Here is a 113,589-nt window from a genome sequence, read left to right on the forward strand (position 1 = left end):
TTTAAACCGAACTTCTTGTATCTCAAAGGCTACTGTACAAAGGCATAATCTGAACAGTACCTTTTATTTTCTGTCCCCAGCAGAAGACTGCTGGCAGAGCTTGGGCTAGAGAGGGTCTGACTGCCACCTGGCATGGGGTCTGATGGGAAATTGGCCTTGATATCCTCCGAATTCCAGGCTGGGAGCAGGGAGTGCAGCTTGGCTGGCGCTCCTGCAGCTGTGCGTGAGGCGGGGGCCAGGCTGTCCCTCCTGGTAGGAACTCACAACCACAAGCCGCTTCCCCTTCCTGTTGTGACTGGATGCAGCTTGATGGGTGCTTGGAGGCCCGTTCATCAATGTCTTGGACAGCTTCCCCCGTCTGTCAAACCAGGAGCCCGGGCCCAGGATGATGGCCAAGCGTGCGTCTCACGGTGTGCAGGCTGCTCTCCAGGCTGCTCTTGTACGTGTGTGCAGATTGCTCCAGATCGTCTCCTCTCCCCTGGGCTGACAGGTCAAGAGGCTACAATTGTTGAGAGAGGCCAAGACCTGGCTGCTCTATAAGTCATAGCTTATTGTGTAGCTGGGAATTCCTCAGGAAACAGAGTTCTAAGGAGGTTCTCTCAAAGTTGGCTTTTTCCAAATTGTCTGGGCTTTCCTGACAGGATAGAGTCAGCAGATAAGAATCGAGCAATAAGGAAAGAGTTCCACTGCGTAGAATAGTCTTTGGATTAAAAACAGACAGCTGCATCCATACCTCATCTGTACTGCTTAAAGGTGGCTCCAAGTTTCAGAGCTTCTCTGGTTCCAGGAATGCAAAATGAGACCCCAGTCTGGGTCCAGCTGGGGAAATTGCAATGAAAAATGTATGAGGAAATGAGGCAGGAATCTGAAGTGTTGGAAGATCTCTGCTGGGGACCCCTAGATGACTCCACATGCAAAGTGAAGTCTGTGCAACCAGGCACGAGTGCTGTGTGCTGTTCCATCGATGTTGCCATGCTCTCATACAACCTCGTGGTTGCAAGCCAGGGATGCAGAACGTAGCTCTTGTACAGTCTCAGACTCCAGAAGTCAGTCGTTGCACATCCGCATCTTCCTCTCCTTATTTTGATGTTGTGGCTATAGAGAACAGGATTGGAGCAGTGAAGCAGTGAGCTCTCTGCTGCCAGCTCCCCCCTGGCTGGGAAGCTGATACATGTGGACAGCCCTGACACCCCTGGCATGGGGAGAGGATGAGGATACACTACGTGAAGGATGAAGAATTGCCACAATAACCCAGCAGCCATTTGCTCAGCCTGCTGCATGCAGCAGCGGGCCCTCTTCTGTAACTGGGAGAGACAGTGCCAGAGGTGCTGCCTATCCATGACCTACATTACAAGAGAAATCCAGAAGCCTCTTAATGAGCAATGAGCCACTTCTGTTCCTGTTTTTTGTGGGAGTGTTTTTATTTTTTTTGCTGTTTTTTCTTATTTTACCCATTCACTACCATGGGTCTGTGAGGCAGCTGCTCCCAGCTGTGAGCTGTCGGACAGATGATGTGTAGAACTTCTCCTAAAAAGGAAAAGGTGAAACGGCTGGGTCAGAGGTGCCCTAAATTCGGATGGCGAGCGGGCTGGCACACTCAGGTCAGGCCCAAGAGCTTCAGCTCTGCTCTACGCTCTGGCAGCCAGCCCTCCTGCTTATTTTCCACCTCTGTATCAGGTTGCTCTTTGACCCGCTCCTGGAACTCTGCAAATGAGCTCACTTGTTCCTACGCATATAAAGCACTGCAAATCGCAGAGGCGAGGCGAAAGCAAGGAGCTGGTTGAACTCGTTGTCATTTTGTGAGCTCATAAACAAAGCTGGCCCAGCTGCAGCTCTGAGAGCCAGGCTGCTACACAGGGTCGGGTCCCACAGCACAGCTGCAAGGAGAATAGTGCAGAGCAGCCATCTCCCATCACTTCTGTGCCCTACATGGGCTCCTCATGGACTTGGAGATCCTGTGGTGTGCCCCAGTTGGCTGGAGCTGGTGCTGTGATTTGTGACTAAAACAGCACTGGTAAGGCAGCTGCATGGTCCCCTTACTGTGGGAGGTCCCCTTACTGTGCTGCCCTCAGGGAAAGGACAGGGAAGAGGGGACTCTTGTTTGTGACATTTCTCTTCCCAAGTAACCTCTGCATGTCTTGCATGAGGCCCCAGTTTCCAAGAAGAGGCTGAACATCTGCCTTCTGATGGGAGCAGTGAATGAACTCCTTGTGCTTTGCTTGTGCATGTGGCTTTCCTTCACTCCCAAAGCATCTGTGCTCTGACCTGTGGGTTCCTTGCTGCTGGTGGGTGCTCAGTTACTGACTGGGGTCGGCTCCTCCACCTACCATGGAGCCTGCTGTCAGCCAAGCTGTCCTCATCAGCAAGATGTCATTCAGTGGGTTATTCACATGTTCCAGTGTTGTCAGCCACTGTCATCTCATTGGAAAGTTATAAAAGTTGCCCTTTACAAGTGAAAAGGCCCAGAATTGCTGTCTCTGCTTCCGAAATGTGTATGACTCAAACCAACACATCCCTCCTCAGTCATTGGTGACATGCTTCCTAAGAGGCACTGCAAGGAGTTAGCAGCATGCTGTGTCTGCCTGAAGTACTGCAGAAACAAATTCCAGGTGGAAATGCCCTTAGGAAAGTGGGAAAGGATGGAGTGCATTGAGATCTGTCCCAGCAGAGGCACCCTGAGCTTGGCCATGACTCTGGCCACTGCTCAGCACAGCACTCCTTCCCCTCTCCATTTGACCTAACTTCTCCTCTTTCTCGGGGTAAATGAATGATGGCATCAATTAGTGCCTCCTTTTGTTCTGGCTTTTAGTTCACTGTGATGACCCACAGGTTCAGTGCAGTCACTTTGGTGTCTGGGATCCAGCTGAGGGCTGGTACTTTGTGACAAGCTGACTCCTTCCAAACCATCCAAGCATGCCTTATCTGGGCCTCAAACAGCCCGAGGAGTGCACCGCATGGCATGCAGGAGCCAGAGGGGCTCAGATCCCTGGCATGAACAGAAAATTGCTCAGAGAACATTGTCCCTCTCTGCATTAGCCATGTGATGTGCCTGTGTCTACCTGTGTGCTCGTTCCACAAATTCCTTCATTCCACATAAGAAGCTGAAACAGAAAACTAGGACACTGTGTCCTGGTGTGACACGGTGCTGGAGGGAAATAGCAGCAAGGCCCACACGGCGTTTCCTTCCTTCTGGGTGCTGCATGAAGGTCCACAGCCACTTCTGCAGTGCTTGTGATGGGAGGAGGCCTTTCCAATGGCTCCAATGTGAGCAGCTGCTTTCTCTTAGTGTAAAACCCTTCTGTGACTTTCTCCCATCTCCAAAGTTTTGGTGTGATGTTGCTGCATGTGGTTGAAAATGTGCCGTGCTTCACCCTAGAAGTGACTGCAGTTCTGTGATTCAGGATGCTTGGGAAGAAGCATCAGCCAGATCTTGTCTCGCTGTACAGTTGCTGGAGTCACTGGGTAACTTCTGCGGATAAATACAGCTGGGGAGTGCCGGGAGTGAACTATTTTTGTAGTTTGTCTCCAAAGTCATAACAGAAATAAGAGCTGACTTGAACCTGCAGATGGCACGGCACAGTGTTAACTGAGACCTGCCAGCACAGGGACCGATCCTGCTGCAGTGGCACTGCTGGGGTCGGCAGAGTTCCCAATTCATGCCCTGCACAAACGTAGCCTGGAGTTGCTGAGACCTCCACTGTGACACAGCCTGAGCCCCCACTGCCCAGCCTGGCTGCTGCCCACCTGCGGGTCCAGGAAAGTTCATACCATCCTTCTCCCATTGCTTACAGGGCTGCTTCACTTCCTTTCCAAATGGGGAATTTCCAAATTCCCATATATAGATAGCTCCCTCCAAACAAAAGCTTTTATGTAGAGCTGAAGAAAGGCTGTGTTCCAAACCGCCTGTTTGTTCCAGCTGTGATTTGCCTCAGAGGATATTGCATCTATCCTGGCAGCTGCAGCCACCACCAAACTCCCCACGGGCAGAGCTCTGCCATACACTGTCCATGCAAATCAGACCCTGTGATTTACGATCAACCCTTGAAACAAGGAAGAGTGGACAATCAAAATGTAGGGATTGGTTGGTGGTGGTACTTCTTTTTTTTTTTTTAACAAGTTTTAACTACTCCTGAGCTGGATTATCACTTGGGCATGGTAGGAAGATGATCACAATTGCCCTCGGTAAGTTTTGGTTGAGTTATGACAGATGGAGGTCATAAGCTGAGCCCTGCAGCCCCATTCTGGCCACAGTTGTGTGGGATCAAAATAGGGTGATGCTGCTGGCTCCAGAACACAGCGTGCATCAGCATACGCAAGCACCAGCCTTACTGGAAACAAGAGCTGTCCTTTACAGTAAAGTTTAAAAATAAAGTTAAATTGTGTGAGATCTAATGATTTTCCAGGCTGCTTTTTCCTGCTTCCTCTTATCCTAGCAGGACTTCTAAGGAAATAAAGGTTGAAATCTCTCCAGGCTGCAGGGTGTGAGACTGAATGGCATTGACACTGAAAAACTGACAAACAAAAAAGGAAATTATGAGCAACTCTTCTATGGGAAGTGTTCTTGGGAAGTGAGTAATGCAAGGAAATCATCTCTGCATTCCCACCAACTCCAGTCGAGGGGTTCTGAGTGCTCATCCATGAGCATCAGCAATCAAGCTGAATGTGGACCAGCATTAATGGATCTATGTGGATTTGAGAATTAGAGAGACAGCTGATAGCACAAGGTGCCCAGAGGAGCCTTGGTGATGGTAGGATCCAGACCAGATGGAGAAGCTGAGGAACTGTGGGAGCACTGCTCTTGGCATGACTTGCTTTGTGCAATCTTTCCCTGAAAGACTGATCCTCAAAAGAGGCCAAAACCAGACAGCTCTTGTGCTGGAGCACCTGCACCTCTGCAGCACCTGTCCCTGCTAACCACAAGGACTTACAGGTGCTCTAGCAGAGATGATGCTTGGGCTGATATTTATTTTTAATGAAGGAAGTTATGCCTTCCAAAATGACTTGGACAAGCATGACAAGGGTATTTACGTGCCCTTGTGAAGCCCCAGCTGGAGCACTGCACCCCAGATGGATGCACCCCAGAGCAGTGCGTGTGCCCCATCCACGGAGGTGCCTGAGGCCATGCTGGATGGGTCCTGTGCTGCCTATTCCAGCAACCCTGCCCACAGCAGGGGGAAAGGAATGGGTTTTAAGGTCCCTTCCAACTCAGGCCATCCTATGATCTGTCAGGTCACATGGTGGAGGATGAGAGTAGGGGTATCAAATTCTTCTGTGTCCCTGGGATGAAGATTATTCTAGCCCGCATGAATCAGTGGGTGAGGCTGAGTCATTCCCCTAAGTTCATGACACACGGGTATGGGGTATCATACAACCTGATACTACAACGTTCCTTCGTGGTGCAGCTGGGTACCAAACCCAGCCCGTCTGCTTGAGGTGGGGCAGGGAGGAGAAGCACAAACAAGTGCCCATGACGTTTAACTAGCTGGCTGGCTCCGGGGCTTCCCAGTTGGATCTGATTTCTTGGGCCTGTCCTGACTTTCCATTTGCTTGATGAGTTTGGATATGATTTTTTCCAGCCTGCACAGCTCCTTGGCTCATAATTCCTCTTCGTTTCTTTATAGTTCCCAGGAGAGACAAAATCAAATTGGGGGAAATATGGCTCACCGGTTTAAGAAATCCCGCCGGCTTCTAAACTTTCCTCCTCTGCTACTTTTCATCCTGTCTGGTTGGTCGCTCCCCCTGTCAGAGGAGATGACACTGATGAGTCTCTTCATAATTGAGTGTAATTTTCCAGTTTTTCTCTGCTTGTAATGTCTTGGATCTGTCCAGAAGCACCATATGCAGTATGTTTTTTCCACTGATGGCTGTATGGCTTAGCTGAACGTTGTATTTTGCTTTATTTCCTTGAAAACTGCTATCCCCTGTAGGGTGGTAATAATTCAAGAGAGGAGCAGCTCAGGGCTCCATGCAGCAGTAACCCCTGAGGGCTGTAGCTGAGATGAGGATGTCATGTTAAACGACAAACTCTCTGCTCCCAAACAGATCTACATAACCAAGATGAACAGAAAGTGGGGACAAAAGAGAAGGGGAATATTGTCACCTCCACCTGCTGAGCAGGAGCCAAAGGCAGAGACATGGGTGGCAGAGCAGAAGTGAGGAGGGAAGTGGGGTTTGCTCAGGGATTTTGTTGATTGGCAAGAAACTCCTCCATCTAGGGGGAATATAGAGAGGCTGTGTACCCAAGAGGGGAAAAGCTGGTGGAGTTTTATTTGGCACATGCCCTCAGCCAAGTTCTTTGGCCCCTCCATCCAGCAAGACGTTTGTCATGGGCTTATCTTTAGCCCCCTTTGACTCGCAGCCTGAAGCTGAGGCCAGAGGGAGGTGGGCAGAGGGCTGTGCAGGAGCAGCCCCGCGTGGGGCAGGGCTGGAGCTGCGCAGGCAGCGCTAGGACCTTAGGAGTGCTCCACAGCCTCCTCCCAAAGGATTAGCTAATATTCCCTGAGCAGGGCGCGCTCACCGGCCCATCGACTTTTTCTTTCCTCTCTATACGCGTTTTCCCTTCTTCTAGTTCATTCCAGAGCAGAGAGAGCTTTGGATTTCACTGAGCTTCTCTCTCTCTCTCTTTTTTTTTTTTTCCCTCATAGCTGGACTGCTGCCAGTGTCTCGCAGGGCCGGCGTTTCATCTATCGGGACAGATTTTTCACCCCAGCCCAGCTGCACGCCCGCTGCCTGCGAGCAAACCCCAGCAGCAAGCAGAGCTCTGGAGGGCAGCGCACCCCATCCCCAGCCAAGGGGGACGTGGAGAGGAAGGAAAATTGCCTCCAGCACTCAGAGATTGTGCCACGGCGCAGCGAAAGAAAGAACTGTCGGATCTCAAGGCATGAGCAGCTCACAAGCTGCCCTGGGCTCTGCTGGATCCCTGCATGTAATATGACTGATGCTGAGCCTTTCGACTGCCTTCACAGAGCCGAGCTTTTGGATTTAAGGTAGTTTGCCCAGGACTGGACTTTGCTATGCTGGCCGAGGCAGCTCTTGTGCTTGGTGTGTGGCTGCAGCTCGCTGCGGGGCAGGAAGCACCTGGCCAAGGTGAGTGCTGCGGGGTCCCCACCGTGCTGGGACAGGAGCTGAGCTGAAGTCACACTGCTGCCATAGCTCTGCCGTTCCCCTGGGGTGTTATTCTGCTGGCGTAAGGGCAAAGTGAAGGAAAATGTTTCTAAAATTGCTATATTAGAAAGAAAACTTACCTCCCTTGGAAAAGAAGCTGGCAGAGTTTAGTGCAGTAAGAGGGAGAGTCCTGATAGTCACTGCTCCCCGTGTACTGGGCACCCTGGTTAAGAGAAGTGAAAGCAGTGATTGATACTGTACCTGTCCTGTTGTCCTCTGCCTAACTTCGTGTAATTCAGTCCTGACGTTTTCTCCTTGCAATGCTTTCTCTTGGCTGCTGCTCGGGGAGAACGCCTGCGGTGTGGTGTCAGAGCCGACAGCGGGAAGGGGGACAAGGAGGGGATGAGTGTCTCTCTCTGGTTAGCTGGGCAGGGACTGCTGATATGGTTACTGGGGGGGATCCCTGTGCTCAGTAAAAGAAGGAACAGCTCTGGGACTGCTGCTGGCTGCAGCTGGTTTTCCCTGGAGTTTGAACCTGAGAAGTGTGAAAGGGGACATAAAGTTCTGTTGTGCCTGGACAGGATAATTCTGCTCCTAGCAGGCAAAGCAGACAGTGACTGTTGCTCAGATCCCATTACAGGGAATGGATTTTGCCCATCGGTGACCCAAGCTGTGGAGAAGGGTCTGGAGGTGGAGGCTGGCTCAGGAATTGTGCGGCTGTCCCTGCTGTCCCTGCCCATGCCATGCCCCAGAGGCAGTTATGCTGTTGCACTGCTGACAGCTTACTTTAGGCTTGCAAACTGCAAACTAGAAGAGAACCTGCTGGTGGGCAGCATGCCTGCTTCCCGGCAGCTTTTATGTGGGCACCTCCGGCCACTCCCAAAAGCAACCTTGAGCAAACAGCCAGCCTGGCAGGGCTCCTGTCTGGAGCCATTGTGGAGTGCCATCACCATGCAGCGAGGGGAAGTGATTGAGCCATGAGGATGCGTGGTCGTAACTCTGCTTCCTGGGGTCTTGGCTGGATGTGAGCGGAGGCAGCTTCATTAACTTCAGGGGACAAAGACAGGGAGCTGCTGGGCAGCCAGCGGGGCTGAACGGAGAGCCCCCAGGAAAGGTGCAGACAATGCTGCTCACCCTGCACACTCAGCTCAGCAGAAAAATTTTCTTTGCGTGGCCAAATAGCACAAGGGAAGACAAATGCGGAATTTAAGGCATAGTTAACCGAGACAGGACACGATTTTTTCTGGCTATGGAACCCTTTTTGCTCTAGGAGCACTGAGTCCCACGTAAATGAGGCACATGGCACGTGTTCAGGTCCCAGCTGAGGGGAGCTCTTGGAGCGGATGTCTCCTGTCAGCATCTCAGAGCAGGACGCACACGCCTGGCTATTTTCCTCTTGGAAAAGCCAAGTGTGTAAATAAGCAGCGCTGGGACTCCATGGTGACATTTTGCTCTCAACTGATCCCTTCTAAACCCTTCTTTGCGCGACTGATCCACGCCTATCGACAAGTATCAGCCCGAGGGGGACAAAAGGATGCTGCCAACACTTGTTCCCCGGGCTCCGGCTGTGCTCAGGGCTGATGGCGCAGGAGATTTTGTGGACGCCCCTTCTCCAAGAGCCCCACAAAAGTGAGAAATCTCTGCTTGGCATCTGGCCAAGCAGCCAATCCTTTTTTTGCTGTAAAGAGAGAAAACAGTTCGAAAACAGCAGCTGCTTGCGTAAGGCAGGGATTTGCTGGTAACAAATCCCCAAAGCCCCACCTCTGGCATAGGGGAGATGTTTGTGTTGGATGGAGGACAAAGAACAGCAAGAAAGATGAAGGAACAGAAAGCCTGAAGGGAAGGATGGTGGTGTGCCCAGCCACAATCAGCATCACTGCAGTGAGGATGTTTTTGTGAATCCTCTCTAGCAGAAAAGTCTCACAGAGAGGACTTCATTCCCATCTTACACAGGGCTGAGTGACGGAACTGAATTATGACGAATCACAACCCCTTCAGATAGCTCTGAAATACCAAACTGCCCACCAGCACAATTTGCTGTTGGTGACCATTGGCTGCTGGGCTGTTCGTTCTGCCCCCCAGGCAGGACGTGGTGGTGTCAAACTGCAGCCCTTCCTGCAGTGCTTCCTAACCCACGCAGCTATTCCCAGCAGTGATGGGTGAAAGCCATGTCGGCAGGATGCTGACGTTCCGCCCGCCTCGCTGTGCCCACAGCTGCAGGGCACACTGCAGCACCATTACAAGGGTTTGGCTCTTGGCTCTCCATCAGCATCCTTCTCCCCTAGCAGGTGTCCATGCGTCTTGCCACCCTGTTTCCCTGGGGAGTTCACTTTGGCAGGGCAGGAGTTTACTGTCTGCTCCCCAGGGGAAACCTCCAAGTTTCTCCATGCGTGACCTTGTTTGCCATGGGGGAGCAATGTCCTTTGCCAGCACCAGGAGCTTTCACAGCTGCTTGTTGCAACACTCAGGAAACAAACACCGCCACTCAAAATAATGGGGAACAGAGGGGAGAAATTAAAATAGATGATTTTTTGCTGGGAAGAGGCCACTGTGTTGCCAAAATCCCTCACTACAGCTTGGCAGCCAAGTCAGTGGCTTTATGCTCTTCCAGTGGAGGGGAGAGCAAGAAGCTGCAGCTCCACGCAGCCAGGAGCTCACAGCAGAACCGGTGTTGCATGCCTTGGTGAAGCAGCAGCTCGAAGGACCTGGAGGTGATGGATTTGGCTGTGCTGTGTGACGTGCTGCTGGAGCTGCACGTCGCCGTGGGCAAGCAGAAAGCTGGCCAGGCTGCACTTGTGTTTTCTGCTCAGGTCTGAGTGCCAGGCTGCTGGGTGTGTGTGTCTGCACAGGGTTGAGTCGTGCTGGGTCATGCAGAGCTGGACGTGAGCTGCTCCTGCCTCCTCTTGGCATCTCTGGCTTAGTCACCTCTGAGCAACATCGTTCTCCATTTCTCCAGTTGTTTCGTCATGGGTTTGGTATGGCTCTGTGCTCTCAGCCAGCACGTAATGCAGCAGGGAGGTGAAGGGCCTGGCCCTGGGTGGCTCTGCTCTCTGGAGCAGCACAGAAGCTCATTGCAGCGTGTTTTTCACACCAATGTTCTTGCCGTGGGACAGAGCCAGCGCTCAAGTTACCACTGCACATCTGATCCGTGCCAGGTGCCACCCTGAGGACACATACATGGTGCCCTGCACCCCTTGACTCCTGCCCTGGGTTTGCCATTTGCGTCTTCATCTGGGAGCAGTCCCCAGGAGGGGCTCTGTGACCCTGCTCCTCTCCTTTGTCTCAGGGCCTGCCTTGGCGTGCCTTCTGCAGGGGCAGAGCTCATTGCAGGAGCCATCTCCTCCGAGCAATTAATTTTGCAGGGGCCTTTCCATTCAGCTGTCTGCTGCCTTGTGGTTTGCCTCCCACACGCGGCTCCAGCACTCAGCCATTGTGTGCTGCACCGAGCCCATCAGTGCCCCAGGTCCCACATCGCTTGGCAACCCTGCGTTCCCCATTCCTTCCCTGTCAAAGCAGCCCAAGCAGGCTGGCACCAACCGCTGCTCTGTGTTTTTTTTCTCCCTTTTTACACCTCAAAAGCTGCCAGAAAGCAAAATGGTGGCTAAAAAGATTCCAAATCCATGTTCCCAGCACCAGGAACATGTTCTCTTTCATCTGTGAGAAGAAAGTGCCCAGGAACAGCCTGATGCTGACTAACAAGAGGTGTCAGTGCAAACTGAGACAGCTCCAAGGCATTTTCTCAGCAGCAAGAGATGGACCCAGGGCATGTGGGTTTGCTTTTGGAGCTACTCTGACTCCTGATCCTGAACTTGAAATAGGACTGTAAAACAATTTCATTTGTAGGCAGGGGGAATGCCACTCCCTGCTCCTGGAGAGTCTAACCCAATGCAGGTTTTTGGATCTCAGAGGGTTTAGGATCCAGTTTTTGTTCCCAATAGTTTTTTTGTTGTTGTTGTTGTGTATGTTGGTAGTGAACAGCCTTGGGCATACCCTAACTTCAGTGCACCTCAGAGGATTCAGCAAAGCCCAGCTGTCCACACCACAAGGTCCAAACAAAGCCATCAAACACAGGGTGATGGGATGAGAAGCTCCTAGGCAGCTGCTAGCAGGGCTGAGTACAAAGCCCAGGAGCCCTCTCTCCGTAAGTAACAGCACTAAAAAGGGTGCCTGCTGAAGTCTCTCCCCAGCAAGCTTCTGAGATCAGCATTCTGAGGTCTGGCCCAAGAAAACCAAGTCTTCCCAATTTCTACACCATTTCTCTAACCACCCCTCTCTCTTCCCCTGTTAGGTCCTCAGCCCTCCATTTCCAATTCAGAGGGAGACATCCTCTTCTTACTGGACAGCTCTGGCAGCGTCTCCTACTATGAATTCTCCAAGGTCAAGGAATTCATGTGGGACCTCGTGCGGCCTTTCACCTTTGGCCCCAACGATGTCCAGACCAGCATCATCCACATCAGCACGACCCCCACCATGGAGTTCCCCTTTGACCGGTACCTGTCCCGTGGGACGGTGCAGCAAGCCATCCGGGACACCCGACAGCTCATGGGTGACACCAACACAGGCAAAGCGCTCTCCTTTGCCAAGGAGAAGCTCTTCAGCAATGATGCTGGTGCCCGGCCAGATGTGCCCAAGGTTCTGGTTTGGGTGACGGATGGGTTCTCCAGTGATGACATCTCTGAGCCCATGCAGCTCCTGAAGGACATGGGAGTGACAGTCTTCATTGTCAGCACAGGGCGGGGGAATTACCTGGAGTTGTCTGCTGCTGCCAGCCAGCCTCCTGAGAAGCACCTGCACTTTGTGGACGTGGATGACCTCCCCATCATCACCAAGGAGCTGCGAGATGCTATGCTAGGTATGCTGGGGCTGGGCTGCGGTCTCGGGGAGCTTGCAGCAGGACAAGCTTGAAAATCCCCTAAAACCAACAGATCTCCTGCTCCACAGGAGCGTGTTAACACACTGCACGTACGAAAGCTGTGTGCCTGGGTAGATTTTGGCCCCTAAGCTCTGCCTGCACACTTTTATGGCTCAGACAGGGTGCTGGCACCCATCCCCTGCCTACAAGTAGCTGGCAGTCAGTGCTCTCTTACCACGAGCAATTAGCGATGATGGTTGTTGCTCTCAGAATTAAGATTTCAGCACAGGAATGTTTTTGTTCCACAAATCCCCTGTTGTAACGTGTTCTGCATCTGCCAGATCTACAGAGCAGCTTGGCCAGTGCAGCCCTTGGAAGAAATTCCCAGCCCAGTTTGTTGGGCTCGGCAAGGCAGCTGCTGGCACGTCTGTGAGTGCACAGACAGCAAGAACAGGCAGAGAGCTGCTTTCTAACAGCCCAGTGTTTTAAAGCACCTAGGAAAGAGTCTGGAGAGAGCCAAAGCCAGAATGAGGGACAAGGGATAAGTGCTGGGAAACCAGTGCCAGGAACGCTGCATGCTGAGCTGCACAGTGCATGTCCTCTGTGCCACTGCAGCGTGCATCCATGATCACAAAGCAGGGGTTCAGCCTCAGCCTTCGGATCTGTTTGGAAAGCTGAGCAAGCAACTGGGACTTTGCAGACTTTCATTTTCTGGAGGCTTTGTCACTGTTGGAAGTCCTGTTTTAATTCCCCACTTGGTTTCTGCTGTGTGAGTCAGACAGAGCTGTCTGTGGTGTGTCCAAGTAACCCCTTAGTGCAGAATCCTCTCTGTGTAGCAGTTTCTTCCTATTTTCAGCCACTGCCATTTAGCAAATCACACCCAGGGGCCACGTTCTCTTCTCTGTCCTATCTGAGTATGGGACCTTCTGCTCTTACAGGTGCCATGCAGATCCCAAATGTTTCCTTTCAAGTAGCTGTTTCAGCTTCTAGTGCACCCTGAATCCACATGGTATAAAAGTGTCATGAAAGGAGAATGTATCAGCGCTGCAGAGCAATGAGCCTTGGTTCCCTTTCCTCCAACACCCTCACGTAGCACTGACCGTGAGCAAGTGACCAGGAAAATGATCCCAAACCTTGAATGTCCATTCTGGTGATGGAGAAGCATGTTTCCCTTTCCAGAATTGGAAATATTGCCCCATCCACATGAAAGCAGGGAAGTAAAGCCATGAAGCAGAGGTGCTTTGTCCCAAGACCCCACTGCATCTCCTGCAGAATGGATTATGGATCCAGGGCAGAAGGGGTTCATCTGCTGCCTGACTGCATTTCTTGCGCACATCATAAAAGCAGCAGCACTCCTGCAAGTCCAATCTTGACCTCGCCAGCATTCACGGGATGCCAACAAGCTCACTGCTGTGAAATGGTGCTTCTGTGTCCACCCTCATCCTGTGTGAGTCACCCGCAGGCAGGAGGCAAGTGTGTCTGAGCTGTGTCCAAGTGCTCCCAGGAGGGCACTGCCTGGTCCAGCGCCAGAGGTTACACATTGATTCCCCTGCCAGCACGGAGGGACTGAGAAGGAAATCAATGAGCATCTACTTTCTTGGATTTATCTCCTTCTTCAATGGTCAGAACAGCTGTCGTGTGGCAGCAGAAGTGCTTGGGCGTGCCGTAGCTCATCCTTGGGTGCTGCATCCCATCACTTCAATCTTCCCTATTTATTTGCAGTATCCCCATGCCCTGCAGCCAAGCTCATTCATTTCTGTTCCCTGAGCTTTTGGCAGAGCTTTTGGCACCAGGACCTTTCCTCTGTTCCTGGCTCCTCTGTGTTCCAGCCGTGGGGCTCACAGGAGGCTGCAGAGTCCCATGTCCATGGTGCTGGGAGGGAGCAGTGCTGCTGCCCACCCCACAGCCAAGCAACAGCTCAGAGAAAAAAAAAATGAGACTGCCTTGCTTGGTGCAGGCATAGCAGAGCTTCTTTCTATCTCTAGATGCCACCAGTTAGAAGCAAAGTTTCCAGGTGCCTGTCATTTTTGAAGCTTTGTGCGTGGCTTTGAGAATTCAGGTTTGTACTGGTGAACTTTTGGCTCACTGAATTGTTATCGAGGAGCTCAGCTGCACCTCGGTGACTTCAGCTGTCATCCAGTGTCCCCAAAGGTCACATCTCCCATCCAAAGGGCCTGCATTTCTGGCGTTCCATGTCCTGTGTACAACTGCCATCACTGATTTCTTGCTCTTGCCTCTCTCTCAGATGTTATCCAAGCAAATCGGCTCCATGTGGTGGATATCACATCAAGTAGCTTCCGTCTGATGTGGCCCCAACTCCTCTCTCAAGAAACCGGTTACTACACCCTGCAGTATGCCCCAACAGATGACCTGGCAGCCAAGAGGACAGTGCAGGTGTCTGGGGCTCACACCAGCCTCACGCTGAGCAATCTTGCTCCAGAAACTACATATGAGGTGGCACTCGTTCCTGAATCCAACGTCCACTACTTCCCTCCCCAGACAATAAGGGTTACCACCCTGGCAGGTAAAGTGTGCATAACCATGATGCAAGGAAAGTTCTGCCATGCTGAGCCTCCCAGATAGAGAGGAAGACAGGACAGTCTGTACTGCATGCTGCCTGGTCTGATGGGTGGAGGCAGATGGTTGCAGTCAAGCCAGAACAAAGCAAGGGGAAGGCATCTTTTTGCTGACATGATACAGGCAGATCTTCTCCTAGAAACAAGTTGTGCACTGCCTAGTACAGGGTCAGAAGATGCCCTTCCAACATTAAAATCATTGGATATGGCAGAAAGCAGAGCCCTGGGAGAAGGCAAGAGCTGTAGGTGCAGCTAGAGAAGGTCACGTGCTTCTGCAGGCAGGGGTGCACACCACTGGGGCATCCTTTGTGAGGGGAGGGATTGGGGCAGCACTTGAGCACAGCCAGCTTTTCTAAACCTTCCACCTCCTGGAAGCCAGGTCCATCGTGCTCCTCTGAGAGCATCCTGATGCCATGAACTGCATGCTCATTCCCATCTTTCCATGCTTCTTTCAGAGGAAATCAGTCCAGCTCAGATTGTCATCGCAGACTCCAGGCCGCACAGCTTCCAGGTCAGCTGGGCACCTACACCAGACAGTGTGACTAGCTACCAGGTCCTGTATGGGCCACTACGTGGGGACTCAGCGCAGCTGCTGGAGGTGGATGGCACCCACAACAGCACTGTTGTGGAGAATCTGGCACCCAACACCACCTATCTGGTGACAGTGACTGCGATCTACAGTTCAGGAAAGGAGAAATCGCTGTCAGCCAAAGCATGCACTCAGGAAGGTGAGCACTGTGCTGATAGGGAATGGTGTGGGCACAGATCTGCCTTTGGGTGAGGCCTGATAACAATCTGATTCCTGGGGTTGGATGAGAGGAGGAGAACTGCAGCTTCTGGTGAGCAGCACGTGATATGCTATCAGGGTGTTGCAGATACATAAAGCCTAGGGCTCAAGGTAATGGCCTCAAGTTGCACCACGGGAGGGGCAGATTGGATGTTAGGAAATGGTGGGGAGTCACTGTCCCCAGGGGTGCTCAAGAGCCATAGACACGTGGCACTGAGGGACACGGTCAGTGGGCATGGTGGGGTGGGTTGGGCTCGGAGATCTTAGAGGTCTTTTCCAACCTTAATTGGTTCTGTAATTTTATGACTGAAAGCAAATTGGCCGCACACTGTATGACTGCTCTTATGGGCTGCATATGGCTGAGCTGCTATGAGACTACAACAACTGCTTCATGCGAAGGCCCACAGTTACAAGGATCTTCTCCTTTCTCTAGAGGGCTCCAAAGTGAGGCACCTTCGCTTTGAAGACTTGGGCTCCAACACCCTGAAGGCTTCATGGGATGCTGCAGATGGGAAGGTCCTTGGCTACCGAGTCAGGTGCCGGCGGCAAACCGGCCCTTCATCACTCATCAGTGTGTCACCACAAATCCACAGCGTGCTCCTCACAGACATGGCCCCAGGCACCACAAACAAAGTGTGTGTCAAGTCCATGTACAAGGATCAGCCGGGCAAGGGGCTGTGCCGCATGGTGCACATGCAGCCAGGTGAGTCAGGGCACAAGGGAAGACCCTGGGCCTGAAGGGAACGTGGGTGCTGGAGATCCTGCAGAGCTGTGCTGAAATACTGTGCTCATCAGCCAGCTCGTCAACAGGGCTTCATCACAGCTACCACCACTCCAAGGACATTGCCCTAAGCTTGGCTCTTCTTTTCTTCTCCTCTTTTTTAAGAGCAATGCTCCTCCTAGTGGCACTACGGTTACAGGCAGGAGGAAAAGCATGCAGGGGTTTTGGTGGTGATTTGGGATGACAAAGGATGGGGGGAGGCTGATGAAAGCTGGCTTTCAACAAGGGAGAGACAAGCTAACTACTGAACACAGCTACCAAGGCAATGACATCTGCTTTCCTCCTTGCATTACCCAGAAGCCACTTACTATAATGAAACACAAAGGGATTCTCAATAGGCTGAAATAAGAGATAAGAAGCAGCTGTGTGACAGAGCAGAAGCACAGCCTTCTTCCCGCCAAGAGGCCAGAGTGATGGCAATGATGACCACAGAGTCAGCAGATCTATGACTCAGTCTGATTTGGAGAACGGGTAAACAAAGCTGACATCATGCTTTTTGTGTTCTTCCCAGCTACAGAAGCCCCAGGGTACAAGCACAGACAGAGGGCATGACAGACCTGAGCATGAACTGATCCCCCACAGAGCAGGAGATCTTGCTTGGAACAAAGGTTTGGATGAAACGGAGGGACCTACAGAGGAAATCAGGAAGCTCACAGACCATGTCCCAGCCTGCACTGTCTGTTGAGCTGTCCTGGTTGCAAAGCCTGAGGGCCATCCTCAGTCAAGTTCTTGCAAAGCTTGAAGATGGGGTTCAGCTGGATGGAGCTGACAATCCCACTGCTAGATGCCAAATCTGTACCCTCTCTTGTATAAACCTGCCTGACAAACAACAAACAAAAGGCAACTGATGAATCCTCACTATTGCTTGCTTATTTCCTGTACTCTATTTATTAAATGTTGATACAGTTGTATTTTTGCAGCCTGTGAGCATGTTCAGGATGCAGCTGTTTACTGCACTGGCCTTTTGTTCTGGGCACTGCACTCAGAGAAAGATTGCAAGCTGTCAACAGCCACTGACACTGACAAACAGCTTACCTTCAACTCATCCAGTGTATTTAATACATTTTTCAAAATAGGCATCCCCAAAGTATACCATCTCAGGGATGGAAGGTGAAAGCAGTAGGAGAAAGAATAACAAGTACAGAGAACATACAGTACACAGAGGAAACCTGGTCAAAGGCTCTAGGACTTCTGAAAAGAAAAGAAGTTATACCCATTTGGTCTTTGGCCTGGACATGGAGACACGTTGTAAAAGACATTTTGCAGTAAATGAATAATCTAGTTTTCCTGGGGGGGAAGGGTGATTTATGGCAAACTTTGTTGGTGAACTCTGAGGAGAGGAACAAGCAGTGCCAGCCCAGGGCAGTGTTGCTGGGTGCACTATGAGAAGTTTGTTCATGTCTGCCTGCTGAATTCCTGAGTTTTATCAACACTGGTAACGGTGTTAAATTCATTTGCTGCAGTGACACACAGATCCCAGATGGACTCTGAAGGATCCAGCTCCCCCAACTCATTTGCTTTGGGATTTAATAGCAGTCTGAGAGAGCAGAAAACTCGGAAACTTGGAACTTTGCTCCCCCAGCAGGTTACACTGTTCTCAGCCCTTAGCTGAGCCCAAGGAGCAGCAGCAAGTCAAGAAAGGCCAGACTGCATGGCCATACAAAGCAGTTATTTTGGTCTCTCATTCAACATACCTTCAAACAACACAACAGCACAGTGCTGCCTGGATTGTGACCACCAAATGACTGCAGCATACCTGCAATCAGTTGCAGCAATTCAGATATGCGTCCTACAGCAGCTATATTGAGATTAATTAGCATGTTCTATGGCTAATTAGGGGACATCAGACTTCAGCACTATCATTCCTGGCTCTATCCTTTGCACTCTTAAAATATATTTTTTTTTAAGACTCCTTGTCCTGGGCTCCTACCCTGTGCTAAGCTTCAGCTCATTTTAAGAACTATTATTTTTTCCAGGAGATGAGTAAATCTGGTTCTTCCCCTCTGGCTTCATGCTTGAATTGGCTGTCACTATGCTACTCTTCAGAAAAGGGAGTTGAAAAATAAGACAATTCTAGCAGCTAGTGACAAAACCACATGAAAAGCCCAGTTCCAAAGTTTGGCACTTATGGCTATAAAGAAACAACTACATCTCTGGTAACTGAAACCAGCATCAGTGGGAACACTTCACCTCACTAATGCTTGCTCTGTTTTAAATATGTTGCTTGTTTGGTCTGCATATGAAAGATTCATTTTCTTAAAGCTGTGCTTGGAGAGCCTCCATCCACTGACAGTCCATCACACAAACCCTCCACAGCTCTGCTTATGGACTCCTTCAAACAATTCCTTCTGGAGCTGAGAGGAACTTTGTCTCTGACCTGGAGTGCTGAGCGTGGAACTCAACATGTGCGGGTTTGTGGGACATTTGCCTTGGGCTGCTCACACAGGAGGAAGGGATGGGAGGGAGGTGAGTCATTCATTAACTCGATAAGAAGATTCCATATGATTTGTGTTCTCCTATGGAATGTGTATGTGTGACTGATTAATCTTAATGGAGGCTCTGTGCTGAGGGGAAGATAAAGCCTCTGGAATCTCTCATGCAATAAAGTATCTTGTTCGTTCTTGCTGTAGGATAGAGACTGTTTAGTACAACTCCCTGCATAGCTTACTACTGCATTAAGACCTCCCCCCCAGATGTAATGCACCCTTTTGAAGACAGTCAATTAAAAATACAAGAGCTACTGAATGACTCCTTTGTTCTTGGGGGCAGTAAAGACAAATCAGTTTAGGGGAATGATAAGCTGGAATTCACCTCGATTTTAAGTGGTTAAAAATAAGCATTTTTCCCCACGACTTCACAGTCTGGTTTATATTCCCAACCTTGAAAAAATCAAATACATAGCCAGAAAGACATCAGCCTCAATAAAGCTCATTGCCTCACTTTTTCCTCTTCCCCCCTTTGACTCCTTCGAGTTCCTCCACACTACAAACAGTGAGATTAGGGACAGCTTTTGCAAAGCATACTTCTATACCAGCCACAAACACGAGTTCCTCCTCCTGCTCCTCAGCAGCAGTGCTTGAAGGACACAGGGCTGCCTCCAGCAGCAAACCCAGAAGGCACAGCAAACCCAGAAGGCTGTACGAGGTAACGGCCTCAGAAACATTCACAGCGCTATTACACGCCGTTGCGCTCCCGGCCGCCATTTTGGGCCCGCTCCCTTAGCAACACAACAACACTTCCGTTGCTACGGCAGAGCGCGTCTCAATAAAGTTTGTCCCTCCCCGCTGCCCATCCCGGCCTACCTTCCTCTCATCCTTCCGGCTTAACGCTGATTGGTGTTCGACGCGTGACGTCACCCTGGCGCCTGCGCCCGGCCCAATCGGAGGCGGCGCGCGTGGCTCAGCGCGGCGTGGGTCCCGCGGTGCAGCCGGCGGCGGGGCGGCGCCATGTCCTGGCTCTTCGGCATCAACCGCGGCTCGACCCCGGCGGGCGGCGGCGGCGACGCGGGGCAGGGCGGGACCGGGCTGACCCTGCCGCCAGGCCCGGGTGGTGGCGGCGGGCCCGCAGGCGGCGGAGGGGCGGGGGATCGCAGCACGCCCAAGGACAAATGGAGCAACTTCGACCCCACGGGCCTGGAGCGGGCGGCCAAGGCGGCGAGGGAGCTGGACGCGTCCCGTGCGTGAAGGATCGGGGCCGGGAGCGTCAGACGGGGCTTGATGTCTCGAAGCTGCAGCCTCCAGGGCGCGGGGGGAGCAGAAGGGTGGGCCCCGAGGGCTCAGCTCCAGCGGGTGGGTTCGTGCCGGAAGGAATCGCTCCGCGATGTTAACAGCCCCTTCCCTCTATCCGTCGCAGGCCATGCAAAGGATGCGCTCAGCCTGGCCCAGATGCAAGAGCAGACCCTGCAGCTGGAGCAGCAAACCAAGCTGAAGGTACATCAGGGCGTGTGGTACTGCTGAGTGGGCAGCCCAGTACCAGCAGCTGCCAGGACTGTGAATTGTAACCACATTTCCCAGCAGTCTGCCCTGGGCACTGTGTTCTTGTCAGCTGTCATTTAACTTTAGCAAGATGTCAATACTTGCCTTTGAAAAAGAAGTACGTAGGTTGCTGTGAAGGTAATGCCTTCTGTTTATTTCCATGGAGACTGCAAGAGATACAAAGATCATGATAACACCATTTGATAGAGCAGACTCTTAGCTACAAAGCACTAGTTTTCATCATAGCCGTTACTGTTACAATCATAAAGATTAACGGGGGAATGGCAATACAGGAGTTGAAATAACAAAAAGGACTAACACGAATAGGAGTGTGTTACAAAGGGGAAGTACTCACCTATCTCTGAAGACCTAGGCTTGCAAGGAAACTCCACAAGAGAGGATCTCCAACCAGAGATCCTTCCCCATGCCAGTCAGCCCTTAAATGAGGTCTCAGAGAGGTGCAGCCAGGCTCCACCCCTACTGATCACACAGCTGAATTGCCTTCACCTGCCCTCCCAGGGCTGACAGGGTCTTTTCCCCCAGGTGCTCAATCAATGCTTCATACCCTGATTCAACAGTTCCCATACAACCCCCATTAGCTCTGTTTTTTCACCAGAGCTTGCATGCTGTGCTCATCAAAATCTGCACCACTGGTGTTGACCCACTGTCATCACTGCTGAAATGAGCCACCTCACTGTGCTCACGTGCACTGGTTGGTCACCAAGTGTCAGTGAATGTCATTTGTTCCTCGTGGAGGAATTCAGTGTCACATTGTTGCTTCATACACACTTCCATGTCAGGCTGCCTCTCTGTTGCCATCTGACAAAATGTACCAGAATGATGGTGACAAGTCTCAGCCCCTGCTGCCCTATGACCAACATTGTAAAACTGGAGGTGTTACTTTCAGAGCAGCCCCTGTGATTCTGGAAGGTGAGGTGCAGATAATGTCTCTGCCATAGGTGGCTTTGTAACCCCTCACTATTGCCACCATTTTTAGCGAGTTACAAGGGTTGTATGCAGGGAAGTGTGAAATGATTACAAATGCATCGTTTGGAACATAACTGCCACAGTCTTTTCTCTGTAGGGTTGTGCACTGAGCTAATTTGTGGTTATCATTATATCATTATCTCACTATAGGAGTATGAAGCTGCCATAGAACAACTGAAGAACGAGCAGATACGGGTACAAGCAGAAGAGAGACGAAAAACACTCAGTGAGGAAACAAAACAGCATCAAGCAGTAAGGGAATGAGGGGAAGCCTGCTGATGGAAGCCCTTTTCTCTGTCCTCCTTCATGGGGAAGGAAACAATGCATTGATTGTTTTTGGTGGTGTGGTGGGCAGCAATGCATGCTGAGCCTGTCTTCTACCCTGCCTGTGTGATGTTAAGCTTAATTTGTAGTTGTATTTACTGATAACACTTTAGCACAAGTCAATGCATTGGCAATAATAGTGAAATCAGGGACGTGCAAGCTAGCTTTTGTTCTAACAGCTCACATGGTGGAGAACAGGGAAGCAAGGGGCTGATGAATTCTAATCACTTGTATATATTTAAAAAGTAGCTAAAACCATTGGATAGGCACGTGTTTCTTGTCCCTCTAAAATGTGGACTTTGAACAGGGCTGGCTCAGGAAGCAGGCTCCACTTCTGTGCCTCAGTCAGCTTCTAAACTCCTGCAGTTCACAGGGCATCACTGGAAGTCAAAGCTAACTTTGTGATTTGCTTCTGATGTGCCATGCTTCGAAGAGCAGTTGTTGAGATAACTGATGTCTCTCTATCTGGAATGAAAAATAATATCAGCTGTTGTGCAGAGTCCTTATGGGTGGATTGGGACCCCCAGACCACTTTCTGTTGAGTTTACCTGGTGTGGGTTTATTTGTCAGTTGCAGTGGAGAACTGACAGATTAGTGAGGAACAAGAAAATGAATTGGAAACACCACTCATCTGACAGTCAGTGTATCTTGCCATTTCTGTTGCCTGCAATTGCTGGTCCAGGTACTTTGTTTTAGAACATGAAAGCATGTTTATCCCAGTAAAGCAAGTCTCTTTTTGAGCCAGAGTATGCTTGGTCTTCATTTTGATGTCAGTGATACCTTAAAATGAGGTTGGGCATGGTAGACTTCTCAGCATAGACGAGTTTTTGGAGAGAGCTGAGGATATTTTTTCCTCTATTCATTTTTCAGATCCTGGATTGATTGGTTTGCGTTGTTTGTGCTTTGTTGTTTTTTTTTCCCCCTGCATGTACCCAATCTTGTTGCTGTTGGTTCTTTTTTCTCTTAAGTGCTTAATCTTTATATTCTGAATGCTCCTTTCTTTTATCATTTTGTTTTGTCTCATGCAGAGAGCCCAATACCAGGACAAGTTGGCACGGCAGCGCTACGACGAACAGATGAGACAGCAGGTGTGGTTGTTTCTCTAACAAAACTGTAGTAGTTTCTCTTAGGTTCTGACCAGACATCAAATGGAAGGTCAGGAATTAGGACTGGGTGGCCAATTGTGTGGGATTATCAGTATGAATCTGATAAATGGAGAGAGGAGGAATGCACTTCAACCTAGTGGACCAGCTTCTTGACAACGATTTATAAACTTAAGTTTACACAAATACCTACTTGACTGAGTTCTTAAACTTGAATGCATCTTCTGCTGTCATCTCTGCCTCCAGCAACTTGCTAATGAAGAGAATCTGAGGAAGCAGGAAGAATCTGTACAGAAGCAGGAAGCCATGAGGCGTGGTAAGTTAGAATTCTTCCTTAGCTCTTAAGGTGTGCAGGCAGATCAGACTCTGTACTCATCTTTGACTCCTTCAGGTTGGTTGGTGCTCTTTTAGGGACGTATTGGCAAACAATGTAAGCCCAGTAGCACTGGAACTACCAATTGCTTGCAAGATCAGTTTCAGAAGTGATTGAACTACTAAATGGCTGCTCTGTGGGACTTGGATTTCTCAATAAACTGCCAGCATCTCCTGATGTTGCAGTGAAAGCCTGATTCTACGCTGGAGCAACCTAAAATACAACCAATTTTGAGGAGGAAAGAGAAACAAAATAGCTAACGTAAAGAGTGGTTGAAACAACATCACCTAACCTCTACTTATTTGTTGCTGTAGAAAATACAAGCTCAATCATGACCTTTTCGTGTGACACTGGCTTTGTTTCTTTTCACTGTTACGGAGTTACCAGAATCAGTGGGTCGGTAGAGCACCAGCAGGACTACGAGGCAGCTTGTAGGTAACCAAATAGGATCAGAGTGTTGTTTTGCTTGCTGCACATACCTGGACTGCCGGTCTGTCTGCTCCTTGCTGCCATCTGGTGTAGCATTGTGGCAACAATTCAGCATGGCTCAATTCTGAGCCTTGCGGGAGATGCGGCTGTCAGGGCAGTCAGTCTGTCCAGCATCCAGGTGTCCAGGCTGCTAGCAAAGATCTGGATGGTCCAGCCACGATTTTGTGCAGTGTCACAGAAGATTGAGGCTGGTGGCTGTGCTCATCTCATGGGTTGTTCTTAGGTTTCTCATTCATCCTCCAGCCACGTGAATGTTAATGCTCCTGTAGCAATTCTGCATCCCAGATTACCCTCTCTAGGACAAAGTCTTGGGCCAGCCTGAAAGATTGAGCTCTCTTTTCTTTACAGCCACAGTAGAGCGCGAGATGGAGCTGCGGCATAAGAACGAAATGCTGCGTGTTGAAGCAGAGGCAAGAGCCCGTGCCAAGGCTGAGAGGGAGAATGCAGACATCATCCGGGAGCAGATCCGCTTAAAAGCTGCAGAGCATCGCCAGACAGTGCTGGAGTCCCTCAAGTATGTGAAGCCAAGACAAGGATGTGGGCTGCCTTACTTCTCGTGCGCATTTCCTTTGCCTTGTAGGAAGCCTTTGCTGTTGATCCCTCTGAGCTCTGAGGAATATGATGAGTTGCTTTGGACACTTTTGTACATTGAATAATAGGGATTATATGGAGGAGAACCTTTTTCAGCTGTTTGTTTTTGTGCTTTGGAGTCTGAGTGTGAACCAGAAAGAGTATTTATAGAGCTGTGAGTCTCACACAGTTTTCCTAGCAGATGATTTCAAGCCGTATTTATTAAAACTGAGGCTCGGTTACTCTGAAAACTCAAAGCTCTCTCAGTTTCTGGATATATGCCATAAAAATATAAAGGGAGGGCATTTAAAAATGAGTTTTGACTGGTTCTAAAGGAGATAGTTATAGAATGTGAAGCTGTGTTGTAAATTGTTTCAGTCCAGCATTCAGAATTCTTCTGCCTATCTTGATGTTTCTTCACCATAGGACAGCAGGGATGCTCTTTGGGGAAGGATTCCGTGCCTTTGTGACAGACTGGGATAAGGTCACAGCCACGGTAAGATTGTGACACATCTAGACAAAAAGCCTGGCAAAGCTCTTGTTTTATATTGGGCTGCCAAGGTTCTTAAAATGGCATCAGAGCAGCTCATAGCTGAAATGCATTTTGGATCTGTATGCATGCTTTCATTATCGAATGTGCCTATTCAGGATGGACAGGCTGGAAACCTGGAGAGTACTTCTAGACCCATTACATGTGCTAAATAAGTTGATTAAAGACGTCCCAGCATCTTCTTGCAGGACAGAAGACCATGGCAGTTACTTCCTGTTTGACGTAATGTCATTTCTCACTGCAAAACTGTGCAGCACTGAGGTATTTTTAGTAGCATGGCTCGTTAAAATGGACAATTTGCTTTAAATCAGAGGCAACCATCTGCTCCACCAGGCAGTTCTATACACAGAGGCTGGCACAAAAGGTGCTTTGTCCAAGCGTGCTGGGGAATGGATGCTTTCAGTGCATCCTTTTGTCATCTGCAGGCTGTACCTGGAGTGCTTGCAGTATGTGGAGCCCTTTGAAGATGACTGCTTTTAGCTGTATGTTCTCTTGACCCAGATACCAGTTTCTTGTGTTGTGGTCATTTTTGCTTCTGATCAGCTCTTGTCTTGGGAAATTGGGACTTCTTTTTCTTTATATATAAATAAATCTAAGAGTACAAATATTTTTGGAAAAGAGGTAACACAGCCAGAACTCTTACATTTTGGGTTGCTTTGAAAAATGCTGTAATGCTGACTATGAGGCAAGATGTAGGTAGCTATTTTTGAGTTCCTCTAAATTAACCCTGCCAGGATACCTTCTGCTGCTAAAAATGTGGAGCTTCTCGTGTTCTAAATCCTTGCAAACTGGGAGTAACCAGGTACAGAGATCTTGCTCTTTGCCCCTTGAACCTGCTGTTCTGAACTCCTCCATCCAAAGCAAAGGTGATGTCACACACTTAAGCAGAGTAGAACTGAACAGGTGGCACCTTGTGGTTTATTGAATTATGCCCTCCTTGTCGTCCTTGAGGTTCTTGACATTGATCTGTACTTGTTGCAGAAACTTTTAAAACAATTGCAGCTTGCTCTTTTGTCTACCTGGACTTGCTCTGATTGGAATGTCCTTAGCATTGTCAGTGCAGCTCCTTGTCTTCTCTGATAACTAGCTAGGGTGGGAAAAGCTGCCTGCAGGGCTGCTTGGTTTAATGTGAGCCAACTGAGTGCTGAGCAGCAACCAGGAATCACAGAGAGCAAGCCAGAGGCTTTCTGCTTTGCTGACAACTTAATGGCAATGTCTCATGTTCTGGGGTTTGTAAACAACCTCTTCTCTCACTGTAGTGCAGTGGTGTCAATTCCCACAGTAGTTTTAGTGTTGAAATGCCTCAAGTACCCATTCTTTTGCATTGTGTCTGACATTATTGTCCTCCTACACCAGGTGCACCTTTGCCCATTCCCTTCTTGCTCCCTGCTCTGTAGTGGGAGGTTTTGGCCTCTACTGTCACTGAAACACTTATTAGCTTTGTCTCCTGTTCAAAAAGAGCTCTAGGAAGCGTTTCTGTGAGATGTTTCCCAAGGTCATCTTTGCCTTCACTTGCTCATGCTCCTGTTGCAGTGCTTTCTTGAAAGGATATACACTTCTGATGGTTATCTGTGGTGAACGATGCCACTTTTCCAGTGGCATGTCTTGACTCATTTGGTGATTTACATTGACCCCATGCCCTCATTAGGGAAGGCGAGTAAATCAACTGGAATCTCTGTACCTCTTAAAATTCCAAATGCTTTTTCTAATCCTCATCCCCTTTTCTTTCCAGGTGGCAGGCCTAACCCTGCTGGCTGTGGGAGTTTACTCTGCCAAGAATGCCACTGCAGTAGCAGGACGCTACATAGAAGCACGTTTGGGTAAACCTTCTCTGGTGAGAGAGACCTCACGCATTACTGTGCTGGAGGCACTGAAGCACCCGATCAAGGTAGAGTGTGGCTCTGTCTTTGTCTTGCTCTCAGCTATGAGGATGCAGAACTCCTTTTCCAGCTCTGTGTCAGGCAAGGATCTGCCTGTGAATAAATGTACTAATAGAGGCTGTGTGGGTGAGCTGATCTCATTGTCTTAATGTATTAAGTTTGTGGTTTCTGAGTTTTGGAAGCTGTGGCCAATTTCTACATGTCAGTGATTGAGTTTTTCCTTTCTAGGTTGGTAAGCGTCTCACCAGTAAGGCTCAGGATGCCCTTGAAGGAGTTGTTCTCAGTGTGAGTACTGTGTTCTGCTGTCTTATTTGTTGAGGGATGACTTCTGAATCTAAATAGGGAAAGCTGTTTCCTTACATGCACTTCAAATGATGTAATTCTAGTAATTCTAGCACCTGCAGAGCATTGAGACTACATATAAGCTCCGATGCTTCACTGGCACAGGTTAACATTTCTGTTAACCTTCTTTTTCCTCTGAACAGAGCATAGTTCAGTGCTTGCTTGGCTGCAGCTTTTCTCTGCAGTCAGCATGCTAATATTCAGAGCTCCACTTATCTCATCTGTGAAATACTACTGAACTTATGGTTGCTGCACTGCTTCCTGGCTTAAGGAAGAGACCCACAGTCAAGTGGACAGAACTAGGAATTGAGTAAATCCTGAATACTGAGGAAACAGCTCAGCTCCAAAGCAATAAGTAGCTGAAGTGAAGGCTTACAAGCTTGAGACTGTAGAAATGCTGCTGCTGATCCCTGAAGCTGATCAATGCTGGTCTCTTGGTTCTTTCTAATCCTTAAACATAACTCTTCTCTTACAGCCCCAATTAGAAGCACGTGTGAGAGATATTGCCATAGCAACAAGAAATACAAAAAAGAACAAAAGCCTATACCGGAATATTCTGATGTATGGCCCTCCTGGCACTGGAAAGACACTTTTTGCCAAGGTAAAGCCCTGCCAGCATTCTGACTGCCTGTGTGTTGCAAAGCCTTCCAGTAACTGCAGGCCTTAAGTATCCTCTCTAGTCTGAAACCCATTGTTTAAACTTCGGGTTTTTGCATCTCTATTGGTAAGGGAGGAGAGAGCATCCACCTGCAGCAGCTCTGAATTAACACAGTCACTTGGGTTCTAAGCTAAGCTTAGGCAGAAGAACTTCCACCTAGAAAAGGCAGTTGGCAACTGTGACTTGGGAAATTGCAACACCAGCCTTCTGTCTTATTTCCACTTCTGTTAATTACATGCACTTGTCCAAATAGGGACTTTCTTGCTGTCACTTACTAATCCCCAAGTGAAAGAGAAAGAAAAGTATGGTTTTATTTTGCACATGCTCTACAGGGGTGGTTTGCAAGCAGGCTTGTGTAGCAATTGGACAAATCAGTGCAGTGGGAAGAATGTTACAACAAAGGTGTGATGATGGAAGGGCCAGCACAATAGAAATCTGCTCTAAAGGAAGGGAAGAAGATCGCTCACCTGTACCAGAAGATTCCGGGTTCATAGGGGAAAGCTTCACCAAGGAGGGATCTCCAGAAAGAGATCCTTTCCTATTGGCAGTCAGCTCTTAAATGAGGTCTCAGAGAGGTGCAGTCAGGCTCCACTCCTGATCACACAGCTGAATTGCCTTCACCTGTGCTCCCAGGGCTGACAGGGTCCTTTCCCCAAGTGCTCAATCAATGGTTCATGCCCTGACTCAACAGTTCTCATACAGCTTGAATTGGGATTTCAGTTTTTTGGCTTGTTCTTCTCTGCTTGTCCAGTACATGTGAGGTTCCCTATGGTTGTTCAGCAGCAGCAAATTTGACATGCTGATGCAAGATGAGTTTTGTGCCTCTGTCAATACAATAAATGTGCAGTCCAGTTGCGTTTGCTGCCAGTTCTGATTGTATGCCAGCTAGTTTGGATTTCTGAATCCCATAGGGAAGGGCAGGACTTGGAAGTGACAACAACAGTGTAAGGAGAAGGGAAAAAAGCTGAGTGTTGGGCAGTGGAGAAAGGGGAAGAAGCATTTAATACTTCTCCAATATGATGGGAGCTCCAAGGGGGTGGTGGTAGCTAGAAATAATTGGGATGGATCAGAAGGAAGATGATGTAAGAGTGAGGAAAGGACTGAGTACCTGTGCATATGCTCTGGAGAGGACAAAATGCTGCATTGAAAAGCAGATTGCTTTCTGAGCTGTGACTTCTGTGCTTACGTTAATGGCAGCAACTGTGCAGTTTGCTGTCCCTGCTTTCCAGAAAGGCAACCTGTCATAGCATGGTGGCCTTCTGACTACTGCAAAACAAAGCCATGTGGATCTGTGGTGTTAAGTATTTATGCTACATGACAGGGTTCTTCAGGCAGATGTAAACACACTTGAATGTAATAGCTGTCAAAGCTCCCAGCTTCGTTGGACTGATGCAGAACATTGAACATTAGCAGCAGGAACCGGGTGGTTTTAATGGGCAGAGTGTAGCTCTTTTTTCCTGCCTCCTGCTGAGCAGCACATAATTGGTTGGGTTCAGCTGAGTGTGTTTTGCTGGAGCTGATGCTTATCTACGTGGCTTGACTTGTTCATTTTAACCTTCAGATGACTTTCCTTTACTCAGCAGAAGCAAATAGCCAGCTCTGGGTCAGCTAATGGAGTGTTAGCTCAGGCTGCTGCCTGTCCCCGTGGCTCAGTTGGTGGCTGCTACGTGAGCTGCTTTCTGAAATGGAGGGTAGAGATCTTTCCATCCCTTGGCTTCATATCCCAGCCCAGTCTGTTATTTCAGACACAGGTGGCTGTGGCCTTATTCACCACTGAGACATGGTAGTGAGATGGAATGGAATTTGAAGCTAGGAGCTTATCAGCCATTTTAATAGTTGGGGCTGAAGCAGAGGGGGGATTTCTCAAGGCTGTGATGACGTGGCAACCTAACCAGAGTTGGGTCAGTGTGAGCCAAAGACTCCTAAAAAGTTCTGGGTGAACTTCAGTTATATCTGCTCAACCTTGCTTGATGGACAGGCTCATAGTTTGTTACCAATTCACAGAGAATTGGTATATTTATATTTTACCTGCAACTCAAGGGAGACATTTCCAGCACACTGCAGGAGCTCCATCAAAGCCCTTTGCTCTGTGGCCTTGAGCTGTGGCAGGCTGATTATGGGATGGCCTTGCAGTGAAAGAGGTTTCTTAACTCTCTTTTTGTTCCCTTCCAGAAATTAGCTGTGCACTCGGGCATGGATTACGCCATCATGACGGGTGGTGATGTTGCCCCTATGGGGCGGGAAGGAGTGACTGCCATACATAAGCTCTTTGATTGGGCAAACACCAGTAGGAGAGGGTAAGTAGAGCTTCCTCTGACTCCTAAGTGTGGTTTCTTGCTCGAAGAAACTCACTGCAGTGATGTAGTTCAGACTGCTGTGTGAGTGATGCTCTTGCGTAGATGAGGCAGCGCTGAGCAAGAACACCATCCTCTAAAGCTTGCCTAGAATGAGTGCATTTTGCATTTTTTGCATTTTTCTTGCCTTACAGTATTTTAAAAAGCTCCACTCTTTGATTTCTTAAGAATGTGTAGTCAGTTTGTACTGGTGAAAATAGATTTTTGCAGTCCAAATGCAGCTGAGGAGCATCTTTGTCCAGCCAGGATATTAAAGCCCAATGGAGAACTTGTAGGGAGTGCCTGTTGATTTTTGTGTTATATTTTGATTGCAGGTGTTCTGTAGACAAACACGACAAATTGATGATTGATGTGTACCCTGATTGCTTTAGATGGACACTATCTTGCAGTGTCTGTTTCAATCCCTGCTGCATTTGTCATCTAAATGTTTCTATTTCCCCTTCATAAAACAAACCTGCAGAGTAATGACCTGAGGATCTAAACTCTTTACATTCCTCTCAACCTGCTGGATGCTTCCACCATAGAGTTCTCTTTCAGAGCTCTGGCTGCCTCTGAATTTATTCTGACCTGGTTAAAAACTTCTGTCTGATAAGAACTTCATACGCTTCAGATCAGTGTCTTAAAAAAGTGATGGGCAAAGGTTAGCTGTGTCCATACTTGAGTGTTCTAAGCTTGAGTAACATGCAAACATCTAAGCAGACTTTATTCTGGATATCCAACAGTTTTAACTGCTTGCAAGTTCTGTGTTGCCTTTATTGGCCAAAACCAGGAAATGCTTCTCTGCAGAGATTTTAGTTGAGAAAGTTTTCAGAAAAACTGGAGTTGAATGTGAGAATGAGATGTTAAGAGGCCCTAAAACCTCTTGGACAAATGCTATGAAAGAGAGAAAGAAGCTGGACAAGAAAGCAATAGAGGCTGTGGCAGCTTTATGAGCAGCCTGGTTCTGTTATTGATAAACATCTTTATACACTCAGTCCCTTGGGAAGAGCACTGCCCTTGGGTTATAAGTGAATTTATTTTCCTGAATTATTCATTGACTTTATTAATTCACTTCTCCACAGGTAGTAAAACCATTCCATTATTGCCAGTGTGGTTTGGAAAGGGAAACCAACAAAACAGCAAAGCAGTGTGCAGGGAAGGGCTCTGGCTTCAGGTTTTGAATGGGATAAGGAAGGAGCCACCATCAGCTCAGCTCCTTGGATGCTGAAACGCCTTGCAGCCTCACACATTTCTCTGGATAGGAGTGAATGCTAAAATAAGCACTCTCCACTACCTGGGGAGCAGGTCTAGATTTCACATATCTGCTCAGACTTGACAGGAACGCAGCAGCACTGCTAGATATACAGCTGGTCACTGCTGTGGGTGTCTGGAAGGAAGACAGGGGAATCTTGGAGCTTTGTGAGCCTCACTTACCTGTCCCTATTACTGTGTAGTGCTTTCTTTTTGCAGCCTCTTGCTATTCGTGGATGAAGCAGATGCATTTCTGCGGAAGAGAGCCACAGTAAGTGCTTTCTCTCTGGTCATTATCTGTGCACGCTGCAGTTAGCCAGCCTGCAGCCTACTTGTTTAACGTGATTAGCCAGCTTAAACAGGCAAAAGATTAAAACTGGAAGGTGCTGTGCTGCTCAATTAAGCGATGCAGAGATGAGAAATGAGCCTTTTGCAGCTCAACGATGTGAGCATCTCAAAGCTGACCTGAGAATTCTTCCCTGCAAAAAACCTTTGCAGATGGCTGGGAGAATCCTTGACGAAAACAAAGCTCACGTTGTCAGTAATGCTGCTTAAACTGTGACCTGTCTGAAGTCCCAAGCAGCTGATCTTCCTTTGGGTTTTATCTTTGCAGGAGAAAATCAGTGAAGATCTCAGAGCAACGTTGAATGCATTCCTGCACAGAACAGGGCAGCACAGCAACAAGTACGTATGTGCTGGTTTCTAACCTGACTTATTGCTGATTTGGGCAATCAAGCATCCCACAACCATAAACGGGAGCTCACTGGTATCCTTTTCACCCACATGTCAAAGGGAAGGTCTGAATATCAGGTTGTGTACCCATTCTTTATCTATAACGTTTTTCTGCAGGGTCTTGAGGAGAATTCCTGTCAATAGAGAGGAGCAGTTTTGTGCCAGTGTGGCTCTTGGGCCATCTAAGTTATCTGCACAAATGACAGCAAAGTACACAACCCCCTGTGGGCTTGGATTTAAATAGACCACAAGAACATCAGTGTTTCAATAGCTGTGGTTAAAAGCCCATTTCAAATCACAACGCACTGCTAAGCTGCTGACATCAATTAAGGCATTAAAGTGCAGTTGGCACTGGGAAGACACAACATTCCAGAGCAAAAGAAAGGACTTCTGTCTCCAAAACAATGTGACCTGGAAGCTGGCACAGCTGTACCATGGGGCAGAAGTTGGTTTAATCCACTGCCTTTACATTGCATTACCATTGTGAGTGCCTCTGATTGAGCACACATTAGGCCTGATAGCAGGAATCTCAGTCTTGATTGAGGAAAACAAAGCAACTCCTGCCAGCTGCTGCAGGAGAATGACCTTGCCATACACAAACCCAACAGGAGCATGCTCTCCTTACTCTCATGCTGGGATGAGTCCATTCAGGGCTCAGACAGGGAGGTCTGTGGGGGGTGCTAAATGTTGCTAAATGTTTGATATCCCCAACTCGAGGGTGACTGTGGGTAAAACAATAAGTTAGGCTTATATGGCAAAGACAGCCTGAGAAGGGCTGATATTCAGGCTATGCACTGTAGGATGTCACTTGAGATGCAGTTACAAAGCTAAGGCATGTCAGGTGATGAAGGACCTCCGACCAAAGCAGTTCCTGAGGTCCAAATTGGTTTCTGTTTAGTTTTCTATGGCTCTTTTCAGTCTTTTCCTGTTTCACACTTCCAGGTTTATGCTTGTTTTAGCAAGCAACCAGCCCGAGCAGTTTGACTGGGCTATCAATGACCGAATAGATGAAATGGTGAACTTTGATCTGCCCCAGCTAGAAGAGCGAGAGCGGCTCGTGAGGATGTATTTTGATAGGCATGTCCTGAAGCCAGCCACAGAGGGTAAACAGTGAGTATCCCTGCAGAATTCTCCTTGTTGCTGTTGTCCTCAGCAGTAGTGGAGCTGCTCCCTTCTCCAAAATGAAGAAAAATCTGATGCTCCCCTTCAGGAGTGCAGTTGTCGATAGCAAGTTGCTTCATACAAACTTCCCTCTGCCTTGCCCCCTCTTCTCATGTGGATGCATATAAAGCAATCCTTGTGCTTCTGCTTTTAGACGTTTGAAGCTGGCCCAGTTTGACTACAGCAAAAAGTGCTCAGAGATTGCCAGGCTGACAGAGGGCATGTCTGGCCGAGAGATCTCCCAGCTTGCTGTGGCATGGCAGGTAGGTGGGATTTCACTGGGCTTCCTGCTTCTTTCTCCCTTTCTATAAGGCTTATTGATTTTTTTTTTTTTGGATGGAGTCTCAGATCTTGGAAAATGTCATCGTGCCCTGGTAGCAATACCAGAACACTGCCAGCTCTAGAGTGGGTGTCAGTGTCTGCGTAACTCCTTGTCTCATTAAACAGGAAGAGCTCTTGGGATCACCAGTGGGGAAACCCCCTATTCAATTAAAGCAAAGCAAGTTCCTTAAGAACAAGTGTGGCCAAACCATGCTGGCTGTTGCTTCATGTTCCAGGCTTAGAAGAAGAGATGCCTGATGCTGCCTGTAGGTACATCAGCATCAGGACACTGAAGCATACTTCCATCTTGCTCCAATCTGAATGTATTTTTAGTACAATTTGAGTGATTGAAGGAACGATGCTATCTGGAAAATAGAGCTGGAAATTCTGTCTACTTCTTATTTCTATATAGGCACCGTGCCTACATAGCATTTCTAGCAGTGTTAGTCCTGCCTCCTATTCCTGCCTTTCTGCTATCCTTTCCATTGTGCTGCTACACCTCTTTGTATGGCTGTGCTGTGAACTGGGTCAGAGAGCTGAAAGAGATTAAAAATAGCTTGGCAAGGCGAGCTGAGTGCAGCCACACTGTTGTCTTGGCACATCTGAGGTCAGGGTGTGCAGGGGCTGTCTGGCAGGAGAAATAGATAAAGGGCAAAAAGAGCCAAGAAAAAGGGAAAATGAGGCATCTCTTACAGTTGCTTTTCATCTTGGGAACACCTTACAGAGCTGATAAACAGCAGATGTTGTGAGCCTGCTGCTCTTCAGAAGTTCCTCAAAGCTGCCTTGAAACAGCTTCCAGTGCTCTTTCAGATAGGCTCATCAGGACAGCTGCTGAGATGCAGTGTGCCTCGGGTCTCTGCCTAATAAATAGATTCAATTGACCCATTCTGGGAAGATTACAGCACAAAGCCCTGCTGAAAACTGCTTTGCTGGTGCTGGAGCACAGAGCTAGGTGGGAGCGTTTTGTTTGCCTTTTGTTTTCAGCTATTTCCTACAGTGACCTGATGCGACTTGGAGCTAATCCTCCAAGTGTAGGCTTAATTGCAATATGCCTGTCGCTTAATTCACCTCGCATTTCTGTGTATGTTTTCCTTAATTAGTTTTTTCCTCCAACAGTCATTTGCAGTGTTGCTGTCTGGAAGCGTTCTGTCTCTACAGGTGTCTCAGAGCAGAGCCTTAACCCGTGTCTGGGCAGCAGAGCTGAGAGATGCTGTGTCAGCCTTCATCTGCATTGAAGTGCTGTTCAGTTTCACAGGGGCTGTCCTGCCATCACCTCCAGCTGACTGGGGGATGCTTCCTTCAATCCTTCAGCCTTAACTTCTGTGCAGTGAAACCCAGAAAGCAGCAGGTAGTTGTAGGAAAGGTGTGATAGGATTTTGAGATGCTGGGACTTACCTCATAGACTCTTACCTCAGCTCTATCCAGCCTGCCTGGGCTCATGGACAGAACCAAACCCGGAGGTGGTTTGGGAGAAGGTCAGGTTCTGAAGTAGTTGGGGGATAAACCATCACAGCAGTCAGCTCTTCCCAAAGAGCAGCCCAGAATGACAGCAGAAAGCTGCTCTGCAGCCCCACGGCCTTGCAGCATTTCCCACAAAGGTGCTTTTGCCATGAAGGTAAATGTCTTAGTTAAGCAAGAGAGCCTGAGCAGCTGCAGCTTCCATAGATTGGAGTTCCTCTGGAAGGTGGGCATGCCATCTGAATGAAGGTATGCTTTAATGCTCTCTCACTTTGTCCTGAATGTTCCAAACAGGAAAAATAAGGTGCAGCAAAGCAGGGAGTGAATGCTGGCACTGAAGAGAATACTGTTGTTTGTGGCACAGCTGATGGTCTGCATGCTGGAAATCCATTTTAATCTCTTCTGCCAAAGACTTTGCCTTCTCTTTTGTCCTTGCTCTTTTCCACTCCCTGTACCTAATCCTTGATGAATGCAGTATGGATTAGATGCATTTACACACCACAGAGTTCCCTTTGAATCTGTTACAGTAATGTGCAAGCTTCCTAGTTTTGCATCCTGACCTTAAACCCGCCGATAAGCTTTAGATAAAGCATTAGCACAGAAGCCCTCCACTTTTCCAAGCCTTAATCATAAGAATGGAGGTATCTTGCCCATTTTATTTTTCAGCAGGCTGCTTTCATCAGAACTGCGATTCAAAGGCACCAAGGCCAAGTGGAAACACACTTGGATTTGGGCTGCAATGAAGCACTGGGTCATTCAGGCTCTGTTTGTCATCTGTGCTCCATCTTTCTCCTTGCACCAACACACGTTTTGGGTTAGAGTTACAAAACACAAATAGTTGGCTTAAAAGGGTTAAAATCTGTCCAGGCAGGAGTCAGAGGTATGAATACAAATGAGCACAGCACCATCTCAGTGTATGCAACTCCTCCCAGAAGGGACAGCTGCTTCCCCCATTTGCTTTCTTGACAACAAGGGCCTGAGGCTTCCTATAAATAGAAAGTCATTGAGAAAATCAACAGAGCATGAACTGCACAGCTTTGCAGGAGTTTCCACTGTCGGATTGAGGGGCTGTGCAGAGGCAGGGAGGGAGGAGGGGGATGTGGGCAGAGGTTTGGGGTGAGGAGCTGGCTGTGTCAGGCTGCCGTAGTGGCATTGCTGTACCAGGAATGTGTTATGGGAGCACTGGCACAGGGAGTCAGCAGATACAGAAGTCTGCAGCTCAGGGTTGCATTGTTACCTTGGAGATAAGATGCTCAGCTCGCAGTGCCAGCAGCCTCCCCTTCCTTCTGGGCTGCAGCTGTATGCTGCATTGCATTGCTGGGCTCCCACATTCCTTGTGTGCAGACCAGCAGGACAACCCCATTGGCACAGTTGCAGGAGAGTGGCACATATGGCTTTTACCCTCACAGCCACTGGAGGATTAGGTAAGGGAAAGCCTCCTGGGGCACATAGCAATTGGACAGAGCAGTATGATGGAAAAAGGTGTTTCCCCAGAGGTGTAATGACAGAAGGATCAGCATGATAGAAAAGTACTATAAAGGAAAGGTAGAAAATTGCTTACCTGTATCAGAAGATTCCAGGTCTGCAGGGGAAAGCCCTACCAAGGGGAGATCTCCAACCAGAGCTCCTTCCCCAGTGGAAGTCAGCCCTTAAATGAGGTCTCAGAGAGGTGCAGCCAGGCTCCACCCTTTCTGATCACACCACTGAACTGCCTTCACCTGTGCTCCCAGGGCTGACCCGCTCCTTTCCCCAGGTGCTCCATCACTGGTTCAGGCTGTGACTCAAACAATTCCCATGCAGGACATGAGGATGGGATGGGACTTGATGCAACACAGCAGCGATATGGGGTGATTCCAGGTGGAAAACCAGAGGGTCACACATCACACACCATTTTAGAGATGCCGCGTTGCCCGTGTTCACCCTGACGCTGCTCTTAGTCCTCCCTTGTAACCATTTAAAACCATTTCCATTGCCTTGGACGGAGATGCTCCATCACCATATGCACCTTTTCCTCTCTACCTTATTGGCTTCACGTGTGCCTTTCCTCTGCCTTTGCCTCCCCAGGCTGCTGCTTATGCGTCAGAGGACGGCGTTCTGACCGAGGCCATGATCGATGCTCGGGTCGCTGACGCTGTGCAGCAGCACAGGCAGAAGATGGAGTGGCTGAAAGCAGAGGGCACAGAAGCGAGCAAAGAAGGTGTCAGAACTCCACTGTTCCCCAAAGGAACACCGGTGTGAGAAGCACCTGCAGACCAGTGTGGATGAGGATGTGGGCAGAGGAGAAGAATGGGGAGTGTCTTTTTGGGCAGATTTTTGGTGGAATCATGTGAGAAATGTGCCCCTTGGTGCAAGGGAAAGGGGAGGGAGTGCTGCCTCAGTCTGCCTTTCATTTCGTGTTTTAAGGATGCAATGGAAATAGGAAAAATGGTTGATATAAGGCAGAAATAATGCTATTAAAGGACCCCCTTGCTCAAACATTGGTGGCTGTGTCAGTCTGTGTAACCTGTCCTGTTAGAGAGGGCCAACTCCAAGTCTTTTTCGGCCATTTGACACTGTTTGGGATGTCCTGGTGACCCAGCTCTGCAAGACCCCTTGGACTGTCCAAACCTTCTCCTCCCATGTATATAAATCCATCAGGTTTACATTCCACCAGAATTCCAACCTTTTTCCCCACGTCCTGCCCAGGGTGTGACTCCTCCCTGCTTGCATCTCTGCACAGCATCACTGCTCTCCTGTTGTCACGCATGGAGGGCTCTGGCACACAGGTGGCAGCGATGGGACTCTGGCTCCTGACTGCTGCCATGGAGCTGCTCTCACTCTGCATGTCTTTCACTTCGTTTCTGCAACAGCAGAGAGATGTTCTGTCATCAAATCGTGGAGAGAAGCCTGTCTTGATCAGACGACATTTGGTCTGTCTGTGTGCAGGTCGGAAAACCTTGTGGTTTCTTTGCCCTGAGTTTGAACTGGATTTGAACTCTGTGCTTTGCTCCGAGTCCCCTCCTGTAACTACACAGCACGAGCACATTTGTCTGACCCAAATCTGTGCCCTTGAGTACCTTGCTGAGCTTCTCTCCTCCGACAGGAATTGACAGCAGCCTCAGCTGTGCCCAATTCGCTGGTGGCTGCTGTGAGTGCTGAGAGATGCACCCTGACTCGAGCCTGGGAGCACAGAGGGCAGTGGGGGCTGCTGGGGGCTGCAGCTGGCAGCATGGTGGGACAGCAGGGATGAGCAGTGCCCCTGGCTGCTGGCTTCTCTCAGCGTGGTTCTCTTCTGCTTTTCTCTGGTTGCCAAGAGAGAGAAAGAATGAGAGGATTTGAGGAGCTGCTGCTTTGTAGGGCCGCGTGTCCTGCAGCACCACTGCGTGCCCAGGCACCGTGTCTTGTCTTTATGCTGATTGCACTTCTGCTGCTACAAACAGCCAGGAGGAGAGCCCTGCCCTAAAGCCAGGCAGTGCAGTTGCTGTCTCAGCTCTTTCATTATGCAATTCCTCCTTCAGATTACACCAGGTTCCTACAGGGTTGCACAGGCACCGGTGCACACTTTGAGCTGTGCAGGTGTTGGTTGCCCTGAGGCTTCTCTTGCATGAGTGGAGCAGAAGAGCATCCCATGCTTTGGGAGCACTGAGGAGTCGGGATGTTGCACCGTGTAAAGTGAGGAGCGGACAACTTGTTTTCCTTGGGTTCAGTCTTCCTAACCTGTTGTTTTTTCTCTCTTCTCACTGCACTGGAGCAGTGCCATGGCTCTCCATTCCTCCAGCCTGAGGGCTTTCATTTTTCCCAGGCAGTGTTTTGGGAGCTGGTGAAGTCAGTTCCAGCCAATCCCAATGGAAATCCCATGGTTTGGACCCAGTCCCCTCATGCTGTGCTCAATGGCATGGCTGCAGAGGACTCGGGCACTTTGCACGCAGCCTTGGCCAGCTTGGCACAGCTGTAGCTGTAGGTTTGGATATCCTGTTTTCCTCAGGGTTGACACCATGAACTTCTCCATTCCATCTCTCCCAATAGGGTTGGGTTTTGCCATTGGCTCACGGGATGAGCACTGTCCCCATGGAGGTGGCACCCATGAGGGGATGGAGATGGAATGGCAACCCCAGGCTGAGGTTATCTCTCATCCCCTGGCACAGAGTGAATTATGAGCCGATAGCACTTTATTAAAACAGTGTTTTGTATTGGAGAGCAAATCCAAGAGCAGATGGATGAGCAAGTGATCCATCACTCCCCATCGCACCGCCGCCAGCTGAACCGCCTCCCCTGCGCTCTGTGTTACAGCTGGGAGGCAGATTTACAGCCTGGTCATCTATCTGTCCTCACTGCCATCCTGCCCAGCGTTTACTTTGTCACCGAACTGCTGTGCTCAGCATCTCTCCACCCAGCCCTGATGCAGAGGCTGGGAATGGCGTGGCCCCTCTTTCTCTCATTCCCAGCTCAGGGCTGAGCACATCTGCCTCCCCCACCCCAATCCAGCCTCGCTCTGATCCCAGCAGCATCGCTCAGTGCAAAGAGAATGGGGAGGGAGGGGTGAGAAAAACCACTCGGATGCAAAACATGCAAAAAGAATATTTTACTGACAAACAGCAAAGGGTGGGCTTAGTTTCAGGAGCAGAACTGGTTACCTACTGTACAAACATGTCGCTGGAAGGGAAGGAATGGCTGAATTAGGCTCGCTCGTTGACCCAAATAAAATCACAGTGTGCTTTTCCTGCTGCCTCCCCCACCACGTGCTCCAAGATGTCCCTCAGCTTGGGCACAGCAGCCCTAATGCCATCTGCACGGGCAGGTGTGTTTAATAGAAAATTGGCCATTATTGCTTTTCAACCACAGTAGGGACTGCTCTGGGCTTGGACTTGGAGCAGAGGGTAATCTCTCCCTCCGTTGTTATCAACTCAAGTTGCACCTCTCCTGTCTGATGCATGCAGAACGGGTTTGAATGCAGGAAAAAAAAAAAAGGAAGGATTAACAATCAGGGAAAGCAGCACCCTGGGGTCTGCCTTGTGTCCTCACTGCAGGGCAATCCCGGCAGGTTCCTCCTGTGCTGCACTGCCCTGCTCTCCTGTGCACTGCCCTATCGCTGGAAGACACGTCTGCTCCACCAGTGTACTCGGGGTGAATGCATTCTGGTCCAAAGGTCTTTCTCCTTCTGCTGAATGATAATGGAAGCACTTCTGGTCTTTCACCTCTAGAGATGCTCTGGGAGCTTCTGTTGGCTGTTTCTACCTTTGAAGCTCTCCCATCATAGAAGTGGAGGTGGGAAGGGTGGCATTGGAGTCGGACTGCCTGAGGGCTCTCCTGCCTGTGCCCTCCAAGATGGTACCCAAGGTAAGTGAGGGCTCCTGCTGTTTGCTCCTGCAAACCAATATACCGGCTCGTGGGCTGAAGGGAAGCTTCAGCTCCCTATCACCCTCTGCACAGCTTTGTGTTTTGCAGAATCTCTACATGGTTGAGGCTAGGGGGGACCTCTGGACCCAGCCCCTGCTCAAGCAGTGCTGCCTGGAGCAGGATGACCTCAACCTTCTCCCTCCAAAGAGAAGACTCCACAACCTCTGGGCAACCTGTGCCAGCACTCCAGCACCTACACCATGCACAAAGTGCTTCCTGATGCTCCATTGCCTGTGTCCCATCCCTGGCACCGCTGGGAAGAGCCTGGCTCTGTCCGCTTTGCTCCTTCCCTTCAAGTACTCATACAGATGGGTGAAATCCCCCTAATAGCCTTCTCTTCTCCTGGGAGATGCTCTGCTCCCTTCACCATCTCAGCAGCTCTTTAGAATCATTTGGGACTGGATATTCTCTTCTCCCAGCTGCATGCAACTGGAAAATGAGGTAGAGAACAGCAGTGAGAGCCACCAAGACCACCCTGCCATGGTGTGAAACTTGGGATGTGGCTCTGGGCTCCCTTCTGGGCCTCCTACAGCACATGGCCACAGTGATTCCAGATAGGAAGCAACTGGACAAGATGGCCTTCATTAGCACATGGCTCTCCTACAAAGAAGGGACGTGGTAGGAACAGAGGAGGGCTGGCACAGGCTGGATTCAATGTGCTTCTCTCGGGGAGAACGTTTCCAGCACCAATCCCAGCTCTGGAGGATCAGCAAGCACAGTTTGCAGAGCTGTCTCTGCTCTAAAAATAAGCCCTCTTGAGGCAGCACAACATTCCTCCACCACCAAATGCTGCAGGAACCTCCCTCAGAGCATCTGGTGGCCGAGCACTGGGACACGGAGCACACTCCCACTGCTTGTCCAGTTCTGCACCCCACATCATCTATTCTGCAGTGCCCTGACCCTGTAGTGATTGCTCCTCCATGCCACCACTGCTTTTCTCCCCACCCAGACCCTTTTCACGAGGGGCTGTTGCTGGGTTTTGGGTGGTTGCTGTTGTTGTTGTGGTCTGGTTTGGTTTTGTTGGTTGTTTCGGGGATTTTTTTTTTTTGGAGGGGAGGAGGGGAAGACTGGATCAGAGAACAACAAACAAGTCAACAGTAGTACATCTCAGACAATGAACGAGGAGAAAACACCCCCACACCCAGACAGAAGCAAAACGAACACATGCACAGGGAAAGAAGACAGAGCAACAGCAGACTTCATACAGCCAAACAGCAGCAGCCTCGTAGGGACAGAGCAACGAGCAACTGCAGTGCTGGGAATGCCCACCCCAAGCATGGAGCAATGGGCACATCCCATAGGGTCACATCTACAGGAGCTCCCTGGGTTCAAAAGAGCCAGCTGAGCTCAGGACCATGGAGCTTCGTGTCTCTCACATTCAGGTTGGAAAAGAACCCCTAAGATCACCCAGTCCAACTGCTGAGCTTGCCTGGCATTGCCCTTGCACAGACCATGTCTCCTGGATAGTGGACTTGCTGCATGGAGAAGAGCTTTGCCCCTTGTTTATTAAGGATAAGAACCAATAAGGATGAGAACCCTGCTGGCTCTGTGTGTCCTGCACTGCGAGAGAGGGGCTGCTTCCCATGGCTTCAAGAGCAGAGAATTGTTCCTAGTGAATTTAATTGCTCTGAGAGTATTTTCTTTTTTGTTTCATGTTTTGACTGTATGTAAACAAAAGTGAAGCTCACGTGGTGATTGCTGCAGCCACAGCAGATTAGAAAACCTTCTGTTCTTAAGCCATGGGGATGTGCACCATGCAGGATCGGTTTTTTTGTCTTCCAGAGCCTAACAGAATCCTGAAATCCCAGTGTGGATCAGACAATCAGCTGCCACCTCACCCTCTCCAGCTGCAAGGTTCACAATTAGTATTTCAACCACAGCCGAATTTCAGAGAAGGGCAAAGCCAGTACGTTCAATTCTGAGTTGAGATAGCTGCTTTAAACCCCTTTTGTGAGAGGCACCAAGCAGAATGTTTATTTTAAAATGGGCTGTTTCTTTATTTGTTTATTTTCCCCCTTAACTTATTCCAAAGGCTCAATATTTGTCCTCATCCCAGTGAAACTTTCTGCCCTGCAAAATGTCACCCCCCTCTTCAACTCAGAGCTGAATGGTCCCCACCTGTTCTACGTTACAGCTCAATTGATGTGCCAGAAGTTGCACAAGGGCAAGCAGAGCTTGGCCAGCCACCCCCTTGCTCTGAGCCCATGGAGGTGGGCATCTTCTGTCCCTGGAGGCTGTACCCCTATGGGCAAGCACAAAAAGGAGGCTGCAAAACCTCATGTCTTGGAAAGGAAACATCGCTCCCCGGATGCTAACAGGAGGCTGTGGGCATCGCAGAAGTCCCTAATGACAGACAGTCAAGCAGACAGACACAAGTACAGACTGGGCAACTATTGAGGACCTGACAGAAACTGGGACTCCAAGACAAGAGGCAGTATGGGACAGCAAAGGTAGGAACTGGGGAGAGCAGCTGTGGTTGGCCCTTGGCCTGTTTTGGGGCTCATAAATAACAGAACTGGGCCTGGGCATAGGAAGCAACCAAAAGGCGAGGTGGAGAAGCCAGGGTTGGGAGGAGAAAAGCTGGGGGTCATGGTGCCATTTTCCCTCCTCTGACATTGCAACCAATAGGAGGCCATTGACAGAGTCAAGGAACCCACAGAAAAAAAAAAAACAACAGTCCTGCTACTGCTCAGCATCCTTTAGTTCTGGACATTTTCCCATATAAACACAAGCCTGCTCACCATGAAAGAAGGAACGAAGGAGCAACGGCAGCTGCAGGGCCACCACCTTCGGTTCTCAGCTCCTCCCTGGCTCACAACACAGCTCCCAGCCCAGCACATCCCTGCCCACGAGCATCGCTCTCAGCTGCTCTGCAGGACACGAAGGTCTCTGGGTATGGAGTGAGGCTTCAGGCGCATCATAGCAACACTGAAACCCACAGCCTAAGCTGTGCCCAGCAGAAGCAAAACCAAAAAACCCCCACGGGAGCATCCATTGCTTTGACTTCAGCCCCTCCTGTCGCATCTGCTTTGGGAGATGAGTTTGGTTTCAGGCCAAGCCCAGCTCACTGCAGTGCAATGGATCAGGGTACGAGCCAGGTGTAACACCTCTCAGCCCCATCCATTCTCCACCCTCTCAACAGCAGCGAGGAGTAACAGCACCAGCCCCATCGCTTGGGCTGATCCCTCACAGAGCTGCTGCCCTGCTAGGAAGATTTCTCAGCTCGCTTAAGGCAGGTTTCAGTGTGCAGCAACACGAAGAACAAATCCATCTCGCGTTCCTTCCCCCGTAGCAATGCCCAAAAACACAAACCAAAGCAAAGGGTCGCTGCCCTCCCATCTGTCTGGCAGCAGCCCCTGTCCAAACCTACTACCATTCTAGCAACAGAAGTAACAGAGAAGAGCAAAACCAAACCAAAGGACCAAAGAAACGGGGGACTTCTAGCACTCGGATGAGAAACTGCATCTTCTTCATGTGCTCCCACCTCCATACCCTCAGCCAACATTCCCTGCAGGGCAGCTGGATGTGCAGGACAGCTGTGAATGCCAGGAAAAGGGGGGGTTGAAAGTATAATGCAAATCTCTTTTCTCGTTTTGTTTTGTTTTTTCTTGTTGTTTTTGTCTGATTTTGGTTTGTTTGGTGTTTGTTTTTTTTTTACATATGTACACAAGTCTGACAATAAAACGTGGAACACAGTGCAATGTCTTGGCTGCGTAGCATCCAGGACTGGCTTAGTTGTGCATCGTGGTGTGCCACGGGGGGCACACGGGATGGAGAAGTAAAATGATGTCCTCGCTGGCTTCCAGAGAGATGTAAAAGTAGGAGCTGTTCCCCCGGAAGAAGAGCAAAGTCCTCTTTAAAACCTCACTGCAGTCTCTGGAGGGGAAGGCGTTCCTCAGAGGTGCCGCGGGCTGGGATGCCCGTTATGGTACAGCTTCTGTTTGATGTGCACCATGTTCCCAGTCGCCTCCTCGTACTGCCTGTGGTGACGTTTTCTGAACTCCTTTAAGTTACAAAACTTTGGAATCCAAGACCAGGAATTGTCTGGAAGGCAGAAAGGAGAAGGGAGATATTACAGAGATGCCGAGACCTGCGCTCTCCTGCCTCATCTGCACTGCACCCCAGCAGGCAGGGCCCTCTGCTTCACTTGGAAGGACCCTGCTCCAGAAGGGCACGGGGAGCTCAGCCAGGTGGCTCCTGGACGTCTCCAAGGATGGAGGCTGCACAGCCTCCCTGGGCAGCCAGTGCTACAACACCCTCACCTAAAGGAGCAGCTCCATTCCTGGAGCTCAACACAGAAAGCCAGCGTGCCAAAGCCATGCAGGCTGTACCTGAGCCTGCAACCAATGCGAGGCTCCCGGCTGCAAACCAGGGGTGCAAAGAAACCCAGATTTCATCAGTACTCTGCTCAGACACACAGCCAGCACCCGGAGCAGAGCCCTCATCTCCATGCATAGACTGGCAATGGCCAACATGGAGCCACCAGAGCCCACCATCTGGCCCAAGGATGTGCTGAGGGCCACACTTACCGTACCGCCGGCTGGTTCTCCAGGCTCGCACAGCGTAGTGGAGAACCCCATCCATCCACACCAGAAACCAGCTGATACAAAAACCCAGCAACAGTCCCAGCATCAGATCGATCTCTTGCTTGGTTACATTGTCAGTCACAAAGTAGTTCTCTGAGGAATCCACCACAGACTGATCCCCGTCATACGGAATGACGTAATGGACGTGGTGCCTGTCGTGGGGAACAGAAATGGGGAGAAGCATCAGTGGAGAAGAGCAGGGCGTGTTTTCCACCAGCATCTGTTTCCATGGCCAGGGGCTCTGAAGCCCTACCGACACCGCTGGGCTCAAAACCAGGAATACAAAGAGCAAAGCACAGCACCCTGCAGCCCAGAGCTCATGTCGCATTGCTGACACAGGCTGCCCTTGCTTGAACTCATCATCTGTAATGCAATAAACAACATTCGGGGCTGCGGCGGTCGCTCCCTGAGTTCAGAGGTCAGCCATGCTTCTGAAGATGCACCAGTTGCATATTTGGGTTGCATGTGCAGGTTGATGGAGAGAAAATGTCCAAATAGTGTCACGAGTGATGCTCCGCTCGCAGGATCCCAGTGAAAACAGCCCTTGTCTTCATGAGGGCCAAACAGAGACCCATGTGGGCTCAGTGTGTCCCAAAAAGGGCAAAGCCTGGGAGAGCTGTAGGCACTTTTCTGCTTTGGTTTGGCTTAGCAGGACAGAGTGGAGCCTCTGGGATGGGGTGGGGAAGAGGGGCTGCCCCCCGAAAGCCTTCTGGTGGCAGCTCAAGCCCTTGGGAACATGGCAGAAGAAATTTGGAGGCATCAGCACATCAGTATGGAGAATTATTAATAGAATGCAGAGGTCCTGGGTCCCCACTGCAGCCTTAGGGAGCTGGAAATTGGAACGTGGCCTGAATGGCTCTGGGAGCCAGATCCAGGGAGGGAAGACATCACCTCTGATCCTCCATGCCAGAGGCCAAGCCTTGTGCCCAGAAATGCAGCCACGTGCAGCCACTGGTGGTACCAAGCAGCAAAGAACTTGTGAGGTCCTGTTGGTGAGCACCAACTCCTGCACCCCTGAAGCAAGCAGGGATTGCATTCACTGCTTTGTCCCCAGCAAGGCAGCACCAGCTCAGATGAGACAGTGGCACAACAGGCTCAAGCACTCCTGCCCCTTCCCAGCCCTGTGATGGGGACAGATCTCCCCCCCCTTAGCAAACTGTGCATGAAGCCCTGAGTGCAGCCGTGATGGAGCAGAGCCGTGGCCGGCACGCCTGGGATGCTCCCTACGGAGCTGCCCAAAGCGCTAATGTCCCTTCCAGTGACCTTGTGAGCCTGCTGGCTGCTGCAGCCCAGCCACAGCACCGGAGCCCTTCAAAAAGCACTGCTGTTTAGGATTTGGGAGAACAAAGCTTATCCTGTGCTGCTGGACAGCCCCAGGATGGGCACTGAGGTGCACCGATCCCAGGGGCTGCAGGAGGCGCAGAGCCTCTGTTCTGCATCTCTGCCTGACCTTGCAGCCTCTCCCCAAACGTGCCAAGCAGCTCAGCTCCTGGCACAGCCATGGCCAGCAAAGCTGGGCTGCAGCAACAGGGATGGCTCCATTGCAATGGTGAAAATGTCTTCCTGGGACCTTCCATGCTGTAGCAGCTGCTGGGAGCCCAGGGAAGGCCTGGTGGTCTCCAGCACAAACAGTGAGCATCCCTGGCCTCCCAGTGTGTTCACAGAGGGTATGGAGGCGTGGAGGATTAAGGATTTGTTCAGAGTGTTAAAAAAGGAAGAAACGAAGCAAAAATGATGGGTTTTGGTGCTTAGCTTTTGCCACAGCATCTTTGCTTGGGAGGGACAAACTCACCCAAGGTCACCCAGAAGGTCGGTGCCAAGGAGAAGACCACAACCAGAGCTTCTGAGCTCCTCACCCTGTCCCAGGCAGGGAACTCCTGAGCCCCCGGGCTGTTTTGATGGGTCTGTGCTCCATGCAGGTGTCATCTGCTCTCCCCAGCTCACCCAGCCGCCACGGACGCCCTTTGGTGATTTTCCTTTGCATGACATCACCCAGCTCCTGATCTGCTGCCAGCCTGCTGCTTCCAGAGAGGACCCTTTCCTGGCTGGGACAGAGGCACCTGGAGTGGGGCAGTGCTTTGTTTCTGCAGCCCTGTGCAGCCCTGTGTCTCCTGCAGCAGGGACAGCCCAAGGAGGGGGACCAGAGGGGCTGTGGACAGCCTGGATAACTTCCATATTGGAGCTGGAGGGTGCCAGGGATCCAATCCAGCAGCAACATTCCTGCACTGCCATCAGCAGGAGCTCTCAGATGTAGCTCTCAGCCCTTCTACCTCCTGCAAGAAGGCAGATGCTGAGAGAGGAGCAGCCCCCATCTCCAGGTGCCAGGGCCAACCCTGCTGCTCTGCTGATGCTGTCCCTCCATCCACCATCATTACACCAGCTTCCTTCCCACCCAGCTGGCAGGACTCTGCCCTCTGCTCCCCCACCAAACAGCCATCAGTGCAATTCAGATATGGCCACCTGTCCCAGAAGAGAAAGGCCATGAAGCAGCCGTGGCAGTTGCTGAATGCTTGGCACCACACAACCTCTCTCTGACCTCCTGTGGCCACAGCTCCCTACTGACAAACAAACCTAAAAAGCACCCAGCATGGCCACATCACACTTGTCCCAGTGCACTGCTACCTTGCTTCTGCCATCAAGTGCCAAGAGCTTTGGTCTGAAGCAGCCCTGCATAGTCAGGGTTCAGCAGCCCCTAGCAATGGGCTGCTTTGTTTCCCCAGAATTCTCAACCCTAGCAATTCTCCTTACTCACAGCCAGTGCTCAGGAACATAGAAACCAGAGCAGAGTCCTTAGCTGCAGGAGATGAGAGCTCCACAGGGCAAGTGTTAGCAGAAGGTGTTTTAGGAGACAGCAGGCAGAGCATGCTCCTTTCACCTGCCCTGGGACCTCCATGCAAGGCATGGGCCATCACAGAGAGGCACAGGGGTTGGCACATCCCTTCCCCACCAGCCACGCAACCATGAGACCCCAACGAGGCACCCCAGGACAGGGCAGCCAGGAGCTGAAGCCTGAGTTCTTCCCTCAGTCTTGCATGCTGAACCGCAGGCAGTTCCTCTCTCCAAGGCTCCCTTTTGTTACCAGCAGAGTCAGAGCCCTTTGCCAGGACCAGGTGCCACCTTTCATAACTCCAGGGTATGCCCTGCCTGGGCCACAGCTGTGTGCACGGGGCTGAGCCCAGAAAGCAGCTGCAAAGAGCATGAGGCACGTTTCATCATCCACCCCTTGAACCAGAGGGAGCGCAGGGCACAAAAACCCTCACTCAGGAGTGAAGGCAGCTTTGTGTTTTGTTGGCAAGATCCATCTCTTGCACGTACCTAAGGCAACCAGTGAACTTCCACCTTTCGCTCCCTGTCATCTTGACAGTTTGGAAGCTGTGCTGTACACTTTCTAAGAAATGACCTGACTCCATCTGAGGACAGAGCCATGGCCCATCCATCTGCAGCCCTGCCCCCTCCTTGGGCCTGGGCAGAAGGAACGCGGCCACTGACACCAGCAGGACCTGGCAGTGTTTAAGTACATTACCAACAGCCGATTTTCACCACCACTGCATGCAAGCATGGCAAGCAAAAACGGATTGAAGAGGCAGAGGACGATTCTTAAACAAGCAAAAAACATCAAGAAGTCTCCAAAAAAATTACCCAAGAGAAAGAATCCCTAACAAATAGAATGAAAGGTGCTGTAGACGTTGCTTCCCAACTGGCAGTAGTGAAGTTGTGCCCAAGGAGCCAGGGTGTGGGGTCTGCTCTCAGATCACTCTGGCCTGGCTCTGCTCAGCCCTGGAGGTACCTCCTTGCTGTTCTGCTACTGGAACCATAGGTCGAAGCAGGGTGGATGGGATGAGCAGTGGCTTTGGATAAGGTTTGCACACCCCAAGGTGTGAAGGTTTGCTCAGCTCCCATCCGGGGCCACCAGAGGAAAGCAGTGACTGGGAGGACGGAGGAAGTGGACGGGGGTAGCAGTGGCCAGGGCTGCAGGACAGGGATCATGGAGAAAAGCAAAATTCACCTCCAGCCAAAGCTCAGTTCCTCAGCATCACCCATGGAACAAGGAGCTGCATTTGGGGGAACCGAGCGCTGCCCAACAGCCGTGGCAGGAAACTGTGCAGCCCTAAACTTGCAAGCAGCAAAGACATCACCCAACGTCCCCCAACGCCAGGCCTGCGCTCCGTGCAGCACCATGATGGCTCCGGAGAAAAGCCACTGAGAATTGGAAGCTGACTGACAATCACAGAGCCTCAAAGTGACACCGTCCTCAGCAGCAGCAGCACTCCATCCTGGGTGCAGGGCTGCCCAGACCCCGACCCCTTCCATCCTCACCAACATCCAGCCTACAACCCTCCCCCCTCCCTTCTCCCCAGGGAAAGCACACAGCCCAGTGTCTGCGAAGGCAAAACACGGAGTGTTGGAATTCAATCCAAGTTCCTTTCCTCCCCAGGGCTGCCGGATGCCTGCACACACGCATGCACACAAAGGAAAATGGACTTGCAGGCCCACGGCAAACTCTTCTCGGAGAAAAACACACCCACCCCCCCCCCCCCCATGTTGATGCTGAGACACGGCCAGAATGCAGACAGGGCCTCCACCAGCCAGGTGGGGTGGAAGGGGCTGGGTCAGGTGAGCCCGGCGTCGCAGGTTAACTCACCTGCCACAGTTGCAGTGACAAACTCGGTCTTCCCCTCTCAGATGCGGTAGGATGTAATTGTGAAATCTGTCCAGCAACGCATTCATGTCCATCAAGCAAGCTATTGCCTGTAAGAGCCCATAACCAAGGCATCTGGTCAACTCTGGATGATGGAATAAAACATTGACTCCAGTTTGATTGCCAAAGACTGAAGCGGTCATATAGAAGATAATCGCTGGTGTTCCCCGGGGCAGACACACCGTGCACACACACACACCGAGCACACAGGGACGCGCGGGGCCGGGGAAGGGAAAAAGGGGGGGTGGAGGGGAGGGAAATAAGCAAAATCTCTTACCATAACGATAGAGGCGCCCAGGATCATGAAAATCATGGTGTTTGCATTCATGGACATCAACGGGGAATCGGTAGCGATCGGCTCCGGCCGCCCCCAGCCCGCGATCTGCGAGCGGCGGCCGCGCTATTGCGCAGCGCGGAGCCCGGAGCGCATCGCGCTGCGCTGCGGCGGGGGGCGGTGGGGCGGCGGGGCGCCCCCCGCGCTCACACCCGCACTGCCCCGTGCCGGGCGCCTCGGGCTGCCCGCTGGGGGAGGGTTATGTTGTTATTTTGTAGATAGATATTATTATTATTTTTTTTTTCCTAAGACGAAGGTGACAGGTAAGGATAAAAATAATATATATATATCTCTTAAAAATGGGATGAATACTCTAAAAAATGCGTTCCCTTCAAGGCTGTCGGCCGATGGAGGTGCGCCACGGCGGCTCCGGGAGCGGGCACACGGCACAGCCCCGCATGCAGCAACTGGAGAGTGAGGCAGCCGAGGCCGGGGGGAGGCTGGGGGAGGAGGAGGCAAGCCACAAAAATCACCCAGTCCGGGGGAGCCTCATTGCATCCTCTCTCCCGACCCTCCCCAAAATCAACCTCTCCCGATCGGCGCAAAAAAAAAAAAAAAAAAAAAAAAAAAACCACCCAAAAAACAACCACCCCCCCCCCCCCCCCCCCGTCCTCCCCCTCCGCTGTTCCCCCCCTCCCCCCCTCCCGCCCCGGGGCAATGCCCGCAGCCCCTCGGGCTCCGGCTCCGGCTGGGCGGGCTGTGGGGGGCTGCTCCCCGCCGGGCCGGCCGCCCCCACCCCTGCTCCCTCCCCTCCTTCCCTCCCTCCCATCCGCGGCCCTTTACCTAAGGCGGGGACGCGCTGCTCCGGGAGCGGCTCATCTCGAGCGGCAGCGCTGCAGACCTGCCCTTGCCGGGCTTCCCCCCGCCTGGCAGCCGCACGGTTTTCCGAGCGGAGCCCCGGCAGCGGCGCTTGGCCGCATTTCCAGTCCCGCACCATCCCCACCCCGCCCTTCCTCCCTCCCGGGTCTTCCCCGCTCCCATCCCGGCCCGAACGCGGTCCCGATGCTCTCCCTGCCGCCCCGCAGCCGCGGGGGTCCCGGCCCGGCCCCGCATCTCCGCATTCCCACCCCGCGACGATGCGGGAGAGCAGAAATGCCACGAAGTCCCACATCCTAGCATCTCTCGAGCCCACGATCCGAGGGAAGGTCGTGCTCTGGATTCTCGCATGGTTTTACATCGTCGAGCTGTGGGCCACGTTTGGGTTCGTCCTGCAAAAAAAATAGCTCGGTGAACAGGTAACAACTTTTGTTTGGCTTGGTCGGTCGTGCCGTTAAACCATGCGATAGGGATGGGCAGCAGCCACAGCACATCACTCAAGGTTATCATCACCTTGTTGGCACTCGGGGCCACCGTTTGCTGCTTCGAGGGTTTGCATTCTTGCATCTTTTGTTTTCCTTCAGCTCCCCAGGCCACGATCAGCCTCCTTATGTAATGACTTGTGTTATATAAACTCCATTCTTCAAGGAACAGTCATTAACCTACTACTGGGCATTGGAAATACCAAAATACTGTCACACAATTAAAATCACTAAACGGTGCCCTCAAATTAGAGCACAGATTGCATTGCAGATGATTTTTTTTTTTTTTTAATGAAACCACACATGTGAAGCATTTGCTAAGCCAGGCTCTCCATGCACAGACCCCATTACACCCAGCTTTGCTCCCACCCATGGTACAGAATCTCCCAAGGCTCAGCACCCAGCAGTGGGAGATGGGACTCCAGGCATTCCCATTCCTTTCAGTGCTCCCATGCTGGTCCCAGCACTTGTTTTCCCAACACCTTCACCTAAGTTCCCACGTGCAATAGCAACAAAAGTTGGAGCTGGATAGTCTGCCTAGCTGGGCTGTAACTCATTGATCCTCAGCTTGGTGCATCCGGCAGCACTGAGGGCTGAGGAAGGGCTGTCCTGCACCACACACAGCCCAACAGCATCACCTGGGTGAAAGAAAAGCAGAATCGACTCATAAAAATGGCTTGGGGTTGGATGGGACCTTAAAGATCATCCAGTTCTGACCTGATGGGAAAGCAGAGCAGAGCTGAAAGCTCTCTTTCAGAGTAGAAATCTCCTATCAACCAAACCAAGAAGTGCATTGTGCCCAGCAGGCACAACCCAAAGAGCTCTGTATAGAATGAGTTCAGCTGAAAATAGAAAACATTTCCCGACACAGAAACCAAGAGCGAAGGCTTCAGTCCTGATGCCGCACAGAGAACTCTGCTCCAGACACTCAGCACCATGCTTGCTTGAAATACATCTTTAAAGGGATCAACTGAAGCAGTTCAGTCCCTACAGAACCCTTCTCCTCCCCGGGCTGTATGGATCCCCATGGCAACAAGCTGTGGCATCAGACAACCGAGCAGAAAAGCAGAGGAGGCTGAATGAAATCCTTCTCAGAGCCTCCCGAAACAAACCAGCACAGGACAAACCCATACAAACCCACCCTGCACACCGTATGGGAGCTGCTGCTTCAACTCCCCATCCCAAAGCATTCTGCTCTCTTCATTCATTCTCTGCAGGATTTTTCCTCTGTTTGTTTTCATAGCTAAGAAAAGCAGCACAAGTGTTTGAGGGATACAAAACATTCCTGCACCCCGTGCACGATGCTCTGACCCATTTGGGCACTGGCCAGAACGCTGAGTGAGCCAGCAGGTTGTGGCTTTCTCATAGGGTGGCTGAAAGGAATGGGCAGGGATGCCCAGGATCCCTTTGGGATCAACTGACTTTGAGATGAGCAACTTCAAAGAGCAGCACCACCCTAAAAATCAGAGCCAACCCCCAGCATTGGCTTCAGGCACAGGGAAATCAGCATCTTACCAAAGCACTGAGCCTTCCCTTGAGCTGCCAGAGGGCAGCGAGAAGGCAGTGAGAAGGCAGGCGCGAAGCCAGGAGCCCAAGCTCCATTTCATGCCACTTCACTTCTGGCACATTTAAGTTGTCTCCACTTCTCAAAGCACTAAAGAGCACACAGACTTCACTTGCTCCAAATCCTTCACGGCTTCCTTTAACAAAACAGCTTTTAAGATCTCCTCTTGCCTTTAAGCAACAGCGATTTACCACTCGCACTGGAAATGTCTATAATTTGGTCTGTCTTCACTTTTAAGCTGGTGCTTTTAATTCCTACCAGTTTGCACAAAGAGCTTTTGCTCTGCTCACATGTACATAGTCAGCATCTGGATTGCAGGCTGTGACAAACACGTTTATTATTGCTGTATGTGCAGAGAATATTTCCATTCAAAAGACATTTCAGTTAACAAAGCTTCAAACCATTTCTATTAACAGCAGAGTTTGCAGTTTCTCCCCTTCCTCCTTATAGAAGACATATATACAGTTGGGCCCTGACAGCTACAGTTCCACCCTTATATTTCAGTCTCACATACAGTCATTCAAAAGCAATGAAGACCCGAAAAAGATTTAGTGGAGGTGCCCAAATTCACGTGGAGAAAGCAGTTGGGTTGGGTTCAACACAGGATCAACAACCAAGGGAATGTGCCCAAACACCAGTGCCTCCAAGCCAGGGCCAGAGCAGCTCTTCCAGCTCCCGTCCAGACCTTGCAGAGCACTCACAGCTTGCTTGGCTTCTATTTCAGAAACAGACAGACTTGCAGGTTTTTCATTTTTATTGGATGCTTCCAATCTTATATCTAATAATATACAGATAACTCATTTGTCATCGCTCCATTCATATCTTCACATAGTTCAGCCATTCTGTCACATTAAAATAATAAAAAAAAAAGAAAGCACAACTGAAATAAAATAAACTTTTAAGCTGGAAAAATACATTATAAACTTATATTCAAGAAATACTCTCTTTATAATTAAAAGCCTACTCGTAACAATTGAAGTAGGATTTAAAGGAAATCTTGATTTTCATTTTTAAATAGGTGGCCTTTGTGCATACTTTGCATATGTACAATTCAACTGGTATCTCTGCCTGCCTGTGACAGAATACCTGAAACCAAAACAACCACTGAAGAGGAGTCTTGAACAAAACAAAACAAAAAAATCAATATTCATTTTCCAGGAAAATACAGTATAATCAGAACTTTAAACACATGCTTCTCTCATCTGTATTAAGGCCTAGGAGACAGATGTGCTTTAATAAAAGCAGACAGTATGAAGAAAAGTCCTTCCACTTTTCTCTTCAAATTCCTGTAACAGCTCATCTATTTCATTTTCCATGTCTTCTGTGTGCTGTATCTAAATGAGAAAAAAAAGAACACTAATTAACCAGGCTCCAAGGATACAATGCAGTTAAGAGAATGGTAACGACTTGACGATTTTGGCTCACTGTGAAACCTAAATCAGCATGCAGCACCCAACTGTGCAGCACTGGGTGCGTTAATGAGATTCCCAACATTCCCAAACCCACATGTGCTCTGCATCGTGTTCATCTGCACAACCTTCCTTCTGCAACCCACTGAGCTGGCACTGAAGGAGCCCTTTGTTGAGTAGGCAACATCCATCCTCACTGGGTAACAAATGGAAGCTTCACAACAGCTACAAGCACTCTGAACAGATGGCTAAAATTTCAAGTCCCTTGGATTCTCTTAGGATTTTTGGATCTGGAAAGGATGCAAGTATTTGAGACCAGAATAGATCACAAAGGCAGGAGTGAAAAAAAATAAAAATAAATGTGTTGCCACACCAGAATAGGTAACCAGGCTTGCATGTTGTGAAACAGAGCCTTTGTTCTCTTGATAGTTGCATCAACTGTTTCCAGCCTTCTTCCAACAGGCAGGGCCAAGAACATCGAAGGTGGAAGACAGGAGGCACCAGGTTTTCCACATCATACACACAACAGGGTGGCACTATGAAATACACCTACACAGGATGCTTTTCAAGCACACAGTGATTCAGAACGCAGCTCTGATGTTTAAATCCCACATGTTACAACTGTCTCAGAAATAGACATTTTAGCCATGAACAAATGTTGTGAACATGGGCCCAACGAGTCCAGTGCTCTGAGATGCTGCTTTTTGTGGCAGCTAACACTGGTCTTGAACAAACGCACTGTTCACTTCAGAAATCATCAGCTCCATCGCAATTCATCTGCTTGCCCAACAGCTCCAAAAATAACTGCAATGATTTGCTAAGTTAGGTCTCTTGACATGAATTTCACTTCATTTCTGCCATTTGCAGCACTTTTAAGGAATACAACCCCCGACCCCTGTGCAGTCAGTCGGGTCACACGAACCCAAGGCAACGAGCCCTCTCTACTTACACACTGGCAGAGCTCACAGATAAGGAAGGCACCCAGCGTTGCCTCCTCATGGTTATCCTGAATGTCCACATTGATCACATGCACTGGCTGACATGTCTCTTGCTCTCTGGAATTTAAGTCTAGTTGAAAACAAAACACACAACAGCAAAATGTTGGGTGGAATGAAATCGAGCTTTACACAGTATTCATAAGAAAATGGTTTATTTAGCTTTTTTTAGATAGGAAAAAAAACAAACAACAAACACGGTCTTATTTCAAAAGAGGTAGATTTGGGAAATCAAAGAATTCAGACTGTGGAAGGCTCCTGACAGTTCAAGTTCCCAGTTTCTCTCCTAACCCTGTGCAGCTCACCAGTGCCTGCTGAGGCTGCCATTCTGAGGTGCCGCCATTTTGAAGAGCCGCCATTTTGAAGAGCCGCCATTTTGAGATGCTGCCATTTTGAAGAGCCGCCATTTTGAAGTGCCGCCTTTGCGTATCAGGCGCTTCCAAATGGCTCTTTAGATTTCTTCCTGCCACTGGTCAGTTACAAAGAGCATTATCGTAACATGAGAGGTTGGCGAGCGGTTGCTCTTCACCTATGCTCCTAACTCAGAACACTCCCACAGAACAGCTGCTTTCCATTGGAGACGCTGATCTTAGCTGGAGATCCACCCCTACAACCCCATGTAACTTAAGGCACTTCCCATGTAACTCACCAATCCCTCTCAAACGCTACACTGAAGCACTCAGGACACTAAATTGCTCAGCTTGCAGCAGCACAAATGTTGGGTGCTCTACACTCATTGCAACATGATCAACAAGGACTGAGGAGACAGGCAGCAGTCACTGCGTGTACAATAGGGATGTAGTTGGGTGGCCTTGGAATGTAAAAGGCACCCCAAGCTCCAGTCTGCATCCAGCACTTCCAGTTGCCGCTTCCCTGGCACATGCCATCCATGTGAGCATTTCTCCATGCTGGTGCTCCAGCAAAGCAGATGTTCCCAGGCTTGTGAAGGATGCTGGCAGGGGTTCAAGGGAGACAAGCACTCAAAGTTAACCCCGTTTATCAGCTCAGGGTCCTTACCTTCTACTACTTGATCATAGACTCTTTCTTCACACGTTAGGATCAAATCAAAAACGTCTTTGCAGTTCTGGAACCTCTCCGGTCGTGGCTTGATTCTCTTATTTCTGTCCAACATATGTAAAATCCCATTCTGTGTGTATCTGAAGTTGCTTGAGTTAAGTACCTTTACTTTAAGAAAAGTCACGTTTTTGAGCAAATGACGAATACAAGTTAAAAAGCACGGTATCTTTTAAACACTTCTTTTTTTTCCCCCCCTTGATTACAAGTACTAAGATTAATGACCATTAAACAGATTCCTAAAGGTGGAAGCACGATCCCAGCAAGGATAATTCACACAGCCACTGGGTTTAGGCCACTGTCGGTGTCCTTTGTGCAACGGTAGAGGCAGCTTTAAGAGGCCCTCATTAGATCTTTGTTCTTCGGGACTCCTTTCCTTGGGCAACTGCTCTTACCTGCATAATGCTTAGAGCACAGACTGACTCATCTGTTAATGGAATGTCCTGCAATCGCTTGAGTCACGGCCCACACCACCACAGCCTTGGGGCTGAAGATGACACTCCACACTCCTTCAGACAGCATGCACTAATCCCCATACACATCATCCCCACCTTCTCAGCTTTCTGGGTTATGCAGTTTCATTTGGGGCACACCAGAGCTGACTGTCACACATCTGCTCAGTTCACTGAAACTCTTCAAAGACAAAATGTTACGGGTCCATTATAAATACCAAGGAAGGCCTGAACTAAAGAAATCTGGAAACTGATGCATCTCTTCCTTGCTTTGAAGTACCAGATATTTTCAGCCATCCAAGCACACATTTCTAAATTAAAACAGCATTAAGGATAACAGTTTATGATTTCTTGAGATAACAGAAGGATTCTGTAGAAATATATATATAATATATCCATAATTAGTAGTATGTATGCAAGAGATTATCTTGGTTTATTTTCCTTTTAAAAGGCTGCATACTTAATAGGCTTCTTCCCCCATCCCCTCACCCCTCCCTCAGAAATCACTCCTGATCTTTTGCAGCAAGAGACTACACACTGTTCACCTTCCTGCAGCCCCCCTCAAGTCCTAGTGCCCAAGGCAGCCAGGTCCATAGCTGCTAAGTTGCACACTTCAGGATGTTCTTCAACAGCTTTCAAACAAACAGCCTCCAAAAGCACTAAATCCTGTCAAGTTTTTGAACAGTACTAAAAATTGAAGTCATCCTCGTACCCATGTAAGAGACTGCTTTATATGGAAAAAATGTTCAGCTCTTCTGTATCTACAGCATCCCACTAACTACTTGACTGAAGAAAAAAATCTGCTTTGAATTACAAATTCAATGACGCTTTCTCACAAATACATATCGTCAATTCTCTATCAGGGAACCAACTTCTGCTGCATTTCCTTTCTTCGGGTCACTCCCAAGCCTTCTGCCCTTCTTGTTTCCCAAAAGACTTCATCCTGTATAACTAAGGAATTGTGCTCCATAGCCGCAAGCTAAATCAAACAGCCCTTGTACACCAGCACCCACAGCTTCCTCACAGCACCTCTGTAAGTTTCCTTGGGTCTGTTACGCTTGGAAAAAAAAAAAAAAACACATCAGTGCAACTACTAGAGATGCCTGGTTATGTACAAAGCATGAAAATGAACTGTAACAGCCATTTTCAGGATACTTGCCAACATCTGGCTGCATCGCTCTGCCCGCAGTTCGACTGTGCGCCCTTCCTGGGTTCTCTAATCCTAATTTCTACATCATGTCATTGGAGGGGGAAAAAAAAAAAAAAAAAAAACCCACAACATCCTACACACTTATCTCAGTTCTTTTTTTTTTTTTTTTTCCATTTCTAGGATAAGATTTTGCTGGCATCTGTCCCCCAGCTTTCCTGAGCATGGAGACAGAATTACGCATATCCAGAAAACCCACACAGCCAAGCTTTCTGCTTCACACAGTCGAGTTCTCCACTGCCAACTTACAGCTACTTGTCCCCCCAAAAGGGTTCAGCTGCCTATATAAGGAGATTGAAATAAGCAGTTAAGATTGATGACACTTTCATTTTTGGTGGTCTGAAGCCTGTTTTCACCAGACAAAGAGGGAAAAAAAAAAACCAACTAACAGCACAGCATCATTTCAGCAGGCAGGAGGACCTGATCTGACTGTTTTCAATGCACAATCATAACCCAGCTTCATTCTTGTCATGAGCTCAGGCAAACGTCAGCACATTATGTCTCGTTCACGGTGATTCAAACATCAGTGTTATCTCCCCATCTCTGCGTGTGAACAACAACACTGATTGCTCTGTGCAGCCATCTTTGGTAGCAAGTTATTCCAAGCTCCATTTTGGAAGCTAACTATTTTTTGGGGGAAAATAAGATTGTTTTTAGAAATTTTTGTCTATCCATGAAGAACCAAAGGGAGTCAAGGCATTCTCTTCTTCACACCAAACAGCAGAACACAGACTTTCTCTGAAGGGTAGGCAGTACTTGAAAAAAGAGCTGTTCCTGAATAAGAGATGGTATATTCCCTTAAGAACTACATACTGAGATTAATCCCCCTGATACATTAAAGTGGACTGTCAGCACCTGAGAGAGCAGTACATCATCTGCACTAAAATAACCTAAAGCATCAGATCTGACTTCTCATAAGCAAGAACTTCCTTCCCTTCCTAAATACGAAGAGCCATCCACAAGCCACACCTAACCCTGTGTCCGACCTCCCATCACTTCCAGCCATCAGTGTTTTATGTCAACTACACTTCCCAAGTAAAACCACAAGAGGACACTAAGAGGAAACAAACCTCAGAAGTAAGACAAGATTGCAAGGAAGTACTGGCTGTAAATTGAGCTTTTTTTTAAACCACCAAACAAGCTTATAGAATGTTATGCAAAAAATGCGTTTTATTTGCATTAAATAAAAGCAGATACTTTTGTTAGAGCACAAAACATCACAAAATACAGGGTACAGAAAGCAACTAGACTGCACAGAAATGATCATGGGTTACGTTTAGATAGCTCCTTCTTGAGGTCGACAAAAAAAGCAACAGATTATCAAAGAAAAGAACAGGAGGCTTAGATAAATCCCAAGATCAAAGGCTGAAAGAGGTACACTATGCAACAGAAGACACGTGCAGTGTCTGCCACAGTGCAAGACTGCTGCTGCTGCTGTTCTCAAAGCACTAAGAATTAAGAGTAGCTACCAGCCTTGAAGAGTCTAAATATTACTGGATTTTTTTCCCCCCAGCATCTATGATGATGAAGCCTCCTACTTAACAACTCAGTTTTGAGGTAAAACAAAGCCCCAGTATTCCAACTGAGAAATTCAGAAAAACAGGAAGGACTAAAGCAAAGGTGGATACAGCCGTTAAGCTGTTGCTCCATGGAGCTCAGCATCCAGCTGGAATAAGAATGCTCCATTAACTCAGCAGGGAAATTTCAATGGTTCAGCCTCATAGCCTGACATTCAGAGAAGGACAGACAGGAATGATCACCATCTCAGCCCACCTAAGTCGCATGTTTATAAGCAATGTCTATCTCAGAACTCTGTAAAATATCACCTGCATACCAAGCAGCACCACGTAAGAAATGCAAACAGCAAAACAAAATTCAATGCCTATTTCTTTACACTAGGATGTTTCAAGACATGATGCTGAGTTTTAAGACTTAGGTTACTCATCACTGTTGCTGAACAGGGCTGAATTTTGTAGTGGCATTCATTGCACGTGAACAATGCATTTTCAGAAGTATTTTCCATACCTTAAGAGGAAGTTCAGAGGAATCCAACCATGCATGTTTTGAAGGTTCCAAGTGAATGTCTACATCCCAGTTCACTGAGCAAAGTCTTCCTTGACAGTCAGTGAAAAAGAACCCAGTGTACCTGCTGCCTGGCTACCTTGTTTAAATTCTTCCATCCTCCATTTAAAAAAACCAAACATGATCTGAAACATCCCCTTCTTCCCCTTGGTGTGAGGGCAGCCAACAAGGTCATATCAAGACATCTAGCAGATGACTAATCTTAGAAGAGAAAGCCAACACAGTGCCTAAAGTCAAAAATCTTTGGATAAAAACAAAACACAACCCATTGATGACTGACGTATCAGTAAGTTTCACTGTTAACTTCTAGAAGAAGCTGATAAAGAAGCCCACCAGTAGCATAACCTGAAAATTTTGGAGTGCGTAATCAGTCACCCAAAACAGACCCAACTATTAAACATAACCAGGTAAACTCCATTTCATAAAACGTACACACACTTCTCAGGAAAAACTCTCTCTGAAGTAATGGCTGACAGCCAAAGCTTCTACATCTTCCAACAAATCTGACGTGTCGATTATTCACTTTTGTGCAGCTGTCATCATACTCAAAAACTGCAATCCTTCAGAAAGAAGAATAGCAGTGGAGCAGAAGTCTCAAACACGCTAGCTGGAATGGCAGTTGCAGGTCTTTCCCATATCAACTTATTTATTAAAATCTGTGTTAAGAAGGTGGTGCATCATGGTTCACCCTGCTTGGCAAAGTGCTTGCAGAGGGAACGACTACCCAACCTTCTTCCACCTGCAAAATCACTTTCTTTCACGGGGAACAAAAGGGCACCTGCACAACCATTTCTGCTTTCCAGGCAGCAGCGATTATCGCTGCAAGAACTGTCTACATTCTGTATCTGGAACATGCACTGCCTTTCATTTGGCAAGGAAACAGCATTTTTAGTACAGATGAGAGCGTGCTCATAAGCCTTTAGTGGTATTGTGCAACGCACAGTCCAAAAACTGAAACAAATTCTGATTTGGGTTAAATATTTCTGATAACGTTTGTGCCCACATTAACAACTTGCAGAGAAATGAGTAAGCAATGAAAAGCAAGTGACATTTCAAAGGTCAACATTTCTAAGTTGTACAGATAAAATCCCTCTGAGCAAGCTCACAGCAGCTGGTCTGTAACCACCAGAACCAAGCCCAATAACAACGTGCTGGCCATGCTGGTTTCCTCAAGTCTGGCTGAGTCATGAAGCTGAGGGCTATGTGCCCACACATCTCTGGGAGAAGACCTTACTTTAGCCTGGAGTACCAGACAGCGACTTACCAGCTCTGAACAGACAGTTACAGCTCTGAAACTGTATCTGAGGTTGAAACTGGGCAGAAATAAGCTTTCAAAGGGGAAAAAGAAAGGAAGCAAGGATAAAATCCCAAGTGTGAAGGAGAGGTACGACAGACATCCCGAAGGGACTATCAGAACAAGAATATCAAAGGCAGACCTGACTTCAAAGATGTGGCCTGTTTGATGGCACAGTCAAACACCTCATTATGCACAGCATCCAACCAGCATTCCAAGTGGAGTTTGATTTCAATTGCTAGAACCTAAAAAAAATGGTCTGTCATCTCAGCAAGGTACCTCCAACTACTGACAGAGCCACGAGGTGACGCGGATGTGGAACAAAGGGATAAAGAAGTCAAAATCAAGACCAGGAGGCAAGCAGGGGGAAAACAGAAGAGGGTGCTTAAGTAACACAGATTGCTTTTGGATGCTCCTCAGGTTTAGAAACTAATGCCAGGCTCCAAAAGATGAGCAGCAAGTGTCATGAGAGGAGCAGGTGGATGCAGGGGGAAAACCCTTGGAAATACCTGCACAGACAAGGTTTGTGGGGGAAACCAGTCGTTCTGGTGAACACCTGAGAGAAGCAGGGCCTGCAGCAACGTTTCTCAGATTGATTTACACGGCTGTACTGCTTTGTGCAGTATAATTCAACGTTTATTTTTAGCTAAATAGAGTGAAGAGCTGGAATTTACACCAGATAAAACTAAAGCATTACCAAATGTACATAAATTAAGCTATTTCATATATTTCATGTATTTGGGAAAGCCAAGACACAACTGATAAAGACAGCAGGACTACTTTTAAGAACAGTATGCTGAGCAAGATATGCAGGATGAGTTCTGCAGCAAGCGTTTCTGAGCACACTGATACAAGCAGGATATTGAAGTACAGAGGGATGTGCTTAACTGCACACACTAATTTTAGCAGAGCACTCTGCAAGGCAAAATGCTCAAAGAAGTCTGCACCTTTAGCTACAAAGGTGTCTGTAGCTTCTATCATGCCCTGGAACTTTAAAGGTAGAGGAAATTTGTTGTTTACATTTTTAATAAATTTCGTATATTTCCTTTTTTAATGTGGATGAAACCAAAATTAACAGCAGTCTCTTCACAAGCTAAGCTAGGAAACACCAAAAATGGCTTCCTTTGAAATGCCTGAGATTTTATGCAAAGTGCTCTCATCTGAAGATCCTCTGTGAAGAAAAAAGGACTGGAACTCAGCTTATGGTCAGAAGTGTATAGACTCACAAAAACACCTCTCAGCAGATTGTTCAAATCCAGTTTAAACACTGCATCCTCATCCTTACCCTCCAGTTCACTAAGAGTATCAAGGTACTTTGAAAGATGTGTAAGAAAGAAAATGAGCCTTACATTGCACTGCATTCAGGAGAAGTCTGCAGTGGCTTCAGTCATACAGGGATCCAGCAGCTGCTCCGCTGACCACTGGAATGCCAGTTCAGAACAGCAGCTGACAACTGCTCACCAGATCCAAATTCAGAAAGAAAAACAAATGAAAACAAAAGAGAAACACATGCATGAAGAGCTTACCTGGAGTGGCATTCAAGTAAGTTACTCTTGAAATAAGGAATCCTCAAGAGTGAGCTACACGGCCTCACCGAGCGCGACGCAGATGCTCTGCAGAGCTCACTAGTCCTCCTGCGTGTCCATGCAGTGCTTTCTTTCCCCACTAAGCAACTCACGGTGGCTTTGTACAGCCTCCAGGAAAGTGGTCCAATATAAATTCTCCATATATTAGGTAGGTTCACTGATCCAGAAATATCATCAATTATTGCTTAATTGTTACGCGTTCTAGAGTTTCAAGTGGCAAGACTTTCTGCAATGAATAAACGGTATTCAAAATAAAGCTGGCAAATGTTTTAGAGGAAAACATTTGTAACTTCTCTTCCAGCAGCTCTCCCCCATCAATACCAGCACAGCCATCATCTCAGTCCATGAATATTTGGGTACCAGTACCATGTTTCTTCACTACTTGATAATGAAGCATAAACAGCGTGGCTGGCAAAAACAACTTAGTTACAGACATGTTAAAAATAAAAGAGAACCAAAATTTACTGAGTAAAGTCCCAGATCCTTTCAGCAAGTGATAACTCCAGCAGCAAGACCTGAAACTGATTCTGATGAAATATTGTACAAGAAAAAAATCACTGCTGCCTTCACCACTCTGTGCTGCACCTTTTGTTTTCACTGCAAACTTCCTATAGCAGCTACAATCTGGTTCTAGTTGCTTTGTTAATAAGAAAACTAAGAAGCAAAGTGATATGACCTCATTTCAAAGAAAAAGGATCTTATTCCTGGTACTGCTACACTACAATCATCTATTTCCTATATCATCTATTTCTTGAAAAAGCAGACATTAATTCGAGCTCTTTTACAACGCGAATAAATTCAGAACTTCCTGGGACATCCTCTGTTTTATACCCACGTATCATGTAAATTGCACAATTATTTACAGGGTTAAAAACCAAGACCATGCTTGGTTTTCAGGGCGCAAGGGGGATATCAAACCACGGCGGGTATGAAAGAGCATCAACCTCAAGTGCACTGGCTACTTGGCACTGCCTAAGAACCACAAGTTTGCCTCCTATTTCTTCCAGTAGAGGCTGTCCTGCAGACAGGGCTGTGAGTCTCCTGACTGAGAGAGCAAGGTTGGGCTCTATGATGCTTAACAAACTGAAAGAGGAAAACAAATCAAATAAAACAGTAATTAACTAATTCCATCACTTCTTTATCAAGCAGTCAATTAAACAGCCATCAGCCAAAATGAATAAAAACATACAGGTTTCCCAGACTTTCAAAGGAGCTCTTGAGTAGTTTGAGCAGTTCAGAGAGGAACCAAGCAGGAAAAATAATACAAAGTAACTGCAGAAAAACAACCAATTAACTGTAATGCAATTGTCAGCCTCTTCAGAGAAGGAGTTGAATAAAAGAGGAAAACGGTTATCTAATGTCAGAAAAAGGTCACGGAATCATAAAGGTGGAAAAATCACTAAGATCATCTATCTAGACCAATGGTAAAAAAGTGCCTGAAGATGAGACAGGACAAGTTACTCCAGGAAGAGCGGGTTTAAACCACGTGAATCTCAATTAGTCAAAGCCACAGATGTACACTGGAAAGGGCAGAAAAGTATCAATTGGGAAAACACAGCCAAGCAGTGAGATGCAAGATATTCTTCGATACTGAAGCCCCAGAAAATAAAAGTCCAGATTGGTGTGCAGTGCAGAAAAAAAATCTGCTTTATGTTTTCAATAAACTTTATCACAAGTCTAACAGCTGTTCTCTTACTTACCAGGCTAGGAAAGCAGAATGAAGCTACTCCTTACTAACTAGCTTCTCCATACCAGCTTACTCCAGCATTAAGATGCATTGGAGCAAACTGATCATTTCAAGAGCCAGAATTCTCCAAAACCTGGCTATAGAAGTTGAGTATTCTAAAGGACTAAGACCAAGGCTGGAACAGACAGGCTACCATTCTCCTGAGCACAACACGCTGCAACTGACTCAGAAAAGGTGGCAGATGTAATCCTGGGCCAGTACATACTTACAGATCCTTCGTTCATCAGGTGTCTTAAGTAAGACACTATTTTTCAATTTTACTTCTCAACTGAAGTAGGCTGAACAGAGAAACACAGCCCATTTATCTGTAAGGTGCTATGAACCTGGACCACTCAGCAATTTATTCCTCGCTCTGAACAGCCCCCAGCAACGCACCCACACTATGCATGCAGGATACAACACTGAGCTCAGCAGTTGTGACTGAGGCCAAATAACTTTCAATAGAGCTGCAATCATCTGCACGAGAAACTTACTGCCTTCTTCCAGTACTGCTATGAAGGGAGTACAGAGAAAGCCTTCCCAAAAATCTGGCTTCCAGTACTGGATATCACTCGACTCCATGAGAGGAATGCAGATTTGTTTTTTTGCCAGAGATGCCTCATACAGCAACATCTCACTATGACTGCAGTTTTAAAGCACTGCCCTTCATTACCTCTCTGCAGAGAGAAAAATGGTTCCTTGCTATATCCTCACCACTCCTGGATGCTCTCTTAGCTGGACACAGCCCTCTGCCACTGCGCTTATTTCTCTCCACAGGCACTGGAGAACTGAACGTTTTGGGAAAGGCACAGAATCCTACACCTGTACAGTTCCAGAGCAGCACCAATTAGTTCAGTAATACAATTCCACTGGTATTCCTCATAGTCCAGCAGGAAACAGAGATTCCAGTTTTCTTCAGTTGCTCCCTGTGAAAATCTCATGCATACTTGAACCTGCTTCAGATTTTTTTCTGATTTTTCCCCAGTTCTGGAATTGCCTCTGCTTGCTTCAGAGCCCCCACATTCTCCTCCACTGATGTTCTTCTACAATGCACCTTAACAGCTGAGGCAGCAAAGGGCAAAGCAGGCAGAAGACTGCAGGATAAAGCAGGGTTAAGGGTCAGCTAAGTGGAGTCTACAATGCTACGAATTTTTGCTGGCAAAGAAGTTTGCATATGACAAGAGAAACTGTTTCCACTTGTTATGAATGGGAAGGCTACTATAAACCAAAGAAAACTCAGCAATAGCACAAGAAATACTGTATGGCCACCCCGATCATAGAGTTCCAAGAGAAAAATCTACATCCCATTCACCTGTAATACTAACAGTTTTGAATTTTTGGGTCAGAAAAGAATCCTATCTCTTTGACTGAGATGCACCAAACCAGCTTTTGTGCTTGATTCCCAACATTTTTTCCAAGTATGTGTTTGGTTTGCTGTTTGCTGTTGTTGTTGCTCTTTCTTTTTTTAAATCCCCTCCTGATTTGGTATTGCATTACAATGGAGAGAACTGGAATTCTATCTACAGTCAGGGAGTTGGTTAAATTAAAAGAGGACATTAGAAAAAAATGGGAAAGAGGAACAGGTCACATCATGCAAGCTGCCTAGAAATCCTAACAATATTAAAATAGGTACATATTAGGAAATAATTGTATTTCTTCTTAGTACTTAGAAAAAGGAAAAAAAAAAAAAACAGTCAATCATGGAGTTAGTTAATACTAATAAAGGCCCCAGGAGCTACTGCTGTCAAATTTTGATCAAGTTCCCATTTGAATGGTTCCTACCTCTGGGCATAAAAGCAATTGTTGTTGTATGCTTATTTTGGCTTTTGGAAAGTTTCATCCTCTTGCTTTCCCTTGATGGCAAAGCTCATCAATTTTCCCCCATTTTCCTTTTGTCTTTCTAGTCACCATCACAACTATAAGTTCTAAAATCCCTTCACAGAGCTGTAATGGCAAGTAATCACACTGGCCTATCTTTGAGATGTCCAGTTACACAAGCAAATACAAGGCAGCACAACACTACCCATGCATAAACCAATGCATGTACCCCAGACAATGGTATCTCCTACTGATCAGCAGCAGAACCCTTCACTCTTTTCCCAAAATGAAGAGTATTAAGCATTCAAAAACTACTCAGAACAGCTTTGCACAGCTCTGCTGCAGCCCCCCCTCCCTGGGGCACAGGAAGTTTAAAACCAATGTTCTAAAAATGCAACGGTAGAACGGAACGCTTACTTTAACCGTAAGGTTCAACTGCCACATCTTAAAATGCTCTGGCCTGCTTCCATTCTATCTATATATAAATCAACCACCTACTCAACCGAACACGCATGCCTGGCTCCATTAAACCCTCATCCCCATGCTTCTGAACTCAGCACGTGCCTTGCCTTCTAGGTATGCAAGCTTGTGCTCCAGGTTTGACTCAGTGCTTTTACTCTCTACAGTGTGTTTTTGAGAGTTCTGCTCTCCCTCCTTTCCCCAAGTGACTAGTAAGAGTTCCAGTGATCTTTATTCACTCTTACCCATTCTTACTTTTGTTTTTTTTAAACCTTCCTCTGACTGATGTCCAGCACTGCAGAAGCTCATTCCTGGTTGAGACCAGAGCCTTCTGAAACAAGGGGCCATTTCCTTGTCTGGCCAACGTGCCAAGTTCCCTTGCAGCCACAATTTCACTGAGCATCTGGTGTCCTTAATGCTTTGGATCCCTGCTGGCCTACAGAACTGGAGGAAGGAAATCACTCCCAGATGAGGCAACACACAAATTTGTGCCCCATCAATGGAATATGGGAACAAGCTGACAGACATAGCATTTCAAAACACATGGCAGGTTGGGGAACAGGGTGAACTAAACCCTAGGAATGACACATTAGTCTTCCCGTATCAATTACACCCCAAGCCCTTCAGAAGGGCAGGCCCTCCCCACCTACCGCAGCCTATGTGTGCATGCCTCTCAGCCCTATGATCCAGTGCTAACAAAAATCTACCTTAACTGAGAACCCACATGATACTTTCACAAAAAAACTACTCCACAGCTCTACGACAAGAATGTGCCTGGTCTGGGTTATTGTGGAAGTCTTTACCCCCTCAAAACCCACTTTTGGAAGTGCATGTGCTTCCTGCACTGACTGCCTTCGTTCTAAAAGCTTCATATTACAGCATCTGAGAAACGTGCAAAGATACAGAGGGAATTGTTTATGCCCTCTTTCTCTTTCAATGGTTGTTGTTTAAACTTGCTTCCTTTTCTCTTCAGAAAAGTTTTAAATGTAAGGCTGGGGAGCACAGCAATCATCTCCAGCATGGAGCCGAACAAACATGGCAGCTCCAAAATATGCTGAATGGAGACCAGACTGGTTTTCTTACAGCAGTGCCATATTCAGACATTCAGTGCAGCAGCAGCAAAGAATGCAAGGAGGTGCTGAGAAAAATTATGGCTCAATTCAGGTACTTTTCTTTTGAAACAACTCATTTTTAATCAAGATGTGGCATACCTCAGTAAGATGCGTTTGCAAGATTTCCCTTGTATCAGCAGAGGGATACAAAAAATGCATATTATACACATGATGCATTGAGACTATGTCCTGCATTTGAAAATGATTATTATTCCTGTTACTTGGAAAAAAAAAAGACATTTAACAAAGTATTTCTTGAAAAAAGAGCCACTGAGTATTAGAGAAGCAATATCCCCTGCAATGGACACAATCTGTGTGGAACACTATGGAGAAAGACATTCCAAGGTATAAACAGTACTCACTGTGCTGTACAGCTTTACCAAACAGCCCAACCTTTTTTAACAGGCATTTCTGAAGGTTCTATTTCTCCAGCAGAAATTCAGTGTATGGATAGTTTCTCTATGGTAAGTTCCCTCTTTCATATTTAAAAAGTAATTTAAAAAACCCCAAACAGCTCCTTTGTTGAGAGAGGAAAAAAAAAAAAAAAGAGTACTTAGAACAAGTGTCCTGATTGTGCAAAGTAATCACATGGGCTTTCTTCTTTAAAAATAAAAATAAAATAAAATAAAATAAAAACCCAACAAGTTTTAAAATCAAACTAAGTAGTGTGCATAACCCTGATCACCTCTGCTCCCCAGGATTAAGTATGTTACCGTGCTTTCCTATGTCCATTCTTTAAAATATACTGTAGGAATCTTTGGTGCATAGATCATATCAAGTAGCTCTTGTTGAGAAGAGTGAGTTCTTTAATGACAAGCATCTTCTCTCCCACAGAAAGTATATTGTAAACCTTACCTGTCAGTTTGAACTAAACACTATTTTAATCTTGAGGCAGCAGCTCTTGGCGTGACCGTTACCAGGAACAGTTCCTGCACTGGGAAACACGACCCACAGTGCTGTGGAGTAATGGACAACCTGTGACAGATGAGTGTGCTTTCCTCCAGGAGGTAAACATGTTAACGTGCTACAAAAGAGCTCTGAATGAGTACATTGTAACTCAATTTAGAAGGGAGCATTAGAGGCCCTTCCAAAAAAACCTCCTACCAACTCAAAACATCTAAGCTTGTCAGTTAAGTAACTACATATTCCTAATGCATAATGCCAAATAATGAACTACACCTTTTGAGGAGAACCATATTGGATTTTTTTTTTTTTTTTTTTTAAGGCCATGCCATAGGGATACAGTTCTTTGTCTTTCCTAAGCAGATCATTGTACATCTGATCATATGTAGTTTTGAAATCATAAACATTTGGTTTGTCTGGTGCTGGTCCTGGCAGTTTCACGTGAGTTCCTGTTCCAAAGGATCGGACGCTGAATCCTCGTTTGCTGAAAGACAGTGAGGGAGGGGAGGGAAGCATTAATTAGACTGGATGGATTTTAAACACTGAAGTACAGTCAATAGTCCAAATATATTTCAACATTTACAACTATGTTCACAACGTTCTTGGATTCACAACGCAGCAGAAAAGTGGGTAGAGGCCTGAAGAGAAGCAGCACACACAAAAACCCCATCTCAGTATCACTTGCACAGAACTTGAGTTAACCTACAACTGTTACCCAAAACCTATCTTACTCCAAAATAAAGAATGCTAATAGGAACAACTCATTGATTTCTAGGCTTTTTTGTGTCTTTTCCTCCCCTCAAAAAACATACACTAAAACACAGACACAGGGCCATGAACAGTGACTAAAAGAAACCCCAGACATTCCTACAGGATTACAGCCAGAAGGAAAAGAGCCTTCATACAGTTGAAGATTTTTAGCAAAGCCAGCTACACTCTGCTCTGCTACCAACCACTCCTGGAATGATTTGTGATTCAGCTGATAGAAGTCAGTTATCTCCAGACACACCTCCCCCAACAAACACCTCTTTTATTCTCTTTCTGAACCTCATCATCTACACATGGAGGAAGATGATCCCATGGGATTGAGGTGTACTGCTTTAGTGTACAGGAAATAAACTCCCAACCCATGGAGGTTTTCCCTCCTACCTGCTAATTGGTTTTATAGCTGAGAAAAGGGATCCAAGCACATTCCACCACTGTAGCACAGAATCAGTGCAAAAATTCATCAGTTCTTCAAAGCAAAAACAAATCAATAACCAGTGAAAGAAAAAAAAGAGGGAGGCAGGGTTTCTAAGATAACTTTGTGGTTATTTACTTACTTCAATTCTATAATGCAAGTTTGTTTTTCCAGACACAGTATTGTTCTACTTTACTAGCAGATGTTATCTGCATCATGAGATCCAACACACAAGTCTTGCTTAAGCAAGTTCTTTCTAGTTATTGGAAAGTCTTGGGGGCAGAGACCCAAGACAAGCATTTCCTTGCAGTTACAATCAAGACTTGCAAACCATTTCTCAAACAGTGGCCACATTTTGCAGTACTTTTTCTTAGAATTAATGCATACACCATTTCACCTTTTGTTTTTGTGTGTGCTTTCAGATATTTTAGATTGGCAACACATGAAGTCTCTACTCAATTTTGGGCAATAAGAAATAAACATTAGCAAATGGTAAATATTTACCTACTCTGCTAAAGCTGCTGAGTTAGCCATGGCTCTTCTCTATTTTGCTAAACCTCTATTATACCTTAACTGGCTTCCTACAAACATTTCAGTATCTGGTGCCTCTCTAAAGTGGACTGAGAAACACACTGTAATTACCTTTCAAAAGTGGAACAGATATTTTGCTGGCTTGCACCTAGAACTCTTGGCTAAGCCAGATATAGCTTCATTCCATTCTTATGAAGAACTACATATTTAATAGCTAAAATTCAACAGAAAGAGCCAGGAATCTGCCTGTCTTGGAGGTAATGCCATAGTGTTGTGTTTTGTCAGGTTGTTTTTTCCCCAATTAACCTAAATGCACCTAAGCAAACCACGTTAACATTAAGCAGCACTACAATCTGTTTTCTTGGATAATGGAGATGAGTTGTTCTATACGGCAGTAAGAAATAAACATTAGCAAATGGCAAATATTTACCTACTCTGCTAAAGCTGCTGACTTAGCCATGGCTCTTCTCTATTTTGCCAAACCTCTATTATACCTTAATTGGCTTCCTACAAACATTTCAGTGTCTGGTGCCTGAAGGCTGAAGAAGGCTGCAACTTCTGGCTTTAGACTTCTAAACCAGGTCAAGACCATGGCTTAACCTGTCATTTCAAGGATCACACCTAGAATTTCAGTGAAGTAACAGACACCAAACACAGAGAAGGGTGTAAAAACCAACTAGGAAACCTGCAGTCTTCTTTCCTCCTAATTTTTCCTTAATATTAAGCTCTGAAATAGGTCTACTTTGGTCACACACATTACGAAGTTCACCTCCAACTGCCAGCAGTGCTCCTGAAGCTCACATCATCTCCTATCAATCAAAGCAAATCTTCATCGAGGCTTCAAGCACCTGAAGCTCAACACTGAGAGGTGGAATGCACACCTCACCTGGAATAACTCCATGCTACGTCACTGGCATTTGCCAGCACACAGCTTTTACATTAGTTATGCATTCAGTGGACTGTTACGACATATTTGGAGCATGTTTCAACATTCTTCTTGCAACACAGGGGAGGGGAAGACGATGACGCTGCCTGCACTCCCACATTACTCAACAGTCTGCTTTTGTTGAGCAGCTGGACAGATCTAGGTTAGGGAATCATCAAGTCTTTATTCTTCTGTTGCTCGGCCTTTTAACAACGATTACCTTCTACAAAACAGCAGTTGGTTTTGCTCTAGCAAAACTATCCAGGAAAAAAAAAGTGAAAAATAATGACTTTATTCAGTTTTACCAGAAGGAGAATAATTAGCAATGGTCCTCCTCCTAAATCACTTGAAAAATACCTTGTGCCATTCAAGCAATTAAAAGAAATAAAAATCACACTATTACACAGCAGGAATGGAAGCAGTGTTAACTGATTTTGATGACAAAAATCTTGAAAACATCAACAACTCGCTGTACTGCAACACCTACTTTACTGATCAGTGATAAGCTGTCAAATTCAAGTGCTGTGTTAAAGCACTTCCTCCCTCTGAAGGATTTAACGAGGCAATTCAAGACTCCTCCAATTAAATGACGCAAGTTCCAATACCCATTTGGCAGCACTTGGCTGCTGACAGCTTTCAGTGCAGGAGTTATGACTGACCTCCTTCACTGCACTGCAAGGCTGTAACTCAAGCTCTTCTACTTGGAAAATGCTGAACCATAAATCACATCACTAACATGAAATTTAAGTTCAGGCTGTTGGGGTTGCAACCAGTAGGGAGTTTACTGAGATATTTCACACTCATATCCTTAGGTTCTTAGGGCACTTAGTTCCCTAAAAATAAGAGGACTGAAGTGCATACAAACACCCTACCAGCTTCCACTGCCAGAATAACAAAGAGAAACTGAAGCATGGAGACAGAGACAGGATATCTGTGCCATAAAGCCCTGCAACCACAAAGCTCTGGTAAGAGCACCTGCTATATGCTGAGGAGCCTGAAACGATGATTTCTTTTTCAAGGCCAACTCTGTGCAACCAAATATACACAAATGGAAATGCAGAAGTTGCCTAACAAGGCCTGCTGCTAAGTGTAACCCTTCTACCTTCCTCTTCAGTGTTAGAAGGAGAATCATGGCCTAAGCCTGGGTATTCTGTGGGGGAAAAGAGTCAAGCACAAGTCATATCTGTAAAAGCAAAACTCCCAGGATGAGTAAGATCTGAACCATGGATTGATTATACACTGAAATCCAGTTTGACAGCTTTTAGGGAAGGATTCCATCTCCCTGCATAGCCCTTAATGTTCTGCCTCTCAGCTCAGTTTCAATGTCTCAACATTAAGCAGTGCTGATGGTAACTGTATTGACTTTAAAGACACCTGCTGAAAGATTAGAGCAATGAAGTGTTTAAAAGCTGGTCTGTATTAAAAAAACAAACAAACAAATAAAAGGAAATACCACCAAGCAAATGGGAGCTTGGGTTGAACCAAGATTAGCCCTGAAACTGGCGGATTACTCAGTGTGACAAAGATACATAAAAACATTTGTGTTCCAAAGGTACAAGCTATAGCACAGAGGTATTTAGTGCAGTAAGGATGAACACAAAATTCAATCTGAGAAGCCAGGGATATGGCAAACCCTCTGGGATGAACCACTGCAGCTTAGGAGAACAGTAAGTTTATACTAAAAAAAGTAATTCTTATTATATGGTATGGTGCTAAAAAAAGAACAAAGCACAAAGTTAAACTGCTGAGGTGTATAAAGCATGAAGGTTAATTATATCGTTTTGTTGAGCCCAATGAGAGAACAGCAGGACGTGCACACAGTTCTGAGATTGTTTCTGCTGTAAAAGCAAGTGCCAAACTGGTAGGTTCAAGTTCTAGTAAGCATTAGGCAGGCCTTACAGCTCACCTTGCCAACTGATACAGGTGTTTTTTCTCTACAGATTGAATGTTGGAATAAGGACAATTACTCAGGTAACTTTTACCCCAGAAATGCGACTGAAAGAAACACCGTAATTCATGAACACACTGAACTGGAGAAGTCAGTTCTGAATCCTAAATGTTTGCAGCAATGTAGGTCAGACTCACCGACCACGATGAACACCTCAAAAAAATATTCTTTGTGGTACATTACCCAGCATAAATATTAATAAAAAAGAACACCTAGAATAGTTCTGTGAGACCACGGGCCAACAGTGAAGGCTGGACTCCAGACTTTGTTTTCAGCCACCTGTGGTTCTTCTGTATTTCTGTTCTTTCAAGTTTCCTAATTCCTCCACAAATTACCTTGAAGTTACAATAACAAACCTCCTTTGTTTTAAATACTCTTCCCAACTGTTCTTCCTCTTTTAGTCACGTGCTTTCTCAGAAGTGCAGTGCAACACACAGCAACACTGAGAGACTGCCTTACATGCAAGAGATTGAGTTGGAGCCAATGCAAACTTTTCTTCTGAGGTTTAAAGGCAAATGACTGTTCTCACTGCAAGACTAACAGTTTCTTTAGAACAAGATCAGCTGTTCAGCTGTTTTGCCCTTTATGCCTTTCTTGCTAATCCTAATTACATGAGATGTTACTGCTCATGAGCCTCCACAAAATGATGTTTTATTTTTCCTAATTACAATCTTAAAGATGCTTCCAAAAAGCACTTCCCTGCAGTATGTGCCAGAAGATTATCAGTCACAATGGAAGGGACTTATTTCTTATGAAAAAACAGAGAGGAATAAAAAGGCTCGATACTAAAAATTAACTCTCCTGCACCTTGAGGACTCAGCTTTTGGTTAATATTCAATTCAGACAATGCAGTTAGAAGATTATCAACAGAAAAACCACCACCCCTTCCCCATTACTCATCAAAACACATTTTGGTCATGTTGTGTTTTCAATGAACTGCTTCAAGTAACATCTGATGCAAGCACATACACTAACAGCGTCATATGCTCACAGTAAGATGGCTGTCAGACCAGGTATTTCCATTATTTATTCCTTCCATGGTTGTAAACATACCACATAACTTACACTTCGTTGCTTGAGTGACTGTGCTAGTAAAAGGCACCTTATGTGAATACTAACTTTACATATCTTTAATAAAGAAAAAAAAGGCCTTAATCGTGTCCCTGTGTTGCACAGGAAAGGTTCAGAAACAGCTTGTGGCAGATCAGGTCCGCCCAACCGTCATCTCTGCCTCCCATCTCCCCCTTTTGAACTCAGCCAAACTGAAAGTCTTCTTCGTGCTAAATAAACAAACTCTTACAAACTCAGACGTCCAACATCCTGAATCAAATACTTCATGCAGTTTTCCTGCACAGGGCAAACACTCCCTTTCAGTATCTACTGTAGCTTCAGACTTCATACATATGGGGGGAGGGGGAATGCAATTAAGCTTCACGATGACGAGATACAGAAGCTGTTCCGTGCCCGTCCGTGCACCAGCTCAAGTTTGGCAGCTCTGGGTCCGACGATCCGCTGGCAGGTGCGGGCCCCATCGCTGGGACTGCTCCAGCGAACCCACCTGGAGGAGGGGCCGGAGAAAAGAGGACACAAACAAGAACGGAGTCCCCAGGCTGTGGGCCAGAGGGGTCTGGCACAGGCCCTCAGCACGGCCTTAAGCCGCAGCCGCTCCTCGCTGCCCCCAGAGCCTGAGGAAGGCCCCGAAGCCCCGATCGGAGCCCCTGATGCGGTGCCGAGGGGTAACCCGCGACTGAAGGCGGCCGACAAGGCTCGGGAGGCCGACGGCGGGGCCCAGCGACAGGCCAGGCCTCGCCGCCCCCGGCCTGAAGGAGGCGTTCGTGCAGGGCCTGGTTACCTGAGGATATTGTGTGCCTCCATGCTGCGGTTCTGGTTGCTCGAGCACACCACGGCCACACGGAGCGGCGAAGAAGGCATGGCGGCGCAGGGAAGAGCCCAGCTCGTTCCCCGCGGCTCCCAAGCCTGCGCTGCCCCGCCGGCGGCTCGTACAAAATGGCGGCCGCGGCGCGGCGGCGGGCGGAGCCGGGACGTGTCAGCAGGGCAGCGCCGCCCCGCAGCGGCCAACCGCGCAGCGGGCGACACCGCCCGCACCATAGAGAGGGGGCGGAGTGCTGTGCCAGAGCGCCGCCAACACCATAGAGAGGGGCTGGGAGTGCGGCGCCAGAGCGCCGCCAGGCACTGAGATGTGGTCCGGCTGCGTACGGAGCTGGTAAACCAGGGATTAGGAAAGAGTTGCGGGAGTCAGCAACGTGATTGTCAGCATTGAGTTGCTCTGTGTAACGTGTCTCTCTTTTCTTTCTGACTGATTCAGCTTCGCAGAAACATGGGGGCTCGTGAGTGGCAGCTGTGGCACCTCGGTTTCCACTGTTTCCAGTGTTTGCCTTTGCGGCCTTGAAAACAGGCTCACGAAAGATTTTCCAGCTGGGATGGAGAAATGCGTGTAGGATGTTGAGGTTTCATAACGTCAACCGGTCTTATTTGTAAATAATTTCAAGTCTGTCGTTTTTTGTTTTTGTGTTTAAAAAAAAGGAAAATAAACAAAGCTGCTGCTATGCTGATTCTGCATTGTATACTCTATTATTCAGAGGGTGAAGAGATCCAAGCAATCGTTTTTTGTTTTTTCCTGAAAAGCAGAGGCTCCGGGCTCGCTTCTTTCCCAGCACTAGGTGGCAGCCCGATGTTGCGGTGGATGTGAGGAGCTGGGCCGTGGGACGCAGACCCGCGCACAACGGGCCGCTGCCCCCTCAGCGCTCAGCTGAAGCCTTTCCTCCTCCTCCTCCTCCTTCCTTCCTTCCTCCTCGCAGTTCCCGCTCCTCCCCCAGCACTTCCCGGCTGAACCGCCCCCCCTCAGCCCTTCCCCGTCCTTTTCCCTTCCCGCCCTTCTCCACACGCCGCTTCCCGCCAAAACCTTTTTTCCTCTCTCTCTCTCCTCACAGCTTCCCCAGGACAAAAAACAAAACACCTTCGTTGAAGGAAGATAAACCTGTGGTTTCTTTACACCTTTCCTTCTATGCTCAGAACGCTGGATGGCCTTCAAACGGATACTGCTGAAAGCAATGCCAGCCGGGTTCTGTTTGCTCAGGCTGACTCCAAGAAAATGCACCCGAGCCATTGCAAAAGTACTGAGCCTTCAACAGGAAACGTGACACAGTTACCTTGGTTTTTCCAGCTCCCTTCCTACAGCGAAACAGAGCAGCAAGCTGCAGTCTGGTAAGTTCAACTCCGAGTCTCCATGGAAGCAAAACACCAGCTTTCACTTGCACCTTCAAACAAAACCAAGCAGCCCTCCCCTTTTATGTACCACAAAAAGCATCCTAATGGAATTAAACAGATTCTTTGCCCGAGGCTCAGACTGCTCCTTCCAGAAGATTCAAAGCTGGGGTCAGGCTGAGCTTGAGCAGCTTCAATTTAAGCAGCTGTTTTCCTCACATTTAGCACAGGACAAGAAGGAAAAAAAAAAACCAAAAACCTGTTAACAAGCATATTAACCTTCCATTTTAAATCCTGCTCAAATGGAGATGGCCTGATAGCTGTACTGGAAATTACCAGATAAATACAATAAAATACCACCTAGGAAAGTACCATATGTATTTTTAATACCCAAGTCCTGTTATAGTAACAACAGGGAGACCGTGTTTGCCCACAGAAGTGTGTTAGAAGTTATCCCCACATTTTCCTGGAGCATTGGGGATGTAAGAGCCATAGCAGCTATAAATCAGCGTGCTGCTGCTTCTTTACTGCTGCCTGGACAGGCCAGGATTGATTACAGCTCCGTGTGATGCTCTGCATGCTTTGGGAATTGCTGCAAGTACTGGATAAAGCTTTCTTTAACTGTGCAATCAAAGAAGGCAAATTAATTTCGAGTCTATATGCGTGTAATCTTGGCCATTATTGCCAACAAGAAATTTCTACACTCATGACTAAAAAAAACCCAAACAACACAATAAACAAGCCTACTAGTTATTAATGAGTTGGCAGACATTTTACTTAACGCCACATAAAATGAAATAGGGAATACTCTGATTATCTGTTCCAGACACCGAGACGTGTCCAATTAAACCTTAATCCCCTGAAAATGAAAGAGAAGCTAGGAGATATTGTTTCCCATAACTCATCTGTAATGCATGGGGAGAAAAACGGTGATAAAAACAATCCTTTAGAGAATCACTGAATTTCTTCCAGCAGGATTTACGTTCTTGTTCTACGTCTTTTGCACTTGCCTGTCTACCCTCTGCCCAGCAGGCTGCTGCAATGCAATCCACAGAGGCAGATGCATCAAGATGTGAGATGACTACAAATAACTTCCCCGCAGGAGATACAAGAGGTGCTGTTTTAGCAGGTAGCTGCAGCCCGTCAGTGAGTGGGAGATGTCTTAGGGAAAACAGACACACACAAATCCATCAATTAAATTTGGTCCTCGGTTTCCTTACATCAGCAGTACAGCAATGAACAGTGCTGGCTGCACAAAAAATCAAGTAGCTTGAATTGGCAAACTGAGAGGGATTTGGGAATGAGGGCAGCTCATGGAGAGGTCGAATAGAGATCACTCATAAAAAACAAAGACACGAGGCTGCCCCGATGAAAGCGGTTTTTGCTCGGTGAGTTTCCATGCATGACTTTGAACAGGAGGTTGAATTAGATGGCCCCCAGGGATTCCTTCTAGCCTGAATTATCCCGTGATCCTGCAGTCTAAATCTCCAATAAACAGAAATCAAGTGTTATAACTGTTTTTGATTCCCCATTTTCCAGCAGGCAGTGCAGTACCGTTACAACCAGGTCTGTTCACTTTGCAAATAAAACAATTCTTGAACCATTAAATGCGATTTTTTCATTATTCTCTTCATTTATTAAGGTCAATGCCAACGTGGTACAAAGCCCATTCGTTATACAGTTAATTTTCACATCTGGCAAATGAAGACCAAAACGGTCAGGCTGGCTGACAGTGATGTACAAAATCAGTGCCACTCTGTGCAGAACTGGCTACAGAAAAGACTGACCTGAGACCTTGGAGCCAAATTCACTCTGGGTTTAAATTCACTGAGCTAAACCACTAGACACAATCAGTCTTAGTGCTCTTAAAATGGGATTGCCTTGTCTTTGAGCAGTCAGCTTCCTTAGGGACAACATAAATAAATAAATAAGTGACACTGTCCTTCAGTGACAATGAAAGATGCTGTCCTTCCATTGCTGCCGTGCTGGATACGGTCAGGCTGCTTCTATCAAGTACACAGGCAAATAAATAGAGAGCAGTGTGAAATCTCAGCCGCGTGTGAGAAAGCAAACAGAGCAGGGATGACAAACAGGTATTTCTGCCTGGTGAAACACAGACCTTCAGCTTCCCGACCGCTCTCAAGTTTTCGAGGGGATTATGATTAGTGCCAATACTGCGTTTTATCAGGGGCTGCATATACTTTCTATATTTACTCTCTAACAGCAAGTTTATACTCTGCAAACTATTCCACAAAAGAAAAGCCCGCGGGTGATTCGCCAGTGATGCACATCGACACAAACAGAGCACGCACGGAACCAAAGGATTTGGATTGCAATACCCCATCACAGAAGAGTTTTTCTACTTTTGCTTTCGGTATGTGTAAGTGCTATAAAGTCACCTTCTATCACATACAAACTAAATGAAAACTAAACACAACAGCTGGTAACAGAACTACTTCAGGTCTATATCGAAGTTCAAGTAATGAGCAGCAAAGTTTGCTTTCAGAAACAAAACAACACAGCAGTTTGAGACGAGACCAGCAGCAGAGCTGTGTGAGGACTACAGAAGAGATACACCGATTGAAACGGGACAGGATCTCAACACTAAGGCACAAGAGAATTCATACTTGAGTATGGCTAAAACCTTATTTACTACAGCATTGAGTGAGCAGTTCACAAGGAGTGTTCCTACGCTCAAAACACTCCGCTACGACATCAGTGAGTTTTGTGTCCCTTAGTGCAGCTCCACACAGCGTTCCTAAAACAAACAGGGGTGGGGGGGATTTCAGAGAGCAGCGACTCAAGATCAGTTCATACTTTGCAACGAGGCAGAATTTTCCTACAAACTGTGTTTTATTTCTTTTTAGTGCAGCTCGCAGGGGGACGATGCTGCTGGGGCACCCTGTGCCACAACCCTGCTGCTCGGGGAGCACGAGGCAGCAGCCATGGAAGATCTCAGTGCCTTTGGGTCACACAGCTGTGTGGCTGGTGGCTGCTCTGCGTCTGTCCTCGCAGGTTTCAATGGCGTTCCCCCCTCAGGGAAAAAACAAACAACAAAACCATGCACGCATCTAGAAGCATAGAGCCATCGAACATCCCGAGCTGGATGGGATCCACGAGGATCGAGTCCAACTCATCCGGAGCAATGAGACTTAAGCACAAGCTTAAAGTAAGCACGTTCTTAAGTGCCTTCTAGCAGCCCCTCGGCCGGATCTGTCGCTTGCTTCTAAAATGGAAAATTTCCTGGCACTTGTGGATTTTTGCCACGATTCATTTTTAATCCACTGAGATCCTACGACTTCAGAAATCAGTATGGCTCAAGCTGAAAAGCCGCCCTATGTGACAAGAGCTCCAAATACACACACAGACAAAAAAAAAACCCAAACAACCCACAACCCAACTCCTGGAAGTCTGGAAAGGACGAACCCACAGCAACCGAAGCTCCCGACGACGCCCTGAGCAAACCCACCCCGACCCTGCGCGGCTCCCCGGCCCCGAAGCGGCGGCCGCACGGCGGGGCAGAGCGGCGCCAGACGGAGCGGAGCGGCGCTAGGCGCGGCGCGGCGCGGCGGGGCTCATCAGGTTCTCGGTGATGTAGGCCACCAGCAGGCAGATGAAGACGAGCATGACGCAGATGGAGCCCCCCACGGCCGTCATGGCTACGACGATGTCCCGCATGGCGGCCGGCTCCACGCGGAACTCCACGCAGTGGGCGGGCGGCGCGGGGCGCGGCGGCGCGTAGCGGGGCTGCAGGCAGAGGCGGTACCGCACGCCGCCGTGCGCCTCGGGCAGCAGGTAGTCGCGGCAGGCGGCGCCCAGCTCCACGCCGTCGCAGGGGAAGCGCGTGTAGGTGCCGTCCCAGGAGCAGTTGAGCGCGAAGCCGCGCAGGCCGTTGCCGGGACGCGGCGGCGCCCACTGCAGCAGCACGCTGCCGTTGCGCAGCACGTTGGCCACCAGCGCGCCGCCCGGGGAGCGGTGGGCGCGGCAGGAGCGCGCCGCGCACTGGAAGCCGAGGGCCGGTCTGCGGAAGCACAGCCGCCCGCTCGCCGAGCCCTCGGGCCGCACCTTGTAGGGGCACCACGGCTCATCCGGCTCCGGCTGCGCCGCGGCCTCGGCGAGCGGAGCCCTCTGGGCGGGCGGCGGCGGCCCGAAGCAGAGCAGGGCGAGCAGGGCCGGCAGCAGGCGGGGCATTCCGGCCGCCGCCGCATGGAGCCGAGCCGCGGTGCCGGCGGAGGGGCTGCGGCCGCCCCGCGCGCCCGTTATAAGCGCGGGCTCCGCAGCCGCTGCGCCGGCCGCCAATGGAGAGGCGGCTCCGGCGTTAACTCTCGCTGGGCTGCGGAGCGCTCGCCGCCGGGCAGCGGCGGGGCCGGGGGGAGCGCGGGCATCTCCAGCCGCCGCGCTCCGGGGGGCGGCAGGGCTCGGAGCTGGGCCGGGAGGCTGCCCCGGCTCGGAGGAAAGAGGAGGGGGGCAGGTTTGGATTTGTTGGCTTTAATTTTTTTTTCCTCGAGTTTATTTTTTTAATCGGTTCTGTGTTCCAACTCGGAGATTGCTCAGCAAGGATGGGACACGAGGAAATGATGGCTTCCCCCTCCAGCACGGCACAGCTACTAGCAGGGGTAAATAGTGGGAAGGGACACACAGCAGGCTGAGGCAGAAGGAAAGGGGCTCTTTGGCTCACCCTGTAGAAGCCGTTTCCCAATGGTAGCACAACAGCCCCAGCCCAGCCAGCACATCGCTGCCAAGACGCTCACTGGGCAACCTAAAACATTCATATTGGAACCATAAACTTGTCTAAATGTGGAAACAAAAGTTTTCCAAGTAATAAAGGAATAAATACATTCTTAAACAGTTTTTATGCAGTCTTTAAACATGATAAAAACTGCATTAAGGCCTTGCTTTCCCACTTTCATTCCACACCAGCAACTGGGGGGAGATTTTCTTTGTGTTTTGCTCAGGTTTTATACAGGGTCCTAAGAACTCTCAAATAGCTCAGAAGACAGGAATTTTCACCCACTGAAAAAGCCTGTGGAAAGCCATAAATCCTGCTGGAGGACAGCATGGTTCTGTGCTGTTAGTACAGAATGGTGTTTACAATTCGCCTTTAGTCCTCACCCAATGACCAACCTCAACTATCTAAAAACCAACTGTGACCAACAGCATGGGAAGCATTCTTTAATGAACAGGTAAACAGCGGGCAGCTCATTCAGCCCCCCTTCCTGCCTCACAGATTCCAGCTTTTTGGAACAGCTCACTCTGCACCTTTAAATCTTCCGGCAGAAGCCTGCAGAATGGGAAGGTGGCTGGGTTGTGCCAGAGAGCAGCCTTTGGCTTTCCATGGATGAGACAAACAGCATAAGTTGAGCACAGCTGTCCAGCACCTCTGCCTCACTCCTTCTGCACTGGTACAGTTCTCCTCTGTTAGCTGCTTGGGGTTGTGAAGTCCATAGACTGCTATGCCTTTTTTTTTAAAAGCCAAATTCAACGTTTGTTTCCTGCTACCCTGCCAAAAGTTGTTGGAAATCTCTTGTTAAAATTAGGAGCAGCACAGAAAAGTACAGCGATGCAGGCCTGGCGGACGCGAGGAGGTGCTGTGCTGCTGAAGGCGCTTCTCAGTGGCTGAGGCCAACTTACCTGGAAGCTCCGGCTGGGATGGGCAGATGAAGACCTGGCAGCTCTGCCTGAGAAGCGTGCGGGTGTTGAGGAGACACACGGAGCCAAACCACGCCAGCTTTGCCTCCCTGAGCCCTGCTAATAGCAGATGGCACTCCAGAGCTATCGCTGTTCCAGCGATCAATTAGATCCGGCACCAGGCTGTGATGGTGCTCGCTCGTGATTTGAAACACATTGAGTTCTTCTGTCAAGAGAGCCAACAGATGGGGCTGGGATTTGGTTTCTAACCAGTCCGTGTTAAAAACAAGTGTCATTCTCTTAAACAATTCACACACATGTATATACAAGTGGGAAGATGCTCTTGGTTCGAGGAGGTGCAGACAGCTCACTCCTTCGTTATGCAGGCCTTTAAGGCATTTTTTCCTCCAACTACATTGGATGCCTTCAAGAAAACTCTTCATTAAAGCATTAGTCACATTTTAAGCCCTAAAAATGCCATGTAAATGAATAATGAGCCTAACAATTTAACTAATTGATAGGCATGTTTTCCTAATCTGTGCCTTTATTTGTAAAGGCACAGAATGCACAATCAATTCTCATCATCTGACTAAGGATGTGGCCGAATCACTGTCATCATGTGAGCCCTGGAAATGCATTTCTTTACAGAAATCATCTCTATCACGTCGCTGGAATCCAAAGGCAAGTAGAGAGCAAAGCATCAAACAATCTGCAAGTGTGCCAGGTGAACTAGCCCTTGTGAACTAGCCCTTATCCTGCACTGCATCCTTTGGCCTTGCACCACATCTCCAGGCAAAAGATCATTTTTCATGTAAGACCAACAAAAACCATTTGCTTTGGCTTGGTCAGTCCGCCAGCACTGACCTCATGCGAATCCTCCATCTGGTTGTTTGCTTTCTCAGCTGTTCTCAGACCTTCCTCCACGCCTCAGTCTGCAATAGAAGCCAGCCAGGACTTCTCAGACACTGCCTCAACAGTTCACCACTTGGGCAAACACTGTCGTTTGCTTTAAGCAGTGAAGCCCCAGGCAGCGTATCAAAATCAGTAACAGCCGTGGTGCTTTCCTCACCTTCAGACAGACCTAACACTGCAGGTTGGCTGCTTTTCTGGTTCTCCCCCACCGTGTTCGTTGTCTCCTGTTACAGGAAGCCCTGAACTTGTACTGAAATGGTGGCAACTTGCTAGAGGCCAGGCAAGGAAGCGCTCACCACCCCCAGCTAACAACTCATGCAGCACTGCACCAATTTTAGTCTTGCACACAGCTGTGGCAGGCAGTCCCTAGAGCAGAGCTGCTTTGCTCTCGGCTCAGGGCAGCGAGCAACATATGGTTACTAAAGCATTCTCCTAGCAGGGAGCTTCACATTTAGGATGAGTTACCATAGTTCCCTCGGAGTCAGCTTGGAGGATTACTCATCCCAGACACGCATAAGCAGAGATTTTGCCTCCTAATGTTGCTATCTCCTGCAGCCTCTGACTCAGCACGTGGTCTCCCTTCCATCAGGGTTCTATTTCCAGCACTTGATTCACTTGCAGTGAGGTCTGAACCTCTGCACTGACAGCCACGGGTTAGGAGAAGCACGGAGCAGGGGTGAACGCAGCTCAGCACACAGCTGCACTACGGCTCCCACTGGGGCAGCCTGGGCACTCAGACTTCAAATTCTTACCACACACAGTGTTGGTCATTGATCCGTTGTGAAACAGAGAGATTCTGCCTGCCCAGCTGAGAACTGGGAGCATTTCTGATGAGGCTGCATCTGCACACATAGCAGCAGTTCCAGCTAGTGCATCCTGAAGGTGCTATAAATAGCAGATGGGGGAGGCCGAGCAGCATTGCGTCACGTTGCAAGGTTGACAGCATACAGCACTAACAGGGTGTTCATCATTGCAAGTCACTTTGGATATCTCACACCTCATTTCAGCTCTGCAGTGAACTCAGTTACATGAGCAGCTATGGCACTGGGCTAACAGTCCTTCTTCTGGACCCCCTGCACAGCCTCCAGCTGGGATACCAACCCATACAATGAGCATAAAGCCCCTACAGCAGCATTGGTCTTCTCCAACGGTCTGTGAGCTTTTTAAGTGAGGCGTGGGTGCAGAAAAAGCTTAGCAGCCAGGAGCTCTCAGCTCACATCCTACCAAAAGCCTCATGCCTTCCCATGAGGAGGTCTGTTTTCTCACATGCTTTTGGAACAGAGATGCAAACTGCTGCAGTGAGGTTCTCCTAGTGTCACTGCATGGCTACACCCTCCCAGTTTCAGAAAGCAGCAATCAGGTCCTTGAGGTCCCAACAAGATGCTTCCCCAAAGTTCCATCACAGCCAGCAGCACCCCCAGCTGCCCTGACACTGCAGCTCTGGGGAGAGGGCAGCAGCTGGAAAAGCAGAGTTCTCCTTGCTTCCATGTAACACAAGCAGAGCCCAAGCACATGAACCACTCCAGATTACCCCAGAGTTTGACTTGCTCAGATTGCACTGGTAAAAAAACAAGTAATATAAGAACAGAGCAACCAGAAAACCCTGACATGTTCATTTCAAGCTCCATTAGAAGCACTGTAAGAGAAAAAAAAAGCAAACAACATTGCCTGAATGAAAAAGACCAAATTCAGTGGGACATAAATGTTGTTTTCCCAACTGTCTGGAAGTGTCACGAAACACTCCTCAAAACAAGGCTTTAAATTCTAATGCAAACAGGGAGCAAAGATTTCTCCTGTGAGCTTTATCATGATGCTCACCCACAAGCTGTTGGCTGGGTGTTGGTGTCCCACTCGGGGGTATCCACACCATCAAAATGCTGTATAAAGCAAAAGGACTGTTCAGGCAAACACAGGGACTGTGCCATCAAGTGCTTCTTCCACCCCAGCAGGGCAGCCATGGAAAAGAGAACTGCAGAAGGGGTGACAGGGAAGGATCCCTGTGCTGGGAGGAGGATCTCCTCCTTTGTATGCACATACACACTGTGTTAGCTGGCATGTGGTACTTCCTGCTGGTGCTCGTGGCCAGCCATCACTTTGACACTGCTCCAGACAATTCCTCTCCACCCTGCCCTGATGGGAGCAAAGGATGTTTTAAAGAAACACTACTGAAAAATATTTTATAAGACAGATTCCTTTGTATTAGCCATCAGTTGATTAACTCCAGGGATCAGCTCAGACGCCCTCCTTTTGTAGTCCTGCACCCCTCCCCTGCCCAGCCAGCAAAAAAAAAAAAACAACCAACTCTCAATCTAGGGAATGGATGAGGAAAACAAGAGGGTCAAGAACTTGATCAATCAACAGGTGCTTCTTTTAGAAGCAGCAGTATAAAGTCATTCAGACAGTCTGAGGGCACTTCCATGCCACGCACCAGAGAGGCGGCAGTGGCCCCACGCACGTAGATATGATGCATACCTGCAAACACCATGCTCAGTGCCTGCCAAGGCAGCTATCTCCTCCTGCCTTTGTTCTGGGCTGTGCACAGTACAGCATCCAGTTCCTGGGAGGAGTTCCTCTCCTCTCATTCCCACTGCATCCATCTTCAGCATCTCTCAGTAGTAATCATCCTTCTTGCCATCAGCTCCCTGGATGCCTGCATGGTTCTTCTGCTCTTGGACAAGTTCGAGGTCATCATTGTCATCCACCTCACCGCCATGGTCCTCCTGGGTGCAAAGAGAACAGCCAGGAAGGAAAATCAGCAAGGCCCAGCTGGAAAAGAGACCCTAACAGACAGCATCATGCTGCTTCTGAATAAAGCTGTTCTGCCATAGCAGCCCAGCTTGGGAAACCCAGGAAAACAGGGAGGAATTCAGCTCTGCAGGGGACCTTTAGGTAACACTGGCAATGCACCAAAAAGTAGAGTTAAGAAGCCACGTTCATTTAATGAACACTGAATAAACTAGCACTGCAGTGCAATTTTAACATCTCGGCCTGTTGCATGAAAAGATACCCTACCCCCATCACTCTAAAACTAGCCTAACAAATTCCACCCATGATGTGCAGCAGCACAGCATCTCTTGGCACATTTAGGTCCACATAGTCAGTGCACAAGCCAGGTTCTTACAAAGGACAAGGAGAGCTCCCCTTCTCTGGGGTCCCTAACACAAGGAAGACACGGAGCTGTTGGAAGCCATAGGTATGTGGGTGGAATCCAGGTTTGTTCCGGAGATTCACCCCATTGAGCAGAGACAAAATTGCAAGTAGTGCTCACATCTGCTTCCCTAAAAGCTGAGTTGTGTTCAACCCCTGGCTACCAGCACACTCAGGTAACAATTTCACTAGAGAAGCAAAGAAGGGAAACCTTGGTGTCATACAATTTCTTGCTCCTGATCTTGATAGTCATCCATTGGGTCCTCCTTGGGCTTGACAGGTCTGCCAGCATCCTGGGAAAAATAGAAGGTCAGACATTGTTAGCTCTCCTCCAATCCACTTCCATTCCCTGCAGGGAGAAGCTCTCTGGCAGTGGTGCTTCAGGTCTGGAAGACACCAGACTGCAGCTCAGAAATCAGGCAGTGAAACAAACCCATGTCCACTTGTGCTTTCCTTCCCACTGTAGAGGTCTTTGTTCTCCTCCTTGATTACATTGGCTTGGATTTATTGTTTTTAACTTCACTATTGATCATGATTTTAGAGCCTGACAGATAAAACACTCCTTTTTAAAACAAGCAATGCTCAGCTGCATGTCAAAACAAGCTAACATTTCCCTGATGCAGAGTCTGGCTTCAGATGGCAAGAAGCACTTTAAAGATAAATAGCTTCCACCTGCAAGCAGGCAAATAAGAAATCAGGACTCCTGCACCTTGTCACTGCTGTCAAGTTTGCTGCATGCCCAGGAACAACAAGGCTTCGACAAACAGTAACAACAGGGCCAGAACAAATTCTGGTACGACCCATTGACCCTTGGAAAAAGGTTTCTCTTGCTTGCCCCATCCTGCAATGGGATTATTAAGTTTCCCTTTGAGTCTTTAAGCTCTCTGCCTCCCCCCATTCACAGCTCAGTCTCTCCCTACCCCCTGCTGCTGCCCTCATGTCAGTCACCTTCAGTGGCTTCTCCTTGGACTCTTCTTTCGCACTGGGTTCCCTGAACTTCTCCAAGCCTCCCACCTTCTCTTCAAAGTCAGGTCTCTCCAGCTCAGCTTCCTCAAACTCATCCTCACCCTGGTTATTGGGATCCTGGGCAGGATCTGCAGCATCATCTGGCATCTGGACAAGAAAAGGCTCTTGTGAGTACCAGACAAGATACCTACATGGGATGCAGAGGCCAAGATGAGCCCACCCTCACCATCTGGGAAAAGCTGTCAGCCAGAGCTGACACAGATTTCAGGAGGAAGGTCCATCACGACATGATTAAGAGAACAGGAATATCATTCATCCAGAAGAGAGCACTGGTTACTCTTAGCAGTATTCCCCTGCCTTTTCCCCATTCTCTAGTCCTATCTCATCTTTCATCTGCTCTTTGCAGTTCAGGCTCTCCTCATTTGAGTGGTAATGAAGCTATATAGGAGGCACAGAAGGATCTTGCTGCAGGCTTCGTTTCTCTCTCTAGAGCTGGTTTCTCCTTGGGAGATCAATTCACTGTCAGCACAGAAAGCAAAATAGTCGCAGGGCTGTTTTGCAGCTGACTGCTTTCCCAGAAATATTAACAGTAGATTCTCTCTTCTGTATTTGACGAGCTTTACAAACATCAAGCAGCTGCTTTCTACAAATTCAGTGGTTCCCTCCCTTTACTTGTCTTGAGCTTCAACCTCCTCCACTTTTCTGCCCATTCAGCTTGAATCCAAAACAGCTGCCCTCCCACCACACCATATGAAACAGGTATGAGCCCTCTAAAGAGAGTCTGGCATTGTCAGTTCACTGTGCCCATGTCAGTCATCAGCAAATTACCTTCAGTTTTACAGAGAAAATATTCAGCCAGCCATATTATTCCTGCTGCTAAAAGATTTGCGTTTGCCTGCTTTTTTTGAAGTGGGGGAACTGAGATGAAGAAGCACATTGAAATCTAAGAAGACAGAGCCAGCGTTGGCTCAGTACTTCACCAGTCATACCTTTAATCAAGCAAATTCATGGTTTTAACTCCAAAACCCTCCGGAAGCAGACAGAAGTTTGGAGCTGCATGTCATAAAGACTTCTGGGAAAGCACCGATTGAAGTGGAACAGTGGATTTTTATTCAGAAGAAGGAATCCTGATAACAGCACGGCAGTATTTCTTACCATAGGCTCCTGAACAACAGTCTCTTTCTGAGAATGCAAGTTCTCCCTCTCAATCATTCCTGCATCTACGAAAAAGAGGGACAGTTATCAGCACAGTCTCTGGATTAAAGACAAAAAGAGAGCAGTGACACAGACTGATCTGCTAATCCTTACAGTGCTTACAGGATGCAAGTCATCGTTTCCAGTAAGATTCTCACAGGAGCCTCAGTTCCCAGCTTCCCTCCCTTCTGCCTTCAAGCCCTTTGAGCACAGCAGCACACCTCAGCAATATTCTCAGACTGGACTGCTGTACCCCAAAGCCCATTTGGCCCCCCACTGGCTGGGTAGCTGTAATGTTTAATTGCTTTACCCAGACAATATCAAGATTTCTGGGGAAGCTACAAGTCTTCCTTCAAACACATGCAGAAAGCTTTTCTAGCTTCCAGCCTTGGCTGGCAATATATTAGTGCTGTACAGCAGAGGATTAGGGAAACCATACCCATTTCAAGCTCTTCGTTATCCATCCTTTCCTTCTCGCCTTCCTGATCACCCATTTGTTTCTCTGCCCTTCTCTTCTGACTGGATGTCTGTGAGCTTCCCTTCTGAGCCTCTTGCCCAGGCCTGGAGTTGAGGTGAAGGCTCTTGGGATAACTGTGCACATCATCCATCTGGGCATTCACTTTGCTGACTATGTCCTTCCAGCTGCAACAAAGGCACAAAACAAAACAGACCCCACCTCAGCATATGCAGGAGATAACTTCAAAATGCCATTTAAAGACAGCAAACAACAACACGTAATGCACGCAGAAGTCTGTCCTAATGTAATGCCTCAGCTTTAGCAGCTTTTTGAACCCAGCATATTACCACCACACAAACCTGCAGTAAGAAGCCCAGCCTTTAGCTCAGGTTCCCCCGTTACAAAGCCATCAACACGCAGACTGGCCACCCAGAGTCTGTCTGGAATCTGCTGGTCTCAGCCGCCCTGTGCAAGGGTTCTTGGCACCAGCCACATGGCCTCTTCTGTGATTCAGTGTTACTCTTGGCATCCATACCTTCTGAGGAAGCTGGCTTATGCACTCATACCACAAATAACAGTGTAAACAACAGCCTCCAGCTGCTCAATAATTTCTTGATGATAGATCCAGGAAGGAAAAGCATACCATATTCTTTGCCTTTGAGATGTCATTTATCAAAACATGGCCAATGTTTGCATGTTGTGCTTCACAGGACAGTGACAACATCCTTTCTAGACTTGGAGCAGCCAAAGAGAGGCCACTCGGCTGCCCCAGCTTCAGCATTTGCCCTCAGCTGAAGGCAACACAACATCTGTGCTGTGCCTGTGTGCTTGTGCAGATGCTGCCTACTAAAGCAGTGTGATATCACTCTGAGGAAACTTCTCCAGCCGTCTTCAGAGAACAATCTCTGACCTGAGAAGTCTGCAGGTTAAGTGAACAAACAGAGATACAGGGCAGAGAAGACACTAGTGGAGTCTGGCTGATAGTTTGGAATGAAAACCAGAAGTTTCTCCTACAGATGAAACAGGAATTAAATTTTCTTTTTTTTTTTTTTTCCCCTCTCAAGTAAACTGAGCAGCTATTACCTGAACACACACAGAGGACAAATAAATCACACAAGGAAGCACTACTTTCAGAGTTGGTTTTTGGATTTTGGCCAGAATTCAATGAATTACAGCCTCAGAAAGACATTTTCTTCCTTTTGCAAAGCAGCCTGGTCTTCTGTAAGTACTGCTGAGACAGAAAGCAGTTCCTCCTGTACCTGTTCAGCAAACAGTATGACAGGATCCTGAACCCTGCCTGCACTCCCATAACCTGCAGTAACACAAGAATTGTGGGAGTTGCCCATCTCAATACTGGCAGGGCACCATCACACCCTCCTTTGAAAGCCCCTTCCAGGCAGCTGCCCTCCCCACAGCTTCCCTCCACATTTGCCCCAGGAGCAGGTCTGGAGAACACCTTATGCTCTGTGAGTAGGAGGAGAAACAGCCTCAAGGTACAGGGAACTTTAATACTGAGGGTTTTAGCTAGGCTCAGAAAATTTTAACAGGTCCCCAGACATGGTTAAACTGGTTTGCCTTCTCCAGATGAAGCTGAAGTTGATATAAACTACATCATCTCAAGAGCAACTATGCAGGAAAACGGGACAAAAGCCTGCATTTTCTGGGGGATTCTGTCTGTGTCTTCATTTCTGGCATAAGTTTTTGCTGTTTTATCCCATTCCAAATACAGAAGTCTCAGGATCACAGGTCTTGGACAGCAGAAGGGGGCTTTGCATCACCAACCTTTGTATTTGCACTGGTTTGCTGCCTGTTGAGTGGTGGTTGTCTGGCACCTGGGTTTTCTCAGCAGCAGAAGGTTGTTTCAGATCAGACAGCAACAATCCAGGAGCTTGGCTTTCCTCATGGCTGCTCACCTGAATGCGCATCACCATGTTCACGTCCTGCAGAGAGGGCACACAAATGCTTTCAGGATGTACCCAAGCTCTTAATCTTACTGTACTCCTGTAGACCTCTCCCTTTGCATTTGGGCCAGCAGATCTTTTTCTAGAGAACAACAGACTCAGAAGTGGCCCAGAACAAATTGACAGCCCTGTCCAGCCACCCCCTGGTACGAGAGGTTGTTCCCCTTCCACACAGCCAGAAGGAAGTGATTTGAGTCCTATGAGATCTGGACTCCCCTCATCTCAAGTAGCCAAGACAAAAGGAACAGCAAAACCACCTCTTACAAAAAAAAATTACAATTATAATAGCTAATGTCATTGTGATTTAACTATATGTTAATTATCACGTTGTCATTACTGTCCCTTGCTGTGCTCCCTAGCAGGGACCCACACAATTTACAGCAACTCCCAAGCATTCCCATGGCCCTTCACAGCCCTGAATTCAGATGTGAACTCTTCTTATTTCAGTGCAGGCCACAGGAAGCAAGCAAGGTTCCCCAGTGAACTGGTTTCCTTTTTCAAGAGAAATGAGAGAAATGAAAGCTGTTCTTTTTTTATACAGGCTTGTGAAGTGAGACAAACTCAGCAGGCCTGCCCAGTGCACAGACCATAGAGCTCTCAGGGAAAAACAAACCCCAGGTCTGCAGAACATACTGGGCTTCCATTCGGCAGGCTGTTCACAGTTCGGGTGAATCGGATGATGTGAGCATCGCCGTGTCCTGCTGGCCAGGCTGGCGGAGCCTCTGGTGGTGAATTGGCATCTTGCAGAGGGGCCGGGTGGGTGAGGGCCACGTTCACCTGGGACCTGAGGCCATCGTTGCTGTTGGAGCTCCGGCCCTGCAGCACAGGACCGTCTGCCTGCTTCCGAACCCCAGAGAGCTGTGATGCCAGCGAGCTCCCTGCAGGGCGATGCTCCGGATTGACTGGAAAAGCCTGCAGAGAAGGACAAGAGTGAGCTCCAGAGGAAAGGACTGCTCCCCCCAGTTCAAAAGCCCTAGATCATCTGGAGAGGCTCCCGGTTCCCCAGGACCATCACACCTTCTGCCTCGTGAGCTGCAGTTGGCTGTTGCCTGGATCCAGAGGCTGCTCCTTCAGCACCTGGAGCTGCTGCTGCCCCTTCCCTCCTCCTCCTTTGAAGCTTGGCATCTTCTGCAGAGCTTCCTTGAGCTGTCTGAACTCTTCCATCTGGGTCTGAGGGGACAACAAATAAAGAGAAACCTTACATGATGATAACAGGGTTGAACAATTCCTTGCCGAGTTCTGAAGGCCTGTTGTGCAGCTCAGACACACTGCAAAAAAACCAAACAAACAAACAAAAAAAACACGACACAGCCACGTGACTGATGATAATCCACAATCATCAATGGAAAACTCAAGTTAGCCTTCAGCTTTCCTTCCAGATCTCACAGATATCCTGTATCCCCCTTTGCCAGTCTTGCATCTTATTTTATTGCATATTTTTACCTTAGAAACAGTGACACACAACAGCAATGCTATTTACTGCACAAGCTGTTAATGTAATTCCTCCTTTTGCACAGTAAAACCTCATCATGGCTCTTGTAGGCTCCCTCTCCTGTTCTTCTCACGTACATTCACATCCGCTTTTTTTCCTTCTGTGGAGGCACTTCTCTGTAGATATTGTCAGCCCCTCCAAGACGAACACAATTGGCATAATTCCACTTGACAATTCAATTTACTTCGTGAGACAAAAGAAAAATCAATTCTCTTGGACTGTTCAACAAACACAACACTTTTTCTCTCTACTGCAGCACATTTCCTCCAGCTCCAACCCTGAAAAGTAGGACTTGGAAAAGCTATTCAGGAAAAGCTCCCCACTCCTACCCCCCTTATTTATAGGGAAGCAAGGGGAGAGAGCTTTTCATGTGCTTGCCAAGGTACCTGGGAGTGGACCAGAATGGGGACTGGGCAGAGCAGGAAAAGGCAGCAAGGGAAGTTTAGCAGGAAATTAATTCCTGAGCAGGCTTTGTTGATTTCAGTTCTTCCCCCTGAAATTTGACCTTAAGGCAAACATTGAAACAAAATAAAAAGTCAATAAAAAGATCCACCAAAGCTAGAATAAAAAGAGTGAGGAAAAGACAAAAAAGCAGAGAGCTGTTCAGGGGACGTAGCCATGGTAAGGGACTGCTTACAGTCAGAACAACCAAATGGGAGCAAACCTGTGTCATAGGGAACTGAGCTGGAGGGCTGCTGGTATCCCATGCCAGCAAGCTGTGCTCCATTATCCTGTGCCACATTTTACCTTTGCACAACAACTGATGTGACAGCTATTGCAGGCTCAGTCCTCTGGGTAGGGCTTGTGGAACACATTTGCATCTCTGATGAACATATGTGGCATCTAGAGTGCAAATTGCTCCTCTGTAAGCCATCCCCTGCCTGAAGAGAGCCAGAGCAACAAGAGAACCTGGCACAGGGGCACCACAAGGAAGCATGGCTGTGCTGGGAGAGGCTGCATGCCCGTGGGGCCCTTGATCCCACATGTGGCATCCAGCCCCACCAAAGGCAATGTGATCCCTTTCACCTTGGTGTTTGAAGCACTGATGAAATGCCAGAAAGAAACGATCAGAAAACGGAACAGAAAACTGTAGGACTTAACAGTAGGCTCCTTGTCAAAAAAGATCCAAAGTGTTTTCTGAACTCATTGGATCAAGCCCTACTGCTTCCCAAGGAAGCAGAAATAGCAGAGCAGACAGATGGCTGGAGCATGGCTTTGTAACACAACCGTCTGGTACCTTCAGAGCAAGGAGCTGAGCTCTGTCTCCCACTCCCTGGGCAAATCCTTTCACTCTTTGCTCACTTCCACTTTTGGCAAGTAATGACAGTGAGCTGTTTCTTGCAATCTGCTGTTCCCATTGGTCACAGTGCTGAAGGGGCCGTGCATTAAGGCTGGCAGCACAGAAGCTGCCATCATGTTCTTCAGTCTGCAAGCACTCAGCTTGGCAGCCTTAACTATCTCCAGTCAAGTTTTCTTAAATACTACTCAGAGTATCTTCAAGTTTGCACACTTGATGTGCTGATTGCTTTCTCTAATGCAGCATGGTAATTTGGATTGGTCCTACCAGCTGTGCCCAATGCAACAGTACTCAGCAGGAGTAAGCAGCACTGGGTGGGGGCAGAACTTCTGCAGCATGCTGGAAAGGCTGACACAACCTGCAGAGCACGAGCACAACACCATGCCAGGTGAACTCCATGCTCTTCTAACACTGCTTCCACCTGTGCCCCTGGCCTCCACATACAGAGCCTCACTCCAGCTCTTCCATTATGGAGCTGTGACATCTTATTTACAAAACTCTGATACTTTTCAAGGTCTGATGCTCTACTAATGCTTCAAAAGCAGACATGGAAGGAGACCCTTCTGTTTGTACTCCCAACAAGCTTGTCGAGGCACTTCTGCATTGGTGTATCACTCTGCAGTTAATTTTTTTACAAGCAGAAGCAATTTGTCATCATTTATGGTGGAAGAATTTGAGATGCAGATAAGTGACAGCAAGCATCCCAAGGTTGGGAATAAGATGGTTCACGCTCATCTATTTTCAGCTACTGGGACAGATTCCAGGTTGGAGAATTTTACTTGTCCAGAAACCCTCTACACGGCTCCTCTAGCACTGTCATAGGCAGCTTCCATGTAGGAATAAAGCTGCTAAGTAGGTTTATTATTTAGAGAGTGTTTCATGGTGCACAAAGGCCCCAGTGTACATCTGTCCCATGTGGCCCTGGATGCCCCTCTGTCCATTACCTGGGCATTAAGTAGCTGAGAGTGAACTTCTTGGTGGGCCTTGCGAAGAAGTTTGCTCTCTTCTCTGAGTTTAAAGACTGTATCTGCAAGAAAAGAACAAATTTATCTGAGGAGCTGTTTCTGCAATCACAGAGTCTCTTCCTCACCATAAATTCCAACTGAAACCTCAGAGCTCCAGAATCCACCCTGCAGATCCAACACAGAGCTTCCCTCCAGCTGCACAGAGAAGCTGAGCCTTGAAAGGCTAGTGCAAGCAAAACAAAACCATGCAGGCAACATACAGAAAGCAAACAGGACAACTTAGTCCCCAGGGATGCTCATTCCCATCCTGTTAAGTAGCAAGATTGTGCCTTGCAGCTCCCAAACCTGAGTCCTTTCAAGCTCTTTGCATGCTTAGTGCTTCAGTGACAAGACACAATAAACTTCTGTTTCAGTGCCTTGCAGATAATTGTGTACCCTCCAATGAAAAGAAAAACAGCATCAAAAAATGTCAGCCTTATTTTGGAGCCTGAAGCTTTCTCAGAATATCACCATAACTGTGCACACAGTGATTGCTCTGCAAAAAGGCATTGCTGCATCTGCCCTGACAAGAAGGGAAGTTCTCCCCATAACAGGACAGTGCTGTAGGCCAAATCACGTGCTTGACTGCAGCTCAGCAGTGGCTGAGCTGTTATTACAGTGGTATCTCTTTCTTAAACATCCATCCCTGGGACAGGACAGTGCCACTGAGGTTGTGTGCTGTGTCCTTCCCTTGTGGTGAAGGCTGTTAACAGCAGGAACAAAGAAGGCTCCAGGACTGCCACTGCTAAGATCTCTCGCCATGGTCTGGAATTCCACCAGCCTTCAAGAGAACCAGAGGCTTCTCTGGTGTAGGAGAGATGAAGCAGTTTCACTGAGCTGATGTCTCAGTCACATCCGGGTCTTCAAAGCATATTCAGAACCTCGAAATCAAAGCCTTCATGCCAAGATAAGAGGCAGAAATGTGAAGTCTTGCTCCAAATGACTTCACCACAGCTTTTTAATCAATGGCTTCAGTAAGACAAAAGTTTCAGTTGTGACAATGGGGTTATCTGTTATCTGTAACACAAGCTCAGCAGTGATCAAACCCAATCCTCTGCCTTCAGAACAGGTTGTGCAGGGAAAAGTGGAAAGTGCAAAATGAGAGTGGGGGAGCAGCAGAGGACAGGCTGTGCTGGAGTGTGAAACACAGCATAAATAGATGGCAATTTTTACAAAGTTGAGGAGAAAATAGATCATAATGCAGCAGGAAGGGGGAGATGCAAACAGGATTAAAAAGGCTCCTGTTAGCAACATCAGGAAGCTTCAGCAGGCTTGGCAAGAGCATATGTTAATATCTTGTCAATTAGTAATCAAAAACCACTTCCAGAAGGAGAGACTCAGAAGAATGGGGCACAAACACCCCAACAGCATCACAACCATTGGGCTGCATGGCACAAGAGCATCATCCCATAGCCTGCATCACGCGTGCATCGATAGCTTTGTCAGCAACATGAAAGCTACCCAAAGCTCTGAAGCACAAGGTGACCACGAGGAGCAGCTAAACCTGGTTCCACTGCTGAAAACAGCTCCTCATGCTTCCCTGAGGACTTCTGCCTTCTTCCAGCACACCTGGGGCAAAGGTTTCCTTTTCATAACTGAACCTGGCACAAATCCCTCTGTTCCACTCTAACAACTTGGAGCAATGTCCTCTGCTCAGATCTTGCTCGTTCTTTATTCTACCTGCCGACAAGGCACGTCTTCCATCACCTCTCCTTGGGACATATTATAAATAGAAAGCATTTATGGAACATAAGGAAAGAAAATGAGGTATTAGCAACGCTGCTAGTTCTGTGTCTGCCACCTCTCAAGAGACTTCCTTGCTCTTTTGTATGCCACAGTCATCTGTACTTTCTTTTATGGGAAAAGTTAGTAGCTTTTGAGCTTGAAGCGCAGAAAAGAGATAGGATGAAATAAACAGCTGCCCATTAAGGCAGGCAGAGAATATTAATATATCTCAGCCTTAAGCTGACCTTCCTGACTAGCTTCTGTCTTCACAATTGCTTTTCTGAGTGTTATTCTTTCCTGTGGCAGAATTCATTTTCTTAGTCCACTGGTAGCTGCTTATTTGAAGGAGAGGTTGAATCCCATGTATAGGTCTCCCATGCCTGTGCTCAGGGCTGGCACTGCACACTGTCTCACATAGGTTCTCCTACAGTGTTTGAACATCTATTGGGAGACCTGAAGAACAATCATTGCCCTCTCCCTAGCTCAGATGTTTACTCTTTTCCCTGCCCAGTGTTTTCTTGGCTCTCCATCATACTCACCTTGCAAATTTGTGACTTCACTATCCTTCTCCTGCTGGAGTTGGGCATACTTCTGGCTATGGGCCTCCAGAGTCTTACGATGCTCGAGTTTCAAGCTATTGTGCTGTAGCTGCAGGTCAATCAGCTGCTTCTTGACATCTTCATGCTGGTTCTGAATACAAAAAGCATCGAAGTCAGTACAACAAAGGAGGAGAAAAGTAATCTAACTGTTGTCAAGTGTTACTTGAGAGCTTGTTTAATGAGTTGCTTGGGGAGAAGAGGCAGAAGAGCCTCTGGTTCCTCCAGTAAGGTAACTAAACATGCCAGAAAAAAAAAAAGTGTTCTTTTTGTAGTGTAGGAGGGATGTAAAATGCCAAATAAATTGAAGGGAGGTCTCCTCAGAAGCCACTAAAATAGAAGAGAAGCGTGTGAGCAAGTCCACTGCTTCATGGAAGAGAGATGGGGACTCTGGGACACAGCCAAGAACACTCCTACTCCTCCTCAGCACTCAGCTCTGCTGATATCACACCAAATACCACTGAAATGCTGCATAAGTCCCAGGTCCTTTCCAGAGTCCTGGAGATGCTGAAGGGCAGCATTACCTGCAAGGATGAATGTTTCTGTGCATGTAGCACCAGCTACACTGTGTTACAGGAGCTGAGCCACATCTCAGTGCAGCCAAAGATGGGCCCACACTCCTCATGTTAACGTGGGGATCAGACACCAGGATAACAGGACCCTCACAAGACCACAGACCATATTTGAAGCAGACCAGAACTCATCTGATAACAGCTTTCCAATGCTCTCCTCCTCTCACCTCTGCAGAGCCCAGTAACACAACACACTGAGATATCCTTCTGCTGAGACCCACTGAACCAGAATTCACCTCCTTTCAGGTTCCCATGGTAACCCAGAGACACTTCCACATGCAGTTTGTCAACACCAATTACATATGCAGATGGATTGGCCCACAGGTGAACCCTGGCCTCTCTACACAGCAGCTCCTCAGAACTCAGGCAGCAATTTCAATTGGCCTTTACATGAAACAAATGTCTTTCTTCCTTTCTTTCCCTTTTTTTTTTTTTTTTTAATTTAGATGCTATCGATGCTGGCATTTATCCCCAGTGAAACAAAGTGTCTGTGTCCTGGGCATTCTCCCCTGGAGCAATTATCCTCAGCTAAAAGAAAAGAAATAACTATGCTCCAAAAATAAATGCAACACAGAAGAAAAAGCCTTCAGTAAGGAAGGGTTCCAGAGAGAGAACAAAGAGGGTGTTGGGTTCATCAGATCACAGGATCAGGAAGAAAAATAGAGAATTAAAAAAAAAAAAAAAAAAAAAGAAAAAGATTCCTGCTCTTGCTTTCAGAGACTGTGGGTAAAGAGCAGCAAAGGGGAATCAGACCCCTGAAATCATTTGGATGCTAACCATCTCAGAGAAGCACCAGCACTAGCATGTGAGAATTGGTTTTAATACAGAACCCTAAGCAATTCAAGGAATCTTAAGCCTCATCAGCTCAGGTCAATTAATTTCTGGCCCATATTGTGTCTGATACGCATAATGTCTGACCCCAGACTGCTCACGGCCAGGAATGAATATTCATCCTCTGATAGCAGCAGGAGACTGAGGAGAGAGAATTGCCTTGGCTGAGGTCACCCAGAGCACCTGGTCCTGGTCCAGCTTGTTAAGCACCCAGAGTATCTTCATTCCCACGAATTGTACTCATGTATGCACATTTCAGGCACCTAAAAATGCTAAGCTAGTTGGGAGCTGCAGGACAGCAGGTCTGGAACATGTTACGTGCCTGCTGTGCAAACACAGAGCCCATGCCACCATCACCTTTCACTGTGACCCTGCACATCACTGCCAGAAATCAGCCCATCTGTGAAACAGGGAACCCCTTGTCTCAACTGGATGGACTTTTGCCAGTGAGACTTTGCATCCCACATTCCCAGTGGGGTTTGAGAAGATACAGCTGCTGCAATTCAGGCACAGCATCTCTCCACCATGCCTGGGGAAACAAGCACGGATGGGAGGAGAGAGAGAGAGAATGAAAACCTGAAAACCACACATTTCTGCTACAGTTTAGAAGGCAGCTTTGTGGGCTGCACCATACAAAAATAGGATCAGTGGTTGAATGCTTTGCCCACAAGCAAAGGAAGGGCACACCTCACTGCAAGTTTCCAGGTTCCTGCAGATTCAGGAAGCTCATGTGAACAATTCTTTGTTTAAAGCCACCCTCCTCCTTGCCTGCATATTCCGGGGGTGCTAGGAGGCATTCTGCAGAAAGATGTTAAAAAAAGAAAAAATTCCACCTCCATTCAGGAGGGTGAAAGAAGTTATAAGGAGATGAAATCTGGCCCCAGCAGGCAACTGCTCCAGCTGCTATTTTTGGACAGAGCCAAGCCCCTGAGATCAGTCTGTCTGTTGTAGACATTAATCAGACACAGGTACCTTCACTACAGATCAGAATGACAGCTCAGGAGTCAAGTAAACGTGATCCTTTTTCTCTAAGCAGCAAAAGGCAACTGGAGAGCTATCTGTGTTAGAGCTATCTAACAGAGCTATCTGTGGAGGCAAACCTCCACGTACAGCACAGTGGCCACAAACACAAAAGCCAGATATACTGATGTGGCTTCATGGAATTCTTTAGTCACATCTGGGACATTCACCTTAACAGGGCTAGATGCTTCTATTCAATGCTAAACATCCTCAATCATCCCTTTTCGCTTCCTCAATAATGATCAAGTTGGCAGCACTATTCCTTGTGAAGAGGATAATCCGTGTGGGAAGCATTTTTCACCTATACTCCAAAAACAAATATTATTCACAGCTCCATAGCTAGCTACAAGCTGAGCTGCATGCAGCATTTCCAGGGGAGAAGCTGCAATCCACCAGACTTCAGTCCCAAGGGCCCATCTTTCTTTCAGCAGCTGTAAATGCAGTTACACAAAATAGATGAAAAATTTATTCCAATAAAAGGAAGCAAGAGAAAGGGAGCCAGGATAAAGTGCTCTCACTGTCCCTGTGAGAAAAGCAAGCTGGACCACGCTGCTCATGTTGTAGTTACTGCGAAGACAAAAAATGACTGAAGTGTTCCCAGAGTCTGCAGAGCTGGATAACACCCAGGAGAGCTGTACTTCCCTCCTCCCAGGGCTGGGATCCAAAGGCAGGCAGCTGGGCGTCCAGCTCTGTTCAGTGGTGCACAATGCTGCTGGAAGTCAGCCTGCTCTCTGAGCCCCAGCACTAAGTCACCATTGGGCTGGGAACACTCCAACTTTAGACATCAAGAAAGTCACCAGCAATGAGACCACAGTGGCAGTGTGCTAACAAAACCCAACTTTAATGTTATGATACAGTTCAGGTAGAGCACATGATAAGATAAAAAATGCTATGAGCCACTCCTACCTGAGCTGCTTATGTTGCCTCAAACATCCTCCTATCCTAATGAGGCAAGCTGCAGCAAAGAGGCCCATTTTCATGGTAAGGAACACAGAAGAGAACATCCTGAACAAAACTCCTGCGTGATAAGCTGCACAAAGACTGCCATTGAAATAAGTGTACACCAAGGCTGTAATCTGATGCAAAGTCCAACAGAACAAATGAGAGAACTCCCATCAACCTGAATAGGCAGGAAGGAACGTGAATCAACACCACAGTGTGGCCTCCTCCCTCTGGGCTGGCACTAGCTGCAGGAAGCCCATGGTCTGTCCCAGGCATCTGTGGTAAGGAACAACCCACACCTGCCTTCCGGGGCACTTTCTAACTTGCAGCACACAGTGAGCATTGGAACCAGACCAAAATCTTACCTTCAGGATCTTGTGCTGGGAACTGAGGGCCCCATATCTGTTCATTGAGTCTTGCTAGGGAAAAATAAATAAGAGTCAATAGTGCCATTAGGTCTCAGAAAAGCCAAAAGCTCAGCCGAGTATGAACAGTACTGAGTACACTGCACATCCTGAACACTCTCCATTTCAACATTTTCCTGTCAACTTTGCCACTCACAGGCCAGTAGAAATCATTTGTCTAGCCCTGGAAAAGAAAATGGATAGGTTTGCTCATGGCCTTTGTTCTCCATGCTCCCTGCAGTATATATTGAATTCAGCTCCCCCGGGACTCTTCTGTACCATGAAATTCTCTTCTCAGAAGAACTCTTATTGCCTGCAGCGCAGGACTCCCTGCCACACCAACAGCTGACAATCAAGCCTTCCACTGTGCTATCTCACAAGAGAATAAGCACAATAGCTCTGGCACAACAGTCTCTCCTGAAGGTGAAAGAGATCTTCCAACACCAACAACCTTGCAAAATAAAGTCAGCCAAAGTTTTTCTTGCACTTGTCATGTTATCTTCAAGACAGCAGCCCCAGCCTTATAAGCATGGTAGTACTAAAAAACATTCTTTCACGTGTCCATGCAAATACACATGCATGCCCTGAGGAATAAACTGTACCTACCTTCTCCTTGTTGAGAGCTTCCTGAGCTTCTAATTTGTACACTAAAAAATCTGGAAATGGAAGAAAAGACAATTAAATGAGCAGGGATTTACAAGGACTTGCCTGTGAACGTTTAATCTTGTACATCAGTTTTAGAAGATGCATCAGTCCATAGTGTCCACATACCACCACGTGCAGGGATGCCAACATTGTTAACAAGCCCTTGTAGAGCTCAGCATCTTCTGATCACTTTTAAGAAGTTTACTATTTCCAAGAAAAAAGCAGTCTAATACCAGATATAGCCATCTCTTCTAGAGTGCTCAGACACCACATCGTGGGTGCCATCACTCACAGATTAGACTGAGAATATAGGCAGGGATATGAGAGAACAGAACCCACCCCCCAGCTCACAGGCAATAGACAAGTCAGCTCACTACTGCCTGGTGAGTGTTGAGTAACATACACACACTGTGCTGAAGGCCTCTGGATGCCACACGTGCATCTGCCCACAGCTGGAAGGTCAGCTGCCTGCTGCTCCACCACTCTGCCAACTTACCTTCCTTTGTCTTCTTGTGCTCCCCTCGCTCCTTCTGCAGGGATCGCTCCAGTCGGGATCTGTGCTCATACACAACTGGGGAAGCAGAAAGAGGCAGAGCATGAGCTAAACCCTGACATTTCTTCCCAGACATTATTCTGCAGGTCATGCACACAGGGGCACACCTGGCCCTCAAGTCCTCCCACAGATCAGGCCAGCAAGTGCCCAATCAATTAGACATGAGCAACAGGCCTCTTTTGCTTCGCAGCTCTTCCTGTCTCTGCACTCAGGTTTCACTTAGGAACACAAGCTGTGAGCTGGATGTAGTGGCCAGTGGCTGAACTATGTGTTTATGGGCCAAGTCCAATACTAGGACTAAGATAACCAGAGACTGCCAAGCTTTCTGCTCCACACCAGCAGCATGCAAGAGAGATGTTTTCTCTCTTTCTCCATCGCAACCATTAACTGGCCCTCAAGGACATGAAGGAAGAGTGTGCCAGCAGCTCTCTCTCCCATTAGATACAAAAGAGCATCTGTGCTCTGCACAGAGGAGCAAGAAGATAGAAGGACGAGACTGCTTTGTGCATTGGCCACATGACAAATGGAAGCGCCAGAGAAACCTCCTGATGGATGATGATTTTAATGCACTCTGATGTCTGAATGGTAACAAAGAGCAACCCTTGAGCCACAGCACTCAGCTGCAACCAGAAGCTGCTCCATCTCCTCTGTGCAGAGACTGCCACATAACAGCGTGGGGCTCCAAGCAATTCAGACACCGGGGCAGTAAAACCTCACCTCCAAAGCCAAGGACACTGGGACAAATCACACAATGGGTGCTGCACAGTGTCCAGGAAAATGAACCAATGGGATTGATATCATCACACATCCTAGAAGTCAGGCCAGGACACTTTCATAAATAATACTACAGCTCAACCAGGAATTGCAAAGCCGAAGATCAAACTTAGAATAGTCCTCCCTACCTTACCACCTGCAGATCTCACACCTTTGCAGACCCTGAAGGAAAACAAAAACCACCCAAAGAAAAGCATCTTGTTCCCACATCAATCTTTTCTCTCCAGGAAAGGAATTCTAGCCACCCATCTCCTCAGCTTCCACTTCTGCAAACAAGCAACTATGAAGTTCACAGCTATTCACCGATAAATGGCAGCCCAGCACCAGTCACGTCTCATAACCATGTATGGGTTTTAGCCTTCAGACTCCCTGCAAGCGAAGCAAAACCCAGATGTCAGAGTGAGTTGGCTGTTTCTCACTTTAAATAACTGCCAAGCCTTCAGCAAACCTGCAGGCAGAGCAAGGAGAGAGCAGAGACTGATCACAGCGCAGCAACAGGAGCGCCAGGCGCACAAATCCAACACGGCATTGAATGAAGTGCTGGAAAGAAACACTCTCCAATATCTTGCACACAGACTTGCCTCTCTCACAGCCTGTGCTCCCACATCACTTCCTTCAAGAACTTTGGGGAGCTACTTTGGGGAGCTGCTGTTCTGAGTGTTCCGTTGGATCACAAGAGATCCAAGTTTGGTGGCTTTACTAAAGAGACTCACAATGAATGATGTTTTCCTTCCCAGCTGGAAGTGCCTCTTGTGCCCAGAAAGAAAAACCCCAGCTGGTTTAACTCAGTGACTTTTAAGCTAAATCATGACACTGGCTGGGTCCAAGATTGGGATCTTTGCAACACTCTGGTTTACCAGCAACAGATCCGTTGCTATTTACAGTCATCTCCAGCAACAATTGAGAGCCTGAGCAAATTAGGGAAAGGGAAGAGGGATAATTCAAGCCAGGAATAATAAGGGGTTGGGACCTAATGATGTCGGTGACGATAATTCAGTAGTTCAGTTCTTTCCCAAGCCACCTGGAGGCAAAACTCAGCCAGGTAGGGCAGCAGCTGACACACTGAGGGCCCAGTTTCAAAGCACAAGCTGAATCCAAATACCTCAGCATCCTACTGTCCCCCATGAAGCAACCTCAGTACTTCCAGATGGTGACTTTTCCTGGACTGAAATCAAGCATCAGCAATACAAGACAGACCAGCTGGCTGTTCCTGGAGTACACTTCTTTTAGATACTGCAGGGACGAGGACTTTCTTTCAGGCTTGCCAGCTTGGGCTCATGGTGAGACAAACTCAGTTCAACCCCAGAGTGAGGAGCCATTCCCCAGACAGGCCATCACACCCAAGCAGTTGCAGTTGCCCCTGAGATAATTTCCAAGGAGCAGAAAAGGAGCTGTCATCTCCCCCACTATATCACCAGGTCTGCACAAACCAGAGAAGTAGGGCTGAGCTTTGCAGAGCTCAGCAGCTGCTGCATAAAGCTGTCTTCCTGCTCACCTCTGTAGTGGGACCCAGCAACAGCTCAGCACGCCAAAATGGCACTTACAGCTTCAGCAGACAGGAAGCCAGGAAGTCTTTAACAATTTGCAATCATAAGAGGGAATGGAGGGTGATTGGTGCCTAAAACTAGGCTGGAATCCAGCCAGAACTCAGCACTAAAGCACTGTCACCTGCTGACAAATGAGCTAAAAATGCAGAACTTGAACTGCTGAAACAATGAAATCCCACACAGCGTCCTGCCTTTGGGGAAGGAGAACAGGCCAGGCCTTCCACAGACATGTTCTCATTTTACAAGATCTCGGAGTGCTGGGTGACTCTGCGAAGGGGTTGTTAGCTCAGCTGTGCTGAGATAAACATCTGCCAGGGAGAGTTTAGGAGACCCATGACAGGAGGAGAGTGATTCCAGCTTCACAGGCAGTTCCAGCTAATCACCTAGAGAAAACTCTCAGTTACTCTCCTTGCTATAGGCACTGAATACTCCTGCCAGCCTCCATCCCATCACATCACAGCCGACAACTCTGGGTGATTCTGAACTCCAGAATCACCCAGAGTTCTCCATGTCCCAGCACTTCCAGCAGTGCCCAGGACCTGGTAAGCAGCCTCCACGTGGTCTCAGGCACATCCTCACCCAGCAGGAACACCGGTGATACAGGGACAGAAAAGCCCAGCAGATTGCTCCTTGTTGCCATCTGGACTACACTGAGAAGGGAGGAGGTGTCTTTTTGCATGCTGTGTTTTACACTACAGCAAGATCAGTAGCTTTGCTTTTATTCTGAGCAGGAGAAGATAAGGCCCATTCCCCAGGGACAGGCTTGGCTTGTTCAAGACAGATCCAGATATTCAGCTCTGCTCCCTCCTCCACTCACTTCTTTTCACTTTAGGCTGCCATCAGCCCAACCCATGCCCTTTCCAGCTTTACTTACAGAGGCAGAAGCATCAACTGCACTCAGGTGTATGAATAATAGTAAATACAATAAATAAACAGCACCAAAATCCACCTCATAACAACACATCTTCCTTTAGCAGAGCTGGAAAGATGAATCAGATGCAGAAGACAGTTGAAGCCATGCACCAAGGCAGCGTGGGGCACAAGAGCCCCCAGGGCACAGGCAGCCAGCTCCCAGCCACAGCCAGGCATGCAGCGTGCTCCTACCTGCCAAGCACCTCTCCCACATCATAAAAAAAAAAGAATCTTTGACTCTTAAAATTGTTGGACAAGTGGCTTCTGAAAATACAAAGTGTATCCATGGCAACAACTGTATTTAGGAATCGGAGGACTTGCAGAGGGTTAGAAACCCCAGCAACAGGCAACAGCACTGCTATTCAAACATATTTTGAGAGGAAAAATACTATGAGCCTGTCTCAGCAGTTGGCTGCAGCCAACAGAAATGGGGTTCCCTGAGGCTGCTGCTGTCAGTTTGCTCCTTAAGGAGCCAGCCCCTCTCCAGGGCAAGCAGCAAGAGATGCTGACATACCAGAAAGGAATGTGGGCCAGCTCCTGCCCTGCTGGTGTCTGCATCTCAAACACGGGATGCAGGAGGAGACTGCAGGGGCTGTGCAGCACATCCAGAGCTGCAGGTGTCTGAATGTTTCATGGCAGAGCAAGAAGAAATGTAAGATAATTGCAGTAAACCCATATACTTGCTAGATTGATTCACAACATTGTCTCCCAAGGAAACATACTTTTGAAAAAACCCAACAAATCCATAATAACACCAGCACACATCACATCTTCCTTCCTGAATTCACAGGTAGAAATGCACAGCCCTGAGCACAGAAAGCTTATGTTCAGCACTCATTTTGCATCATGACTGCAAACAAAACCACCTGAAGAGGCTTAACCCAGAGCCCACGTATCTTGAGCCACAAATCTGGGGTATTTCCAACCATGCAGCTGATAGAAACAGTGTCACTTTGTGTGTGAACAGAGGCCATAACAGATACCCTGCATTTGATTTTAGTCCCAGGAAGAGCTCTGGATTTAAATGCCATAATCTAATCCTGCTCACTATGAGAAAAAAAAGCCCTAAATGAGTCCCTGACCTCAGGGCACAGGCACCACATGCCAGCAGAATCGCATCCACATAAGAGCTGTGCTGTGGGCACTCCACAAAAACCATCCTCCTGCACTACACACAACCACTGGCTACCAAAGAGTGGATTTCTACCCAGCCCCTCTGCAGTGAGTTCAGCAAAGCTATCTCCAGAGCCCAAGCCCAGCAAGAGGTGCTGGCAGCGTGGCTCTGGCATGGGCAGGAAGAATCAAGCATGCAGATCTGCAGAAGAAGAGAGTTCAGCAGTGGAACAGCATAACTCATCCCCAGCCTTCCCTACCGGAACATCTCCACAGCTACAGCATCATTCTCCCACAGGCAGACAGCTCTGTAAGCAAGGCAGACCGATGGGAATATATACAACATGCTTGCTTTCCAGCAGCTCTCATCAGAGGATTGAGTTTTCCTGCCCTCACTGCCCACCAGCCTGTACCTGGTAAGGGAGCTTGGAGAAGCCCATTCACCACCTTCCCTGCTTTCTGTGGATTTTTTTTTTTTTTTTTTTTCTTTTTTCAAGCATCCAATCAGCCCCAAACAGACTGACAAGAGCCACAGACCAATCTCTAGAGAAGATGGCAATGAGTCTGTTTCCTTCCAAAGGAAACAGACGAGATGATATGATGACAACCTCTACTGATGGACCCCTTTTGCCTCTTCATTCACTTTCAGGGTCCAGAGAGCAGTCAGGACTCACTCCACGAAGGCCCCCCACTCATCGCTGGGCTGTGCTGGAGCAAAGGAAGCTCAGCAGGCGCACGCAGCCGCTCACTCACCTTGGAGCTGGGCAGACAGTGCTTCCTGCTGCTGTTTGTATTTCTGGGCAAGGGCTTCGGCACTCCTCACCTTCTGCTGCAAGTGGTGGTACAGGAAAGCTCCCGAGCCCAGGCACGCCACGGCCAGCAGGCAAAACCCGGTCTGCAGGAGCCCCTTCTGCCTCCTCGAACACATGCCCGTGCCCATGGTGGGGCTGAAGCAAAGCGATGCAGCGCTGCCTCCCTGGCGCTGCTAAAGCATCTGATTCTTTTTTCTCCCTCAAACAGCTCCTTCGCTCCAGAAATCCACAGATCCCTCAGGTTACTCTCTGCAAGATTCGATCCAAGTCTCGCCTTCACTCCTCCCCAGCCCTCGGAGAAGCGGAAGATGCTCCAAAAGCGGTTTACTCCTCATCGCCCGGCGGAGCGCAGCGCAGCCCAACGCCGTTCGAGCCGCGCCGCATCCTTCAGCAGCGAACCTCGGCGGGGTCCGGACCGGGGGGACCAGGAGGAGGAGAAGCAGCAGCAGAGAAACTTTTGCTTCCCATGTGCTGCAGAAGGAGGAGGGGAGGGTTGTCCCACCTCCCCCTCTCCAGCACCGACCGGAAAAAATAAGCCGTGGGATGAGGAGCGCTGCTGCTCCCTCCCCTCTGCTTCCCTCCCCGCCTGCGGCTGCCGGGAGGAAGCGGAGGTCCGAGGCTGGGAGAAAGTCCCGGGGCTGGGAGAGTGCCCCCGCTGCCCCCAAAGCCGGCACGGAGTCCTCGGCCCCTCCGACCTCTCCCGGCCGCCTGCCGAGCCCACTGCGAGCAGTAAAGCAGACATCCCTGCTCCCACCCAGGAACAACTCAAACCAACTTCTCCCACGTGTTTGCTTTCCCCTCCCCTTTATAAACAAGCCGAGGAGCCCAAAGCCTACGTGGTGGGCACTTGTTGCTATCAGGAGGGACACTGGCATTAGTTAACAAGGGAAACAGCCTTGAAACCTTAAGGTTTTTAAGGGTAGGCTGGCCAGGGTTCTGGGCACCCTGATCTAGCACTATGTGTCCCTGCTCAGTGCAGGGAAGTTGGACTAGATGACCTTTAAATGTCCCTTCCAACTCAACTGGTTCTATGATTCTACATGGGCTGCTTCCTCCTGGCAGAATCCGACCTGTTTTACCCAGGCAGGTGATGATGCTCAGCTGGACAGGGGCAGGAGAGAACAGCCCTCCTGCACAGCACAGCTGTGTGCTGAGCTCAGCTAAAGCCCCCAGGTTTGTAATGAATCTTGCCTGCACCAGCAGCCCAGCTGCCAAGTTGGCTTGTCCCTTATCTGAGCTCAGAAGGACGCTTCCTCTGGAGTTCTGCCAAGTTCCATGTTTCAGGCATCTGGAGAATAAGCAAAAATCATAACAATTAATGCTTCAGCAGCAATTCCCATCTAAGAGTCAGGAACAGTTTTACAAGCATTAATCAAAGGAGCTTTGTAGTACTGCTGGGAAATAGCAGAATGTCTCCATAATCTGTAGATGGGGATACAGAGGCACAGCATCCTGTAAGGTTATGATTTATCCAAAACAGCTATGTTTTTGAAGTTACTCTTTACAAGCTGTATAATCAATGGATATTAAGATGCTATAATCACAAAATAGACAAGAGAGTTAGGTGAAGTAGACTATGATACTATGATAATAAGGAGAACAAATGGAAGGTTTACCTGTGTGCTAGGCTTACCTACAGAAAGCACCAGAAGAAAAGATCTCCAGGTGAGATCCTTCCCCACTGGTAGCCAGCTCTTAAATAGGTCTAGGACAGGTGAATTGCTTTCACCTGTGCTCCTCTGGCTGGCTCATGGCTCACCTCAGGTGATCAATCAGAGCTTCAGGCCGTGACGTAGCAGTTCCCATACACAAGCACTTTCAATGGAATTGATACATCTTTTGAGGTGAGTGCCAGCACGAGGGAGAAACTGCCTACAGGAAAGTGGGAGATTTGGAGAACCGTCCTCACTTGTGCACAGCTTCCAGAATAAAACACACTTAACACACTGAGCATTCTGTATTGAAACACTCAAACACGAAATAGCTGAAATTTAGTGCTCAGGCCTTTCTGAAAAGCAGAACCCCTCTAATCGCTCACCCTATGCCTGCCAGATCATTTCACATGGGACCAGGGATAACCTTGCTGCTGGTTCAGGTATCCACCTACACTGCACAGCCCCTGTGCATCAGCCAGCCTTCAGTCCAAATGCTCCTCTGCAGAAATCAGGAATGTCCCGTGGGGCTGATGGATGCTTCAGCATCTCCCCAGGCTGTTTGTCAGGAGCTGGAATGTCTTTTGTCTGCATCTTGAGGACTGAGAAGGCAGCCTGGGGAAAGAGGGATTTGAGTCTCAGCTTTGCATCTATTCAGCACATTCTTTTTTTTTCTTTTCCTTCCCTGCTCTCATTAATTACTTCCTCATGTGCTGGTTCCTGCCTGAGAAATGCTGGGGATTCCTGAGGTTTTGACAAAGAGGACTCTGGAAAAGGTTAAAATCCTGAATTAGGGAATGCCAATATGAGAACTTCCACTGACAAAGTCACTCCAATCTATCACTTTTAATTATTCTACCATTGTAAGAAACTCAGTTACAGTTTTAGTTCTGTATTTTTGCACCAGATACAGAGCCAGGGAAACTGCAGCCCAGCAGAGAGCAAAAGGGTTTGCTTCTCACTCGTGCTCTGTCAGTGTTTGTGCTGTTTGAGCTGTGCAGCCTGCTACTGGAGTTCCAGCAGACTGTAAATAGAACCCGTATCCCCAGCAGCCAGAAATCCTTCCTTTTGGTCCTGTTCTTCCACATTATGTATAGAGAGATCTCGGGGCCCACAGCAGCAGTAGCTGTTCTTCTCTGTTCCTCTAGGATGTTTTCTAATTTTCAAGGAAAGCTAAACAAACCCAGCGAGATCAGGGTTTACCAGTAGGTCACCCATCATTTGAGAAGCCAGCTCAGAAGCTCCTTCCTTTCACAGACTGCTACAACACCCCACATTTCTTGAGGTGCACAGCTACTGAGCCTGAGTGTTCTATGAAAGTGCAGAGAAGCACCCTGAGCTGTGAAAACTGACCACAGGTGACAGCGCTCTTGAAATCCGTATCAAAACCTTTTGTGCCTCAGGGATTATCTGATCATCTCCCTTTGCCTCCTCTAATCTGATGATGGCTTTCAAATAACAATCTGAACGAAACAGCACTTCCCATTGGAAAGCTCAGACTGTAGGTACTTGTAAAAAAAAAAAAAACAAGCCACTTTTTTCCCCTGGAGAGCAAGCCATGCATATTAACCATCTGTACAGATATTACAGTCCTGGAATGGTCCATCACTTTAATCAGAGCTTTGGATTTCAGAGCAGGCATCTAATTGGCTGCAGGAGTGTTTTCAACCAGGTTATGTAAATGCTGCCAAGAATTGTCTGGAAAAAAATGCCTGTAAGAAATGTACCTTTGTGCTAGGAGGATACAGGGGGGAGGCTTTATTGTTTAGGGAGAGCAGTTTCACAGCTGTATTTATAAACCAACTTGTCAAACTGGCAACATCCACAACCCTTTTTATGCAACTAAGCAACTCTAACTATAACCAAAATCCTTTATGGGACTTGCAATTGACATCCAGGTAGACACACTCAACGTATCAGTGCTCAAATATTGGAGGGCATAGGATGAACAGGTGTCCAGTATAAGAAATGAGGGGTACAAACATTTAGCAAATGAGAGCCTTAAATTAAACTGCTCTCAGGAGCAGCCTTCATCTCAGCCTCTCCAAGTCAAGGGTGGGAAAGCTGAACCATTCCTTCCTTCCTGTAACAAGAAGTGACAGCTTCTAATTCGGATCCATTAGATTGTTCCATAGGGAACCAATGGGGCCATTTCTCATAATGTATTTTTCACACTTTTTGCCTCAGTATGGCATGCTGGCCCAGCTATCTTGGTTACCAAGCCTGCTTGGGGATAAGCTCCTCGAGGCCATGGCCATTCACACCTCAACTCTGGTTTAGTGTATGGAAGAGTTCCACAGCCAACAATCAAGCTGATATTAAACCAGTTACACAAAGACCTCTAGATATCAGAACTGCTACCTGCCTGCACTTCCAGCTCTACTTGTCTGAGCAGCATAAAGGAATCAAAGTACTATTGGCTGTTTCTTCCCTGCACTAATAACAGAGGCCATATTTGGAGATAAAATCTGCACGAGTGCCTGTTAGTCTCATAGATCCTGTGGCTGTACACACAAACAGCCCATTTGGCATGCAGGCACTCGGCTCTTGCACGAAAATGCATGTTCTAGCCAGCACTGCCTGCAAGCCCAACCTCAAGAACCAATTATAATCACATAAGCTCTCGTTCTTACGTAACACCAAGTAACAAACCTCATGGAAAGCAGCTCTCCAAGCTCTGTTTGTATGATTTAGAAAAGGGAAAAACCCCTTTGGTGCATACAAGTTCAAGGCCCTCTTCTTGAGATGAAGAAGGACTGTTAATGGTGGGTTCAAAAGAGCACTGCTGAGTGCCCCAAGGAACACAGCATTGGACAGTTAGGATGATACTCAAGCTTTTTACCTCTGAAAGCTTCCAGTTTGCTCCCATCTTTCCTCGCTCCTTGTTCATCTGCCTGCTCAGATGCTCCTGTAGCAAAGATGTAGTGTCCCTTCTGACAAGTTCCCCAGTGTCTGCACCAGCAATAGGATTTCATGGCTTGGTTTGCAGATGAGCAAAGCTAATGTCTGCAGTGATCTCTAAACCTGGACCTGCAATGGGCTGCCTGCTTTTGTTAAGGATTGAAAGGGTGTGCTTGCTTTTCACGTGTTTACTTTTAAAAAGTGACAGAATTTTCCGAAAGGGTTTAATTCTCCTGCTGCAAATCTGCCTATTTCATACAAGGACTGTGTGCACAGCATACTAAGTACAGCCAGACAAGCATAAAAACCTTGTTCTCCTTGCAGGGAGATTCAGTGCCAAATATTCATCTACAGACATGCAGAACTTGATCACAGGTACACGAGTAAGTTGCTCAAGTAATTGCAGAAGCAGGAAAAATGGAAGATTAGCTTCCTTCTCTACTCTGTGGCTGAGAAAAGAAGGCAAAATCTTGATTAATTGCTGATGTAATCCCACTGACTTCACTGCAGTCACACTTGGGATCACTTTGGGATATTGAAGGCTATGTTGATGCTGCAGGATGCTGCACTCACAAGCTTTCTCATGCATTAGCATTCTGATGTGGTAGAAATTCATGGCATAATACAGCACTGAGAATCTTAAGATAATAAGGAGGCAAAGCTGCCTGCTGTCACCATTGCTAGCTAATTATAGCAGCATGGACAGACTTCCATTGCAGAATTCCATATGCCACATTCATCCAGTGTGACAAATAAATGTTAAAAAGAGAAGACATTTCTGATTTTGGAATCCTCCAACTTTAAGGCTAGATTAAGTAACTGAACGACCATTTGCCTGTTTTAATCATGCAGCTTTCCCTCTTGCTTCTAGGTGTGCATCTGCTGAAATGGGTGGGGTGGAAGTCAGGGAAAGGGCTAACTTTCTTAAGGACCCTGTCATGTCCATCAGTTCATAGCAAAAGAACAAAGATACATTCCTTCCATCGTCTTTCAGCCTATATGGGATTAGAACGCTACGTGCTCCTCGGTACTATTTTGCACTTCATTTGTATTTGTGAAAATGACCGTGTAATAGCAAGACAGAATCTGGCACAGATGAGTCCTTATGTTGTCAACAGAAACTAGCAGTGCTGTTCCCAATTTTTGGTGGTATTGCTCCTTATTTATGGGTAGAACGGTCCAACACACACAGCACTAATATTTAATGTATGAATCAAAGTAAGCATGTCCTCTTCTGAACCAAAGAGGCGGCTTTCACCTTCCCTAGACATTCTTTTTAAACAAACGAATGCAGACAAGTTCCACAGTGTGCTGGGAACCCTTCCAATCACTTTTTCAAATACCCACTGCAAAATGTTAAAAACAATATCACTGCCTTGGTCTTTCTTGCCTGAATAATTTATTTAATGGTCACAGGCCAATTATACTACATTAACTGTTAATTACACTATTTTAAAGCTGGAAAATCTCCACCAAATTCAAGAGTTATCAGATTTACACCCCTGCATGTCACACAGAGCTGGACTCGTGCTTTGCCTGTTATTTATCAGTTGCCTTATTTGCCTTTAGGTTTATTGGATACAGATGGCATCCCAGGATAGACACAGGCCTTTTAACATGTACACCTATTAGCTTTGAAAAGACTCTTGGTTTATTTTAAATCTCCTGTTGTTTAGACTAGTTCCCAAAAGGCCAAGGCTCAGGATTAAAGGAAATCATTCAGTTCTTAGAATCTCAAAGATTCAAACCCTGAAATCTGTATTGACCTGAAGTCATACTTTCTCCAGTAAGAAATGTGGTTTAAAGAAATCAGGATTGCTGTTTTTTAGTGCTAAAAGTTGCTGGCAAGGAACAAAGAGGGATTCCCCTTGGGTGTGGATTCTATTAGGCTGTGCTTCCATTTGCTTCAGAGGAGAGACCTAGATGTGGAATTGGACTTCCTCAGAGTTAATTCCCAAAGCTGAGTGTTGGATGTAGGTCAGTTTATGGCTTGTTCTGAGACTCAGCTGAGTTTGAAATACTGCAGTTCTCACTAAAGAGTGGAAGCCTCACATATCTTTTTTGTTCTATCCAGGTCATTGCCTCTGAAGGCATAACCACAAGGCGTAATCATAACCTCAGCACAGATTTGTAATACGTGAAT

At 47.9% G+C, this 113,589-nt stretch overlaps 6 protein-coding genes and 1 long non-coding RNA gene across 9 annotated transcripts in view; 2 read left to right on the top strand and 5 right to left on the bottom strand.

Moving 5' to 3' along the window:
• The window catches only part of LOC122167243, a 24,731-nt gene extending 17,374 nt beyond the window's left edge, over window positions 1–7,357 (bottom strand). Inside the window, exons 1-2 of the long non-coding RNA XR_006170993.1 lie at window positions 7,245–7,357; window positions 5,665–5,739 (exon numbers count right to left, since the gene is read on the bottom strand). This is a non-coding gene — a long non-coding RNA (uncharacterized LOC122167243). The remainder of the gene's footprint in view (window positions 1–5,664; window positions 5,740–7,244) is intronic.
• Window positions 6,456–17,011, top strand: VWA1 (von Willebrand factor A domain containing 1). Of its 2 annotated transcripts, none has more exons than XM_042831697.1 (6): window positions 6,456–7,086; window positions 11,393–11,956; window positions 14,202–14,480; window positions 14,988–15,260; window positions 15,753–16,022; window positions 16,618–17,011. In XM_042831697.1, exons 1-6 carry the CDS (start codon window positions 7,014–7,016, stop codon window positions 16,650–16,652), a joined length of 1,494 nt encoding a protein of 497 aa, XP_042687631.1. In that variant the 5' UTR covers window positions 6,456–7,013; the 3' UTR covers window positions 16,653–17,011. The 2 variants fall into 2 exon arrangements, with proteins under 2 accessions (XP_042687631.1, XP_042687630.1); XM_042831696.1 differs by having other exon boundaries at window positions 6,458–7,086; window positions 16,612–17,011.
• Window positions 17,012–19,671: 2,660 nt separating this feature from the next.
• On the top strand, window positions 19,672–37,065 carry ATAD3A (ATPase family AAA domain containing 3A). Its single transcript, XM_042831666.1, has 16 exons — window positions 19,672–19,775; window positions 19,953–20,029; window positions 21,212–21,313; window positions 22,414–22,473; window positions 22,735–22,804; window positions 23,699–23,864; window positions 24,347–24,416; window positions 26,203–26,358; window positions 26,579–26,635; window positions 27,168–27,293; window positions 29,523–29,647; window positions 31,154–31,205; window positions 31,548–31,618; window positions 32,609–32,776; window positions 32,982–33,090; window positions 36,671–37,065. Exons 2-16 carry the CDS (start codon window positions 19,985–19,987, stop codon window positions 36,842–36,844), a joined length of 1,551 nt encoding a protein of 516 aa, XP_042687600.1. The 5' UTR covers window positions 19,672–19,775; window positions 19,953–19,984; the 3' UTR covers window positions 36,845–37,065.
• Window positions 37,066–43,877: 6,812 nt separating this feature from the next.
• TMEM240 (transmembrane protein 240) lies at window positions 43,878–49,601 on the bottom strand. Its single transcript, XM_042831766.1, has 4 exons — window positions 49,545–49,601; window positions 49,211–49,317; window positions 44,512–44,720; window positions 43,878–44,026 (listed from the first exon to the last, which is right to left on the bottom strand). The coding sequence occupies exons 1-4, from the start codon at window positions 49,599–49,601 to the stop codon at window positions 43,878–43,880; spliced, it is 522 nt and encodes a 173-aa protein (XP_042687700.1).
• Window positions 49,602–52,771: 3,170 nt separating this feature from the next.
• Window positions 52,772–75,167, bottom strand: SSU72 (SSU72 homolog, RNA polymerase II CTD phosphatase). The gene is made up of 5 exons (XM_042831510.1): window positions 75,017–75,167; window positions 68,921–69,064; window positions 55,885–56,024; window positions 54,822–54,940; window positions 52,772–53,797 (listed from the first exon to the last, which is right to left on the bottom strand). The coding sequence occupies exons 1-5, from the start codon at window positions 75,094–75,096 to the stop codon at window positions 53,696–53,698; spliced, it is 585 nt and encodes a 194-aa protein (XP_042687444.1). The 5' UTR covers window positions 75,097–75,167; the 3' UTR covers window positions 52,772–53,695.
• A 4,771-nt stretch (window positions 75,168–79,938) lies between these two features.
• On the bottom strand, window positions 79,939–80,580 carry FNDC10 (fibronectin type III domain containing 10). Its single transcript, XM_042831789.1, has one exon. It carries the CDS (start codon window positions 80,578–80,580, stop codon window positions 79,939–79,941), a length of 642 nt encoding a protein of 213 aa, XP_042687723.1.
• A 4,524-nt stretch (window positions 80,581–85,104) lies between these two features.
• LOC122167314 (Golgi integral membrane protein 4-like) lies at window positions 85,105–107,440 on the bottom strand. Of its 2 annotated transcripts, none has more exons than XM_042831805.1 (14): window positions 106,835–107,438; window positions 101,679–101,753; window positions 101,144–101,193; window positions 100,499–100,552; window positions 96,712–96,862; window positions 94,388–94,470; window positions 91,672–91,824; window positions 91,288–91,566; window positions 90,476–90,633; window positions 88,676–88,878; window positions 88,198–88,262; window positions 87,025–87,189; window positions 86,301–86,369; window positions 85,105–85,649 (listed from the first exon to the last, which is right to left on the bottom strand). In XM_042831805.1, the coding sequence occupies exons 1-14, from the start codon at window positions 107,019–107,021 to the stop codon at window positions 85,539–85,541; spliced, it is 1,803 nt and encodes a 600-aa protein (XP_042687739.1). In that variant the 5' UTR covers window positions 107,022–107,438; the 3' UTR covers window positions 85,105–85,538. The 2 variants fall into 2 exon arrangements, with proteins under 2 accessions (XP_042687739.1, XP_042687740.1); XM_042831806.1 differs by having other exon boundaries at window positions 85,568–85,649; window positions 86,288–86,369; window positions 106,835–107,440.
• Between the last annotated feature and the right edge of the window lie 6,149 nt (window positions 107,441–113,589).

This window comes from Centrocercus urophasianus, unplaced genomic scaffold (assembly GCF_019232065.1).
Source record: "Centrocercus urophasianus isolate 14NV4802_14NV808 unplaced genomic scaffold, USGS_Curo_1.0 seq_36, whole genome shotgun sequence".
Lineage (NCBI taxonomy): Eukaryota > Metazoa > Chordata > Aves > Galliformes > Phasianidae > Centrocercus > Centrocercus urophasianus.

What these genes read in the sequence shown, in the direction of transcription:
- LOC122167314 (XM_042831805.1), bottom strand. Translation starts at nt 107,021, where the DNA reads ATGGGCACGGGCATGTGTTCGAGGAGGCAGAAGGGGCTCCTGCAGACC. An exon ending in AAGCTCTCAACAAGGAGAAG is followed by an intron (nt 100,553 to 101,143) that starts GTAGGTACAGTT and finishes ATTTTTCCCTAG; the next exon opens with CAAGACTCAATGAACAGATA. An exon ending in AAGATCAGGAGCAAGAAATT is followed by an intron (nt 85,650 to 86,300) that starts GTATGACACCAA and finishes CTTTGCACCCAG; the next exon opens with GAGGACCATGGCGGTGAGGT.
- FNDC10 (XM_042831789.1), bottom strand. Translation starts at nt 80,580, where the DNA reads ATGCCCCGCCTGCTGCCGGCCCTGCTCGCCCTGCTCTGCTTCGGGCCG.
- ATAD3A (XM_042831666.1), top strand. Translation starts at nt 19,985, where the DNA reads ATGCAAGAGCAGACCCTGCAGCTGGAGCAGCAAACCAAGCTGAAG. An exon ending in AAACAAAACAGCATCAAGCA is followed by an intron (nt 21,314 to 22,413) that starts GTAAGGGAATGA and finishes TGTCTCATGCAG; the next exon opens with AGAGCCCAATACCAGGACAA. An exon ending in ACGAACAGATGAGACAGCAG is followed by an intron (nt 22,474 to 22,734) that starts GTGTGGTTGTTT and finishes CTCTGCCTCCAG; the next exon opens with CAACTTGCTAATGAAGAGAA.
- VWA1 (XM_042831696.1), top strand. Translation starts at nt 7,014, where the DNA reads ATGCTGGCCGAGGCAGCTCTTGTGCTTGGTGTGTGGCTGCAGCTCGCT. An exon ending in AAGGGTTACCACCCTGGCAG is followed by an intron (nt 14,481 to 14,987) that starts GTAAAGTGTGCA and finishes TGCTTCTTTCAG; the next exon opens with AGGAAATCAGTCCAGCTCAG. An exon ending in CATGGTGCACATGCAGCCAG is followed by an intron (nt 16,023 to 16,611) that starts GTGAGTCAGGGC and finishes TGTTCTTCCCAG; the next exon opens with CTACAGAAGCCCCAGGGTAC.
- SSU72 (XM_042831510.1), bottom strand. Translation starts at nt 75,096, where the DNA reads ATGCCTTCTTCGCCGCTCCGTGTGGCCGTGGTGTGCTCGAGCAACCAG. An exon ending in CTTAGGAAAGACAAAGAACT is followed by an intron (nt 56,025 to 68,920) that starts GTATCCCTATGG and finishes AAGCAACTTCAG; the next exon opens with ATACACACAGAATGGGATTT. An exon ending in TCTGTGAGCTCTGCCAGTGT is followed by an intron (nt 53,798 to 54,821) that starts GTAAGTAGAGAG and finishes TTTCTCATTTAG; the next exon opens with ATACAGCACACAGAAGACAT.
- TMEM240 (XM_042831766.1), bottom strand. Translation starts at nt 49,601, where the DNA reads ATGTCCATGAATGCAAACACCATGATTTTCATGATCCTGGGCGCCTCT. An exon ending in TGGGCGCCTCTATCGTTATG is followed by an intron (nt 49,318 to 49,544) that starts GTAAGAGATTTT and finishes GGGCTCTTACAG; the next exon opens with GCAATAGCTTGCTTGATGGA. An exon ending in GAGAACCAGCCGGCGGTACG is followed by an intron (nt 44,027 to 44,511) that starts GTAAGTGTGGCC and finishes TCTGCCTTCCAG; the next exon opens with ACAATTCCTGGTCTTGGATT.